Source organism: Mytilus californianus, unplaced genomic scaffold (genome assembly GCF_021869535.1).
Source record: "Mytilus californianus isolate M0D057914Y unplaced genomic scaffold, xbMytCali1.0.p SCAF_2, whole genome shotgun sequence".
Taxonomy (NCBI): domain Eukaryota; kingdom Metazoa; phylum Mollusca; class Bivalvia; order Mytilida; family Mytilidae; genus Mytilus; species Mytilus californianus.
Genome location: NW_026262668.1, coordinates 59363769 through 59465142, shown reverse-complemented (window position 1 = coordinate 59465142; position 101374 = coordinate 59363769). Strand labels below are relative to the sequence as shown.

General features: G+C 32.0%; 3 protein-coding genes across 7 annotated transcripts; 1 reads left to right on the top strand and 2 right to left on the bottom strand.

The window, feature by feature from the left end:
• Positions 1-44270: 44270 nt before the first annotated feature.
• Positions 44271-58323, bottom strand: LOC127730138 (GDP-fucose protein O-fucosyltransferase 2-like). Of its 3 annotated transcripts, none has more exons than XM_052238287.1 (9): positions 58144-58323; positions 55028-55278; positions 53905-54029; positions 53089-53219; positions 51849-51915; positions 46708-46830; positions 45738-45918; positions 45099-45228; positions 44271-44629 (listed from the first exon to the last, which is right to left on the bottom strand). In XM_052238287.1, the coding sequence occupies exons 1-9, from the start codon at positions 58275-58277 to the stop codon at positions 44476-44478; spliced, it is 1296 nt and encodes a 431-aa protein (XP_052094247.1). In that variant the 5' UTR covers positions 58278-58323; the 3' UTR covers positions 44271-44475. The 3 variants fall into 3 exon arrangements, with proteins under 3 accessions (XP_052094247.1, XP_052094245.1, XP_052094246.1); XM_052238285.1 differs by lacking the exon at positions 51849-51915 and adding an exon at positions 48518-48590; XM_052238286.1 differs by lacking the exon at positions 51849-51915 and adding an exon at positions 47894-47966.
• An 11070-nt stretch (positions 58324-69393) lies between these two features.
• On the top strand, positions 69394-88127 carry LOC127730136 (neuronal acetylcholine receptor subunit alpha-10-like). 3 transcript variants are annotated; one of them, XM_052238280.1, is made up of 9 exons: positions 69394-69453; positions 76232-76493; positions 80576-80676; positions 81913-82049; positions 83069-83113; positions 84815-84924; positions 85461-86005; positions 86843-87036; positions 87473-88127. In XM_052238280.1, exons 3-9 carry the CDS (start codon positions 80604-80606, stop codon positions 88052-88054), a joined length of 1686 nt encoding a protein of 561 aa, XP_052094240.1. In that variant the 5' UTR covers positions 69394-69453; positions 76232-76493; positions 80576-80603; the 3' UTR covers positions 88055-88127. The 3 variants fall into 3 exon arrangements, with proteins under 3 accessions (XP_052094240.1, XP_052094242.1, XP_052094241.1); XM_052238282.1 differs by lacking the exon at positions 80576-80676; XM_052238281.1 differs by lacking the exon at positions 69394-69453 and having other exon boundaries at positions 76114-76493.
• A 1527-nt stretch (positions 88128-89654) lies between these two features.
• On the bottom strand, positions 89655-94351 carry LOC127730137 (lysozyme-like). The gene is made up of 5 exons (XM_052238284.1): positions 94190-94351; positions 93805-93870; positions 92402-92484; positions 91387-91501; positions 89655-89930 (listed from the first exon to the last, which is right to left on the bottom strand). Exons 1-5 carry the CDS (start codon positions 94245-94247, stop codon positions 89725-89727), a joined length of 528 nt encoding a protein of 175 aa, XP_052094244.1. The 5' UTR covers positions 94248-94351; the 3' UTR covers positions 89655-89724.
• Positions 94352-101374: the final 7023 nt, after the last annotated feature.

The following is a 101374-nucleotide window of genomic DNA, read 5'->3' as shown; positions in this document are numbered from 1 at the left end:
TTCGGATATATATTTTATTCCCGTCTTAATATTGATTTGTTTATTCATCTGTTTGCAAATTTCGTTTTTATATTCACACAGATTTGTTTTGCTTTACTTTTCAAGTGATTAGCTTAATAAAACTAAGGATTCTCATACGATAACATTTTAAACACACAGAAGGTATAGTGTCAGGCTGGATTCGTGTATTTCGAGTGTTTTGCCAGGGTTTCATATGGTGTGACCATGATTCCACTGCGCATGGAAATCATATCATACTTGCTCATTTGCGTCTAGAGCTACATATAACTTATGAAAACTCGTATCATGCGCGCGGAAATAATTTCATTTCACAGCCGTTGCGTCTCGAGCTACAAATAACTTTTGAAAACAAGTATTTTGCGCATGGAAATAATATCATTTCTCGTCCGTTGCGTCTCTCGCTCATATATAACGTAGGAAACACATGCACAGGGAAAAATATCGTTCCTCATCCGTTGTGTCTCGAGCTACATATAACGTATGAAAACACGTTTCATGCGCACAGAAATCGTATCATTCCTCCTACTTTACTTCTCGAGCTACATGTAAATTCATGAAAACACGTGTTATGCAAAAGGAAATCATAGCATTATACTTTTTTAAATTCAGTCAAAAAAAATCAAAGAGTAGACACATACAAATCATTTAAAGTTTAAAAGTGCTTTTCTGATTCTGATATTTTGAGTATATTCGTCCAACCATGGCTCATAAACAAGTTATTCATACTCATTGACATTTAACAAATGGTTTTATAGTACAAATTTTACAGTTAGTTGGACGTTTTAATTCAATTATCAAATTATTTTCAAGATATTATCAAGTCTGAAGTTCATTCAATTTTCTTTCAACGAGAGACCTATCCCACGCAAGAAAGTCTCAATATATATAATTATGTACATTTTGTATTTGACATAAAACAAAAACAAAAAACCTATTCAAAAATATGATTACAGGCAAAGCAAACCAGAATTGAGAACAGTTTTGTATGAACTGTGTGCAGGTTGGTTTATTCTAAGTGGCTTAAATAAACAGGCTGTCAGGCAACATTTTGCATTAAAGTAAAAGAACGTCGTATATATTATATTATTATACTTCATGCCAAAATGCCAGATTTTGATTGGTTAATAAAAGCGAGACAATTTACTCTATTCTATGGCAAATACTCTATTACCCTTCACGGAGACGCTTGATCAAGTGTGCGCGGTGATAGAGCAGATTGTTACCCCTCGAAAAGACATTGTCAACCTTGGCTTCGCCTCAGTTGACAATGTTTTCTCGGGGTAACAATCTGCTCTATCACCCTCTCAGCTATGTGTTATTTATATATTTAGGTATACGGTTTAAAACTGTTAATAAAAGGAGAAGATGCGGGGTAAGCACAATGAGACAGCAACGGACAACAATAAGAATCTAGAGTTTCACATACGCGATTTCTTACTCTGAACAGGCACATTAGCATGTTGCAGGGTAACATCAATGTAATCTGCAATTACATTTGTTCGTAGCGTGTCAAAAAATATGTAGAAAATTGTTTCACGTTTTAGCAAATATCAATACATAATAGCGTGTACAGGAAAAACTACATATCTTATTTTGGTAAAAAAAAATAATGTTTTGAGCCCCAAAGTTTCATACATGTAATATTGAGAATTTCATTTTGATATATCGATACTTAAAAGTTTTGTAATTGTGATTTGCTGCTTATCCACTAAACACGTGGCATTTATTGGAAAAAAGCAAAGACTGGTCAGCTCGGGTCAGATTAATGTACGCGGGTAGGGTTGCATGTCTTCCTGTGGTATATAATTTGTGAACTAGCACTTTAGAAATTTGTTCCCGTCCTGATATGCATGTAATTATGGTTACCCCTGGACTCATAACGCCAATCCATCATTCATCATCATTCATTTTATTTCTACAGTACTATTAGCATATTTTCTTTGTTTTTCATTTTTTTTTTTTTTTTTGGTAAGTATAAGAAAAGATATAAATAAAGATAATGAGATATGGTATGATTGCCAATGAGTTAACGATATCCACCAGAGTTCAAATGAAGTGGATATAAGCAATTGTAGGTCACCGTAAAGCCTTCAACAGTGATAAAAACCCATACCGTGTAAAATGTCATACTATAAAAGCCCCCGACATGGAAAAATGTGAAACAATTCAAATGAGAAAACTATTAAACGGTCGATTTTATAACAATACAATGTTTACCCTACTTTAGGGTAAGAGATCGATAAGTGAATAGAAGTCAGATATCATTGGAATATAGTGACCTTGGATTTAATCTTTTTTTATTTATACTAAGACCGTCTTTTCATACATATCAATGATAGCGTTTACTTATACCATGAGCGGTATCTTCATACAAGTTAATACCAATAAAAACGTCATCTTGAATTGTTGACTGATCGATGTTTGTGTTGTTAGAACTATCGTCTATACGCAAATGGATCCAATAACGAGCCGGAAGTTGGAGCAGTGTCAGTGTAATAAAATCAAGCTGATGACAAAATGTTTTCATTGTACATTTCCGGTGTTTCCTTAGCATTTCATGCAATTAAATAACACTTTTATCGACAATCCTCTAAATGGACAATTGAAAGATCAAATGCGCATTACGCTTCGAAATACTTCTCATGAAATCGTGGCCGTTCATTTACCTTTCACTGCTAATCAAAAGGTTCTTTTCTTAAGGTAGTCCGTAACCTGGTAACATACGGTCGTATCAGATTCAAAGAATTATAAATTTTTTGGCAAATAGCTGATTTTGGCACCACACCGCGAAACGGACGTATATAGGTACATGTATCAATGGTGTGAACATCCTTCTGACGCGGCCATATTCGATTGTTTACACGACAAGTTCACTTATAAACACTGAACAAAAAAAAGCTTAGGATCATATCAAGACAGAAATTCCATTGCGATTGCTGGAAACATTTTAATCTTCGATTGCTGATAATAGAAAGTCTGTAATTTGTCAGTTATTGAAATTGATGAAATAATTATTTTGCGAAGTAATATTTGATTTTTAAAAAAAAAAACTCTAAAATTAAAAGTAATGTATGTTTTTTCTATAACGAAAATCGGTTCAGATGTAATCAAAGAGATTCCTTTGATAAATTTTCAATCAATACGAGTGGTATATTTTCCTTTAATGGGGGACAAAATATCACTGTTTCAAACGGAAGCATTAAACTTGTTTGCTCAGTATATATTTACAATGGTTTAATAAAGTTTACCTTTAAAAAGTAACTTACGAGTCCAATATTTAGGCCACAAACAATCACGAAAGCTAATGTTTAGATCAATAAAAACTGTAATTATCAAATTATAATAATTTTGATATGCAAACTTAGGACGAAACCGACCATATCCTTCCAGTATTACCTGCAATAATATTAGTGGGTTGAAAGGTGTGTTAAAATTCTTATAAATACTTATTTATCAAATTCATTACTTTTCATATAAGCACTTCTAACAGAAACTCCTACACTGGTAATATTCACTCAGACAAACACATTCTTTTTTGTTTAATCATTCAAATTAATTTTGTTTTAATTAAATGATGATTAAAATGAGAAGGACTTAAATAATTTATTTCGATAGACACGTCACGATAATAATGATTTTTGTTCCTTTTTACAACGATGGCTGGTATACGAAAATGACTGAGAACAATAAGATTTAGCCCAAGAATAGGAAACACAATTAGGGTTATTGTTTTGTTTCAAACAAACTGTTGACATGTAAATACAGATTAAACAGCGCAACTTATTTCCATGTAAATTAATGTTTCTTAATTTTCTATCTAGAAATGAAAGCAATGAGTAATGCTTCTTGGAAATTGACAGAAAATGACATTAAACAATGTTTACATAGCTAACTAGCGCCATGAATCGTGTTTCGTGTTTCGTCAGTTTGCAAAGATTTCCACTCAAACCGATGCTAGTGGCCGTCTTAATCTTCCAGTGAGGTCAGAGTTTTTGCTTCGTGTTGAAGGCCTCACTGTAATATTAAAACTATGCTATATGCTTTAAAAGGCATTCGTTAACTGAATTTTATTATAAAAAAACGTATTTAGTAGGACGCCAAGAAAAGTGAACATAAAGGGCGTTTGTAAAACCTTTTTAGACATATTTTTTAGTAAGAAAATATCATGTACATTGTGCAATGTTGTTTTCTTAAAAAAAAGTCGAAACACACTTAAATTCAGAAACTCGATTTCGCATATGGATACCAGTTCACACCATTAGATATCTTTACCGGTTTTATTAGGAGTGCGACTCCCAAAAGCTTCAGTTTGGCTGTTATATGTTCCTTTCTTTCTTTTGATTGGCATAGTTTATGAGAAAAAAAGATAAAGTCAGTGTATTAATTCTTAGACACAAAATTTTAAAGACACTTGATAAAACCTAATGTTAAGTCATTGCTGTCGTCCATCTCATAGTAACAGTAGTGCCTCCAACACGGAGTAGAAGCTCACACACCTCTGCAAAGTCAATGACAAGAGGGCCCATAGAAATGACTTGCGACAATTACATCTTCCATTGCCATGTCATGATAAGTAGTAATGTGTTGTCGTTTGCAGTTCTATCTTTATTCATTTTTCAACATTTTGTATTGATGTGAAAGCCAACGGTTAAAAAAGGGTACCTGTTTCACAATTGACGCTTTTCATTTTAAAATCCCTTAATGAAACATACGATTACTTAAAACCCTAACTAAAGTCTTTTAGCCAATTACAACTGATTTTACAGTAAGTTCGTTCTTATGCTGTGTATTTACACCTCCGTCCTAAGTTATGGCTATGATTGAGCATTCGCAAACATGTTGAACTTTCGTGAGTGCCTGTCCCCAGCAAGGAACCTGTTTTTCAACGGTTGCCATTCGAAGCTGTCTGCCATATTGTTGTAGTATAAATTAGGCTGTTGGTTTTTTTTTCATATTTTATCATAACAGGACTTTTTATATCTCACTATACGGTGTTTTTTTTTTTATTGTTAAAGCACAATCACTAATCTTGTCACTTAAAAAATGTTCTAGTAAGGTATGCATGAATATTTTTTTTAGAGACAAGTACCTGTGTGTTAAAGGTCGTACGTTAACCTGTGATTGGTCATATCTTTTTCCTTTAGTGTATGGATAGTTATCTCATTAGCAATCATACCATATCTCATTATATTTATTCTTTTATAAGGCATCAATCAAAACCGGGTTGATAAAGGCCTCAGTTTCACAATAAGTAATAACCAATTTGTAAATCATCGGGATAGGTGAAATTTCAAACCATAATACAAGATTGATTAGAAATGGTGTTTTTCTTGACAAAAGGGAAGGTTTTTTGTTCCCTATTGTTATTTTATTTCTTTTTTTTGGAAGCTTTTATATATTCCAACTCGTTCGCTAGGCCCGTTTCTGTAAGGATGTTTTCAATGAACGTAATCTATGTATTACCACAAATTACCTTATACCTTCACTATAAATTCTTTCATTGTTATAAAGATTTTTGTTTGGAAGTTTGGCTGTTGCTTTAGAAAACTTATACAAATAGGATAGCACATCCTTATTTTTCCGGTGATGTTACTGACCAAAAATTTAGATACGGTCCGAGTGAACTGATCGTTCCTTTAAATAAACTTATTCTAAAAGGTTACCAATTCAACACTGTAATTGGATATTTGAATATTGTTTTTATCGGTACGAATATTTATTTTGTCATTATTAATTAAAATCCAACTAAATATTATTCTAATATACAAAAATAAAATCAACGGTCCTATAATCTGCCAATACCTATATTTTGGCATTACACAAGGTCATGTTTTTCTCTGACTGCTAATGACGTTTTTACACTAAATCCATTGGATTTTGGATGTGTACTGATTGATATTTTAGTCTTACTTAGATACATGAACATATCATTAGTTACTAGTTATTGGCTATGAACTGGCATTCAGTTTCTACGAGAACTTTCAGATCTGTTGTGTCTTTTGTGTTTGTGTTTTTGTTTTTATTTGGTACTTTGTATCGATCTGGTGAGTTAAGCCCTTTTAACTGATTTTTAAAGTTTGTTCTTATGTTGGTATGTTACACAACTCTCTAGGTTAGGGGGAGGGTTTGACGCCAGCAAACTAGTTTAACCCCGCCAGATTCTGGATATGCCTGTCCCAAGTCAGGAGCCTGTGTAATTCAATGGTTGTCGTTTGTTGCTGTATATCATATTTGTTTTTCGTTTATTGTTTTGTACATACATCAGCCCGACGGTTTTCTCGTCTGAACTGTTTTACATTTGTCATTTCGGGATAATTTATAGCTTACTATACGGTATGAGTTTTGCTGATTTTTGCAGGGATTAAACTAGTTGGCTGGCGTCAAACGCTCCCCTAACCTGGGACAGTTGTGTACAGTACAAGAACAAACTATAAAAATCAGTTGAAAAGACCATTTACTAACTCCTCAAAGAAACTAGTTTGAACTCATGCGCTCCGAAATGGTTATCAATTCCTATTCCGCTAGTGGCACCCATTGTGTTGCTCGTGGCAACTTTAACTCAGTGAAAGGTCGTATTCGATGAAGCCACAATCGAGGAAAAGAGAACGTGATTGTGACTACGACAATTGAATCAGTTCAGCTGCCATTTGTTACACAACTATTGCACATTGTTCAATTAAATAAGTGTTCAATCAAATCATGATAGTGTCCATAAAACTTTCATGAACAAAACCGCAAGCCCAATAATATATACTCTATACGCAGTTGCTGCTGGAATGTTGCTACATTGCAAAGGAAAGTTTACGATGGTACTACTCAAAATCGTCCTAATTATACGCTTCTTATTTCGTAGATGCATTCACCGGAGAGTCATGTGCACTGATTATAATTATAGTCTCAATATGATATTGCTGCTGTTGCAATTTATCTGACGTATTTTGGCCTGCTGTTTCGTATTTAAGTTTCAAAAAGATATAAGTTATCCGTTGTTTCGTAGACGATATTTAATATTGAAACCCTGTTGTGAAATAACAGAAAAAAAGATTTTTGTTAAATGAAAGGGTTACAGACGACTTAAAGTCTAGACCGAAGGTTATTAATAATATAATAGTTCTGAACTTCATTTTTAAGGACAATCCTTGAATTAATTCTTGAAATTGGAGAATATATGGTATATGCTGTAACGCGACATATATCAAAGTTAATAAGCCAATGCATTTGTGAGATTTTTTTCAAAGCCGTCGAGTGTAAACGAAAAAGGGGGATGTGAATATTCCTCAGAATTTAACGAATATTCTATTTGTAAACTTTGAAATATAAAATTAATCCTTGAAGAGAACATCATTTTTTTGGGACAACATTGAATATGTTGTCTTAGATATGAGTGGTTTCTCATCATGGATGACTGCGTATTGTTATTTTTAATTAAAACCCTACTCAATATTATTGGTATACACGAATGAACACTCTCGGTTCTACAATCTTATTGTTATTTTTAATTAAAACCCTACTCAATAATATTGTTATACACATATGGACATTCTCGGTCCTACAATCTGCCGTTACCTATATTTTGGCATTACACAAGGTCATGTTTTTCTCTGATTGTTAATGACGTCTTTACACTAAATCCATTGGATGTTGAATGTGTACTGATTTTTATTTTAGTCTTAGATGAATGCATTTTTTATTAGTTGTTATCGGCTATGAACAAGCTTTCAGTAGCTATGAACACTCTGTGCTTTGTGTCTTTGTGTTTTTGTTAGTTTTTGTTAAGTTTTGTGTGCGTTTTATCTAACGAGTTAATATAAAAATAAGAAGATGTGGTATGATTGCCAATGAAACAACTCTACACAAGAGACCAAATGACTTAACGAGTTAAGTCCTTTTAGCGGATTTTTAAAGTGTATTATTATGTTGTACAGTAACGCCACTGTCCCAGGTAAGGGAGACGGTTTGGCGCCATGGATTACCGCCAAAACAAGACCGGGTATTGTGTTGGTTTTTTTGTTGGTGCGATATCATCCTCCTTTGAAGTGATCCAATAATTCGACATCTTTACACTTAGACTATAGAAATAATGTTGCATTTAGTCTTATTTTAGTCACATTCTTATTATCGGTAATATGATAATTTATAAAAAGGAATGTCTTTACCTGATATTTGTATGATTCTGAATAAAACTATTATCATATCTTATCAAAGAAAGCTAGAAATCTTGTTGGTAGCTGCACGGTGCAGTTATTCTAAAGTGATTAATTGATTGATTGTTGGTTGCTTAACGTCGAGTGGCAAATATTTCATGCATGTTCAGGACGAGAACAAATTAACAATAAATACAATAGGTAGGTCCGGTAATAGAGGTCAACTGGGTTGAAGGTCATGAAAATTTGGACTGCCACGGGAAAGTGAGGGTATAGTGGATAGAGACAGAAATTCATCCTTGCAACAGGCCACCTACGGACCACTCAAAGAGTTGTTGCAAGGGTTCTTAACGTGCAGAGAGCGTGACACTCTCTCTACACGAGGCATTGGATTTAACGTCCCCATTCTGACCGGACGTGGCTGCGTACTTGATACATCCTGCACAGCCAAGCGGAATCCCCAATTTGGCAAGGGTTTTACTGCCGGTCGGAAGAAGACCTGTACTGACCATATTTCTATTCCCCAGTCACCCTTGGGTACAATATTAAAGTGTATTTTAGGTTTACGTAATATCAGTTACTGTAAGAGAGGCGGGTGGTTTTGGCGCGACAAAAAGAAAATAAAGAAAATAAACTCGACAGCAAGAGGGTTGAATATCAAAAAATACTTTTTGATTAATATGGAACACCGAGATCAATATTTGTAATGTGTTAGTTCAATATTGAAACTGTTTTTCATTGGGATTGAAATTCTGCAAAATCTCCACGAATGTTATAGAACTGCCAGCAATGCAAAACAGGACAGAAAGGAATAATTAATTTACTGAACTCCAAAGTATTGGAAAAAAAACAACACCACACGTCTTATTCAAAAACTATCAAAAGTGTCTGATTTGATATAGGCACTTATTACAACATCATCCAGTGGTAAAGTTCCAAACAGTCGAATCTTGCAAAAAAAGGGAGCAAAAAAATTGTCTAAATCCAACATTATGTTTGTTCAAGAAATAGATTAGCACTATGTATTGAAAGATAGTTTAAGACCGTTTACTGTGGTACAGCTGTTTATCATGTATTTGGTATACAAATAAGGAGATAAGGTATAATTGTCAATGAGACAACTATCCATGCACCAGAGTTTATAAACAAAGTGGATATGAGCAATAATAGTTCACTGAACGGCCTTCAACAATGAGAAAAACCCAAACCATCGGTTATAAAAGGCCCCGACATAAAAAATGTGAAACATTTTCAGTATAGATAGTATAAAAATAATAATTTTCAGAGATGATATACACACAAAAAAACAAGGAAAGACAAGCTTGGCCCGGTAGTGTTCAGTATGTGGTATGAAAATAGAAAATAGAATATTCAAAGCAAACAATGAAAAAAAAGCGCCTGTGGATGCGTTTACCCCCGGTTTGCCAACATCTAATTATACCAATTATCTATCCGTAAAGAAAACAAAACAGACGAAAGGTTTAATGAGCATACAATTGTATAGTCTGCTCCTACTTTATGTGTATATAGTTTATCTGTGTTTTCTAAATATTCAGGAATTTTTCATTTTGTAGTTCCATTTTTATTTGTATAGATAAATAATAAATAAATCAACTATTTTTCCTTCTCAATAATTTAAATTAATATCAATTCAATCGATTCATTTAACATACAACTAACGACAAAACAATTGCATTCATTTATAAAAGTGTCTTAAATAATTCATCAGTTTCTAAATCATTATAATGATATAAATACACCAATTTATGATAAATTTTTCTTTTATTGCAAACACGATTTATATTATTTATGAATCAAATTTATACATGCATTGCATAAGGAAATAGATAAAGCACTGGGCAAAACAAGTAATATGGGGCACTATACGTATAATGATGAAAAATACAACATTTTATATATATTTCACAATAAGTCACAAAACATCATATTCACAAAGTCACAAAACATCATATTCATAAAGTCACAAAACTTTTTATTCACAAAGTCACAAAACATCATATTCATGAAGTCACAAATTACAATATTTCATAAAGTCATTCAGTTCAAATGAAGAAGATGGGATGCTGAGTCAGAGCAGTCTATCGCGTTGATGAGTCCTAGTTGGTATCTATTCTTTCAGTAGTTAGAGTCTGGTGTCTTTTTGGTGGGCGGGCTCTTCCTGCTGCATACTGTATAATGGTACATTCTGTTAGTGCCTGGGTCTTCTTGAGTAACTCGATGATCTCGTAAATGTTGGGGTGGGCATGTTGGAATTTCTTCTTAATGTTGTTGTGCCATCCTTCCAGGGGTTGGTGGTGCGGGGTCCTTCAGTTCACAAAAGAATGAATTTATTATCAGCTTGGATGAATTGTAAAAATTGCTTAAAAACTTAGCACTTATGGTTTTTAATTGAAAGAAGAATATGCAAACACGATTTATATGAGTTATGAATCAAATCTATACATGCATTGCAAAATTATAAGGAAATAAATAAAGCACTATGGTAAAAATATGTAATATGGGGAACTATACGTATAATGATGAAAAATACAACGTTTCAAGCATTGTGTTCTGACCAAGTTATTACACTATTAATACGTCTGATTGGTGTTATGGTATATATTATTAGTTTCATGGTGTGTTAGTGACCTAATACGATATATATGGGGTCAGTAAATTCCATATGGGGATTCGGGCTTAAGCTCGAATCCCCATATGGAATTTACTGACCCCATATAAATCGTATTAGGTCACTAGCACACCGTGTAACGACTATCTTCACTTGTGGTATTTAGACTAACGGCCTATCAAAGTGATTAAGTCTTCAATACTTAGTATTAAGAACCTACTTCCAAAGTGATTAAGTCTGCAATACTTAGTATTAAGAACCTACTTCCATTTGTCTATACAAAAAACCGTGATATGCCAACAATAACAACTAGTAAGCTTTAAATTTGTTTTATGAATTTATTTCAATCGTTCATTATCAATTTCCTCGTCTGTTGAAACCTTTCAGATTTCTTTTTTGTTTTGAAAGGGAAGTAACTCCTTACTAACCCCATATGGTAACTAACCCCACAACAAATGGAAGTTTTTAACGACCTTGACTGGCTATAACTAACCCCATATTTTATTTGGTTTACTCCTGGTTTGCCCACTTTTAATTATACCAATTATCTATTAGTAAAGAAAACAAAAAAGACAAAAGGTTTAATGAGCATACAATTGTATAGTCTGTTCCAACTTAGGTATATAGTTTATCAGTGTTTTCTATATATAAGGTATTTTATATTTTGTAATTCCATTTTCATTAGTATATAAAAATAATAAATAAATCAAATATCTTTTCTCTCAATAACTTAATATCAAATCAATCGATTCATTAAACACACATATGTGTACAACTACATGTAATGACAAAACAATGACATTCAGTTATAAAGTTGTCTTATTATTCATTAGTTTTGTGAATGATTTTTATGATATAAATACACCAATACAAGTTGTCTTTTATTGCAAACATAATTTATATAATATATGAATCAAGTTTATAAATGCTGTTATCTGCTCTTTGGTCGGGTTGTTGTCTCTTTGACATATTCCCCATTTCCATTCTCAATTTTATTGCATAATGAAATAAACAAAGCACTAATGTAAAATAAGTAATATGGAGCACCATATGTATAATGATGGGAAATACAATCTTTTATATATATATATATATCAAAAGTCACAAAACTTACTTTGATTTTAACAAAAAATGAATTCTAGGGGTTCTTTGATATGCTGAATCTAAACATGTATTTAGATTTTTGATTTTGGGCCCAGTTTTCAAGTTGGTCCAATTTTGGGTCCAAAATTAAACTTTGTTTGATTTCAACAAAAATTGAATATATGGGGTTCTTTGATATGCTGAATCTAACCATGTATTTTGATTTTTTATTTGTGGGCCCCGCTATCAAATTGGTTCATATTGAGGTCAAAAGGGTCCAAAATTAAACTTTGTTTGATTTCATCAAAACATTGAATTATTGGGGTTCTTTGATATGCCAAATATAAACGTGTATTTAGATTTTTAATTTTGGGTCCCGTTTTTTAAACTGGTCTACATTAAGGTCCAAAGGGTCCAAAATTAAACTTAGTTTGATTTTAACAAAAATTGAATTCTTGGGGTTCTTTGATATGCTGAATCTAAACATGTGTTTAGATTTATGATTATGGGCCCAGTTTTCAAGTTGGTCTAAATTGGGGTCCAAAATTAAACTTTGTTTGATTTCAACAAAAATTGAATATATGAGGTTCTTTGATATGCTGAATCTAACCATGTATTTAGATTTTGGATATTGGACCATAATAGGTAAATTAAAAAATTTTAAGTTCTTAAACCACATTCATTCTGTGTCAGAAACCTTTGCTGTGTCAAATATTTAATCACAATCCAAACTCAGAGCTGTATCAAGCTTGAATGTTGTGTCCATACTTGCCTCAACTTTTCAGGGTTCGACCTCTGCGGTCGTATCAAGCTGCGCATAGCAGAGCATTTTATCTTTATAATACGACTGTAGTCCACATTTCTGTGCCTTTCGCCAAATACACCGGGTAAAGTGGAAGAAGCTTGGCTTCTGAACAGTTGCATTTATATTCTATTTGTTAGAATTAATTGGATATTTTTTATATTAAATTTCAGAACAGTATATTTATTAGAATTAAAAAAAAAATAAGTTGAATGAATAAAAAGATATTTTAATGACATTTATTCTAATCTTTAGTTTCATTATTTTACTTTTTTACTTTTTTTCAGAATGTACCAACAATTAAAACTATTTGTTGATAATCTGTAAAAATAATAAACATTTTTGTACACATATTTGTTTATTTTTTTATTTTATATTTGTCAAATTCAATACATTTTCCTGCTCAAAACTATATAAAATATAAAATATTTTGGCACATTTTCCTTGATTTATTAGTAGAATATAGCATCTTTAATAAAATTTTACAGGTAAAAAAATAGGTAAAAAATTTGACTATAATTCAGAAATAAACTATAATTGTTAAAACAACAATTCCCCCTATGTTTACATATTCATGTAATTAAAAGTGGGCAAACCAGGATGACACCATTTTTTAGGACACCCTATATCAAATATATGTAGTAACCACGTGTAGTCCTTTAACCAATCATATACCCAGAAATCTATAGGAGGTAAGATAAATATATATCTTAAGTTTCATTATTTTACTTTTTACGTTTTTTTTTTCATTATGTATCAACAATTTAAAATTTTGTCTATATTTTGTCAAAATAATAAACATTTTATTATATTTTTTTTATTATTTGTTAAATTCAATACATTTTTCTGGTAAGTTTATAAACAATTTTTGCACATTTTCCTTGATTTAATGGTAGAATTAAGTATCTTAATTTACAAAATTTTACAGGTAAAATAAAGGGAAAAATATGACTATAAATCAGAACCAAACTATAATTGTTAAAACATTAACCCTATGTTTTTAAAAACCAGCAATTTATGTTGGCAAACCAGGATGACACCCTGTAAATTACACCACACTGTTAACCACGATTTTTGCCAAGTTATATTATATATATTCTGAAAATAACACAAAAAGTCATGCAATCTAACATACATACTGATTATTAATAATTTTAAAAAATGATAAAGAGCAAATAAAGAAACGTGATTAAGAACGTATTGCAGCTGCTCACACCTACCAGCAAAGGTTTGCAGTGCATTCCGTTCCTGAGAATTCAGTATTCTAACTTATTTGTTAAAAAAAATATAGACTGGTACACCTGTCTTTTGTTAAAGACTTAAGGTTGTCCTCTCCTGGTTGTCTCTTGATTATTTTTCTGGCTTTGAGTTGCTATCTCATTTTTCCGTATTTAACTGATATTAAAATGGCTTTTTGACGGTCAACATTACACTTTTACTCTGACATGAGCAGTTGCAGCTATAGCGAGACAAGGAGTTCGGTGGAACCCTTTACGAATTTTTTTTGTAAATCATGACTACAGATCTGTATGGCAAGCCGTTCTCGTCAAAACTATGTTTAAACCATTTTTTCGAATTAATTACATATTGAGAATTTAAAAAATCACACTGAGATTTAAGAACAACCTTAAATAACACACTGAGAAATTGAAATTACACACTGAGAAATCGAAATTACATACTGAGATTTTATAATTACACACTGAGATTTAAAAATATGAAAAACACACACTGAGAATTTAAAATTACACACTGAGATTTTAAAAAGACACACTGAGATGAAATAAATTGAAAAACACACACTAAGAATTGTTAATTACACAATGAGATTTCAAAAATACACACTGAGATTAATATGCAAATTACTAATGAATATTCATGAGATGAAAAATTCAACAGATTAATATCTTGGTCTCCCGAACTCTTGTCATTATAATGAAATGCGGTTCCTACAACCAACATTCGTAATAAATTTCAAGACTTAACAATTTTTTTTGCTCTCTCGTATTCATAAGTTTTTTTGCCTATAATTCAGATTATTACTAAAAGTATATCGGGATTTTTGCTTAAAACTGTTTAAGCATGGTCCCTTTTCAAAAGTCTTTCAACTGTTACCCTGATTTCGCAAGGTAATTTTTCATATTTTTGTTACGTATATATGCTATAATAAGCACTTGGGGGAAAAATCACTGCATTGTTTGTATTTTTGCAGATTGTTCCAATGTTTTCTTATAATTTTAATAAAGTTTTTCACCATTTGGTTATATTTTGTAATGAGAGTAAGTGGGTATTTTTCTTGTTCTATTGGTCTTTAATAACGTAGTTTTTCTATACGTTGTATTTTTAATGTTTTTTATAAAACATTTAGCGCCAAATTGAAGGACTAAAGAGTTCTGTCCCCTTGTTGTTTTAAGCTTGTAATAGATTCAGATTAATTATGGTAATTAGATATGTGCGCATAAAAAGAGCGCACAAATCTCAGTGTGTAATTTTAAATTCTCAGAGTGTAATTTCAAATTCTCAGTCATTTTATTTCATCTCAGTGTGTCTTTTGGAAATCTCATTGTGTAGTTTTCAATTCTCAGTGTGTGTTTTTCATTTTTTGTAATCTCAGTGCGTTTTTATGAAATCTCGGTGTGTAAATTTTAATTCTCAGTGTGTGTTTTTCATTTTTTGTAATCTCAGTGCGTTTTTATGAAATCTCAGTGTGTAAATTTTAATTCTCAGCGTGTGTTTTTAGGTTTTTTAATCTCAGAGTGTTTTTTTTCAATTCTCAGTGTGTAAATTTTTCGAAAATGGTTTAAACATAGTTTTAACGAGAACGGCTTGCCATAGATCTGGCGCTTAATTTTGGTATATAAGTTTATGATGATGACTTACAGATATAGTTTTTATTTGGTCTGATTGACTGATTTGGCAAAATTAAAGTTTGAGTTTTATTTCTGGTGATCAATTTGTCAGACATATCGGTACCACTCTTATTCTTTAATATTTTTTATAGGAATTATATTTATTGTGTATAGATTCAAATTATATTTTGCAACTTAATTCAGCTCTATGATACTAACATACTTACAATAAGTTAATTTAATGCAAGGATAAATCAAGCAGAGGCGGATCCAGCCACTTTTAAAAAGGGAGAGTGTTCCAACCATATGTCCCCATTCAAAAGCATTGATCGTCAAAAAAGGGAGGTTCCAACCCCTTGACCCCCCCTTTTGATCCGCCACTGTCAAGGTAAATAGAAAAAGACTCTCAACAAAAGGAGATCACTTTGACCTTCTTCTCAAGCTCATTTCTTTACAGTTACATTTAATGTTCAATGTTAATTCTCTGAATACTTTGTGAATTATAATTGTAACATAACTGTTATACTTTTATGTAATTATTTTCTGTTATTCGTCAACATCAAATTTCATTATAATATATAGTCAGTGCATGTGGCCATCATTGTGGCTCTAAAATGGTTGGATTACCTATTTTATTTCGTATTTAGAATGGTTCCTATTATATTTTCTTGCAAATGTAACAATTCTCTAAGGGTTTCGATTATATTTTCATAAAAGTTTCGGATATAGGCACTTGGCATAGCTAACATGATTAATAATAAGCTGCTTATTGTTTTAAAGTAAGTTACAGATTGAGCTACCATTTGTCTAACTTTACTTACAAGAGTGGACATAGATCAGTGTGGATAGTACCCCGGTATGAATTGCAATTAGCGTTTTTTTGTGTGTGTGTGTATTTAATAATGCTTCTTTTATTTGGCTACCTGGAAGGTGAAACATGTTTGTTTTAAAGGGAGAAAATGCTTTATCATGAAAACTTATTTGGGTCATTCTATGCTCTCGAAAAAAATATATATAAGTCGTGGCCACGATTTACTAGGTCGTGGCCACGATTTACTAGGTCTTGGCCACGATTTACTAGGTCTTGGCCACGAATTACTGTCTTGGCCACGATTTACTAGGTCTTGGCCACGATTTACTAGGTCTTGGCCACGAATTACTGTCTTGGCCACGATTTACTAGGTCTTGGCCACGAATTACTAAGTCGTGGCCACGAATAAGTAACTGACGTCAACGGTTCATGATCAGATTTGTCAACTTTGTTCACGAGTAAACAAAACATTGAATTTCGTTTTAATATTCGATCGATTTAAATGCTTTGTATTTACTATAAAATAAAATTATGAGACTATTTTGAAATTAAATGATATTTGTATTCCTATTTGTGCCTCCATAATTTATCCGATTATAATCTAAGCCAGAGTTTATAATTAGAAATTTCTACAAGAGATCTAATTATATTTGTATAGGTCATATATAGATATAAGAAGATGTGGTATGAGTGTCAATGAGACAACTCTCCATCCAAGTCAAAATTTATAAAAGTAAAGTATTATAGGTCACAGTACGGTCTTCAACACGGAGCCTTGGCTCACACCGAAAAGTAAGCTATAAAGGGCCCCAAAAAATTACTAGTGTAAAACCATTCAAACGGGAAAACCAACGGCCTAATCTATATAAAAAACGAGAAACGAGAAACACTTATGAACCACATCAACAAACGACAACTACTGAACATCAGATTCCTGACTTAGGACAGGTGCAAACAAATGCAGCGGGTTTAAACGTTTTAATGGTACCAAACCTTCACCCTTTTTCTGAAACAATAGTGTAACATCACAACATAGAAAGACACACTATAAAATATCAACTGAAATAGCCATATGTATATATATCTCCGGTAAAATAATTGCTGTTAGTTATAAAAGTCCTCCTACACCCATTTAATTACATAAAATGGGGTTTCAATATTTCGTGCATTGTACGACATCAGCAGAATTTTATACAACTGCATAAATTGAAGGTCCCCCGACAATGAGTTAAAATTGTGAATGAGAGATCGTGACTTTTTTCGGGTATTCTTTCCATCAATACGTATTCGTTTTGTTCTTGTTGAAATAAAAAAAAATTGATAAAGTGCATATAATAAAAATGATGATATAGAAATACTATCTGGCTTTTATTTTAAACTTTTATCCGCTATTATTAAGAAATAAAGTTGCCACGAATTGATAACTCGTGGCCACGAATTAGTAAGTCGTGACCACGGATAAGTAAGTCATGTCCACGGATAAGTAAGTCATGGCTACGAATAAGTATTAAAGTCGTTGCCACGGATAAGTAAGTCGTGGCCACGAATTAGTAACTCGTGGCCACGAATTAGTAACGCATGGTCACGAATTAGTAACTCGTGGCCACGGAAAAGTAAGTCGTGGCCACGAATAAGTTACTCTCGTGGCCACGAATAAGTAACTCGTGGCCACGACTTATATTTTTTTTCTGTAGCATATAATGATCCAAATTAGCTTTCATACAATTGACTTACGTACAAGAAAAGATTTTAAAAAAGACAACAAAACAATAGGGAAAATAGATACTGAAAATAGTTTGATCATATAAGTTGGGTTTACGCAAATCTCTGTATGTTGACCTCTTAACATATTTTGGTTGTTATTTTTATTGGGTTGTTGTCTCATTGAACAGTATGCCCACATCTCCTTCTATTCCTATGTCATATATGATTATTATAGACAAAACGTTTATACTTAGAAGTAAACCAATAGCTAGCATAATCACAATAGTATATTACTCATGCGCAATAACTTGAAAACGTTAGAACCTATTTGCATCTCACGTAGCTGTTGATTAGAATGCCTCCTCATCTAGATCATGTAGATAAATCATAAAATAATGAAAATTTACCTGTTAAAAGGTAGATGAAGGATGTTAATTGGCAATCGACGACGTTCATTTCATTGTAATCACTCATTTCATGATAATATTATGCGGGAACTTGGTCCCGCCTTTGTGTAATTCGTGCTGTTGTCTCTCTTTCATGTTTTTATTAATTCTTTTGCGGGGAACTTGGTCACATGGATCTTACATTATTTGGGAAATAGCTTGGACTCGGCATGAAAACGGGACATTAAAAGACAATCCAGTCTGCTTACTACATTTTTATTCTGGTTCACAATCTAACCAATATTTACAACAGTTTTAATACAAATAACATCATTTTTCTAACATAGTTTTACACTAAATATTCCGCGATATTAATCGAACAATAATACAAAACCCGACAATAGTATACGCGCCATAAATGAACAGTCGTGTCATTTGTTATCTCCCCTTAATTCGTTTACTTTTAACATTAAATTAAGTATCAAAATAAGAATTGTATTTTCAAAAGTGATCTTCACGAATAAGTTAAATACCTTTTTTTTATAAGTTACGAACTTTTTATTTTAATCATTTACCTAAATATTATTTCAAGCTTTGCCTATAATTTATTTAATCTATATCACGATTTTACTTGTGAATATGAATAAAATTACTTTACTGGAAAACGTCTTTTAAATCTTTAAACTCGTTTCTTCTAAATTTATAAAACAAACTATTAAACAACAGTGAAATGTTTACTAACCTTAGAAGACAATCCAGTCTGCTTTAACAGTGGCGGATCCAGAACTTTTCATAGGGAGGGGGGGGGGGGGGGGGGGGGTGACTGACCTAAAGGGGGGCCGCTCCAGTCATGCTTCAGTGATTCCCGATATAATCAACCAAATTTTGAAAACCACGAAAGGGGGACCGGACCCCCATGCCCCCCCCCCCCTTGAATCCGCATATGGCTTACTACATTTTTATTCTGGTTCACAATCTAACGAACCAAATGATTTTGCACGACTTTATATAGCAGAACTGGACTTAATTTGACACGTGAATATTTTGTTACTCAATACAATAGCTTTCTTTGATCTATGTTTTAATGAACAATGGAATATCTCGGATAAAGGAAGAATTACTTAATCTTAATTGTTTAAGTATATTAATTTCAAAAGTATGTATAATTATCTTTATGCCTTCTAAGCTGACAAATTTATCAATTAGCTGGAAGACATTTCTGAGACAACGTTATTAAATATTCTTAAAAAGTTAAAAACACTTACATTGATATTTTTAGGAAATTGTTCTATAAACAATTAAAATTTGTTTTATTTTTTGCGTTTATTCCTTTGTTATTTTATTTTATAAATCATTGATAAATATTCTCTTTAACTTCTGTGCATTTTCCATTATTCAACAAAGCTTTACTTGTAATTTATTAGTAAATATTATCTTTAAGTATCACGCATTTTTGCATCATTATATTACCCCTTTGGTTCAAAATTTTTGTCCCCAAAAATTAGTTTATGTTAGGAGAACAAGACGTAGTTTAATATGAGATAACAAGTATAAAAATAATAGTTAAAGGTTTCTTGGTTATTCTGTCGTCTTGATGTGCTGGCTCTCCGCTCCGGCTAGAAAATATATTTCACTGATTTGAAACAAATTGTTCTATATACATAATTTTGCATAGTTTTTTCTATTTCTGTCAATTTTCACAAAGTCATCTAAAATTTGAGACCATATTACTATCACGGTGTATCTATATTTCTCTTTAAATGGTCTTGGTCTTTTCTTAGTTCTAAGATGATGAATTTTCGAGGCTGTAGTCCCAAACCAATCACCATGCAGGATACTCAGAAATATAAAACGACAAAAGAAATAGTTAGCTCATGCATAAATAATAAAACATACTAAGTAATAAGACAATTTCTGTACATCAAAGAATAAAATTCAAAAACAACATTTATTTTAATTTACACATTATCTATAATGTTTTGTACCCATTTTTTTTTCTATTAAGCTATCTATATTCATTGGTTATTTTAAAAGGTAATAATGTCTCGCAATTAAAACAAACTCAAATCTCTAGATACTTTACAATTTTTGGCCTACTTAACTGAAACAATAGTTGCGAGTGCAGCTATGACTAAAACAAAATCAGATAACTAGTAAGTTTTAATGGTATACAATAATTCATGAATGTTCCAGGACAAACCACTGTCATCCTCATCCCATAATTTGTTTAACAAGTTTGTATTCTCTTTACTTTACAATAACATTATTCGATTACTTTTGAAGTGGATAGACATTTTATTTTAATCATACATATTTGGCATATTCAATCTGTTCGAAAAACAGCTGTCCCCTGTCTTGCAGGTGGCATCACAATTATTTGTAACTTTTAGCTACTTTTCTTCACAATATTTCTTTTCAGTATTTTAATACTACATTATATCTCTTAAGCTGAATGGTTTTCTTTTCTTTTTTCTATAATATATAAGTTATCTGTGCTTTGGAGTGCAAGTTAACCACAAAACAGCTTATTGTCTAAAGTATGCAACCAACCTTAAGGTTTTTATAAATATGCATTTTTGAAGTTGAAGTCAAACTAGTCAAGATGAATCACGGTAGCTGGTTATGATACAGCTGAGCACTAATTTTAAATACTACTAAGATAGTAGTAAAATTTCTTATGGTTCATACTTGGTCTAATTCAATATCAGTGGCCTAAATTGTTAGTATACTAATAGTTCGTGTTGTTTCCATGGTCACTAAAGAAAGCTAAATTGCATAATTGGCAACTTGAAACCGACAGATATAAAGACTTATAAATTTATTTTGACACTACATTTTTTTTTTATAACATTCAATATTTCTTTACGGATTTGTCTGTTTCACAAATAAACTAACTGGTCTTTTTCTCTTCGTGCCAGATTTTGTAAATTTTGTGAAAAACTCAACCAATAGAACTTCACCTATGGTTTCTTCAGGTTCCCAGGTGTTTTTTTTTATAACCTAACCATTTGACCTTATAGTAGTGTTTGCCTTGCCTACGCTTTTTGGCCCAGTAATTTTTCTGCTATGAAGTCATTATCTTCATCATTAGACTCATCATTTTGTTGCAACAATGCACCATTTTGTTGCATCTCTGCATCATTTTGTTGCATCTGTGCATCATCATTTTGTGATCTCGGTTTCATTCTATTTGTGTGTATACGAGACTTAATCAACTTGTGATCTGAACATCGTCTTAATTTACATGTATTGTTTTGTCCAACATTTATTACATAAAATGGACCATCCCACTTTGGGTGTAATTTCGGTGATAAACCTTTTGGTACTTTCATCGATTGCAACATAACATAATCTCCAACTCTAAATTTCGGTGCTTCAGCTTTCTTATTATACCTATTTTTAGTTTAATCTTGTGAAGTTTGTAACGAAGTTTGTAACGAAGTTTTCGCTTTATCTTTAACAATTTTCAGTCTTTCAATAAGAGTATCTAGATGACTTTTAGCAGTTTTACTCATACCATCTTTAGGTTGAACAGAAATATCAAATGGCAAGTTCATTTATTTACCAAACAACATTTGAAATGGAGAATAACCAGTTGATTCAGTATTAGTAGACATACATAAAGCCATCATAACGCTAGGGATTAACCTGTGCCAATTTGACTGATCTTTAGCCACTAATGTACGCAAAGTTTGAGCGATCGTTCGGTTCATTCGCTCAAATGTTGAATTGGTTTGAGGATGGTGGGAACTAGTGTGATACATTTGAACTTCAAATAGTTCACATAGAGCCTGAATAAGCTTACTACAAAAATTTGCTCCTCTGTCAGATACAATAGACGTTGGGGCACCAAACCTAGAGAACACCTCATTATATAATACTTCAGCTATTTCAGTTGCTTCTTGATTCTTAAGAGGGAAACATTCAGGCCATCGAGAAAAACTATCGACCACTAATAATAAGTGTTGATGTCCGTCTTTTGTTTTGGGTAGGCATGTAAGAATGTCCATATGCCATCTAGATAAAGTGTCTTCAATAGGAAGAGGAAGTAATGGAGCTGGTCGATGGTGGGTTGGCTGTTTTGATCTTTGACACTTATCACATGACGTTACATAGTTATAAACTTCTTGATATATACCCGACTCACCTGATTGACCTAATCTATAGTGGTCTCGCTCATAACATATGTTGCGAGCCTCTTTTTGATTTTCGGGTAATTCGCCCGTTTCAAAGTATTTTATCAATGGGATTAATTGATCACATTCACTTTGCATTTTTGAAATATCTGATACACTATTCAGATCAACATCATTCTTTTCAATAGCTGCAATTAATGGCTTTTCATTTGCATACTCGAACTTAATTCCAGTTTTAATTTTATTTTCCAATAAACTGTTTACAAGTAATTTGAGATGTATTTCATTTTCAATTTCTTTATATGGAATTCTTGATAAAGCATCAACATTTGTATTCTTTTTACCTTCTTTATAAATAATTTCAAAATCATAATTTTGCAATTCAAGAGCTCATCTACCTAGACGTGAGTTAGTATCTTTAGATTTGTGTAACCAGACTAAAGCTTGATGATCAGTATACACTTTAAATCCAGCATGAGATAAATAAACTTTATTTTTAGTGATGCCTTCAAGAACTGCTAAGCATTCTTTTTTCAGTAATTGTCCAGTTTAATTCATTATTTCTCAAAGCACGACCACTGTATGATATTACTCTTTCTTTACCATTTTCATCTAACTGACCTAGAATGTAGCCAATGGCTGAACCTGATGCGTCGCAAGTCAAAATAAATGGTTTTGACATATCTGGGTACGATAAAACTGGGGCAGTTGTCATGGCCTGTTTAAGATTTTCAAACGAAATTTGACATTTATCAGTCCAAACAATTCTTTGTCTTTTTGTAAAAGATTATTAAAGGGAACTATGATTTTAGCATAGTCCTTTACAAAGCGTCTATAATAATTACACAGACCTAAGAACTGTCTGACCTCGTGCTGGTTTTTAGGCCTCGGATAGTTTTTAACAATATCAATTTTGGAATCATCTACCTTGACACCGTCTTTTGAAATAATGCGACCTAGATAATTGACTTTCTTAACAGCAAAGTGACATTTTTGTGGCTTTAAAGTAAAATTTGGTTTTCGTAATCTAGTAAACACTTCTTCAAGATGTTGCAGATGATCTTCAAATGTTTTACTTAAAATCAAAATATCATCAATATATGCAAGTACATATTTCCAGTGCAATCCTCTCAATATTTGTGACATGACCTGAGAAAAAGCTATTATACTGCTATTACGTAGACTATACGGCATTCTATTCCATTCATAGATTCCAGAATGAGTTATAAATGTTGTTTTTTTTGTTTAGAATTTGGGTGCAAGGGCATCTGCCAAAAAGACAAAGATAAATCAATAGAACTAATTATATGTGGTTGCATTTCTCCCATAGTATCATAGACATCGTGCATGTTTCCAAGCGTAGCATGCATCGGGGAAGTAAAAGCATTAACCCTTCTATAATCAACGCAAAATCGCCAACTGTTGTCTTTCTTACGAGTGAGACAAACGAGGCTATGGCAAATAGAATTAGAAGGCTCAATAATTTTGTACTTCAACATCTCTTCAACTTGTCTTTCAATCTCTGTCATGATATTGGGTGCAGCTCTATGTGGGGGTAAACTTACAGGAAGGTTGTTCACAGTGTCAATTTCATGACAGTGTACATCTGTCATGCCAATTTCAGACAGATCCGTTGCAAAAACACTTCTATTTTTATCAACAAATTTTCTTAATTTTTCCTTTTGCTCATTTGTTAAGTCTGATTCAGAAAGATCAATGTTTAAGTTTTGTTTTTGCTTTTTATGACCCTTTTCAATATTATTTTTTTGAAATTTTTCATTTTTATCAGTCCAATTTTGAATAGAGTTCAGTTTTATTTCTGATATTAAAGCTACAATTTCATTTCTGTTTAGCACCACTTTATCATCATTTGGGTCTATAACTTGCATTACTGCTTGTTGGTTTGAAAGCGACACTAGACAAGCAGCACCTACAATGCTTTTATTTTGTAAAGATTGGCTGGGTTCAAGTACTATTTGCTTTCCTACATATTGTTTAGGAATTTTAACAGGAATAATGCTTATGTTCCTAGCTGGAAGCTCAATGTATTTTTTGGTTTTAGCTTCATTTTGTTTAGTACTTATGAGTGCGATCTGTGCAATTCCATCATACAAGTTTAAAGTTTTTGTAGGATAATCAATGTTAGCTTTATTATATTCCAAAAAGTCATTTCCAATTATTAAAGCGTGTTGAATTTGATCAATTATGTAAAAATTCTAGTAAACAACTGGCTCTTTATCAAATTTTAGTGGAAGTTTTACCTGTCCTTCGACAGAAATTCCTTCACCGCCTACACCCTTAACATTATGTATCTTTGACAAGTTTACTTTTATTTTAGTTTTATCTAGTTTATTAAATAAAGTACTAACTTGAAATATAGGATACAGCAGCTTCTGTATCAATCAATCCTTTTATTTTAATCCCTAATATATCAACATTTACAGTATTTCCTTCAATATTAGTCATTAGATTTATAAAAATATTTTCTCTCTTCTTCTTGTGTGGTTTCTGTCTACTTTTAAAACTTTTAGTTTTTACCACATTTCTAAATGATTTAGTAAAACAGACTCTTGCTAAATGTCCTACCTTTTTACAATTAAAGCATTCCTTATTTCTTGCTTTACAAATATGGTTTTTATGGTAATATGAAATACCACAATATTTACAAACATAATTTTGCTTTGTTATGATATTGACTTTGTTATTTCTATACTCATTCATCTGTGGAATCTGTTCTTTAATTTTTGAATTTTTGAATGTTTCTATATCACAAAAATAATTACACTGAATTATTAGTGGGGTACACTATCGCATTGCAAGTTTGTGCTCCTTCAAATTGGCGGTTTGCATTGTCTGAAAGTGATTTACAAAACTTGACTGTAATATCGTATTTACGTATTTATGTGATGATCTATAAAAGGAAATGGTAACAATGAATTATTTGCCTAAACGGATTCTATTTTTTTTTTATAAGTAAAAGTATATATTAGGATCATTATGTAATCCCCTTTATAGCGACACACAGTATTGGTAAAAGATCTGTAAAATCTGCGTCTCATATTCGTAAATGTACATTTCGTGTTATATTGACCAGACACGTGAGATTTTAGTATCGTGTGCAGAAAAAATCTTTTATTTGTGTTGAAATTACTATCATTGTATTACTTCTGTAGAATTCAATAGCTGTCATTTGACGAAGATAAGCAAGTATCAACCAGCTTGCTGACGATCCTTACATAATCCATACATTATATTTCAGTATTAAATAACCCATAAATCTTACAACTATTATATTTAAGCTCAATTAGATCATATGATATTCCGTAGAATTTCATAAATAAGATATGTATGAGTGACAACATGGACAAATGTAATAATTACTTTGAGTTAAAATAAACCATAAGTTAAATTTTTAAAAAAATGTTGATCTGGATCTTGTTTTATGGCCAATGACAATGAGTTCAGGTTTACAAGAACAAAGGTCTTAAAAATCGAAAAACACAACTTAACAGCATAGATGTAGATTTTAAATAAGGATGCAAATAGTTTGATCATATATGTTAGATTTATACCTATCTCTGTATGTTAACCTCTTAATATATGTTGGTTGTTATTTGCATTGGTTTGTTGTCTAGTTGAACAGTATGCCCACATCTCCTTCTATTCCTATGTCATATATTATAGACAAAACGTTTATACTTAGAAGTATTAAACAAATAGCTAGCATAATCACAATAGTATATTACTCATGCGCATTAGCTTGAAAACGTGAGAGCCTAAGTATTTGCATCTCACGTAGCGTTGATTAGAATGCCTCCTCACCTAGATCCTGTAGATAAACCATACAATAATGAAAAATTACCTGTAAAAAGGTAGATGTAGGATGTTATTTGGCAATCGACGAAGTTCATTTCATTGTAATAACTAATTTTATGAAACTGACGATACTGGTACATAATATCACTAACAAATACACTGAATTATGAGCTGGATACACTGTCGCATTGCAAGTTTGTGCTCCTTCAAATTGGCGGTTTGCATTGTCTGAAAGTGATTTACAAAATTTGACTGTGTTATATTGTATTTACGTTTTTCTGTAATGATCTATAAAAGGAAATGGTAACAATGAATTCTTTGCCTAAACGGATTCTATTTTTTTATTAGTAAAAGCATATAGAATCAAATGCATAACAGTGTAGACGAGATCATTCGTTGGGGCGCTCAATTCTCCAATTGACTGGATTAGATTAGGTAACCGTTTGTCTGTTACGCCTACTTAATACGTTGTTTTTACAAGGGACATTACAGGCGTATTGATTAACATTAACTATTTTGACATTCTTCATCGACAATCGATAGTCAATTTATTTATCATACTGCACGTTCTTTAAACATTAAAATAAAATTTCACTAGCTTCAAAAGTAGCAATGAATGTGTAAGCAATAACATGTTTCGGACTTGAAAGCGATTTTACAATTGTCGCTTTCTAAAATTTGTACTGGCTCTTCTTTTTTTTAAACTTTTATCTTGTCTAAAAGTATTCATTTTTAGAACGAATGCATGATAACTTTAAATCTTGGTGCAACTAAAAAAAATGAAAAAATATATTTTCGTCCGGTCTTTTTCGTACTTGCCAAATATAGGACTGTTAAAAGCTACATATATTTGGACCTAGCTTAATACAATTTACATTTACTTTATGAAATAATAATCTTTAAATTAAATATCTAAATATAATTAATTGTTGAATTATACATTTATTTACTGGAAAGCTAGAATTCAAATCAGTTGGTCCAACGTTCTGGTTACTGATTTAATTCATTTGTGTGTGTGTGTGGGGGGGTAATCTCAGTGTCGTATTTCTTTTTATCCCTATTTCTAAATTGATATGAATTAGTTTTTTTCACCTTTTTTCCTGAATGATTGAGGACCGCTTAAAAAAAGTATGTATCCCTTCGAAATAAAATACATTTACCCAGGACGGGTACATGCAAGTATCATTCATTGGCATACTACCGTTCCCGCTAATATAATTGTTTGATTGCATAATAAGCAAAATTTATTGACTTAGAGAATTGACCAATCCATTGAATGGGTTACAATGCATGATGGACTACTACGTACTTTATCGAGAACACATGTGTTATTCAGTGACCTACAACTCACTTTTTCTTCTTTTTTTGTGTCCACGTTTAATAAAGCATAAGTTGTATGCTCAGATTAAAATAACAAACGGAGAGCTGATGAAGTGTAAGTCTAGGTTAGTATATACCTTTTCATAGACTATCCAATTTAGCACATATTTACAACTCGAGTAATCTTTTAATTGGTCTATTGATAGTTTATTTTGGCTGACTACTTGTATCACAGGTGTTTGTAAAACGGAGCTCATTAACGAAGTTTTGTAAATCTACTCACTAGTATCATTGTAAAATATGTTATTTCAAAAGGCCCTTGACTCAAGAATGAAAAGATGGTAGCTGCTGGTGTAAGTATGTATATTGATATAAAGCTGTGTTTTACTATACATGTTCTTCTTACATGGTAAGCTGACCAAATAATTTCACCAAAAGCAGGCAATAATTAAATTGCAGTGGAAGCCTTACATGTTTTGAAAACATTTTTTAATTTCACAGTAAAACTAAAGCTATAATAAATTTGAAACATATAGATAGTCTGTCCCCAAAGATATAGTCTAGCAGATAGGCATTAAAAAGCAACTACCAAAAGACCAGAGATTTTAGGTTTTGTGTTTTTTTTCTTATTTCAAAGTAAAAACTAAAAGATTTATCAGAATATGTTTATATATATATATATATATATATATATAGGTGGCACATTATCTTCAGACATAATCACAGTTTTTCAATTCATGACATCGTCCTGAACATGCATGAAATATTTGCCACTGGAAATAAAGCAACCAAAAATCAATAAATCAATCAATTCACGACGAAATAGATCACCTTCCTTAAGAAAGTTTAAAAAATTATCACCAAGTTGCTTTAATTTCCCTTCACAAGGTTTCATAGTACACACTTTTTTGTGTACAAAGTAATTGCATGGATGATACATTATCATAATTTTAAGATATCGTTGTACTCTAATCAAGATATAAAGAACCATATGTACTCTTTATTTAAATGAAAGAAATTGGCAATTGTCAAAAACATTTTTTAGGTCTAGGTTAGTCTATGGAAAGGTATATACTATGAAATTTAGAGCGAGGGGCTTGCCCGAGCTCTTAATTTCATAGTATATACCTTTTCATAGATTATCCAATTTAGCACATATTTACAACTCGAGTAATCTTTTAATTGGTCTATTGATAGTTTATTTTGGCTGACTACTTGTATCACAGGTGTTTGTAAAACGGAGCTCATTAACGAAGTTTTGTAAATCTACTCACTAGTATCATTGTAAAATATGTTATTTCAAAAGGCCCTTGACTCAAGAATGAAAAGATGGTAGCTGCTGGTGTAAGTATGTATATTGATATAAAGCTGTGTTTTACTATACATGTTCTTCTTACATGGTAAGCTGACCAAATAATTTCACCAAAAGCAGGCAATAATTAAATTGCAGTGGAAGCCTTACATGTTTTGAAAACATTTTTTAATTTCACAGTAAAACTAAAGCTATAATAAATTTGAAACATATAGATAGTTTGTCCCCAAAGATATAGTCTAGCAGATAGGCATTAAAAAGCAACTACCAATAGACCAGAGATTTTAGGTTTTGTGTTTTTTTTTCTTATTTCAAAGTAAAAACTAAAAGATTTATCAGAATATGTTTATATATATATATATATATATATATATAGGTGGCACATTATCTTCAGACATAATCACAGTTTTTCAATTCATGACATCGTCCTGAACATGCATGAAATATTTGCCACTGGAAATTAAGCAACCAAAAATCAATAAATCAATCAATTCACGACGAAATAGATCACCTTCCTTTAGAAAGTTTAAAAAATTATCACCAAGTTGCTTTAATTTCCCTTCACAAGGTTTCATAGTACACACTTTTTTGTGTACAAAGTAATTGCATGGATGATACATTATTACATTATCATAATTTTAAGATATCGTTGTACTCTAATCAAGGTATAAAGAACCATATGTATTACCCTTTATTTAAATGAAAGAAATAGCAATTATCAAAAACATTTTTTAGATCCAAAGATTTTAATAGCAGGATATTTAAAAATCAACGTGAAAACTAATTACAAACTATTTAATTTAATTTGGAACACAGCATTTTATTTCAAAACAGCCAGCGGCAATTTTTGATTTAAATATCTTCATTATGATACAATGAAATCTTACCCTTGTGGTCATTCATGTGTAGTTACTTAGTACACGGGAAAAGTATGTATTATGAAAATTAGAAGGCAAATATAAGCAATTTGATTGGACGAGAAGTTGTAAGTATGTGCTAATCAAGGTATAAAGAACCATATGTATTACCCTTTATTTAAATGAAAGAAATTGGCAATTGTCAAAAACATTTTTTAAGATCCAAAGATTTTAATAGCAGGATATCTAAAAATCAACGTGAAAACTAATTACAAACTATGTAATTTAATTTGGAACACAGCATTTTATTTCAAAATAGCCAGTGGCAATTTTTGTTTTAAATATCTTGATTACGATACAATGAAATCTTACCCTTGTGGTCATTCATGCGTAGTTACTTAGTACACGGGAAAAGTATGTACTATGGAAATTAGAAGGCAAATATAAGCAATTTGATTGGACGAGAAGTTGTAAGTATGTGCTAAGTCTAGGTTAGTCTATAAAAAGGTATATACTATGAAATTTAGAGCGAGGGGCTTGCCCCGAGCTCTTAATTTCATAGTATATACCTTTTCATAGACTATCCAATTTAGCACATATTTACAACTCGAGTAATATTTTGATTGGTCTATTGATAGTTTATTTTGGCTGACTACTTGTATCACAGGTGTTTGTAAAACGGAGCTCATTAACGAAGTTTTGTAAATCTACTCACTAGTATCATTGTAAAATATGTGATTTCAAAAGGCCCTTGACTCCAGAATGAAAAGATGGTAGCTGCTGGTGTAAGTATGTATATTGATATAAAGTGGTGTTTCACTATACATGTTCTTCTTACATGGTAAGATGACCAAATAAATTGACCAAAAGCAGGCAATAATTAAATTGCAGTGGAAGCTTTACATGTTTTGAAAACATTTTTTAATTTCACTAAAAACTAAAGCTATAATAAATTTGAAACATATAGATAGTTTGTCCCCATAGATATAGTCTAGCAGATAGGCATTAAAAAGCAACTATCAATAGATCAGAGATTATAGGTTTTGTGTGTGTTTTTTTTTTTTTTATTATTTCAAAGTAAAAACTAAAAGATTTATCAGAATATGTTTATATATATAATTGGCACTTTATCTTCAGACATAATCACAATTTTTCAATTCATGACATCGTCCTGAACATGCATGAAATATTTGCCACTGGAAATTAAGCAACCGATAATCAATAAATCAATCAATTCATGACGAAATAGATCACCTTCCTTAAGAAAGTTTAAAAAATTATCACCAAGTTGCTTTAATTTCCCTTCACAAGGTTTCATAGTACACACTTTTTTGTGTACAAAGTAATTGCATGGATGATACATTATTACATTATCATAATTTTAAGATATCGTTGTACTCTAATCAAGGTATAAAGAACCATATGTATTACCCTTTATTTAAATGAAAGAAATAGCAATTATCAAAAACATTTTTTAGATCCAAAGATTTTAATAGCAGGATATTTAAAAATCAACGTGAAAACTAATTACAAACTATTTAATTTAATTTGGAACACAGCATTTTATTTCAAAACAGCCAGCGGCAATTTTTGATTTAAATATCTTCATTATGATACAATGAAATCTTACCCTTGTGGTCATTCATGTGTAGTTACTTAGTACACGGGAAAAGTATGTATTATGAAAATTAGAAGGCAAATATAAGCAATTTGATTGGACGAGAAGTTGTAAGTATGTGCTAATCAAGGTATAAAGAACCATATGTATTACCCTTTATTTAAATGAAAGAAATTGGCAATTGTCAAAAACATTTTTTAAGATCCAAAGATTTTAATAGCAGGATATCTAAAAATCAACGTGAAAACTAATTACAAACTATGTAATTTAATTTGGAACACAGCATTTTATTTCAAAATAGCCAGTGGCAATTTTTGTTTTAAATATCTTGATTACGATACAATGAAATCTTACCCTTGTGGTCATTCATGCGTAGTTACTTAGTACACGGGAAAAGTATGTACTATGGAAATTAGAAGGCAAATATAAGCAATTTGATTGGACGAGAAGTTGTAAGTATGTGCTAAGTCTAGGTTAGTCTATAAAAAGGTATATACTATGAAATTTAGAGCGAGGGGCTTGCCCCGAGCTCTTAATTTCATAGTATATACCTTTTCATAGACTATCCAATTTAGCACATATTTACAACTCGAGTAATATTTTGATTGGTCTATTGATAGTTTATTTTGGCTGACTACTTGTATCACAGGTGTTTGTAAAACGGAGCTCATTAACGAAGTTTTGTAAATCTACTCACTAGTATCATTGTAAAATATGTGATTTCAAAAGGCCCTTGACTCCAGAATGAAAAGATGGTAGCTGCTGGTGTAAGTATGTATATTGATATAAAGTGGTGTTTCACTATACATGTTCTTCATACATGGTAAGATGACCAAATAAATTGACCAAAAGCAGGCAATAATTAAATTGCAGTGGAAGCTTTACATGTTTTGAAAACATTTTTTAATTTCACTAAAAACTAAAGCTATAATAAATTTGAAACATATAGATAGTTTGTCCCCATAGATATAGTCTAGCAGATAGGCATTAAAAAGCAACTATCAATAGATCAGAGATTATAGGTTTTGTGTGTGTTTTTTTTTTTTTTATTATTTCAAAGTAAAAACTAAAAGATTTATCAGAATATGTTTATATATATAATTGGCACTTTATCTTCAGACATAATCACAATTTTTCAATTCATGACATCGTCCTGAACATGCATGAAATATTTGCCACTGGAAATTAAGCAACCGATAATCAATAAATCAATCAATTCATGACGAAATAGATCACCTTCCTTAAGAAAGTTTAAAAAATTATCACCAAGTTGCTTTAATTTCCCTTCACAAGGTTTCATAGTACACACTTTTTTGTGTACAAAGTAATTGCATGGATGATACATTATTACATTATCATAATTTTAAGATATCGTTGTACTCTAATCAAGGTATAAAGAACCATATGTATTACCCTTTATTTAAATGAAAGAAATAGCAATTATCAAAAACATTTTTTAGATCCAAAGATTTTAATAGCAGGATATTTAAAAATCAACGTGAAAACTAATTACAAACTATTTAATTTAATTTGGAACACAGCATTTTATTTCAAAACAGCCAGCGGCAATTTTTGATTTAAATATCTTCATTATGATACAATGAAATCTTACCCTTGTGGTCATTCATGTGTAGTTACTTAGTACACGGGAAAAGTATGTATTATGAAAATTAGAAGGCAAATATAAGCAATTTGATTGGACGAGAAGTTGTAAGTATGTGCTAATCAAGGTATAAAGAACCATATGTATTACCCTTTATTTAAATGAAAGAAATTGGCAATTGTCAAAAACATTTTTTAAGATCCAAAGATTTTAATAGCAGGATATCTAAAAATCAACGTGAAAACTAATTACAAACTATGTAATTTAATTTGGAACACAGCATTTTATTTCAAAATAGCCAGTGGCAATTTTTGTTTTAAATATCTTGATTACGATACAATGAAATCTTACCCTTGTGGTCATTCATGCGTAGTTACTTAGTACACGGGAAAAGTATGTACTATGGAAATTAGAAGGCAAATATAAGCAATTTGATTGGACGAGAAGTTGTAAGTATGTGCTAACACCTGATAATTTGTAGTTTATTAGACAAACAAAACCCTGTAACAGTGTTACAACCTATGTCTTACGATTAATCTGTTTAGTATGAGGCTTTTGTTAAATTATCCTACTACCAAGACATTATGAACACATTATTTAATGCATGGATAGATTAAAAAAAATGTAAATACAATTCTTAATTAGATTGTTGTGATTCAACTGCTGCAGTTAACAGATCGGGACATTTCCAGAGCCAGGGGTATGGATCTTCATACAATAACATGGTTAATGCATAGACTTTTAACATGTCCTACTCCTAACGTTGTTTAGTTTGCACCCCCCCCCCCCCCAACTTTCCCCCACTCCACCTCCCTTTTCCTTTTCAAAATACTGGATCTGTATCTGATTTCCTTATACGGATATGCAATATTTAGCATTCTAATGCTTCCGCCAATACATGTATCAGTGTTTGTTCACATAATGCATTTTTTTTCTGAGCAATTGACCGACCAGTCCACTGAATGAGTTGCAATGCATGATGGGGACTACTATGCGTTTACAATTGTTTATAACTGCATGACATACACTACAATTTTTAACACATTGCCGAATTCATCTTTATACCTTTTCTTCGTTTGTGTTCACATTTATGGCACAACATAAAAATCGACATGTTTTACGTTTAATATATTTTTCTATAATTTAATGATATAAGATCTGCACATTTATAGTTATTTCAATTGAAACTGTTGGGTGTGATGATAAAAATAATGTTTAAAACAAATTCCTTTTAAATTTTGTTGAAAGAAAGTTTAATTTTATGTATCGAAATGTGAAACAAACGGTCATTTAAATCCCCACTGGAAGGCCTCTGACAGACTGGTTAATTCGGTATTATCACAAACATAATCATTACGGTTGTCCACACTGTTATGGGACTACCTCTATCAGGATCATTATGTAATCCCCTTTATAGCGACACCCAGTATTGGTAAAAGATCGGAAAAATATGCGTCTCATATTCGTAAATGTACATTTCGTGTTATATTGACCATACCCGTGAGATTTTGGTATCGTGTGCCGAAAAAACTTTTATTTGTGTTGAAATTACTATCATTGTATTACTTCTGTAGAATTCAATAGCTGTTATTTGACGAAGATAAGCAAGTATCAACTAGTTTGTCGACGATCCTTACATAATCCATACATTATATTTCAGTATTGAATAACCCATAAATATTAGAACTATTATATTTCAGCTCAGTTAGATCAAATGATATTTCGTCGAATTTCATAAATGAGATATGTATAAGTGACAATATCGACTAATAAAATAATTACTCCGAGTTAAAATAAACATGTTGATCTGGGGCCTGCTTTATGGGCAATGACAATGAGATCAGGTTTACAAGAACATAGGTCTTAAAGATCGAAAAACCCAACTTAACAGCATACATGTATAGACTTAAAAATAAATATGTATTACAAAGTTATTTTATATATAGTATCAGAAGTCCATTACTAATAGTCTAGTAATGGACTTCTGATAGTATGCACCAATGTTACAAATTGTTCAAATCTTTGGTCTGAAAATCTCATTATATATTTGTTCTTTGCTCAATATATATTTGTTCTTTGCTCTGTTTATTAGAATAGAAGTAAATGCCTAGGACTGTATGCAATTTAAAATAGAACATACTGTATATATCTAAATTATGTCATTCGTCGTTGATATATGATGTCATTAAGGACTAAAGAATAAGTAATTTTATAATAACCAGAAAAACATCGTGTTTTGGCAATTAGTCTTGAAAAGAATGATTCATGCTTTAACACATGTGTTACCATAATACAGTTTATCATAGAAGGAATGTTTCCCCAGCAACAACAAAAAAACATTCACGGTACCAATTTTACTGCACCAGATTCGCATTTAGACAATGAATGCTCGAGGCCAAAATATTTGATAATAAAACATAATACAAAATATGAAATGCTGATAAATTAAAAAAAAGAATAGCCAACTAGAAATCAGATCTGTGCATGAGGGAGACACATTTTATTAGTTCAAAATGATTTACAAAAATTTGAATTCCATCAAATTTCAACATATAATAACACTATGATCTGTATTTTCATGCCTGTATTTCGTACTGGGCTGTTTATACCATCGTAGACTAACAGTTCACCAGCAGCGGTATCGACGCAGTGGTATACATTTGAAGTTTTTGAACTGATATATCAAACATAAGCACATCCAATTAACCTATCAAATATATATCAAATCTGAAAACTCCCTCAAGGTTTCTACGGTCTATCAGTTACGGATGCATTTATCACCTTATAGACAGGTTTTTCCGATTATCTGCCTTAGTTTGTGACGCGACTCCTAGGCGTCGTCGTAGTACGATCGCCATTACAACCGTGAAAAAATATAAACAAGATATAGATCTATATGCCCTGACCGCATATAATTAAATATAAACACACGAATGTGAAGTCGTACTTGACCTCGGCAAAATTATATGTGCTATAAATAATAAAGTAATTAGATAAGGATTCTAAGTGTATTGCAGGCCAGGTGTCGTCTCCTTAAAATATAACTGTATTTGATATGTTACGCGCGGGACATAATAAATTTTATACGAATACTAATCCCAGGTTACATGTCGATTATAATCATTTGGTAATCATAATATTAATAATTATAACGCATACATAAATAAAAAAATAAATAGTCTTGACCGGTCGAATGTGCATGATATATCAGAAAAACCAGCTAGGGTGCAATTTTATCAAATCATAGAAATTTCTGTGGTCAGACCTATAATGAGACAGTCCTAAAATTTAACAATCCACTAATCAGACGGTCCTACAGAGACGAGAGTTTTGTGCTTTTTGCTTGACTCACGTATGTGCTCAAAATTGAGTGACATTTTCGTATTACTTTGGTGTCCGCATGAATTGCGCTATATGCTATCGATGCGTCGGGCCATATGTAGATATAACTTTGCGATTAGAATATGGGCTTAAGTTTTGAACTTTCACGGCCCATGTATTCCTATAGTTATTATGTGTTCGATTCCAATTTCTTTTGCAGAAAATTACTCGACATACAACTACTATAGTATGTATAGTATATGACATCATGATCCATCCCGTGCTTAATATAACTTAATGCCATTAAACCACCAAAGACTCCAACATGTAAATTCAAAGCGATGATTAGTTATGTTTTAGAAGCGTCATTTAGTGTTTTGCCAACTCCCTTCCCAACCACTCCAAAACAGAGGTCTCGTAGATTTTCATCCTTAATCCGTATTAGACTCTTATATAAGTCCCCGATGTATATAATACAGTGAAATACAGTATTACAGTATTACATTAGGGGTGTATATCGGACCGTCGGACTACTGAACTGTCGGAATTTCGGGTTGTCGGATTATAGCTACGCTTTCGTAGGTTCTAGTAAACTATTTGATTACCAAGAGTTAGACCTTTGAACAATCCTTTCTAATGTATAAAGTTTTAGAATTCATGCACAGAGTTATCTACTGAGGAAAGTTCAAATCAACGAAGTAACTGTATACGTCTTATAAAGAAAATAAAGTGAATATATACTATAAGCACACAGACCTACATACTAATATAAAACCTTTAAGTTTTTCAGCAAGAACTTCACCCAGGAATAAAATATTTTACAAGCCTTACTTTTCGAAATATTAAAGCGCCGTTCCAAATAACCAAATATCAAACTAAGTGTTAACCTCATCAGTACGATCGAGCAACAGCTGATCTGCAATATCGTAGTTGAAAATTAAATTGTGTAGTAATTCCACTAAAGTAAAGAAAACTTAGTTACATAAGTATACAATAAGGCGTTACTGTCATTCATAACATTTATTAAACTGCTGAGGTCCCCCCCCTTTATTTAAAGAGAACTCCTTACTCCTCTGTTAACCATATTTTTGTCTGAGTTAATATTGTCGGAATGTCTGTCCATTTTGCAGCATAAAGATACTATAGAAGTCGTCATGAATGAAAAAAGCTCGTCTCTTCACACTGGGTTGTTTTGCTTGCAATTATAACTACATGTAGCCTAGGGGTAGGTTTCATTGTTATTAGCTTCATTTATGGTTAATCCAGACATTTTACCGCTTCCACTACAAAAGTTTGGGGGCACGCGCCCTCCCCCCTTTTTTTCAAAATCCTTCATCCGCATCTGATGTCGCGGTGGATCTTCTATACAAAAAGAGGCAGATGCATGCACTGTAGTCATCGGATTAAATTTTATAGATTATATTACAGTCGTTTTACAACGTGTAAACATTCTTCGGCCAGTGTTATTTTACTTTCATAACAATTTTTATTAAAAAAAAAAAAACGGATTGTGTGCATCATCCAAAAAAAAAATGTCCGGACAATACAAAAACCTGTTTATGCAAAGTTTTTTTTTATGTTTATACGGCTTTGATCCACTCAGGTGTGTTGGCTCGTCTGAAGGCATCGCATAAGACGTATATGGAATCAAACGAGGGCAGTCATTGTGCAACTCGTTGTGTAATTCGCATATTGATTTTTTCCACACCTGAAGTTTTTTACGATTATTTGTATAACTATTAACTGCATAAGAAATTCTTCCATGTTTTTTATAACTTTCGGCTGCATCCATAGTAAAATAAATCAGAAAATGAAAGAAATACAAATGTAAACAGAAAATCGACAATGTTTTGATCAATATACGTGCGTTATTTTTCACGGTTGTAATGGCGGATCGGTCACGTGAGAGGTTAATGGATGCGCCCATGTTTTCTAGGTCAATTACAGATAAACCCGTCTATAGTTTTATAAATATTAAAATTTATTTGCCATGATAAGTTGAGCTTTGAAAATCCCAAATGCATTGAATGTTCGAGATATTTCGTATTACAAATAACACATTGTAAACAAGACAGCTTGTATCTAATTAGTGATCGATAAGACACATTTGTAAAGTAAAATTATGCGTTAAATTCATCTCATAAAAATTGGCTAACGATATACCAAAAGAAAATCTACAGACATAAAATAATGTTATATTAATTGTATAATTTGAATATCTAATATACAATCAATGTAATCATTGTCTGAAATTTCAGACCAGTAAGAGTCTTTGGTTGGATAATAGCAGAATTTCGATTTCTATTTTTAAATCTCTATCTTGCTAGCTGATTATATGTATATTTCTAAAATATGTGATAACGCCACCATGCAGTCTGCTTTTCAAATTGAAATACGTAAGCGGTTAAGGCTGTAGCAGATGGTATCTTGTTGCCCTTGATATCAGCACCAAGAAAGAAATCAAGATAAGCTGCAGAACTTTCTATCTCTGCACCATTCCCGACTTCATGTTCACAGTGAACGTTTAAAAGTTACTTTTACTGTAAATTGCATTAGGATGTCACAAACAAAGAGCCATTTGTAAATGAAATGTTGACTCATTTATTCATATATTAATTTATTGTTACATGATTAAAGAAATAAATTGAATTTTACTCTTAAAGTTAAAATTATAGTTAAAACATTTTTAAAATAGTCATTATCGATTTTTGCTTTTGAAACACAATCTGTCGACTTTGAAATATAACTTCAAGAAATATCTAAATGAAACGTGAAACAAGAAGTGAACTGTTTTACTCACAGGCTCCTGGGGCATTGAACCTTGGAAGCTCTTATTTCATTATATTTATTTTTTCAATAAGGTGTTTAAATTTGTTTTAAGCAAATTCAAATTTCTTAAATATTTCAAATTAATTTTGTTTTTATTATGATTTTTATGATTTTATTTGCTTGTATTCATACGATCGTACAATAACAGTAGATGATACGTCATACGTGCTGTCCCTCTATTGTTATGTGGAACATTAGAGTAGAAGGACAGCACGTATTTGTCACTGTTATTGTAAGATCGTATAAATAGGAATAAGTACACAATTAGGAGAAAATAAGTTGAAATTAAAAGAAATTTAACTAGAGGCTCATCTGTATTTACTGATGCTTTGGAAATCATGTAAAATAAGGTTAAAATCATAATTAATAGTATTAGATATTATAATGATATCTAAGATAATAGCAAAAAACTGCAAAATTTCTGTAAAATTACTAACCCTGGGGCAGCAACCCAACTACAGGTTGTCGGATTCGTCTGAAAATTTCAGGACAGATAAATCTAAATCTGATGAACATTTTTGCCACCTTTCAGATTTGCTCTAAATGCTTTAGTTTCAGAGATATAAACCAAAAACTGCATTTTATCCCCATGTTCTATTTTTAACCAAGTCGGCCATGATGGTTGGAAGGTGGGGTCATCGGACAATTTTTTTAAACTAGATACCCTAATAATGATTATGGCCAAGTATGGTTAAATTTGTCTCAGTAGTTTCAGAGAAGAAGATTTTTGTAGAAGATTACAAAAATTTACGAAAAATTGTTAAAAATTGACTATAAAGGGCAATAACTCCTAAAGAGGTCGACTGACAATTTTTTGGTCATGACGACTTATTTGTAGTTCTTACTTTGCTGAACATTATTGCTGTTTACACTTTATCTCTATCTATAATAATATTCAAGATAATAACCAAAAACTGCAAAATTTTCTTAAAATTACCAATTCAGGGGCAGCAACCCAACAACAGGTTGTCAGATTTGTCTAAAAGTTTTCTGGGCAGATAGATCTTGACCTGATAATCAGTTTTACCTTATGTCAGATTTACTCTAAATGCTTTGGTTTCAGAGATATAAGCCAAAATCTACATTTTACCCCTATGTTCTATTTTTAGCCATGGCAGCCATCTTGGTTGGTTGGCGGGGTCATCGAACACAGTTTTTAAACTAGATACCCTAATGATGATTGTGGCCAAGTTTGGTTAAATTTGACCCAGTGGTTTCAGAGGAGAAGATTTTTGTAAAAAGCTAACGACGACGGACGCCAAGTGATGAGAAAAGCTCACTTGGCCCTATGGGCCAGGTGAGCTAAAAATAAATTATTTAAACAACGGGGAAAAGATCCATGCCAGAAACGCCTGTCATTTCACTAATGGATGTAAGGTTGACACGGTAAAGGCGCTATAAGTTGATTATTGTGAACTCCAGGCATGATAACTGAAACACAAGGATTCAGACAATATGTCAAAGATAAAGGATTTCAGTTGGTAACGTGTGCTGATATTGTTTCGCAGAATGAGCGGTGTGTTCTTGCGAAGAAAGTTAGAATTTATTCGAAAACTACTTATATGGTCTAAATTCTCATATGGTTAATAACCAAATGAGTATATACGCATATGGTCAGACTATACGCATCTGGTCGTACCATATGAGTAAACACATATGGTCCGGAACATATACTGTTTGTAAATGTCAAACAAAAGGATTTTGTTAACTGATGGGTCTTCATATATAAGAGTTTGTCTATGCCTCACACATGAACAAGATCAATTTAAAAACATAAGTTAGTACCAGCTAGAATTTGGTATACCAATCCATAAAACTCAACAACTTTATTGGCTACGCTAATATCAAAAAGTCCAGCTTTCGTTGGTCATGTTATTGGAATCAGTGCAGTTGTAGAGAAAGTGGGGTTTTACTATCTGAATGAGGAAACAAGTATCTACGTTTATCATTATTTTATAGAAGAAAAGATTTAGACGATCTCTTAATCTAAATGGACGATAAATATATAGAATGTAGAAAAGCCAAACGTTTAGTATTTGTTGCAGTTTTTGGTAACTGAGATTGAAGATATTCTAGCAAATCTTTTCAACTATTTTAAAAGAATCAAAAGTAATACCTTAAATGACTGCAGACGAAATCTAATTTTTGATTCATTGAGGTGCTGCCAACCTTTGATATTCCTGATAAAAAAAATGTATAAAAATCTTGTTACATGACAATGAATAAAATTTCAATAGAATTAAGTAGAGCTGTACTTAAATCTCATTCCAGATTTTATTCAAATCAATTATTTTTAGGTCTTTCGAGGAGCATATCTTTAAATTCAACACAATCATTGCTATCCTAACTGTTCTTTATGGTTCATGACAAGATTGCTAAAGATGTGAGAAATAGTCAAAATATTTCAATTATCATCTAGAAAGATGAGTGTAAAGAAGAAGCAAACACATATTTTGATCTTAAAAATCCAAAATTTTGCTGAACAAGGGTTTGAGAAAGGTATATAAATAGCCAAATTGTAAAATATTTGCTCTTCCTACTTTGTGGAGTAGTATCTGCTTACCCAATCAGAGCACCTGAGATCACCCTTGGTTTTTGGTGGGGTTCGTTTTACTCATTTTTTTAGTTTTCTGTGTTGTGTTCCGAATACTGTTGTTTGTCTTTTGTCATGACATTATCAGTTTGTGTTTGACATGCGTTTGAATGTCCCTTTGGTATCTTTCGGCCCTCTTTTATTATCTGGAGGACACAAATGTATTAAGCCATTTCCCTATAAAGTAAATTTTATTGCCGCTAAAAACAAAATTAAATTAAAAATTTTATTTAAACTAAGTTCTAATATTTGGTAAATCTGAATGTAGAACACTCTTTGGTAAAAAAAGGTAAACAAAATACAAAATAAAATCCCTATAAAAGAACCAAAATCTAACATAAACTTAACTAATATATTAAAGTTTCATTCATACAAAATATCATGACAAAAGTTAGGAATGTATAAAACAAACAGCAGATGTATGTTCATTTCATACCACAATATTGATATTTTAATAAGATACCTGTGAAAAAGAATGCATTCCCTTGAGGACACTCTCTTGTCTCTCAGACACAGTATCTGTAATATTGCCGAAGAATATGTATGTTTCCCAGATTTTCTATGTTAAATGTATAGAAAAAAATTAATTACTTCCATTTAGAAGTCTTCTTTTCTTTTTCTTATTTTCTTTTTAAATTAAAGCTAAAGTCTAAAATTAATATGTAATTATGCATATCTTCATTTATATTTCCTATTGATATAATTCTTGTTTAATTCTTATTGATTTAAGACTTTTTTCACCAGAAATATTGACACCAGGGCAAGGTTCATACTTCCTTGTCAAATTAAGCCATTATGATAAAAATTATCAGGTTACTATTTACAAAAATCTTCAACAGCATGAAACACAGAATAAAATATGAAGTCTATGGTAAAAGCAGACTATTCATCTGTCTGTTTCTAGTCAGAATTCTTGTCACAAGTTGTCCTATGTCATACTTTTATGTTCCCACTGTAGGCGACAGGGGCATTAAGTGTTTCCCTTGACCATTAGTAATTTCGTCTTTCCATCAGTCAGTCCCATTTTTGTTGCAAAGCTTGAGCTGTGGCATTCATACTTCAGACACATTCTTCTTTTATTTAAATCTGATTCAGTAGACTAACAAAACACACAGAAAAGAACAAACACAAATATACCATATAAAATCAGTACAGGAAAAAGCATTTAACTCTACAACAACAGTATAATAGATAACAAAACAATCAACAATTAATACCATATCAAAGAATGCTCAACTCATATTCAGTTCTTTAGAAGAAAAAAAAACCAAGGTATTTGGTTCTTTCAAACAAGAGGCTCTCAAGAGCCTGAATCGCTCACCTGTATTTCAGAGGAGAAGATTTTTAAATGGTAGCAAACTTGATGAACAAATTGTGTAAAATTGTCTTTAAAGGGCAATAACTCCTTAAGGGGTCAATTGACAATTTTGGTCATATTAACTTTTTTGTAGATCTTACTTTGCTGAACATTATTGCTGCTTACAGTTTATATATATCTATAATATTATTCAAAATAATAACAAAAAACTGCAAAATTTTGTTAAAACTACCAATTCGGTGACAGCAACCCAACAATGGATTGTTCGATTCGTCTGAAAATTTCAGGGCTGATAGATCTTGACCAATTAAACAATTTTACCCCTGTCACATTTGCTCTAAAAGATTTAGTTTTTGAGATATAAGCCAAAAACTGCATTTGACCCTTATGTTCTATTTTTAGCCATAGCGGCCATGTTTGTCGATAGATACAAACTTTGGATACAATTTATAAACAAAATACCCTAAGGAACATTTAGTTAGAGTTTGAAGGTAATTGGCCCAGTAGTTTCAGAGGAGAAGATTTTTAAATGTTAGCAAACTTGATGAACAAATTGTGTAAAATTGTCTTTAAAGGGCAAAAACTCCTTAAGGGGTCAATTGACAATTATGGTCATATTATTTTTTTTGTAGATCTTACTTTGCTGAACATTATTGCTGCTTACAGTTTATATATATCTATAATAATATTCAAAATAATAACAAAAAACTGCAAAATTTTGTTAAAACTACCAATTCGGTGACAGCAACCCAACAATGGGTTGTTCGATTCGTCTGAAAATTTCAGAGCTGATAGATCTTGACCAATTGAACAATTTTACCACATGTCAGATTTGCACTAAAAGCTTTAGTTTTTGAGATATAAGCCAAAAACTGCATTTGACCCCTATGTTCTATTTTTAGCCATGGCGGCCATGTTTGTCGATGGATCAAAACTTCAGATACAATTTATAAACTAGATACCCTAAGGAACATTTAATTAAAGTTTGAAGGTATTTGGCCCAGTAGTTTCAGAGGAAAAGATTTTTGAAATAGTTTACGACGACAGACGACGACAACAGACGCCAAGTGATGGCATAAGCTCACATGGGGCCCGAAGGGCCCCGGTGAGCTAAAAATAATATCTGATAACATAAAGTATGGGAAAAAATTGTTCTTCATTTATCTTACACTTTTATATCAATAAATATAGTTCAATTAACTAAGTAAAAGTACATTAATTGACCTACATAATCAGAAAACTACATAAATTAACCTACATAATCAGAACTATGGTATAATTGTAAATGTGGGAGAAATAACAAAAAATCAACAAATTATAATATCAATAAACAATCTTCCATTTAGAGGGCTGTTCGCATTCTTCTTCAGATTCTGAACACAATCTATTAAATGTTGTTTCTGGATCAAATCCTAAAATCTCTCGCTCTTCCTGAATTCTGAAGGAAAATGTTGACACGTAAGTTCCGACAAAATGTCTAAAATAGAAGAATGATGTATTGATTACTGAATGAAAACATTGGTTTCTGGAGCAAAAAAAAAAAAACTACATCAACAAATCTGCCTTTTAATAGCAAATAAAACAATGTTAAATTGCACAGATATTTAGATTGAATCTTTCACTTTAGGTTGGTTATAAGATTAATTATTTCAAACACAATTGAGTTTAATGTATGCCCATTTCTTACACATTAAAAATAAAACTAGAATACTTTAATCTACTGATTACCAAGGTACTATGCCTAACTTTATAAAAATCATCCTTAATCTGTGTATATAATGTCATATAACAAGTGTTACTTAGATGGCAGACGGAACTGCATCATTCAATAAAATGACATCTACTTTTACATCAGTTTAAAAGAATCTATTATCAAAATCCCATTAATTATGAAGATTCTTTTCAAAACCATCTTCTTATATCTTTTTCAGTCTAGTTTCACATACCTGGCATGGGCTGCTATCCATTGGTCAATTATTGCCACACCTCCATCTTTATATTTTTCTCTGATTTCTTGTGTTGGCTTGTATCGATAAATCTCTGCTTTCTTAAAAAAACCTTTCAGTGTTTCAAAATCTGTAAAATAGATCAAAGACTCAAATGGCAGGGTTGGGCAGAATGTTTCTTGAACAATGGAGAATGCTTTATACTGAACATTTAAATATTTTGAAAAATGACTTAAGTTCCCAAGTCTGGATAAACAAGAGAAAATTCCTAAAACAATTCCAAAATAGCAGAACTTCAACATATGTGAAATCGTCCTGTGAAGTTTCAGGGATCTTGGTTGAAAACTGTAGGAGATGATTAAACATCCTATTTCACAAATTTTGCTGAAAAAAAGGACCTTGATCCCAAAGTCTTAAAAAAGTTATTGAACAAAATTTAGAAAGATATTTTCTTAAATACAGCAGTTATGGTGCTACATACTTCAATAAACTAAAATGTCTGGAAACATAAACCAACATGACAAAAGAGAATAAATATCTCTTTCAGTAAAAACTTTAAACTTTAGGACTCTAATCAAAGATTTCTGAAAGACTTTCACTAAAATTAGTCTAGATGAAATATTTTATAAATGATCCTACCATTTTCATCACAATCTGATGCTATAAATACTTTCTTCACTTTATTCTTTTTCAGTAATTCTTTAATTTGTTTGGCAGCATATTTGAGACTTGGAACTTGTTCTTTATGTGCATACAAATAATCTTTTCTCCGTAGATGTACACTTATGTATGGACCACCTTTTGCATCACCATGATTCTTCTGTAACAAGATATAAATAAACATGATACAGGTTAATATAAAAGGACGTTCGCTCCTCTGGGTTTTTGAATTTTTGTCAGATATTCGAAATCCTCTGGTTTTACCCATGTAGTGCCATTAAAAAAATTCGCCCATTAAACCTACTTTTCTCTCCATAATTTGATTACATATAGTTTAAAATGTCATCTTTGAAAATCTTATAAAATCCTTGTTATTTTTTCATCGCTTTTGAAAGAAAAAAGTTGCCAATGTTAAATGTATGAAAAATCTAGAAAGAATTATTTCCCGCCAAATTTTCAATGGCTTGTATCTCGAAAACAATCCTGCTTTTGTAGTTTCTTTATTTGTATACTATCAATTTATATCAGTCTTTTAAAAAGCTTGTTATTTTGAAACAGAGTAGCGAACATCCTTAATATGATTTAGTAATATGTCATCACAACAGTTCTATCAATTTCTTTACACAAATAGTACTGTAATGGAAAGAAAAAAAAAGCCCATAATAATAGAAGAATATTTCTGTCTGAGGACACGAATGCCCCTGCTCAAGCTTCAAACAAACAAAAATTGGACTGACCGAAGAATGGAAAGACAGGACGGAAAGATGGATGGACGAACGGTCAAGGGTAACACTTAATGCCCCCCTCGCCTATGGAAAGCTCCAATTAATGCATTACACATAATGTTAAACAAGAGCTGCCATAATGAGATACATTTTGTACTTGGAACATCCTTGAAGATTTGTATCAAGAGCAAGTGTATAATCAATATGAGAAGACATATTCAAACCTTCATTTGTGTCCAACTTTCAAGAACTGTTTTATCATTTTCATCAGTAGAATCAAGATACTCTCTTCTAAACTCATCACCAATATCTCTTAAATGCTTCGCAAACACCATGCTCCTTCTGGCCTGAAAATTAATTCCATATTCATCTTACAAGCTTAAGAATACTGCACTAAATTAAAGATTTATATTACTATACACAATTTGAATTTTAATCTAAGTAATCTAAGTAATGTTTTCAATCAATGTTTACATTATGTATGTTTTTCCTTGAGTATGTCACTTGTTTATTGTTCTATATCAAATATGACTGACTGTTGGTGCTAAATGACAGCTTAATGCAACTTTCAGCACTATTGGATATATCGTGGGACCAGTTCTTATTGGTGAGTACAATAAATCTGATAATCCTAGTCAATTAAGATTGGAGTTTAACGCACCTGTCAAGTGCAGGGTTCGAACTCTCAACCTCAGTGATGAAAGGCCAGTGAAACAGCAGATAAACTACTGAAACAACTCAGTCCCCAAGGCCACGATAAAAAGATATGAAAACAGGAGTTTGTAAAAAGCAAATTCTGGTATGTACAAACTGTTACTTAACAAAGCAAAATCCTCAAATGATAAGAACGGGAACCAATTTTTCCTTTTTATCATTGGGTATGACTTTTATTAGGTTGTCTATGATTGATCAACAATGTCTCTATTTAGTGTTTCTCCTATTAATGTAATTTTGTTTTTCTCCCTAAGAACAGTCTCGAGCATTATTTAAGGAATGACTGTAACATTTTTTCTGTCTATGAAGAAATAACATCAAAAATGTGGTGCACACTGAATAACCCGCGTAGCGGGTTATTTTAAAGTGTGCACCACATTTTTTATGTTATTTCGAATAGACAGAAAAAATATTACAGTCATTTCTTATAATTTAATTCTAAATTCCATTTCAAACCTGAGTAAACCATGAAAAAACGTTGATGACGTCACGGTCACATGACAAAATTATGTCTATGAGCTGATAAACAAAACAACGTCAGCCAATCAGAAGACGCGTTACATCCAAAATTAAATTATTTAGTACTAACACCCCAAAATTATGCCTGAAACTTGATTTAATTTCTGTAGACCAATAGGCCAGTTGTTTAGCAATATCCAAATGGGAACTTTCAAAGCATCAAAACTTATTTCTTACATCCCAATAATTGGTGCTATGCTGTCCACTTCTTCCATGAATGAGCTGTTCTGCTCTATCAAGCATGACTGACCTAAGGGAGATAACCATGAGATATTGGCTGTTTGACAAATACATCTTAAAAATAAAACTACTGTTCAAATGTCCAGCTGAATAGCACATTTAATATTTGTTGATTACTTTTTTTTTGTTTTTTATAATGAAGAAATTTTTATCTGAAAAAAACTCCAAACATTTTAAAACATAACCAAGACTTGTCTCTTTAATAATGAAGATGAATGTTCTTCTAATAAAAAAGTGATTATGGTCAGTCAAATTAATATATATCATTTCCCAATTCAACTGGACATTTCTTCCAACTGTTTTCTTTGAACTAAACTTATTATTGCCATAATAAATCAATAAAATATCAAATATATTGAATATATGATCTAAATAGTAGTAAATTCTATAATGTGCTGAATCTTTTTGACAATCCAAATGATGGACACGATTCTTTATTGAAATATTGATACATTAAAGTCTGTGAGAACATATATTATAGTGATTTATTATGGCGAAAGCAAAAAAAAATCAACAAAAATATTATGAAAATCCACAGGTGGGAAAATGAATGTGACTTACAATCCAAAACATAGAACTAAATTCACTGTACTGTCCATGTATAACTTGCTCAGCTCTTTCTAACATTACTGACCTGTAGTGGGATAAAAGTCAGTTTTCAAACCTTAGCTTTTGCCACAATAAAGATTAGCTTTAATAAATCTTAAGGATCAAAGAAGCCTTAAACCTTACCTTGTACCTATGTGCAAGTTATCGACTTGTTCTAAGTACCAGTATATGTTTCAAAGTGGCAGATTAAATCTTTGTATTCAACTTTGATAAATAATTTACAAAGGAGTTCTTTTTATATGAAAAAGGAGATGTGGTATGACTGCCAATGAGGCAACCAGAGTTCAAATTAGTGGATGTAAGCAATTATAGGCCACCAATCCCCACCATATATATTTTCTCATTTGTTTCAAAAATTTAAAATGACCAATCTTTCCCATAAGATCCTTATGATTATTTTCTGAGAGCGATCATGGCTTTTAGCTACAATAATAAACTATTGTGATTTGCTTCTCACACAAATTACATTAATGTGTATGACAATGTTTGAAGCCAGCATACACATTGTAGTTTGTTATCCTTGCTTTTTATATTCAGTTTGGATTCTTTGGACATTTGTTTGAAAAAGAAAATGATTTCCCAATGTCTTACTAACATCCAATTTGGGTTTATGTCAATAATTCCATTTCCTATGTATAAGCACTTGGTTACTGGATACATAAACAAACAACAATGCACCATTATGTACATTAATATAAGTATTTGCATAATATGGTTAAGAGCTTGAGAAATTTTCTTTCATTATCTGATTAGGAATAAAGGAGATGTGGATATATATGTACACTGTAGTGTGCAAATATGTGACCCGCCATGACATTTCCAGACTTATGGCGGTGAACGTCATAATGAGAAAACGTCGATGTAAAGTCAAGTAGCATTATCGGGGCACCAGTTTTTGAATGTCTAATTATATCGTGTGGTAAAATAAAATAAAATTTTTTCTTGACTTGGGGAAATTTGAATCTTAAATTAAGATATACAAGACAAGTATATTATGTACGTGCAATTAATAATTTAGGTATAAATCCCGTTTAGAATCACACAATTTATCTTTTAGATTTCATTGCATTGATCTGAATTGAAAAAAAATTAAGAAAAATGACCATAATTCAGTTATTTTGCAGAATGTAGCAAAATAACTTGTCAGGGTGTTTTGAATCTATGTATATAACATAAAAATGCAAAAAAACTCATTTTGTTCCTGGTACATCCATAAGCCTGAAAATCTCATGGCTGGTCACAATAACAAAGCCCATGTCTTGCCAAAAAATCATCTAATGAGGAAATAAATTGGACAATCACATGCAAAGGTACAAAGAAATGTACATGCAGGGTCTTCTTCTAAACCCCTGATAAAAATTTTATGAAAATTTCTCATAATCTTCAATATATAATGCCAATGTGTGCCTTTTATTTTGTTTTTTATCCTTCTTCATTATTTTTGGAGTTTTCCTATGCATATTATAAACTTTGCCATTCCATTAAGGGGGGAGAGAGACTCACAGTTCCTCTTATTACATCTATTGGCAGTTTGTTCATAGATCATTTGCAAATTTATTTATCAAACTATATGTACATTCAAATATACAAAAGCTGTACTTCCTGATGGTTTATAACACTATTTCAAACGTTAGGAAACAAAATTTTTTTTTTAAATTATGGTTATTATTACATATCTGGGATTGCCTGGTGATGATGATGCTTCACAAACAGGAAAAACTAGACATCATTGAGATGGGAGCCATCTCTGTGGGCCCCGCTGTAAATAACGTGTGGTAAAAAATTTGTATGAATAAGCTGATATGAAGCACTGTATTAAGTTTTGACCTTGAACTTTGACCTAGGAAGTTGTACAAACATTATGACACACCCTCTGGTGTTGGTTAATATACATGTCAAGTATAAAGTATGAAATTATAACGGTTCTCTAGATATAGAGCGGACACAATTTGTTATGGACGGACTGATCACTATAGGGCGACCCGTCACTAGGCGGGGCCCTAATATATATGTACCAGTCCTGGTACATGGCTAAAAATTTGTGCAACAATACTGTATAATTGGTATAATTTTTTCCTGATCATTGGAACAAACAAACTGGGATAAATAGTTGAACAGCCGTCTTTCAGTTGTAAGTTTGTTCAAAATTTTAGGAAAAAGGTACATTGTGCCCTTGGTTGAAAATTTTACCTATAACAAATTTACTTAAGTTTCCCAACCAAAAAAAAAAAAAAAAAATTAATCACCTGTATGCGAAGTGTACAATTTAAATATGTCAGGTACAACATTTAAATTAGGGAAAAACTGAATATAAAAAATTCATTCACTGTTCTAAATTAGAAATTGTAGATTTTGATTCCACCAAATATATACCAATTTTACCAAATGTTGTCATTTAACATGTTTAAATATATAATAAAATTTCTTGTAGTAACACAAAAGATTAAGAAGCTTTCAAAATGGATTATAGGGAAATCTGAGCTTTTTTTTAATCAGTGCTCTCATGAAAAATAAATAAAATCATTCCGCCCAACTCACAAATAAAGAGTCAAAGCAGATATTGGTATGCTGATGTTGCACACTTCGAATGATGCATTGTTAATTTAACAGTTTATGTCACCACATAGAATTTATATCAAATGTCAAGTTTAATATCGTTTCTATGTCAATCATTGTTTGTATGATGCTCAACTGATTACCATGATTGCCTTTTGTTATTAAGTCTTAAGGGATTAAAATTGGGATAAGACAAAAAAATGTCCAGCTGGCTCAAATATTTTTTGGAAGCCCTGGTCTAATGTCATCTTTCATATGCAGGAAGAGAAAAACAGTTTAACAATCATAACAATATATCAATTAATAGGTTCTGACCAATTAGAGAAAGGAATGGAGATATTTGATTACCACTCATACCGGTAACTCAAATAGGGTCACTGATTGTTTCCCCATGATAAACCTATGAGAGAGTTGTTTCAACGGTCCTTTTACTTGAGATGTTGCATTCTCAGACACTTGAGTTTTATATTTAGCATATTTCTGTGTAGAAAAAATCTTTTCCCACTCCACAATGAAACAAGAAAAAATTGAAGTCATAACATGAACAGTAACAACTTATCTGTCCTATGGAGTAACTTTTCATTTTTTGTACCTTTACCAATAAATGTTTCAGTATATACACCGGAAACCACCTCTATCTATCCGTTTTACATGCACTTGATACAAGATAATCATTCCAAAAATGTACCAAAGGTTGACCATTTCTATCTTACAAAATTTTACTCACAGCCCAATAAACAGAATTGCCAAATCTATCATGAAGTAGAGTTTCTGCTCTTGTTAACATCACAGACCTAAAATGTAATACTTGTAAAGGCTCTTGTCATGCTGACCTGTTAGAGTCACATGTGTCTAATACAAAAATAGTCATGTGAGAGTCGAGTGTGAATGTGAAGAATCCAAAGTTTCAAACTCCTTCACCAACATTTCAACTGTAACTCGAGATGAGGGGGTGGATTCCCACTTCCCAACCCATAAGGCAACTCCCTACCCTGCTACTCCCCCCTTACTCCCAGATAAAAATCGGTCAAAAATATTCCCCAGAAAAACCCTAGTTTTACTCTCCCTCTTCCCACAGTTCCCACCCCGTGAATCCCGCTTCCCACCCCCTCATTCCAATGTTCACAATGATAATAGGAAACAACAGTGAACACTTGTACAGAATAAAAACAAAGCTAATCATGAATTTTTTCTACTTCATAAATACTCTAAAAACCACAAACCATTTGGTCATGTATTAACAATTTTCATGATTTTGTAAATGACTTCATTTTTAAAAACTATAAACCAAGTTCTACATGAATTGTTTATTTTGAAAAGGATTTTTATAAGAAAAGATAGTTATATATAAGATGACAGAGTATTAAAAATAAAATATTTAAAATTAATAATTAGTATTCAGAAATCAGAGTTAAATTAATAGTTGAAAATATCAGAATGGATTTAAATTAAACACAAACATTAACGAATTGTGTATTTCATGGTATTTATCTATCTTTCTTAACAGTAGATTCCTCCGCTTTCTGGAGCACCACAGGAATATCTTAATACAATTCCAACCAAATATGTCAAAAGGAAGCAGAAGTAAGCTTGGAATTTCTCCTTGTAACAAAGGTGGACAAATTTGAAATGGTCAATGCATGAAAACAATGTTATCAAATCAACTTTCTGTTTAAAAACTCAATAAAATTTTGAAACACATATTAACTTGGGGCTGTTCTATTAAAACAAACATGGTCCCCAGGAAGGGCACTTTGAAAATGGGGTAACCACCTATAGAGGCAATTTTATTAATTTCTCTTACATTTTCATAATACAAAACACCCCACGTGCACCCATAATTGAGATTTTGAAGTGCCTTTTCCTGGGTTCTATATATGTTTTATTGAACAGCTTTTAAGCATGGCTGTACATTATTCAAACATAGCTGTGTTGCAAAACATAGAAAGAGAAATAACTCTACTAACCTTGATGTTGTATTTTTCATCAAAAATGACTTCATATTACCAGCCTCACTCTGTACAGAAAGACAAGCAAACTTTTTGGCATAAACATTCTCATAGCCAAAAAACCATCCTCTCCATTTACCATCGTCATCCTTAAAAATAATCATTTCGTAACAACATATTCTTTTATACAAGTACCGTCAACTTTTTTCCTTTTGAACTGAATGCTCTAAGAAAAAAAATAATATTTACAGAAATACAAAGAGCTATTTTTTTACATAAAAAAAAAAAAAAAAAATTTGACGACAAAGTGTCATATGAATGCATCATTTGCCAGGATATTAATTTTTTATAAATGCATTCAGCCTTTGTTCATAATAAATATCTGTCTAAGCCCTTCATATGAAAACTGATCCACAATCTGTGTATATTTTTTGTCCTTATTCAAGTCTAGACATTCAACACTACTTTAAAATTGCTGTATTTGGTACCGGTCCGATATGACAATTTCAATGTTTATGACATTCCGGTGACAAACAAAATAACATTTCTGTACTCAAGTTTCAGATTGTATCATTCTTTTTATTTTGGGATTAAACTAATATCTTAAAAGGCTTAAAAGAATTTTTCTTCCTGCAATTTCAAGGACAAAATAATGGCTCTTGAATCATACCTGCTCCTTTACTCAATTTCAATACACATGATACATAGACAAGAAAGAGGAATTGATGTTGAAAACATTTAAACTTATATGTTGACAATGATGCCAAAAAGTAACACCTACATTGTTTGATGCGATCTACTACATTTGTCCAAGGTTCAAAAAACAAAAATTACCTTTTGGTAAGGTACTCTATCTATACAGTCTCTGATGTCCATTTTTTCCTCCCACTTTCCATTAGTCCATCCTTCTTTGTATCGTTGAAGGTAATAAATTTCTTCCACTACTTCTTCTCCCATTACTATAATTTTAAAATGATTTTACATACAATTTAAGACAGTTAATATATAAAAATTAGAATGATAAAATATCAAACAACATCAATTCAAAAATATGATGCTGTAAAAAAAAATAATCTAAGTTATTCCCCTTTGGTGAACTTTTTACATGAAAGAGAGAAGAACCCTATAAATTATCTTCTGTCTGATCATGTTCTTACCCTTTCCCTTTCAAGGTTATACTTATCATATAGATCAGTTGTCTTTAATCTTCCTGAGGAACTTTCTTGTTGATATGTGGAATTTCTGCTTCTTTTTTCAAGTCATCCTATTTTATTCAGGATTTTGTATTTGCCCACTATGGTGTTATATATTTCTATTGTATTGTTTAATACACTCATCTTAGTAGTCTGTCACTATGTGCATGATTTGTATGTTGTATTCATCACCCCAATTTTTGTGTAAATGCAATAATATGCCTAGTTTTTGCTAATAAACATTCTCTTTTGCACAGATGTCCAATTGTGTTTTGGAGTTGTTTTCTCTGAATAGCATTAGGTGTAGGAGTGATGTTCTTATTATTTTAAGACAATGTGAACTAAGTGAGGAATATACTTGTCTCTTTCCAGTTGTTTCAGATTTTGATGTCAGATAATTTGAAATTGTCAGGTTTATATGCACTTTAATGTCCAGAACTGAAGTAAAACTGTTACTGTAAACCCAAAAATTTGTTCTATGTTATTGCACAAAATGACACGGGATGGGTTTCACAAAAATAAATACTTGCATTTCAAATTTTGATAGCTATATTTGTTTGTAGCATTTCCTGTAATGGCAATACTTAATCTCCCATTTTTGTTCATTGTTCAAACTATATCGCAATAATAAACATGAAAAAATGGATGCAAAAATTTATGATTTTACTATTTTTCATTATGTGCAATCTGAATAAGCAAACTGTCACTGCAATAAATGCATGATCATATACGATAGTTCAAGTTTGATAAAATAAATTACAAACCTGTCAAATAATCTTCAAATTCAATAACAGGGATGTGTTCTCTTAGACTTGCAAGGTCAAAGAAAGTTGACCACTTGACCTTGATCTGGTTGAGGTCTTGTGACTTCCAATGGTAAAGTCTTCCCCATGGCGGTAGTACAAGAACCCAAGGTTCATCTTCATTCAAAAATTTGACTAAATTTGCAACTCTCATAAAAACATCCCGTCTTAGATTAAAACCTTCCCCTGGGTTAACATCATACAGCAAGTACCTATAAATGAAACTTTTTTATAAATAAACTGTCTTACTTTAAAACTGTCGTCAACATCAGATATCATGGACATGATGCAATGACCAGCAATTTAGAAAATGTTAGTTATTATAAAGCAGCTGAATTCTTCATACAGGCTAAAAGATCTAACCAACAATACTAATAAAATAAAATTTGTAAGGGGTTCTGCGGAACCCAGTGTCTAGCCTACGATTGCTGCTGTCAGTGTAAAAGTGTAATAATGACTTTAAAAAGTGAGTCCATATATCATTAAAATACAGCAATTTAAAAAAAACAAAATTTTGCTCTGGATACTATATTTTGATCATAAACAAGTTTCTGTCCAAATTTCATAAATTTCCATGAAGCTTTGACAAAGTTATTTATGACTGAAAAACTTTAACCTCAGACTGAGCCTGAGTGTTAACTGTAAATAAACTAAGTCCATTTGTCAGTAAAATACGGAAAAATGAAAATCAATATTTGCAAAATTTTGCTTTGGATACTGTCTTTTGGTCATAAACAAGCTTCTGCCCAAATTTTATAAAATTTCATGAAGGTTTGACAAAGTTAATGATGACTGAAAAACTTTAACTTAAGACAAAATCTGAAGTTAACTGTAAAAAAAACTAAGTCCATTTAATTTTATAATTATTATTAAAATATGGAAAAATGATTTTCAAAATTTTGCCCTGGATACTGTATTTTGGTAATAAACAAGCTTCTGTCCCAATTTCATAAAATTCCATGTAGGTTTGACAAAGTTATTGATGTACAAAAAATCTCAGACTGAACCTAAATGTTGACGACGCCGACAACAAAATCTAGGAACGCTATGTCACGCTTTGGCAAAATAAATTTCGCAGGCTCAACAAAAACTACATTCATTACAGAAGTTAAAGAATCAGGTAATCAAATTTGTACAAACTTTTTATACAAGTTATCAGCTATACATTTGTATCTATTTAACTTGGTTTGTTTGTTATAATCAATAAAATATAACACTTCAATGATAATAGATATCATTGTCCAAAATATTAATTTCTATAACCTCCCTTTAACAAGATAAAATTTCATGACAATAGTTTTATGAAATATTGTCTCCATATAGACAAAACATTACTATAGATAACCTCCCTTTAACCATACAAAATTTCACAACAATCAAACTATGAAATTTTGTCGATATATAGAGAAATTTTCATCGGAGAATTGTCCTCTGACAAAATATAATATTCTAAAATCATAAAATTTTGTCAAAGGGGATATTATTTCATAGCACAATATTTTGCTTTACATATGTGTCAAGTAGAATTATAAACATGATAAATGGTAACAAACATACTTACAACTACAATTTCAATAAAACATCAAAATGGCTTTAAATTCTATTATACCGGTATATGAAATCAAGGTAAGCAATTCCTTGATGCAACATTATTTGGTCATGTTGGACATAAAATCTGGTCAGAAAGTAAAAAAAAAGTATGAACTATTTTTAACCCTGCCACATTCTGTATGTGCCTGTCCAAAGTCAGGAGCCTGTAATTCAGGGGTTGTCATTTGTCGCTGTGCATGTATATTATATTTTTTTTTGTTTATTGTTTTGTACATAAATCAGGCCGTAAGGCCCAAAAAATAGTATATGTCTAAGGTTACATCAGAAAAAATAATAAGCTAGGTAGGTCGGTATTTCCATTTTATTTTTTGTGACATGAGACTTGCCGTGGTACGAGTTGTCTATGATATAGTATGGGCCGAGTTTACCCTAATTTTTAATGATTGGGTTATTTCCCTTGGTTATTAGTTGGGGGAAAAAAAATGGCGGAAAATTGTTTATTTCATCACAAAAGTCACAAGTTTCCTAAAAACAGCTGTCATATTCATGATTGTGAACATTGGGATGGATCAGGCAATTGATTAAATTTATTGGCAACTCTAACTTTGCTTTTGACACAGGTTCAGTTAATTTTTCACTTTACAACGGAAATAAAATTACTTAGGGTTGGCGCTCAAATTAGGTTCGGTCGGGTAACCGTACACAGACATATATTTTTTCTATGGCCTAAGTTTTCTCGTTTGAATTGTTTTAAATATGTCGTTTTGGTCTTTTTTATGACTTGCTATGGGGTATACATGTAGGTACTGCTCATTGTTGAAGGCCGTGTGCATGGTGACCTTTAGTTGCTAAAAACCTTCTACGTCATTTGGTTTCAGGTGGATGGTTGTCTTATTGGCAATCAATCCACATCATCTTTTTTTTTATATTCTGATTGTCTTTATATTTGAATATAAAATTGATAATATCACATGAACATGTAAAAAATTATACATGTAATGTTAAATGTATAAATATATTAGTCATTAGGATGATGTCACGATTATCTGGATTGATCTGATGTTGATGTGTCAACTTAGAACAGTTTATAGAATGCAAAAAAATATATTTTCTAGAGATATAGACACACAGACTCATGTTTTCAGATACTTATTTTATGCAAAGATAAAGGCCCCTATCTCTTTCTTTCTTAGACCAAGGATTTTTATAGTATCCTTGCTTAGACAGAAAGGGCACAGGCACTTGTTTTCTATCCATGGCAAGATCTACTATCCCTAATATATAGGGATAGTAGATCTTGCCATGGATAGAAAACAAGTGCCTGTGAGAAAGGGGGCCTTTACCAACGCATGAAACAGGTGCCTGTTGGCTCATATCATGCACGATTTTGAAGCTGAAATGTATGCCATTTGTATATCGCACAATACCAGCCTGTCTACATACATTATAATACCAGAAACATGGTATTACATGTATAAGTCTCTGGTAACCCGAGATCATAAATTTGCACTGTCTTGCAGTCTAACCTCACAGATTTTGCCTCTCCAAATTCAACGTGCGAATGAGTATCTGGTTTGAAAACGTCAACTTTTTCATGAGCATGTGATGCTAATACAATAGTATTAAACAATACAATGCAGAATTGTGTCTTGATTTGCATTTTCTAATCCTGTGTTGCCACGAAAGCTTCCTATATAAACTGCTTCCGTTTAATAAAAGGGACGTAACTCAATTTGAAACAAGAACAATTCCCGCCATTATTTAATATTATAAATTAAATGTCCCAATAGTTTTGTACTGTTAGATGACATTCCAGATTTTTCTACAAAAATTTGACTTTAATATCAAGTTGAGTTTGTTTCAACCTGAGAATAGTATAAATGTCAATTTATGTTCCAGGTTCCAACTGAGAAATATAATACATTGAGTCATGTTTTTGGCGCCAACACTCATTTTCTCAACACAACTGAATTTCTGTCCATATCCAATTTATCCTCATTTTCCAGTGGCAGTCCGAATTTCACCGACCTTCATTCTGGATGTCCTCTATTTATACAGGACCTACCTCAGTATTGTATCTATTATTTATTTGTTCTTGTCCTGAACATGTATGAAATATTTGCCACTGGACGTTAAGCAACCAACAATCAATCAATCCAACACTCATTGTGGGATCATGGATTTTCAACAAAAAAGGGGAAGCTGGATAATGAAAGTTCCAACAATGAATGTCCAATTCTTTATAAGATACTTTATTTATAAATGACTCTGATTACTGAACCAATGATATCAGTGTTTATATTTACGTGACGCATGTAATGTTAATTTTTCTTCAATTAATTGCTTTTGTTTTATTGTAAAATATTTTAAAAATTCAAAAACCCCTTCTACATATTCTCAAATTTGAAATACCATTTTTGCTCCAGTTTGATGTATACCACTAAACAATTAATGAAGTGCCGACAGTCACGGTCAGTTGTTTTTAGAGAAGGGGCGGGTAAAGTTACGGAAACGAAAACAGTTTAATCCCTTCTCTACATTCATGATTAGCACTTTATTCATGTCATACAATTCTGTTTTCTTGTGTTATTGAAAAATCTATTATACAGAAATCATGCAATAAAATGAAGCTCCTTACATTGAGCACTTGCCTAGTTTTGAAGTGGCTTTCTTAAGTTGTCTATTGCTGGTGTTAAGCACACGGTTATTGTGTTATTTTTTACATGAAGGAGGCACAAGATGAATCAGAAACTCCGCGATTCGATTTGCGTCATCCATTTTTAAGGAAGCCAATCACTTTCCAATTCTGAAAAGTGTATAAATTATCTTGAAATTTAATCATTTTGCTGGACAAATTATTTGCAAAGGTTTTCGAGATTCTTAGTTCAGCATTGAGTCGAGGCTTTTGTCGCAGTAGGTAGGCTACTCAGATAAAGAGGACATATTTTCTTAATGCAGTATTTGACAACCGATTTAAATCATTCAACTAGTAAAGGTCAAGTTCAAAAGAGAAGGTATGATAATGCAACTTTGATGGCATATTAAATATTAAAATCACGAAGTATTATAACTCTTTAAATCAGCATCGTCCATGCATATGTTCAAAAGACACAAAAGTCTCCCAAATGTCATATTTGATATACTAGTTTGAGGATAGTCGTCCCATTGTCAATCATACCATGACATCGTCCAACAGTTGCACGCAAAAAGTTATTTTTTCTCACTATCGTCTATTATACACAGATTGACTCGAATATCGTTTTGAGTAACTTACATGCTTTTGCTCATAAATAATTTAACCAGTCTCTACAAGTAATGAACATTTTGGTCAAATAGATGTCATTTTAATGGCATACTGGAAACCTTTAACTATAAAGACAGATTGAAAGATATAGAAGAATGGTTAACGTAGATACAATGGTCTTGTCATCATTTAGGAAGGAATAAATCATTCTTTTGAAGAAAAAAAAACTCTGAATCAAACAAATAAATTCTCTGAAACTGGCATCATCAGGACGCTTATTTTTTTTTAACTAAAACATATTTGTTACATTTTGAGGACGTGTTTTTTTTCAACAGACATACATCCTTTATATGAGAACCAATTGCATGTGCTCCTCATCTTGCCGGCTTTTTCGTTTATTCATATGAAGCAGACTTCCAAAAAGCAACTTCTCAGTAAGAATGAAAAAAGCTGGCCTCATAATTTAACATCGCGCGCCGCTATATGAAAGTGTCTGTCCTCTTACTTAGAAATAGTTGAACGCATCTATCCCATCGAACTTGAAATAAAGGATATAACAGATGCAGTTAAGTTTGTCTCATATATTGACATCAAGAGTTTGACAATGTAGTTCGATTGAAAGCTAATTTAAGACGATTTCAGATATCATTTTGGGAACTTTCCAATTTTATGAAGAAACATCCAAGCAGCGCCTGCATAATGGAGTGTAGATCTCCCAGTTGATACGATATTCAAGAGATTAATTGCGTTTCCTATCATTATTTCCTTAATTATGATAGAGGATTGGTGCTTACAAAAGGTGCATTTGAAGTCATCCCTTTGAAAATTTTACGCATGCCGTCATGATTTGGTTGACCGTTGTTGTTTTGCATCACAACGCGATGTAGCTATTAGTTGCAGTATATATACACGCTATCTTGAAATTATTACCGAACAACAATTAGTTCCTTATTGGTTCCTTATTCAATATTGTTGTGGCTTAGATTCTATATATTGGCTTGGATTAATTATAAAATTGAACACGTCAGGAAGGGGACTATATACGGTTGGTCTCACAGTATGGATATTCGAGACTCGATAGATGAATCTATAATACTTAACGAAAAGACATTGTTTTTTGTTTCGCTTATCCGCCATCCAGATCAAATCAATCAATATGTATCTCTTCCCTAAATGTAGTATGCAAACTGTAGTTTGAAATGCTCCCTTGTGATAGTTTGAAAATCACAAAACACAAAATGATTTCCCAATGTCCTATCAGTCATTATCATCGGTTTCGGAGTTTGTGTATTGATCATCTCCCTCTTTTTTTTAGGTATTTTCCTCCAGCGTTGGAGCAAACACACAGACAAAAAGCCGTGTTTTTTAAACGACAACATATGAAATATATGCACAATAAATTGATCCAAATTAAAATGATGTATACAGAGACTCGAAAATAACAGTTGCACTTGCACAAATATAAACATATGAATGTACATACTATTAGTAACAAGTCTAAATTGAAAACAACGTTCAAACCTATGATTGCGTTGGATAAAAACCGCAATTTATATACGTGTGCCATCTTCGCTAGCCAAGCAGGTCGAACAACGGATGTTCTTAAACCTTGCTGACTGCCATTGGCGATTGCCAAATAAACGGATCACCAGATGTAACAAAATGGATCTTAACTATTGATTTAATACCAAACAGAAAACAATAAACTTGCGGAAAAGATGGTATACCGCAAACAAAAGGTGTAAAAATTAGTACACCATATCCGGATTTCGACAATTAATGTCTCTTCATTGATGTTAGGAATCAAAAGGGTATTTGGAAGGCCATATAATTTACCTCAATTTAGGATAAACTCTTGAATTTTGAAGAGTCGAAATAGGATGAACGGATCATATAAACCCAAAGGCAAATATAGTACATGCCCAAACGAAAAAAATATAAACAAGTCTAAATTGAAAACAACGTTCAAACCTATATATGATTGCGTTGGATAAAAACCGCAATTTATATACGTGTGCATGCAAAACAAATTTCTTGGAAGAGGGGTCTAAATACAGCACAAACAACCTTTTCCAAAAGACCAAAAAAGTGACAAAGTATATTTCAACAAAACGCATTTGACTAGCAGGTCGAACAACGTTAACGGATGTTCTTAAACCCTGCTGACTGCCATTGGCGATTACCAAATAAGCGGATCACCAGATGTAACAAAATGAATCTTAACTATTAATTTAATACCAAACAGAAAACAATAAATTTGCGGAAAAGATGGTATCATACCGCAAACAAAAGGTGTAAAAACTAGTACACCATATCCGGATTTCGACAATTAATGTCTCTTCAGTGATGTTAGGAATCAAGAGGGTATTTGGAAGGCCATATAATTTACCTCAATTTAGGATAGACTCTTGAATTTTGAAGAGTCGAAATAGGATGAACGGATCATATAAACCCAAAGGCAAATATAAAACATGCCCAAACGAAAAAATATTAACAAGTCTAAATTGAAAACAACGTCCAAACCTATGATTGCGTTGGATATATACACCTAAGTCTCACAGTATTTCGCTTCCTCCACACGAGAACACAAAACTACTTTTTTTGAGTTGTTTTACATTTTTCAAAACAACTCTACATCTGTAACTTATAACACTAATCAGGTCTATCAATTCAGAAGCTTAATGCATAAAACAAGTAAACATAATAATCTACACAAATCAAATCATGTAGACAGAGGGAGGAGGTAACCTTTGAAATATTGCACGGGGCAGCATTCGTTCAGGCTTAGGATGATGATGATGATGATGATGGATGTCTGTTTAACGTCCAGCGGCAAAATAATATGCATATTTAGGACGAGAACATGTTAATGTAATATGAATAGAAACCCTGCTTTGTACTAGACCGACACGCTGAGCCGGATTTTTAACGTGCTAGTTCACAAGGTAATAGTCCGCAGGAAGACTTATCACCTTACTCGGACACATTATTCTGATACCGAGTCAATCAGTCTTTGCTCTCACTTCTTAATGCCGCGTGCTTGGCGGAGAAGCAGCAAATACCAATTTTAAAGTCTTTGGTTTGACCCGGCCGGGCTTTGAACCCACGACCTCCCGCACTCGAGGCGAACACGCTACCACGTGACCACATTGGCGGTTTTCAGGCTTAGGAAGAGTTGCAGATAACAAGTGACGGCGGATAAACGTAGCGATTAGTATGTAGCCCCGCTATTACTGAAGATTCAATAACGTTAACAACGCATTGTTTATTATGGACAGGCATAGCTATGATAATATCTCCGTTCTTTCTTTAGAAACTAAGGAATTAACAAGTGACAAGCATGCACCCTAATAAAACTACAGACACAATTATGTTCTCCAGAAGGATAAGCGATTTCTGCTTCACACTGACAACCGTCCAGATGGTCAAGGTAAAAACCAAGTAAGAAATCAAGGACGTGTTAAGACAGTAAGCTTTTGCACCCATAGATTCATCAGATGAAAAAAAAAAACAAATAAAAAAAAAAAACGGCAATCAAGCAGTTAGGTTCTTTGTGTTGAATACGGGAAAGACTTATGTGTTAACGTCAATCGTTGTTATTGCGTTTGCTTTCTTTTGATAGAGTTAGTTGTTGGTAATTGAAATGTTTATTTTTTATATAGTTTATATTTGTAGTTATTTCATCTTGAGTTTCAGTAACGTAGAACATTAATTTATCCCGTTTTGTCGGCTGCCGGTTTTGTTGGTACTTGAGGACAGGACAATTTGTTTTAGCCCTCCCCATTTTTTACCAAAATCCGTTATTTTTTTTCTATTAATTTCAATTATTTTGCGTTTTTCTGTATTATAGTAACATAAATACACTAGAAATAACATGTATTTGCTATTTACTATCAATTACTAGTTTACTATCCACAGCGGTCATCGATATAATGGAAAAAAAAGTGAGGGCTAAACAAAATGTCCTGTCCCCAAATGCCTACGTTAAAAGATAGAGATTCAGAAAGATTTGTTTTTCCTACTTTAAACTGTCTCCTTTAATCCAGTAGAAAAATCCTTATTATATAAATTACAGTGTAAGATAATGTTGATATTTTTACACTGATTACAAGTGAAATGAATTTATATTTTCTATTGATAATGTGTTAAATGCCGTCTTGTTATGTTGTAGAATTACAATGAAATATAAGGGATTATCACAGTTAGCTCCCTTTATTTCGTCGCGTTAAATTTTCTTTGTACTCTAACCTAATGAAGGTAAACTGAAGGGAAGAGTACCAGTTTAATTCAGACAGTGATCGACAGATATGGTCATGAATGTGGTATACATAACACTGAAGGAGTAGAATCATGAACTGTGATAGCCAATTGCAATTCCTGTTGTGCTAAACGGTGACATGTACACAGGAATGCTAAACAGAGGATTCGCTGGGTAAGTAGAAGAATGAGAGTGAAGAAGCGAAAGTGAGAGTAGGAATGAAAGTGAGAGTAAGAATGAAAGTGAGAGTAAGAGTAAGTGACGGAGCGAGAGAATGAGAGTAAAGTGAGTGAAGGAGCGAGAGAGGTGAGAGTAAAGCGAGTGAAGGAGCGAAAGCGAGAGTGTAAAGGTGAGAGTGAGTAGGTGAAGGAGCGAAAGTGATTGAGTCGGTGAGTGAGAATGAGAGAAGGTGCGAAAGTGAATGAGTGAAGGAGCAAAAGTGATAGCTAATTGAAATACCTGACGTAATAAATGGTGAGAGGTTCCGCTGGGTAAGCAGGAAATGAGAGTGGATGAGTGAAGAAGTGAGTGAGTAAAGAAGCGATAGTGAGTGAGTGAATGAAGGAGCGAAAGTGAGTGAGTCAAGAAGCGAAAGTGAGTGTATGAAGGAGCGAAAGTGAGTGAGCGAAGAAGCGAAAGTGAGTGAATGAAGGAGCGAAAGTGAGTGAGTGAAGAAGCGAAAGTGACTGAATGAAGGAGCGAAAGTGAGTGAGTGGAGAAGCGAAAGTGAGTGAGTGAATGAGCGAAAGTGATTGAGTAAGTGAGTGAAGGAGAAAACGTGAGTGAGTGAAGGAACGAAAGTAATTGAGTAAGTGAGTGATGGAGCGAGAGTGAGTGAGTGAAGGAGCGAAAGTGAGTGAGTGAAGGAGCGAAAGTGAGTGAGTGAGTTAAAGAGCGGAATCGAGAGTACCAGTTTACTTGTATGTCAGGAATTATTCTTTATGTCAGGAATTATTCTTCATTATAGAGAGTAAATATTCAACCAGAAATAACTTTATCGCGTGTTTCACAAATTTCAGGAACTCCTAAAATACGACAATTTTGACTCAGATATCTGCACTATTTGCTTCATACCTTCATGGTACGCCATTATGGAAATATACTTATCAAAGACTGCTGGTAAATTCTACAATTACTTAAGACTACTGAATGCCAAGATTCTCATCTAAATGAATTGAAGAATATTACAAGAGAGATTGATAAAAAAAATTCTGATTAAAGCATGTTAACTGTGCATTGTATAGTTCAATAACCTGATGTATGATTTTCTATACAAAGTATAACAATTGTAGATGGAATTTACAATTTGTATCGGCGACCATTTTGTCATGTTACTTCGATCTAAATCTTAAACAAAGTCAACAATGTTAAATATACTGAAATACTTGATTAAACTCAAAATTTGTGTTGGAGAATTTATTGCCGATGGTTTAGCGTTAATGCATGTACCTTTGTCTCTTGTTTGTTACCAAAAAAACATCTTTAATTGACCTCTTTCTTGTATTTGTCTCATCCTTAATTCTGTAACTTTTTATCTGAAACTAATGGTTCTTTTGGTATGACATATTATAATGAATCAATAAAGAACTACCAGTATTTGAATAAACGTATAAAAAGCAGAAATATACATACGAAAATACAGAATCCCGACTCATATTAACGACTAGGAGATGAATATTGCTAAATTATGCAAATAAATAAAGTCTTCATAGGAGTCACATTCTTTTTTAGTATCTTTATGTCTTTATATGTTGGAAATATTGCAAGGGAATTGCATAGAAAATGTCATTAATCATCATCCGGGGTTTAAACAAGTGCCATAATATCGGGTCTATAAAACCTGACGCCTATAAATTAATTGTTTTGATTAATTTTTTGCTAGAAAGCTAACCAAAGATGCAGATTTTTTTTTTTATCTCTGCCCATAACCTTTTTGGGGGGCTCAAACTTTTCTCATTCAATTTGATGTTTATAGATATAAGAAGCCCACTTATACGTATTATTTTATATTATAATGTACGAATGTACCTAACTAAAATAATGATATCATTTTTCAATTTTCTAATTTGTGTAATAATTCTCAAAATATATATAGTCTCGCAGTGCTGTTCAACTTGTCCTTTGCAATGCGTCTTGCATTGTCTTTCGTTGTTTCTGATATGCATTTTTTTTCGTTTCTTCTTATGTAATTTATCGGAAACCATATAGTTGTACTGTAGCAGTTCTTACCATAATTAGGGCCCCGCCGAATGGCGGACTCCCTATATTGATCAGTCTGTCCGTCCGTCCGTCCGTCCGTCTGTCCATCCGTCCGTCCGTAACAAATTGTGTCCGCTCTATATCTAGAGAACCGTTATGATTTCAAAGTTTATACTTGACATGTATATTAACCAACACCAGAGGGTGTGTCATAATGTATGTTCAACTTCCTAGGTCAGTGGTCAAGGTCAAAAACTTTGGTTTTAGTTGACAACCCCATGTCCTATGGTAAATATTGTGTCCGCTCTATATCTTGAGAACCGTTATGATTTCAAAATTTATACTTGACATGTATATAAACCAACACCAGAGGGTGTGTCATAATTTATGTACAACTTCCTAGGTCAAAGGTCAAGGTCAAAAACTTTGGTTTCAGATGACAACCCCATGTCCAATGATAAAGATACAAATTTTTTACCACACATTATTCAAAGCGGGGCCCACAAAGATGGCTCCCATCTCAATGATATCTAGTTATTACAATATATTTTGCATAAATAATTCATTTCAAAGACTAATCTCGAAATCTGTATGAAACAAAGAAAACATACGACAACAGTTTTGTTCCACAATACAAGACTTGGAATAGAAAAGAAAAAATGAAAAAAAAGAAAGAACGAAAGAAAGAAAGAAATAGAGACAAAGAAGAAATGATTTGCATTTAACTAAACAGATCAATCACCATAAGGTCTGCAACAATGGACAGAAAACGCTAGAAACAAGGGTGCGGAAGTTTAATCCAGTATAATTTAAAGAGCTTCAGACGTAAAGTTGGAATGTTAATTTTGAATTAATGCAGAAAAATGAAAAAATTTCTTTTCTTTTATATATGTTACAATGACCTTTTTGTTGGTACATATTACTCAATTAAGTCAAACAAACTATAGCTACTGTTTTGTGTGCCTATATTTAAAACAAGATATCTGAATCAAAAATGCATATCTACAATCTGCATTTTATACAGTTTGCATGTAGTACAGAACAATGAAGAAGTTGGTCATAATATCCCTTTCAAACTATCAGTAAATTGTTGCTATGCACTTTTCCAATGATTAATCATTTCATTTTTTTACTGCGAGGATTCTCGCATTTCTAAAACACATTTGAATTGAACATTTAATTTATTTATCACGAAAAACACTTATAGTTTCAAACAAATCGCGGAATGTTGATATTTTAGACATGGGCTTTTCTTTTTGAGATTCCATCTGATTCCTTTTCTTAAGCATCAAGTTATTAAAAGGCATTTATTACTAAATGGATTGATATAATCATCATGCACTTCAATACAAAAATAGTGTTCATTAAACATAGATTAAACCTATTTAATTATCAATTTATTGTTAGACAAAACAGCTGCGTTTCTGCAGTATAAAAACAAATCCCAATAATGTTAGTATGGTTGCACTTGATGTACTTTACATCAAGCTAAAAAGCAATGCAATGTATCAATATCTGGAACATTCGTGAAACGAGTACTTCAATATAACAAAGAGGGTGGTAAAGGGTTATTTTCGTGCAACGTGATCGCCGTTTTTTATTTCACGTTCAACGTGTTTTTACTTTTTTATTTAACGTTCAGTCGTGCAAGACAAGTGCCTCGTTCAACGTGTTCTGCTTATTTAATTTAACGTGCATCGTGGTTTTCAAATGCTTATTTTGCGTGCTCGGTATTTTTCAAATAAAATTTAAATACTTGGCAGGGATCGTCAAGAAATACTTTTTTAAAAGCCGTAAACCATTTACATCATAAATGTGTATACTAAATCGGGAAAAACATGTAAAACAGAGAGTTAATATATACAAGAAGGCAGTGACTCAGTCACAAAAGGTTCACAACAGTCTTTATTTTTCGTGCAACGTTCATGACAGAAATTATTTTACGTTCAACGTGAAATTATGTCTTATTTCACGTTTTTTTCGTTCAAGCACCCCCCCCCCCCTTTACCACCCTCAACAAATTAGAAAACATAAATAATTGCGTGTGAAGTATAGCACACTTAACAAGTCGATAAAAAAAAATCCCTGCCAAAAGTTACTGTCAATAAGTTTCAATACGCAACGCTATTTTCTAGAGAGATTTACGTAAAGGTTTACAGTTTAATCCGCAGAAGAAAAAGAAAGAAGAAAAAAAAAACCAGACTACAATGGGCGAGACAGGCATGCATAATCAGAAATGACAAAAATGAATTCAATACAGCTCCCACAGAACTGGTTGACCTCCCTGTCAATCATTTAGGCGTTGGTTACAAGATGTCCTTGCATTCGACGGTGGACACATCCATAAATAAGGCAAAAAACACATCTTTCCATGGCATGCCACATGATTTGAACATAAAACATGCCGTAAAATATCCAACTTTCGAGCTGTAAACTTTATTCGGACGATGAGTTAATGAATTAAATGTATGATTACATAGGTACTTAGTATTTAACAAGTATATATTGCATATTTTAAGATGAAAAAAAATCTAGTGTTGCGTTTTTAAAGTCATTTATTTAATGCAATACAATTATGGTGTCAAATACCTAGTTGAATATTGATACTTTGGACTTTGTGTTTTCTTTTATATTTCCTCTGGTTCCTGTTCTAAAATTTGTGTAGATTTTACTTTCAAAACAGTTGGCATCAAGTCTATCTGAAGGCATTTACCGCAAAAAGCGCTAGTATTTGAATTGATTCCATATGTTTTAAGACTGAAAAAGCCCCCGGAATACGTTTTAGAAATAAGAATAAACGTCTATGAGATAGCAACCCTATCAGCAAATTTTCACCAACTGAGATGCACATATATTATTCGTTTTGCAATGTACCTTCAAGGAAAAGTACTGTTTTTACTGAAAAAACAAAACAATTTCAAAACGAACTTGATAATTTCACAACCGCAATTAACTATCGTATGTGTATATGTATTTACATTGATTTTTCGTCAACATCCAAATGTTTCATGACCTCATCTTCGCAAACCGATATATCAATTAGTGTCGGCATTTTATATTATATATAGTGGGAATTTTCTTGACCTTTACACATATAAAGATAGACATGGAGCACTAGGTTATATATTATACTAGGTAAGACAAATTACGATTATACGGTTTATCGTTACATGTAATGCACTGTAATTTTATCTAGTCTTAAAGAATATAACTATTGCAATATACATGATATATATTACTAGTTGAATATTGAAAGAGACTGTTTTTGTTTTGTATGCATGCCAATCGTTTTACAACGAAAGTCGTGTTTTAAAAACAAGAAATTTGCGGTGTATTTTTTTTTTAATTTTAAAGTATAATAATTCGAATACATCTTTTATATATTTGAATTCATATGTAGCGTAAACCTTAGGTCTTGCTTTCTTATACTGTATAGCCAAATGTGAATTTATCATACTGTCTCTTTTTTTGCATTTACTGCAAGTTTGAATATTGTTATATAGCATCACATCAACTCTGGTTTTGAATGAAAACACGAGCTTAACTCCGATGTATAACAAAGACAGAACAATTATAATATTAAATTTGATTTAGAACTTTACACTGAAAATGTTGAAACAAAGTTAACTGGCGTAGTTACCATTTAACAAGACCCATTACTGGCCTTGGGCTGTTTTCTGCTCTTTGGTAGGGTTGTTGTCTCTTTGACACATTCCCCGTTTCCATTCTCAATTATATTTACTGTAAAATTGTCAACTTTCCATTATGCAAAATATTTATATACTACATACTAGTATTGTTCTACAAATATTTTAATCCTGTAATAGACATATTTGTGTGTATATGGTTGTGAAACAGCAATACGAATTCTCTCTTTGTTATAAAAAACATTTCTTGATTGTAATACAATTTTAAGACACAAGACAATTTAAATATATTTGTGCAATAACATTTCTTATTTGATACAAGACAATTGCTTTAAGGAAAATAATAGCAAATACCAGTACTCAAATTTCTGTTATGTTTAAGCAAAGAATTGTTTAATGACATATAACCATTAAATACACCATGTCTCTTTTCCTAACGAATCCTAAACTAAACGTAATTATCAGCTTAGATCGATTTTTCTTCAAATCTATCTCCAGTAATTTACAGTTTTAACTAATGTCTTGTCAGAACGTCTATCAAAGTTGTCACTAGGGAACGTTTCACTTTACAGAATAAAGAAGTTCAAATACAAGTGCAAAACAAGTTTATTGCAATCGTCTGATGTGTCATCACTACTCTGTAAAAATGTGCACTTTGACTTTGTTTTTAATTTGATCAAATATCTTTTGAAAATCTACACCCACACAAGAGAGAGAGAAGAGCGAGAGAGGGAGTTGTTATGAGAGACCATGTCAATGAATACTAACAGGATTTACTTGATGTTATATTGATATTCATATTAAATAAATAGATAATTAGAATTGTCAAAAATATTTGACATTACAACAGAAAACACAACTCTCAAAACCTGACAACTCCGCAAAAAAGGCGGGAGAACAGAGCAAGCAGCAACGAACATTGGTCTACATAGCTTTACTTGGTAAACACGCAACATATAGTTAATGAATAAGCTAAAACTAAGGTTCATCTTGTTTGCGTGGCTTTCTTTTGACGCATGTAGCTGTTGTATCTATGTCTTTTGAATATCATGATGCATGTCACAATCGTCCAACAAGGCTTCCTAACGAAAGTTATGCAGAACAAGCAACGTTATATCATGTACAATTATATATTTTACAGTATTTCGTACATTGTCGGAAAAATATATATATTCCTGCAAAGTTCGAATGTTGTTTATCCTGTAATTTAACATTGTCGCCTTTTAATGTATTGTTTTTTCCTTCCCAACCATTGCACTTTTTTGAGTGAATTCGACATGACAAACGCGGTCCGAAAAGAGGACCCCAAATTGAACTGTGACTAAGCAGTAACTTGAATGAAACCGTTCGCTCTCAACAGAATCAAAATACCAGGAGTTTTAATACGTATACAGTTTGTTGTATATGCATGCTACTTATTTCAGGACAGTTACCCCCAATAATGAGATCATATTTGTTAGTTAAGTGTTTTTCAGGGCAAATGATTTAAAATAGAAAGCCATTTATTTCTCACATTATATTTGTCAATTGTCAAATTCCTGGATACAAGCCTCGAAGATAATATAGATGGACCGTGTTTCCAAATAAAATAAATGTTGAAACACTATAATCATTTTATACTTAATACAAGACATATACAGAAGTGCCAATTAGACGCTTCCCGAAGCAATGAAACCTACTTGACAATTAGCTTAACTGAGTTTTGACATTAATGTCGGTCTTTTAAAAGCAGAATTGCAGTAATAAAGATCCCCTTCAACAAAAGAAGGAACCTTAAAAAGCAATGTAATGCAAAACTTGTCTCTGTTAGTATTGATTATTTCTATAAACTAATGTTATTTAGCAGTTTCGTGTTACTATGACAGTTTGACATTCTTATGGATACAACAAATTTTAAACATTGATTATTACAACAAATAGTCCAATGTTGATCTTTTATGTTGCGTCTTTTGAAGAAAAACATACTCGTATTTATCATTCAATCGTTTATCTTGTATACATTATGTGAACGGTATAATTGTTGACATACAGATATTTGCTAGATTGAGAGACTTCTCGTGGAAACATACAAACAGATTTCTAGATCTGACATTGGCGTGCCAATCACATTTTGTTTTGTTCATGTTGAGCACTTTGACACCGAAACAATTTTGTGCTTGGACATAGCCCGACTTTAACAGCACACAAATTAAGTTTACGAAAATGCTCTTCTCTTTTGCAAACTTTTAGGTATATTCTTAAACCGGCTTTCGAACCTATTGTATACCGTATACCAGTCTTTGTTGTATCCAGTTGTATCCCAAATGCATAGGAAACTAACAAATAAATAGATTTCATTATTCAGGGGGAAAAAACAATAAAATGTTGTTTTTTTATGTTACAATATTCAACTTCATTAGGGCGGTTAATATTTCCAGAACATTGTGCGTCTGTCCCATAAGGGCACATTTCTAGTACAAAGAGCTAAAACATCAGGCTGTACAAATGCTCGCTCTCAAACGAAGTCTGGCCAATTTAAGATCAATATCAAGTAAAAAGTAATTTAAACACATTTGAAGTTTTCCCCAGTGTGTTTCAGATATCATCACATATATTTCTACAAAATGAAATGTACTTCAGTTTTTATTCCACATCATTGATCACCAATGTGATGTGGAATGATTAGGATTTTAAAACGCAATAGTCGTGTTCAAAGAAGGTTGACTGCAAATGAGAACAATTAATTATCAAAAGTAAAATTTTGAAAAGCAATTATATTTGTAAATATTAATACATGATTGTATATGCGAGTTATCTCTAACATTTCGGCTGGTAAATTGAAATACGTTGAGAAGGAAAGGCGACGTCAAGTCGACAGCAGACTTAGAGGGGATCAGGAGGGGACAGACTTCTATGAAACTTATTCAAACATCAAAGGAAACAAAGCTTAAAAAGGCAATATTTCAATTCCGATGCGCTGTTTTATACACACATATAAAACATGAAAACAATTTAAAAATAGACTTACAGTAGCGAGGTATGTTTAACAATTCAAAAAATGACTAAAAAATTTTGCAAATATCAAATATATATATATATACAAATATATTTTGAGGCTTAACATTGCAATACACGCACTAAACAGAATAGGATCATCTACTAACAAAAAAAGTAAAATAATGACAAGGAAAATTCAAAACGGAAAGTCCTTTATCAAATGGCAAAATCAAAAGCTCAAACACAACAAACGAATGGAAAACAACTGTCACAATCCTGACTTGGTACAGGCATTTCCTTATATAGTAAACAATTTGAATGAATACAGGTTGAGTGCAATGATATATTGAAAAGGAAAAGAGATCAAAAGGAACACCTCTTTTTACAAACATGGTTCATTTCTCGAAATCAGACATCTGAATATGTTGTTGAAAAGTGTATGTTGCACGATAGATATATCTGGTCAGTTGTGTCGTTACCATGGTTACGTTACTGTCTCGTTGACGTATACCCCACATTCTTGTAATACATATGTATCTTGTAATACAATGTATGTATTCATCGTATCTCTCCTTACATTTGCGAATCCATTGCATCGATTTAAAAATTCATATTTCAAAACCTAGGCAATATAGGTGTTCAGTTAGTACAAAAGCAAAGTCATATGAAATGAATAAAGCTAACTTTTACTGAACCATTTATTTATGAGTCACTCTGTTTTAGTCTACATTTTTATCATACTTATTCCTTTAATTATCATTTGTTCACGAAAACTGCACAAATATGTAATGACGCAATACGCCAGTAACACAAAACCCCCTGCAACTAATCATGACTCCGTATTTGTAATCGTTTATCTTGAAAAAGTAAGAAGAATTATTAAATTTTACTTTCCCAATGTCCTACAAAGCTAGCGGCTTTATTTGAATAAACATATAACGATGATGTTATTTTAAAACTTTCATTCAATGCCGTGTTATTTTTGTAATTTTTTTACAAGTGTATGTGGAAGGTCATAATGAAGATTTGTTATTCAGTCAATAGTTCAAAACAGTATAAAAAAACAAGTAAAACAGAAGAAACGATTTAACGTGGCTGCACATGTGTTTCAAATGTTTCTAGAAGATTTTTTTTTGAAGTCGATGAGTTAAATATCCATTTGTCAGATAACAAAGAACACAAATATTACATACATTTTAGCACTATAAAGTTGATTAGATATCGAAAATTAATAAATACTAGTTTGACATTTATGTGACATTTGTTTGTTATTTACTTCATTTTGTATCATTCATTTAAAAGTCAGTATTATTCTATTATACGTGGGCAACTTCATTGGCTGCAAAACAATTTATGTGTATATATATATTTTATTTCTGCAACACTTATCAATAACCATTAAAGAACTCTTGCAAAAATTCTAAGAGTTTCGTAAACATATGGGTGGCCTGTTGTAAGGCAACATTTCTATCCGCATCAGTCTAACCAATCCTTAATATACCTTCCTGTATCCCGGTAGAAACATTTTGCTTTATCTACCTTTCCATTTATTGTAAATTTGTCCTCGTGTATATGCATGAAGTACAATGTATTTGCTAGTATAGCAATCAACAATCAATCATATGTGTTGGTTGTATACCTCGATATTGCTTATTGATTTTAGTCCTCGTAATTAATCAACTTACTGCCATTTAATTTTTCAGTTATTTCATTTCCGTTGCAAAAAGAAATTAATTCCAAAATGCATCATGGAATCTTCTTCCATTAGTCCACACGAAACTGCTCATTAATTCCTGATATTTATCTCTGGTTTTTATGTGCTACAAAAGAATGCACATAAAAGAATGTACATGAAGGAATATAAATTTTGTCTGATAAGGTATATTGCAATTATTAAACCAGTTTATCATCGGAACTACTTATACTTTCGAGCATCCCGTTCACAGTATCTCTAGTATGACCGGCCGTCTGGTCTTATGAGGTGAACATCAAGAATTGTCAACTTGTTAGAGTTATTTTTCCGCGGGCCATAATAGTCCAAAAGAAAGCATATCATAAACATTAGCAATTCTGGATATCCATCGCTCAAGATAACCCTAATTGTTTAATAAGGCGAGCAAACAATGAATAGAATTTAAGAAATAAGGGACGCAACCGTTTATCAAAGGGATTATGAATGTGCAAACAAATACAGTAATTTCCTGGTCGAGGAAGTTAAGGGTTGTCAAGAGGGTATTGTTACCCTCGATTGAAAAATTTGCGAGGATGTCGAAGGCCATTACGTTACCATGGTTGTGTCATAACATGTATACTGGTCATATGTTAACACCAGGACAAATTTGTACATGAACCGAAATGTATTAATTTCCTGTGACTGATTTTAACATGAATGTATTCTTGTCCCGCTTTTAATATCATTTTAACCATATACCAAAGTATTGTTCATAGCCTATAATACCTCAGCATTTACATTTTGTATTTTGACTGTACGTCTAGACTTCTTATTATTCAAGAACATCGATTGAATATACAATTAGAGAAACTCATCCTAAACGTAGAAGTAAGGAAGAAAAGTTGACTAAGATTTTCTATCGTGATGTATGGAGACCGTAGACTGTATGACTTTTAGAAGGACAACAACAATAAAACTACCTTTTCTTTTCTTTGGGTTTATGTTTCTAATGATACAATATATCCGTTCTTATCCATTGGTCAAAAGAGAACATAACATGTTATTTGAAAGACATATTTTTGGTGCTCTTCACAAGTTCGTCATTTATTTCGGATTCAAACTGTTCAACGCTACTGGTAATCGAAATGCACATCAGGCGTATATTTATTTTTGATGAGTTTTTTTTATACTCAAAATGTATCAGTGACCATAGTTACGACTACAGTGGTTACCATAAATACAGCCTTGGAAGAACTCGAATACACTAAGTTTTTTTATCTTGTTATCTAAACACATGTAATATTTCTTTTATTGCTCTGAAGTTGGATATTATTATTAAATAAAACCACGTCAAAAGGATGTTGAAAGTTTTACTTTTAATATTGCAGAGAAGGAAAACACTTTGTATTTCGGGATTTTTAAAGTTAAGCCTCGATTATTCGAGAAACCCGTGTGGTGCTTACTGCATTCTGCATCATAAAATTTGTGTTGTCTCTTTTTCAAATTGTCTCTTTACTGTGAACGCCTTATAGATCTTTCCAACTATTTAGTTGACAATGCACACATAATCAATCACAACCTAAATTATGTACCTGATCAGACTGCTTTATAATTACAGGAAGCTGCGATTGATTAAACATCGAATCATTCAAGTCAGCTTGATAATTGGAACATGATACAGATGAGAAAGATTAAACGGAATATTGAAATTTCTACGTTTGATTACATCTGTATGTAAACCAACAGATGTTAGAATAGAAGGCTTTTATTTTAATATTGTTGATAAATATTCATCTTGTCAGATATTATGGATGTAAACATGAAAATATTCACCATCATTACCATGATTACGGAAACCTAAAGAAATACTGTCGTCAGAGGTATGTTATATTTTTTTCGTTTTGATTGTTAAGATTTATTAATGCAGAATAAATGTTCCTGTTCTGTACTATGAAACAGTAATAACAAAGCAGTTTCAATGAAGTATATCATTATTTTCTTGTTTTCGTTTAATTGACGGGTTTGTCTCTTCATACGGCGTGTTATTTCAAAGATAATTGTTACATGTTTGTGTTTGATATGTAGGTTATGTGCATCTTTTATTCGAAGAATTTAAAGAAATTAAATGGTTATATAAATTTGCCTCACACATCGATCGGACAAAAATGTCAAATAATGATCCATCGACTCAGATTATTAAATTTAAAGTCCGTGGGTGTTTAGGTTTAGCTTGATGTCTATGTTAAGTCTGCCAATTAAACTTCTGAATCAGCATTTTGTCTATAGAAGAAGAATATTTATTGTTCCAATAAAGGGCCCTTGGTGGGCAGCATAACATTTATACATACAAAACAATACACTTTGATTTGTGACATAAAAACCAAGGTCTATATTATGATATCCATAGAACCTATGGAAACAGTTACTGTGGTGTTAGAATCGTCGCTTTTCACATTTCTCCATGAGGGTGTGGATGGGGGTTTGCAGAGTAGGGTATAAAGAATTGAAAAAATGGACAAAAAAGAAGAGAACAGAGAATAATGAGGTGCTATAATATAAAGAATAGAGAATAATGGGCAAAAAGTATAAAGAATAGAGAAAAATTACCTAAAAAACTAAAGAATACAGAAATGAAGGACCCCCATCCATACCATACTTCCTTAATCACCCTTTGAGTTTCAAAGTTTTTAACCCAAATGCATAAAACATTTAGAAGCTTAGTACCAAAAGCAAACATACCTGAACATAAAAGTAAAAAAAGTCTACGGTTCTCTTTTTCTGAGGAGATTAGTTTAAAACTTATTTTTACCACAGTTATGCAAAGAAGAATATGGCAAGCCGTTCTCGTCAAAACTATGTTTAAACCATTTTTCGAAAAATTTACACACTGCATGAGAATTAAAAAAAAAACACATTGAGATTAAAAAAAACTAAAAACACTCACTGAGAATTAAAAATTACACACTGAGATTTCATAAAGACGCACTGAGATTACAAAAAATAAAAAACACACACTGAGAATTGGAAATTACAATTTATTTCATCTCCGTGTGTCTTTTTAAAATCTCAGTGTGTAATTTTTTTAAATCTCAGTGTGTAATTTCGATTTCTCAGTGTGTTATTTTAGGTTTTTAAATTTCAGTGTGGTTTTTTTAATTCTCAGTGTGTATTTTTTCGAAAAAAGGGTTTAACGACGAGACGAGTTTTGACGAGAACGGCTTGCCATAGAAGAACACTGTAAAGAATCAGTAGATCAGAATTTCTTATTTGTAAAATTTTATGTCCCATTCAGCGCATTGAGGTTTGTCTTCTCTCTTAGCGGTCTTTGCATGTACATAGGTATTTTCCTTTATATCTTTGTATTTTAAAGTCACTGCGTTCGAAAAGAAATCTTGTTTACCAAGCAAAATGGAGTATCGCTATATACAAAGCATTCTACACAACAATTTTGTACACGTAAAAGTTATCTCAAGCATCTTCACAAATATTCGCACTCCACAGAGTACAATTTATAAAAGAGATTTTATCATTTTTGATATAAAGTATAATTCATTGCAAACATTTATATATCTTCAATAATCTTATCACCTGTCTACGATATTTTCTATATGTATAACAGAAAACTAGTATGGAGGTATATGTTATTTGTATGAAAGGCATCTCAGTCTATTGGCTTCAGATATATTTTAAAATTCAGTATAGTTACCCGATGATATGAAGTTGGAATACAAGTCAAAGGATACCTTTATCATATAACACAGTCTTTATTGTACGTTGTTCATTCAGAAAGAGATTCTATTTACTCTAGTAAATATTTATTTGTCCAGGTTTCCATTCTTGTAAAATATCAATTGTATTTCATTCTTATTTTTTCGTCTATGTCAATTGTAATATTTGGTTATGTGTATACAATACGTCTGATAGTATGGTAGTTTTGAGAACAAAGCGACACGATATTTCCATGTTACTTTCTTAAAAAATAATAATCAGAAAACACATTTGATTAATGCTGCTACAGTATCATCGCACAGTGTAAACGTGAAGCTTCTTTTCAATAGTAGACATAGTCTTGGTCGATATGATAGTTTCTTGTTAGAAAAGAAGATAAACAAAAAATGTACCGTTTGTATATTTTTGCTTTGTTGTTGATGTTTTTGTAATTTAGAAATTCCAAAGAGGAGAATCTTCATTGGTTTTACTCATGGGAATGTATAAAGAAGACTGGAAAGATGTATGATTTACAAGAATTTCATTTGTATAAGTAATGACGTTTTTGTATTTGTAAGATTACCAAAGTATCCATCTATTATAAGAATTTCGTCGTAAAATTGACAAACAGACTTATAGAGCTTTTTGTTTACAAACATTATATTTACTCGTAGGGTATCGTCGTCAACTTGCGGAAATGTATTCCTCAGTTTTGTACATTAAGTATAGCAAGAGGATTTTTTTTTATACATTTCGATGAAGTTTACTCTTTTATTTTAAAAAGGCGGTATCAGAACCCGTATGTTTAAGAATTTGACAATCTAAAAGTCTTCAATGAAGGCATTTTCTTCCAGGACACCAGGTTTTGAATGTTTTAGAAATTCCCACGGTTCAAGGGCAAGTGCTTATAATTTGATACTGTACTAATTGTCTATGGTCATTTTCAAAGATATTTTTGTATATTAAATTAGTGTTTGAAATTCTTTGTTCAGCACTTTTCGTTTATACCCAAGAGAAAAATGTTAAAATCAATAACCATTATGTGTAAATGATGGGATTTTATGTTAAAACAACATTACATGTATTATTAACATTTTTCAAAAACATATAGATAATAGTTCATTGCTTTAATTTACAATGTTTTAGAAAGATAATGACAAGCAGATGAAGTTCGTCATGCTTTTAATTGTGACATTTTCCAGCAACGCACGAAAAACCACGTTATTACATCATTTAAAAAACTTTTAAGGTGATATGTTGATATGAAAGTTCAAGGTTCAACTTAAAATCTTATATTGGAAGTTCTTTGGAATAATATGCTTTCAATATCAGAAAAGGCATTATTATAAACTGACATTTAAAATAAAAGAATTTATTTTAAGCATTTCGATTTAATTAAACATACATATAGACTAGTTCAACTACGATTTTAATTGCTGGATAATAACAAGTAAAATACATTGTATTTCAAAAACCATGCAATCCCTTACTTTATAAATATAAGGAGATGTGGAATGATTGCCAATGAGACAACTGTCCATCGGAATTCAAATGACATTGGTGTAAACAAATAATAGGGTACCATATGGCCTTCGACAATGAGCAAAGCCCATACCGTATGATCAGCTAATAAAGGCCCCGAAATTAATAAAATTATGAAAAAATGAATATCAAAGAAATTCTTAACCATAATTTGATTATATTGGAATTTGTACTTTCAGATACAAATTATATCTTGTTGGTTATGGATGTTTTCTATGCAACATTTTACCCAAAACATTTTATGTCAAAACGGTCTTCAACAACAATGTATATATAATTATGTAGCTCTGAATAATATTATTATTTCATGAATTTATATAAAATCGTTGTAAAATCTTACTGTGTATTATACACTCTTTCATATTCGAATTCTAGTAGATTTTATAAACTTTTTGATCTTGACTCTGTGAGTGAATAAAATTCAGGGGAAATTGGTTCTACCTTTTTGAACATTACATAATTGAGTCTGTGTGGATCTTGAACATGATGAATTAACTAAAACATCCAATACAAACTACTTAATATATTTGAAACCTTTTCCACTTTACTGTATTAACATAGATGTGATTTATTACTGATGGTAAAGATAGATTGTCACAGCTGCAGTAAATTACTTTAATCAATGTTTCAGAAATGAATTCGAACAAAGTCTTTTGTACCCGATACGAATCAATTTAAATATTTTTAAATGTTAAACTTTGTACTATTTCAGGTCTGAATGAGTGACATACATCTAAAACATGCATGATGCTCATAAATGTTCATTGAAGCATATGCTCTGTCTGCTTGGCTTTCATCTACTGAACACAAGCGGTATGACATTGTTTTTTTTTAAATATATTTTGTGTTATTATTAAGTTAAAAATGAAAAATCGGGAAAATAAAAATAGATGCAGACACTTCTCTTATCATAATTTATAATTTATCATTTATTAACAGAGTATAATCAGCTTTCATATTTAAAATGAACTGACGTACTCTAAATATGAAAAAGTATCAGCCATGAATAGCTATATTTTGTTTGTATCTGTTTTCATTTCTTTAGTAATCACACTTGTCATAGAGTATACAGATGTGCCACACTTAAAACGCAAGACTTGGATGATCTAATCGAATTAAATTTCGTTTGAATACGTATGAAAAATAATCGGCACTATCATCGAATCATCATTTTACATGTAGCAATAATATAAATACCTACATTATTCATATATGATTATTAATAGACTTTAACATTTAGATTGTATAAAAGGTTCACCGTGTAGTCAAATACTAAAAGCTTTACTAGTCAATATACTGAATCATCTGAAAGTACTGATTATGTAAACCAGAGACGTATTATTTGTCTCTGTGTAAACTAAATAAAGATTTTGTTTTACCCTCAGCCTTACTGATTGATGAATTCTGTTAATCAATTGACAAGTGCTCAATCAGGAGTAATAGATAAGGAAGACTTTTGTCTACATAATTATCCCTGTTAGTAATAGACGAGGAAGACTTTTGTCTACTTAATTATCCCTGTTAGTAATAGACGAGGAAGACTTTTGTCTACTTAATTATCCCTGTTAGTAATAGACGAGGAAGACTTTTGTCTACTTAATTATCCCTGTTAGTAATAGACGAGGAAGATTTTTGTCTACTTAATTATCCCTGTTAGTAATAGACGAGGAAGACTTTTGTCTACTTAATTATCCCTGTTATGTATGCTTTTATGATTTTATATATATATATATATGTCAGCAGGGTTTAAGAACATTTGTTGTTCGACCTGTTAGTCAAATGCGTTTTGTTGAAATATACTTTCTCACTTTTTTGGTCTTTTGGAAAATGTTGTTTGTGCTGTATTTAGACCCCTCTAATAAGAAATTTGTTTTGCATGCACACGTATAAAAATTTCGATTTTTATCCAACGCAATCATAGGTTTGAACGTTGTTTTCAATTTAGACTTGTATATATATATATATAAATATATCTTTTATTTAAACTGCCTTTTCATTGGAATGTATATTTGTACCGTTTAACCATTAAACAAATTTTATTTCAATCAGGTGATCGAGTTCCAGACGAGCAGTTGTTATTCCAAGATTTGATGGTAGGATATGAGAAGTCAGTTCGTCCAGTAGTCAACTCATCGTCAGTCTTAACTGTAACAATAGGTCTAAAGCTCAACCAAATCGTAGACTTGGTAAGATGATAAGTAAATGTGGACCTTATATATATATATATATATATAAATACAAACAAGTCTAAATTGAAAACAACGTTCAAACCTATGTTTGCGTTGGATAAAAACCGCAATTTTTATACATGTGCATGCAAAACAAATTTCTTGGTAGAGGGGTCTAAATACAGAACAAACAACATTTTCCAAAAGACCAAAAAAGTGAAAAAGTATATTTTAACAAAACGCATTTGACTAGCAGGTCGAACAACGGATGTTCTTAAACCCTGCTGACTGCCATTGCCGATTGCCAAATAAACGGATCACCAGATGTAACAAAATGGATCTTAACTATTAATTCAATACCAAACAGAAAACAATAAACTTGCGGAAAAGATGGTATACCGCAAACAAAAGGTGCAAACATTAGTACACCATATCCGGATTTCGACAATTAATGTCTCTTCAGTGATGTTAGGAATCCAAACGGTATTTGGAAGGCCATATAATTTACCTCAGTTTAGGATAGACTCTTGAATTTTGAAGAGTCGAAATAGGATGAACGGATCATATATATATATATATTACTCTGAAATATGAGAACACGCCGGGTCACTATAAAATTCAGAAAAAAAGCCGGACAAAAACAACATTTTGCTGATCTATGCAATATTGAAGACACTTGCCATCTAACACAAAATTCCCTTTACAGTTATCTTATTTTGTTGTTGTTCCATTAGTAGTAGCGCCTTTTCGATCACTCGTAAGGTGTATGTGTCTTTCAGTGTTTCCTGTCTTAAAAAAGAAACTTGAACATCTTTCGATGCTGAAACTGGTAAAATACATTTGTACTGTTTTTGTCCTTTTTATTGGAGGTAATTGATTTTTCTACACATTTAAAAAGTTTTTGATGGCAAAAATGCATTAACACTAGCGTTTGGAGGACTTGCATACTTCTATAACTGGAAAACACACTATTAACAAAACAATTATACTAAACGACTATTCCCAATGAAATTGTAAGATATTTTTCATATTTGTAGGATGAAAGACATCAAGTCTTAACAACGAATGTGTTTATTGATCAGGTAAAGTTATCAGCTTTTCAATTTTTATGGAAAAAGAAAAAAAAAAAACAGATAAGAGATGATTATTGCGCTTTTGATGTTAAGTATACTGTAAAACATTAATCTGTCCTGGTACTATGATATAAGACAAAATGCACTAAAATCAAGTTACTCTTTTTTAAGCTAAGCTATCTAAAAACACATTTTATTTACACTTATAAAAGTCCATGCCACTGAAAAGCAACGATCATCAGATATATGTACATCAGGTATGTCATGATAATGAAAGATCACCATTAAACATGTCAAATATCTTGAGGGGATATACACAATTTAGAGAATATTAGACATTTGAGTCTGTTTTGGTATCTCACCTAATTTAGTCAATATATCGAAACTATAAACAATTGTCATACAAGTTGGAGGTTTAGCTAGCTATAAAAGCAGGTTTAGTACACCATTTTCTTCGTAATACCAAGTCAAGAATATGGCAGTTGTATTCCATTCGTTCCATTGGTTGATATAGTCTAAAGTTCGATTTTGTCAAGTTTTATGGACTTCCCTTTTTTAATTTACCTTAGAGTTCGTTATTTTTTAAAAGTTTTTTGTATAGAAAGTATAATATCCAAAATCATGCAGTTTCTTTTTCATCTTGCAATAGCTGTTTAATATATAGAATTTGTAAGAGCTTAAAAAAAATTGAACCATAGACATGCAGAACAGGGTAAATCGTCTAAGGTCAACTTTGTTTGAAGAAGTTTCAATTCTAGTTAGGGTTCTTAACAAATGAGTCATGGCGCAAATGGACGTATTTTTGGCGCAAACAGATTTATCCCAATTACAATTTATCACTTGGCACACGTATACCATACATCAAGCTTTATCATGTGGAACTCTGCAACACCCCCCCCCCCCCCCCCCCCCCCTCTTTAATGTTTTATTTTCTTCCAGTGTAATATAATGTAAAGAGTGTAGTCTCTTTAGTAACTTAGTTACCGTATGGGAAAGGGATAAAATAAATTTGTTCATAAATAACTTGTCAAATCAAATGTAAGTATCTTCCGAATGTGTAGAATCAGTCAGGACAAACTTGAGTAATATTATAAAATATTGGAAATATTCACCTTTTAGGGAACACTTATCAAACCTTTGTCATAATGCCAAAGCATTGGTAAATGAGTCTTATTTTAACTCCCCAATGCAAGCATGCCCAATACCTTCTCTAGATTGCAAAATGGAACATTGTTACGTAAAATCGCCAGTTTATGAATAAATGTTCGTTCATTTAAGGAAACACTTTGACATCCACAGAATTTTGTGATCATGCCTATATAGATACAACTTTTAATTTCTACTTCCGTTAACGGTTAATATACATTTTTACCGGTTTTGTCTTATTCCTGGTTATGAATTTTAATACTGGACAAGAATTTGGAATTATATTGCGGTTGGTGAGAGGGAATGAGTACCCAGTCTACACCAGATCGCAATCCGTCTTGAGTTCATGTGATTCCGATGGTTATAAAATTATTAAGAAACGAAGGTTCTAACTCCCTCAGGTAGAATTGACCTTTATAAGTTAGATGGATTTGACTATTATTCTTAGGTGTTTTTTTTGTCATATAGCTCTCCAACAGTTTCGGTTCTTATACATCATTGGCTTTCAGTATATAGACAATACTCAATATGATAAGTAGAAGTATTGCTAAAATTATTTTTCAGGAATGGAGAGATGAACATTTAATGTGGGAACCTGTTCAGTATAACAATGTAAAGTCGCTACGAATACCGACTAAACAAGTGTGGTTACCAGATACGTTTATATACAACAAGTAAGTATAAAACTATATATAGGTACATTAAGTACATTTAGAAAAATGATACACCAGAAATTCTGATTCTTTTACAATTTGTTTTCCTATATCATTATGTTATATCAGTATATTACCTACAATATATATCACAAACATAACTGAAGGGTTCTGCATTTGAAATAACACAAAAAGAAATGACACAAAAGAAATAACACAAAATGAAAAAACGCAAAAGAAATAACACAAAAAGAAATGACACAAAAGAAATAGCACAAAAAGATATAACACAAAAATAAATGACATAAAGAGAAAAGATTTAAAATGAGAATTACTGAAGATACCAAGGTGTCAATTAAAAATCATTAGTCCAATAAAAACGGACAAAGCCATGGCCAAACATAAAAATAAAGAAATGACAATCAACAATTACAAAACATTTCACAGAGAAATACAGATTGGTCAGCACGAACCCCTCCATAAAAATCGGTATACTATCGCGATACCAAAATACGTATAGTAAATCATCTGAAATATGCTTCTATTCTGAATTGTAGTGCTGATGACGGCTCCACTGGATTTATGCAGGGAACATACATACTAGTGACTTATGACGGGACAGTTTTATGGCCAGTCCCAGTTAAACTAAAGAGTTCCTGTAAAGTTGATATAACATATTTTCCTTTTGATGACCAAGAATGCATACTCCGTTTTGGTTCATGGATTTATAGCGGAAAGTGGATGGACTATCAGTCTATAAGTAATACAACTCCAATAGACCTCACCTCTTATGTCAACAACAGTGAATGGGACCTGTTATCGGTCACACTACGTAAAAATATCCGTCGACACTCCTGTTGTCCTGATCCCCATCCAGATCTTACCTATATTTTACATATCAGACGTAAAACATTTTACTACATATTCAATATTATTGTTCCATGTGTAATGCTATCAATACTGACTTTATTGACATTTTGGCTGCCACCTACTTCTGGTGAAAAGATCACACTTGGGCTATCTGTTTTCCTAGCTTTTTCCATGTTTATGCTTCTAATAGCCGAGGAAGTACCTGCAACATCTGAAGCTGTACCACTCATAGGTTTGTTTGAGTGAAGTTTTAATTTTCAGTAAATACATGAATATATATATATATATATATCGGTTGATAAATAAATAAATACAACACTATATAAATAACACATATCTGAGAGGGTGATAGAGCAGATTGTTACCCCAAGAAAACATTGTCAACTGAGGCGAAGCCAAGGTTGACAATGTCTTTTCGAGGGGTAACAATCTGCTCTATCACCCTCTCAGATATGTGTTATTTAATTTATTATACTGAATGTTCTGTTATCAATGTCTATTAAATTTCATATTCAAAGTAATAAACTATGTCGTCTTGTACATAACAATCATCCGTATTTATTAAAGCGCACACTTGTGAAAGCGTCTCCGTGAAGGGTAATAGAGTATTTTCCATGGGATAGAGTAAATTGTCTCCCTCGTATTAACCAATCAAAATCTGGCATTTTGACATGAAGTATAATAAATAAACTTATCATATATACCAGGATTAAAATTTTGTACGCCAGACGTGCGTTTCGTCTACAAAAAAAAATCATCAGTGACGCTCGAATCAAATAGTTAAAAAGACCAAATAAAGTACGAGGCTGAAGTAGATGACCCAAAATTCCTAAAGGTTTTGCCAAATGCAGCTAAGGTAATCTATTCCTGGGGAAGAAAATCCTTAGTATTTAGAAAAATTCAAAGTTTTGTAAACTGTAAATTTATAATTTTTTCAACACAAAAGTGCAACTGCGGACTTGATAGAAACGTATTATATTTTCACCACATTTTATGTCAAATATCTTTGTACGTAAAACTTATACTTTGTTCTACTTCATTATCACACCTAATCATTTTATCATTTCAGGAATATACCTTTGTGTTGTTATGACAATGACTTCTTTGTCTGTAATAATGGCAGTTATGGTTATCAACCTTTACAATCGTGGAATAAAAACTAAACGAGCACCTATGTGGTTAAGGATATTTGCTTTAAGATGGATGTCAAAACCACTATTACTTAAGCATGATCTGTATAAGATTGCCAGTTCCATATCTCTTGTAAGATGTTCTTTTAAATAATGAACAATTTGCAATAACACACAAGCTGTCTTATTACTTTATATATGAATCTTAAATTGTCAACGTATATCATATATCGAAAGTTTTCAACTTTCAGTAATAAATCACTAAGTAATCAGTCCTATAAATGTAGAATAAAAACACAGTAAAATATTCCAATACAAAGCTTTATAGCATATCTTGGGTAACTTAAAATATTATTTATATCATTTTTGTGGAAGAAATTGAAACTTCAAAATCATTCATGATAAGAAAAAAAAAACATGTAACTATACATTATCCAGTCTCTGCCTTATTATGTTTAAATAAACAAGAATTTGTAATTGTAAACTTAGTCTAATATTTCGAAATTGTCGGTAAATTTTGTAAACAGCACATTTCTACAGATAATTCATACAATTTGTTGTATTTACAGGAAGAAGAAAAAGAGGGTTTATATCTATGTAAAAAGCACAAAATTCAAAATCAAAAACCTTCGAGATGGAAATCAGTATCAGACGAAAATCAAATTATGGTTCCGTCATCGTCCTCAGTTAGATTTAGGAATAGAGGCAAGTCAGAAACTGCATCAAATGAGGCAGACGTTGAACTAGAAGAAACAATTTGGCTTAAAAATGACGAAATTCACGAACATTCAAGTCAGTTGAGAGAAACAGAGTATACCACAAATCGGTCAATTAACAATAATAAGAAGGAATCAAAATTTATTGAATCAAATACACAAATAAAGGAGGTTGCTATAAGACCAGATGCTGAAGTTGAGCTAAATCTAAACGCTATTCAGTGTAAAACGCGTAACGAATTAGTAAAAAGAAAATTTATTGTAGCAGAATGGCAGAGGATAGCCACAGTTGTCGATAGGGTATTATTTTGGTTCTATTTTCTTGGGACGTTAGCATCATATCTTATAATACTAGTTTTTGTACCAAACTCAAAATATTCAGAATGGAGTGATGCGATAGATGGTGTTAACGATATTGATATGGATACAAAGTGATTGACAGTTAAATCATACGTTTTTACACTATAACGATAAAAGATAAACCAATTAAAGAATTTAAATTTCTGAATTGTCGTCATATTCATCATTGGAGTATCTAGTTTAAAAAAAAGTGTCCGATGATCCCAAGCCGTCTGCCAACCAAAAAGACCGACATGATTAAACATAGAACACAGAGGGAAAGCTTAAAATCAAAACTGATCAGTATGTCAATATTGCGGAAATCGTCAGTAGGGGTTATCGCCCTTAAATGAAGATGTTAACCATAATTTTTTGGGCGTTTTTTTTTCTATTAATATGAAACTATAATAGATAGATATAGAAATAAGAAGATGTGGTATGATTGCCAACAAGACACCTGTCCGCCAAAGTTCAAATGAAGTGGATGTAAGCAATTATAGGCAACAGTACGGCATTCAACAATGAGAAAAACCCATACCTCTTATAGTTGACTATAAAAGGCCCGGACATGAAAAATATGAAACATTCAATTTAGAAAAGTAACGACCCAATTTATAACAAAATTTACGAAAAACAAATATGACAGACATGAACCAACGACAACCACTGAAGTACAGGCTCCTGACTTAAGACAAGCACATGTGGCGGGGTTAAACATGTTTGTGAGCGCCCAACCCTCCCCTAACTCGGGACAGTGGTGTTACTACAAAACCTAAGAACAAACTATAAGAAATCAGTTGGAAAGGGCTAAACTCATCAGACCGATACAAAGCAGAAAACAGCTAACAAAACCACAGACCGGACGTGGCAGGGTATTTATACATCACTAACAACAAAAAAGACACAAAGTACAGATCTGAGAGTACTCCTGATTACTGACAGCATGTTCAAAGCTAATAACTACGAATAAAAAAAATGATGCATCTAAGACTAAAGAGAGAATTTTAGAAAACAAAAATGATTCATTAGGCAAGCTCTACTGTCACAAATAAATTGATATTGCTGAACAAATTTGCCAACTCTTCAGATGACTTAGTGCCCTTACGTGACATTTTTCCCTTTGTTTTGCGTTTGTGACTATTATCTTTAAAATTATAATGATAGATAGATAGAAATGTAAGCAAAATTGATCAGCAAGATCTGCAAATCGGTCAGTTGTCTTATAAGACAATTTTGTTTTAAATGACGATTTTTCCCCTTTTTGTGTTTTGGACAATTTTTATTTCGATATTCAAAGACCTTTTCAGTTTTACCAAATAACAAGGTTGCAAAGTCCTCAGGCAAAAGTGTCATGACCTAACCTATTTGGCTGACCTGTTGGAGTCCCTATTGTCGCAGGAGGTAGAATAAACCAAGAGGCAATGAAAAAACCATAATTCGAAGATAAACGGACAACCATGGTCAAAAAAGAAGACACGAAACGGCAAACAATTCCCTTAAAAACTACAATGAACACTCAAGAAGGAGACACAGGGGTGAACTCAAATGCTGCGGATGTCTAAACAGATTCTGCTCCAATAGTTGCATCCGTAGTATTGCTCATGGCAAGTACAAACTTCTATCTACATGGTGTATATTATGTTGCAAAATAAAATTCGGTGATATGAAATGTGGATGATTAAACTGTAAATCGTAATTCAGAGTTAATGTTACTTTATTTTGCGTTACTAGTATGTACAAACATGTGATCTATACGTCCGGTGGCTTTAACTATATATCGTGCAACCCTGTTGTTTAATTTTGTTCCAGTATCCAATGGTGTTTGGGTTTGTACATCCTCTTGGACCTCCATTGTGGATTCGAGCATAGCTTTCACAATTTTTAGGACATCCACTGTGACCAATGTACCTCGTCATATAAGCCTGGATGCAGTTATAGGAACATGAATAGTCGTTGGCACATGTCTTATAGTCTGAAATGAAATAACCAATTATTGTTATTATCATGTTATTATATTGTGATCGAGTCTAATACATGTACCTCCGGGGAAACTGATCTCATGCATTGCTTTTAGTAGTGTTATTGATCCTAGTATCTCTAAGTTTCATTAAGTGTTTTCGGGTCGGCTGTTGTAACTGATTTTTATTTATTCCGCTTCATTTGTATCCCATTTGTCTAACTGGTGTACATAAACAGAGATTTAGGTATATGTCTATAAGATTGCAACCCAACAACAAAGTAACGGTTTCTCGTTATCCTCTTGTTTTAGTTATCTACGCACCCCAAATTCGGTGTATAATTAATGTTTAAATAAAAGATGTAAATATTGACCATGAAATAGATTAGATTTGAGTGGGTAATCCTAAAGCCCCAACATATAGACATATTATTTAATTGAGTAAAGCCTAAAGCTGCAAGACGTTCAATTATCTGGACCACGAAATTGCAAAAACAGTAAACTTATTCAAGATTTTCAAAGTTAATGCTTTAATGCTTTAACCTGGAAACTGTAGTACAGAAAGGTTATGTCACAATGACGTCATAAATATATCCAAATTTCACCTAAACTACATCCTTAACATAATTTTACTTTTAGTTTTTGGTCAAAATATATATGAGCACGTGCACAAAAAGATATATATTTACACACATTTTAAAATATCTTTGTAAATTACATTTTGTAGCAATATATATTTTTGAGTAAAGCTCTTGCTCATATCTAAATATTAACGACAAGATCTCTAAATGAGGCTGCTTTGGACTTATCTGCTGGTTTCAACTAATTGTAAGAAGTTTGAAGCCCTCATATCAAAACCTACATTGTAAGACAAAATTCAAACATATAAATGATGTCTGACAGACAGACTATTGAACGTCTGAAAGATGTTACGTGGTAGAATTGAAATACGTTTTTTATTTTCGAATTTAAGGGGTCAGTAAAGTGACGTTTTTTATATAGATTAGACCGTTGGTTTCCTGTTTGAATGGTTTTACACTAGTCATTTTTGGGGCCCTTTATAGCTTGCTGTTCGGTGTGAGCCAAAGCTCCGTGTTGAAGACCGTACTTTGAACTAGTATAATGGTTTACTTTTACAAATTGTGACTTGGATGGAGAATTGTCTCATTGGCACTCATACCATATCTTCTTATATCTACTTATCATACCTCTTCCTTTAAAGACAGAATGTTTTATTGGCCAATGAACAGCGGTAAACAAATTTTTAAGATAACAACAAACTGTATCATTTACCAATAGACCGAGAGCACTTCTCGAAATTTGCATTTTGCCGAACAGAGGTTCTAATAACTACCGTATCAAGTATATATATAGAAGTGATCAAAACAGATAGATTTGATCTACAGACCTGTATCACTTCGTCGACAAGGTCAAAGTATGAGCATTTTTTTCTTGTAAATATTAATGTTACCTCCTTTGGGTTGTCCACAGTCGATCCAATATGGCTTTTTAATCTGGAAGGGTCCACAGGACAAAGAACCAACATCCATACGACATCCTATATTGTTGTTGCAATGAGACTCTACCTATAGACAGAATTCGGATTTACTTAAAGCTTTTAACATACAATAAAATTGAATATATGCATTATCAAAAGGGGAATATATTAGTTCATAAGAAAGTAAAAGAAAGCAATTATTGCTGAAAAACTTATATTCTATTTAATCGTTTTCAATGATTAAACATATTCAAACAGAAGGAGTATATTAAAACATTGACTGGCATAATATGTTTTCTAAGTAGGGAAATGGTAATTATAAATCATTGATCCTGTTTTCCTCGAATGTGACCTACCAAATAGGACTTATCACCGGGCTTTTACTTACACGAGCAACACGACGAGTGCCACATGTGAAGCAGGATCTGCTTACTCTTCCGGAGCACCTGAGATAAGTCCCGGTTTTTTGTGGGGTTAGTGTTGCTCAGTCTTTGGGTTTCTATGTTGTGTTGTGTATACTGTTGTTCGTCTTTCTCTTTTTAGTTGCCATGACATTGTTAGTATGTTTTCGACTAATGAGTTTGAATGCCCCTTTGGTACCCTTCGCCTTTCTTTGACATAAAAATAATCCAAGACGTAATTGCTTATTTACTGCACAACACGATGCTCCGCTTCTTTATTATATTTCCGTGTTTAGTGAAACGCTAAACACAGGGTAAACAACATTATTTTTCACTGGTAATAAAAGGTACTAAGTAATAATCATGAACATGTGTACTAAGATTCAAGTAGATGCGACCACAAAGATATGGTAAACTACATTTGATCAAATTCAAAACTTTAACCTGATACGAGATGAACGAACGGACACACAGACCGAAAAATATAATGCCCCTACTGTCGTAAGTGGGTATACAATTACGTGTAGTACATAATTTTCAGTTTTAAGGCAAATATATAACAATTTCATTAAATCAGTACATCTTACCATGCAAATACATCTCATGCACTTATCAGAGACTAGTCCATTAGATTCTTTTGAATTACCAGATACAGGTCCATTATATTCCTCTGAAATGATTAAATATCCATGCAACTGTTAATGATGTTAATGCAAACATTTTCAAATAATACATGTTAAAAAAAGGTAAAATATGCATGGTTTGCGTTTCACCTGTACGCGTTTCTTCATTTTTCTTGTACAAATTTCTTTATTACAAAGAAATAAAATAAAATTAAATGACAAATATTTAATTTGAAGAAAACGAGACACATACTGCATTCTGTATAACTTAGTCTATTTTATATTACTGAATTCAACATGTTTGTTAGTCGCGTGTGTCAGTTAGAATGAGTAGAATAAGTGTGCGAGTGAATGAGTTTGACATTTACATCTAACACCTTCTTATTTTGTCTTATTCAATTTGTCTTGTCACAGTGTTAAAAAACACACATTTGCTAACTGGTGAATGTGAGGAGACCCATATGTAGTCACTTGCTAAATTAAGAAAGAAAGAAATTCTATGAAATTACATACTGAAGTGATCAGTATACAATAACAATTTATAACAATAGTACATTAAACGAATGTGTGTCCATTCGACACCAAGCCCCGATTACACTTTCACGTTAAAATCACGTGAGTTTTCAAAATAAAGTTATTCAAATAACATCTTAATTTTCAAATTTAATCAAAATCATGAAGAATACCATACTTTTGTTGTTGTAAAGTCCACGTGAAATTTACATGAAAAATTTCACGCAAGATTCATGCTGATCTCAATCCACGTGAAATTTACACGACCATTTTAACGTGAGTTTCACGTATAAGCTCGTTTGCGGTGAAATCACGTGAAATTCATGTGAAATTCATGTCAGCAAAATTTGCCTATGTAATGAAGATTTGTACTACATGTAAGTGTCAAGTTGGTGAGACTACAACCTAATTGTGAACTTTCTTAAATCAGATTTGACCAATATAAAACCAAGACTGGAACTTGATCAATGAAATCCGGGTCAAAACCCTTAAATGACAATTTTTTTCAAGCGTTCACACCACAATTAACATGTGTACCAAGTTTCAATTTGATGTGACCGTCTTGGTTAACTACTTTACACCAAAACTTAAGCAAGAAGGACTATCAGACAATCGGACGGACAGACAGACGGACGCACAGACAGGTAAACACAATTATACCCTATCATCTTTGGCGAGGATTAACCAGCAGTCTACACTGTCATCTTCTACAATCTGCCAGAGGTTTCATTATAGCATCGTATCAAATTGGGTGAACATTTGGCATTGTAGCCAATTCAAATTCAATATTTTTCGAAACGAAATTAAGACGTAGTATATTTCTTTCAGATTGTTTTGTTGTTATATATACAAACCATCTACTTCACGTTGTTCAAATTCCACCTTATAGGACTCCAAAATTTCCTTTAGTCCGCAACAAACTGTAATTGAATGCGTACAATATCAAGTTTACTACATATATATACATCCACTATTTAGCAGTATTTTTTTTTTGTCGACTTTTTTGAACACTTGAACAGAATTAAAATTAAAAGTAATCACTATGATTAAGTTGAAACCGAGATTTGTTTTCCTTCATAATACAAATAACGTCTTATTTTCATTAAAAAAAATAAATTATTGTGCATTATATTTTGCGAAATCGCTCTCTTTACAATTGTTGAGATAAAAATGAAAAAAACGATGAAATTCAAACTTGTCAGCGCACAATCCGAAATAATTTTATAATACAAAACTTACCATTCAGTCCGCAAAGCAATGCGAAGAATAATGAAACAGACATTTTGAGCTCAGTCATCAAAGGAGGAAAAATATATAACTATAGATATAAGCATACAATATATTATATAACCAGCGAGGAACAAGGACACAATTTTCTGTAAACACGAATTTCTATAAATATTTTGACTTTCCGGTCATGAGTCGCTTACAAATGATAATAGAAAGTAAAGTACTTATTGTGTACAAAGTTTAAATTTTAAATGCACTAAGAGGAAGTAATGATAAAGCTAATTAAGTAAGCATTTACACATGCCTATGAATATGTATAAAAGGAAACGATGAGACAGTAACAAAACCCACCACAAAGTAAAGAAAAGAAAAACAGATGTTTTATTTTTTTTCAAAATAGTCCGACCATAATTATGTTTATGAATGTGCTTATTATTTTCAATGATTGATAAGTTTAGTTCTATTATATTGCGTCTTATCAATTAACATGTCCGCTAAGGTTTATGGTAAAACCTAAATGTATGACTGATATATCGAAGCCCTAATAGATAGACGATGGCGAGATCTGATTACATTCTATTTCTATTGTTAGACGACTCATTCAAATATAGGCTTTTAAAAAAATCAAAAATGCAAGATCTACAAAAAATATTTTCAACTTAAATGACAATTTCTTAAGTGTTTGCCTATTATCATGAAATATCTAATAGATTGGGATTCCCAATTTATTTTTTATATAATGCTGCCTAAATATTTATCGTACACAAATAAGTTGATCTATTTTAAATGGCTATTCATCGATTGTACATTGTAAATGACGGATCATTTTTCAGCGGCAAATATTACACGCATAGTAAGACTGAAAACATGTAATAAAGACATTGCATCGTACTTGACCGACACGCTAAGTAGAATTTTTATTGTGATAGCTCTCAATTTAAGGAAGTGCTTCGATACAGACATAATTTTTTTTACATGGCTTTCTTAAATTCTACGTTGTTAGGTTTAGAAACTATTAAGATAGTAATGTTCGAACTCACTAAGAGAAAGATGAACTTCGAATTAGCTATACTTTTAAGTTTGTTTTTATCGTTTAGATATCCAAATATTAATATGTCCTTGGCTTTCAAAGTTTGGAGTTTTAAGCGTTCCTAATTTAGGTAAATCCAGAAAGTGCTTTGGACGCTCCAACTTTATTAAGAGTTGCTTTCATTTTTTATCAATTGGTCAATACCACTGCTGGTGAATTGCAGTTCCCCATGGATAACCACCCCCTTTGAGGAAAAAGGTTTACTTTTTTGTCATTCATTAAAATTCAGAGATAGCTACTACATGTATATTTAAAATTTTCGTTATACTTATAATCTCTTTGTTTCCAGCACTCTTGCTATCAACTGGACAACTAATTTTCTATTTACTTCCTACTCTCCCTCAACATTTTTGTTTTCCCGTACTACATCCAAGCATGGTAATATTTATATTGCGTTTTAAATTAAAATTCTTGAGTCAAGATTTCCGATACCGGAAATTAGATTGCTTGATAGGCTATAGCTATAAGTACACATGTAATATGACAATGAAGTATTTAAAAATAGTGTCTACATAATAACTTTCATAAATGAAATGTATGTTTATTGTAAATTTAAAAAATTACATCAGGATATATGACGCACATGTGTAGAGATTATTCTTAGAAAGCAGAGATACATCCAGTACAAACCAAAGCACAACCTAAATTGCCAAAATTATCAAAGATACTGTGCTATTCTTGTCTTGTGTGACTATGACACTGAAGATCATAATAATTGAAAGGTGGACAAAGTGCAACAAAAACCCAACTTACATAAAATGCAAATTCATTCTGAAGCAATAATCGAATAAACCATTTTTCTTTTAACAACTTCATTAATCGGAGTGGTTCTGTTTTTCTGTAAGTAAATGTAAGAAATAACAAGGACAATGGACAGAGTTACGAAAATTAAAGCAACTGTAGATAGGGGGAAATTAAATCTTCTCTATCAAATGTAAATAGCCAAGCAACCGCACATCACGAACGGATAGCGCAATCAGTTCTGAAAATGGAAGAGAGATAAACAAAAATACAAGTTATTATTTCCCCCAAATGATGTGCTCAAAAATAATTAAGTCATGCTCAAAATCAAAGATATATGTTATTCCAGATAATGGAATTATTGAGAAATTAATAATTCGAAGAAATTCTTTATCTAAAAATTTTAAATTCAAAATTGTCAAAGTTACATTCTAATTATTTTGTTATTCATTTGATGTTATTTAATGCCACACCTACACGGGTAGTAACGTCGTCATATCGACGAGCTTTTAATACAGTGATTTTGTCATAGTTTGATTAAGTTGGACATGATTGTGTTAAGTGTTTGTAATGAAAAACAATGACACAATATAAACATTCGGTTGTTTTGCTAAAGGAACTTCTGAACATAAATTCAAGCTGGTAAGTATCTTTGTTTTTAGCTAATATGTTAGTATTATCTGTATAGATTTAATTTCCCCCTATCTACAGTTGAATCTATCCCATCGAACTAGAGATAAAGGATACTTTAGATACAGTTAAGTCTGCCTCATATCTTGACTTACATTAAGAAATTGACAATAAGGGTCGGTTGAAAACAAAACTTTACGACAAAAGAGATGATTTCAGCTTCCCAATTGTGAACTTTCCATTTCTATGTAGCAAAATTCCAGCAGCGCCTGCATACGGAGTATATATCTCCCAATTGATACGATATTCCCGGGCTTGTATTTCCTATCATGATTTCCTTGATAGAGGATTGCTGCTCACAAGGAAGCTATTAAACCAAGAGTTCCAAATGGTGAAGTTGAAATCATCCTTCGTAAATTTTACGGACGCCATCACGAGTTGGTTGACCGTTATGGAATAACCGTTTCAAAGATGATATTGGATATGTTCCTTATGTCGTAACTACAATACCCTTCCCTTTTCACGAATGTGACCTACCGAATTAGACTATTTACCGGATTTGTAATAACATAAGCAACACGACGGTTGCCACGTGTGGAGCAGGATCTGCTTACCCTTCCGGAGCACCTGAGATCACCCCCAGTTTTTGGTGGGGTTCGTGTTGCTTAGTCTTTAGTTTTCTTTGTTGTGTCATCTGTACTATTATTTGTATGTTTGTCTTTTTATTTTTGGCCATGGCGTTGTCAGTTTGTTTTCGATCTATGAGTTTGACTGTCCCGCTGGTATCTTTCGTCCCTCTTTCAGTACATTAAAATGTGTATCATGTAGTTAATGATTTGACACAGAATAATGCTTGCGTATGTCAAATTTTAAAAGTTGCTTTTTTGTTTTTTATGCTTAAAAAGTGATTTCTTTAATGTCTGGTACATAACCATTTTGTTATGATATGAAATAGCTACATTTGCACACAGTTAAAGATTACTGAACATTTGGTGTCATGGTTTGATTGAGTAGTGTCATGGTTTAGTTCATGTTCGACATGGTTCAGTTCTGTGATTCCTGTTGTGTATGATGGAAGAGTAACGATCTAAATAAACAGACATTATATAACTATTGGAATACTATTAAAAAAAAAAAAAAAAAAAAATTGTCGATACTTTTTTTTCGCGTTTAACACATTCTATCCTATTTCGAGGCAATGTTTTGTTTTATTCCCATACGAGTAGATCGAAGTTTCACATTACGTTAATCTTCTACAGGCGAAAATATATCGCTCGAGAAAAAAATAGTCGTCTACAGTGAATTCAAGATTATTATCATTTAAGTTATCATTAAAGAGCACGCATGTATAAATCAATCACGAGGATAATATATTAATGCTTTTCAATGGTAATTTTCTTTAAAAGTAGTTTTATTTTGGAATACAAAAGAATCTAAGAAAGCACATAGTAATATATAATAAGTAGATGCGATTTGATTGCCAATGAGACAACTGCCCATCCGAGACCAAATGACGTAGATGTTAGCACTGTTAGGTCGTCATACGGCCTTCAATAATAAACAAAACCCATACATCTTAGCAAGCTATAAATGCTCCGACAAAACTAAATGTAAAACAATTCAAATGAGAAAACCAACGGCCTGATTTATGTTCACAACAATAAACGAAAAACAAATATGATCTACAATCGACAGCCACTGCATGATAGACTCTGGGACAGGCTCATACAGAATATGGCGGGATTAAACATGTTTGCGGGTTCCTAACCCCCTCCTCGTCTAAACCTGGGCAGTGGTGTAACATCCTAACAAAAAAGAACAAACTATCAAAACTGTTTGAAAGGACTTGACTCATCAGATCGATAAAAAGAAAAATTATCAAGTAATATAAACACCAAAGAGACCAAGAACCGATCAGTGAGTACTCGCATTTACTGCGAGCTAGTTCCAAGCCGAAAACAACTAATAAAAATATCATGAATCCAAGACAAAACGTTACTCCAATTTCAGAATGAAATTCTGCTGCCAATATTCATCTCCATTCATCTGATTCTCTGCTTTTTGAACGATGATTTCTTGTCTAGTCGGGTCAAAAATAAGGTCGTACACAGTTTAAATGTACTTGTACCAAACAAAATAACACGTGTATTTTGGAATTCAAATAATGTTTTCAATCACATTTAATAATGTACAATTTCTTATACTAAATAGACTACTAGATCGACAGAGCTTTTTCTGATATTATCGAAACTTTATTGCACAAAAGAAAAAAAAGCTTGAACGGGTTAAGAGATACGACACAATACATTTATACAATATGACAAAAACATAACCATTTTTATTCATTCGTAATGATAATTGATAAAAAAAGGACATTATATTGACCTAAATAAATTCTGATTCGAAATTGTGATCTTTCATATATTTAAATTTGTAAGTACTTTTCATAGTAATTTCATTTTGAGTTTATTAAAAAAATAAGTTTTAACTGTTGTCCATGTTAAAATTTTGTCCCGTGGAGGGTTGAAGACATTGTAGTTGGCTACTGTATCATGTATCACGGGCGTATAACCCCAACATCTCCTTTAATTCATCATAGACATAATTTGGTTCAAAATAAAAACAACAGATGGATATAGTTTGCTAATAAAAAATGTAAAACAAAATTATTTGTTGACCACCTGCTATATTTTTTGCAACTTTAAGTAGACTTCAACCATTTGGCAAAGTCCATCATGGATTTTAGATGAAACAGAAGCAAACGCTTTCTGTTTTTGTAATATATTTTATCGAATGACAGATAAAAAGAGCAGTGGATATATAAATTCTATCTTAGGAAACACACGAAATGTAAAATGTTTAATGTACGGTTTGCCGATTTATTTTGCCCACCAAATGTGGTTAAAAAGGCTTTTTTTTCTTAGTCAATTTGTAAATTGTGTAACTTCGTTTGTTCACAGGCGCATTCAAACGAACTATCAATATTAAGGTGAAACAAGTATGTATTAATTTTTATATAAACCATGACAAATTTGATAAAAACAATGACGAATTTCTAGACACTTAACTGAACCATGTCAATCGCTTAACCAAACCATATCAATTTCGATGTTTTGCTTATCCTGCGTTAATTTCTTAAAAACAACAATTTCAATGTAGATCGTTTGACTTACAATATATATTCAACGATCTTATTTGCTTTTTATTTACTCATTTGAAAAGAACTGTTCTGGGAAGTAACCTAACTAAACCAGGACCAACTTAACTAAACTATTGACAAAATCACTGTACTAAACGCTCCTCGATATGACGACGTTACTAGCCGAATACTATCCATAGAGTAGGACATTGCATAAATACCATGTATTGTGGTAAGATCCCAACATTTCTGTTAAGGAAAACACTGGTTAAACTTCACTAGCTGGGGTCTAGTGGATCAGGATCTGCTTACCCTTCCGGAGCACCTGAGATCACCCCCAGTTTTTGGTGGGGTTCGTGTTGCTTAGTCTTTGGTTTTCTATGTTGTGTCATCTGTACTATTATTTGTCTGTTTGTCTTTTTATTTTTGGCCATGGCGTTGTCAGTTTGTTTTCGATCTATGAGTTTGACTGTCCCTCTGGTTTCTTTCGTCCCTCTTTTACTTTTGGGAACATATTCACATTCCTCAACTTAACCCTTATTTTTAAAGTAAAACAATCTTACCTCTAGATATCTTTTTTTACTAATATCTTGATCGTTGGGTTGCAGTCTAATTGAGTATGGGTATTTGTTCAGTATTGCATACATTGTAAAAAACTTGATATAAATTTTAAAAAAAAAGCAGACATGCAAGCTAATATTGAAATGCTAAAGTCATTGATTCTATCAAAATGCCCTCGAAATTAACAGTTACAATTAAAATACTATAAACCAAGATAACAACCAATACAACTTGAAATAACAAGGAATCCGGACATTTTGTTTTCAGACATATTTTTCTTGATATGTCGGAAGAACGAAGGATTTATATTTGCAGCCTTCAGTAGGTCTAATGATTTAATTTGCACAAAAAGAAACGAAAAAGTTTCCGGATGATTGAACAAGATATTTGTCGACCTCTGTGGTAGTGGTAGTGTGTTCGGGCCTTTGGTAAAGGAGGTCGTGGGTTTTACTTAAATACGGTTCGAGTGACATATGTTGGAAACGATTATTAAAAACTGTAGAGAAATAAAACATTAGATTACGACGAATAGCAATATTTATGTTAGGTATAAAAATATATTGTGCACAAGAAAACCCCTGACCTATAGGTACAAATCCCGGACGAATCGTTAGAAAACTAGGACTAATGTGTCAAAATCTCGCTACGCTAAAATTATGCACAGCTATATTTCGGCATCAATAAAACAAGACACATTTCTAGAGAATTATGTATTTTTGGTATAATAATTAGTAAGTAGTTCAATGAATTTTTTATAAATATTGGACTCCACCGCGTCGTGTTTAAAGTCAAACTAAATTTGATTATTCAAATCAATTGTCTTCCCATTGTAAATTCCCAATATTCATATATTGAAAGCGCGTTATTTCATACACAGCCCAAAGTGTCTGTGGGTGTTTATTTTGTACCTAAACCATCAATAGAAATAACTGACCAACGATTAGAATCTAGACAAAAATGTAGCAACCTAGTGGACAGCTGGGCATTGTTGGCGTATTTAATAAAAGTTAGGGTGAATAACCTTATGAATTTT

Coding starts and splice junctions, on each gene's coding strand:
- LOC127730138 (XM_052238285.1), bottom strand. CDS start 58,277: ATGCAAATCAAGACACAATTCTGCATTGTATTGTTTAATACTATTGTA. Junction 48,591..53,088: donor ATGAAAAATACAACATCAAG/GTTAGTAGAGTT, acceptor ATCCCACTACAG/GTCAGTAATGTTAGAAAGAG. Junction 45,919..46,707: donor AAAGTTGGACACAAATGAAG/GTTTGAATATGT, acceptor ATCTTGTTACAG/AAGAATCATGGTGATGCAAA.
- LOC127730136 (XM_052238280.1), top strand. CDS start 80,604: ATGCATGATGCTCATAAATGTTCATTGAAGCATATGCTCTGTCTGCTT. Junction 82,050..83,068: donor TCAACCAAATCGTAGACTTG/GTAAGATGATAA, acceptor TCATATTTGTAG/GATGAAAGACATCAAGTCTT. Junction 83,114..84,814: donor CGAATGTGTTTATTGATCAG/GTAAAGTTATCA, acceptor ATTATTTTTCAG/GAATGGAGAGATGAACATTT.
- LOC127730137 (XM_052238284.1), bottom strand. CDS start 94,247: ATGACTGAGCTCAAAATGTCTGTTTCATTATTCTTCGCATTGCTTTGC. Junction 93,871..94,189: donor ATTGCTTTGCGGACTGAATG/GTAAGTTTTGTA, acceptor ATTCAATTACAG/TTTGTTGCGGACTAAAGGAA. Junction 91,502..92,401: donor GCATGAGATGTATTTGCATG/GTAAGATGTACT, acceptor TTCTGTCTATAG/GTAGAGTCTCATTGCAACAA.